Consider the following 114,765-nt stretch of genomic DNA (forward strand, 5'->3'; position numbering starts at 1 on the left):
ACGACAGCAAACATGAAAACACGACAGCAAACAGGAAGACACGACAGCAAACAGGAAAACACGTCAGCAAATATGAAAACACGACAGCAAATATGAAAACACGACAGCAAATAGGAAAACACTTCAACAAATCATAAAACACAACGGCATTAACTTCTACTGGAAAAGGTAGGGCCTATCTAGCAGAGGACGGACCCTCCTGATTGGACAGACAGTTTTCATATTTGTTGTCATGTTTTCCTATTTGTTGTTGTGTTTTCCTATTTGCTGTCGTGTTTTCATATTTGTTGTCGTGTTTTCATATTTGCTGTCGTGTTTTCGTGTTTTCATATTTGCCGTCGTGTTTTTGTATTTGCTGTCGTGTTTTCATATTTGCTGTCGTGTTTTCATATTTGCTGTCGTGTTTTCCTATTTGCCGTTGTGTTTTATGATTTGTTGAAGTGTTTTCATTTTGCTGTCGTGCTTTCCTATTTTCTGTCGTGTTTTCCTATTTGCCGTTGTGTTTTCCTATTTGCCGTTGTGTTTTCCTATTTGGCGTTGTGTTTTATGATTTGCTGTTACGTTTTTCTATTTGTTGTTGTGATTTGCACTTCAGGGCCACCGTAGAATACTTATCCCACCACTGTTAGTACCTTGTGTATGTTTTGTACAAACATAGCCTACTCAAACCATGTACAGAAAGACTGTACAAAATATATGTTATTGAAAATGTATATGGAAGGTATCATAATGATAATCGAGACTAAACGCACACACAACACACGTGTGTGCATTTTTAAATATAGGTTTTGATACTGGCTTTTGGACAACCTAAAAAATAGTTTCTCTAGCATTATAGTCTGGTGCACGCACTAATTTTGGCCAACATCACCAAGGGAATCACAACAATCCCATTGAAATGATAAGTATTTTCCATCTCAGTTCATTTAATTTGCACTGGACCTTTGCTGTCGTGTACAAGTATATAATTAGGTATGTGTAATCCAGTTTTAAAATATGAATAAGGTTTTTCCATCAAACACTAACTCCGCCCTCAGGGTTCATGAACGCCACGTACAGTTTGGCTCAACGCACCTTAAGCCACGGGTTGAGAGTTTGATACACTTTGACTTACAGGTCGAGCGCCCAATCAGCTCTCAACGCGACTGTTTTACAGAGAAAGTATACTTTTCTGTCCAATCAGGAGCGTCAAAGGCGGGGCGTTGCCATGGTGATCGCAACCTTTTTTTTTTCTGTAGGTTGTAGGTTGTATTGGCGGTAGATGACAGCTGTAAACAAGCTCTAATGAAGCTCAGGCACTTTGAGGAGAACTAAACGGTTAAAGCGCGTGAAGAGTAAAAAAAGGAAGAGCTCAAAGTAAGTGTCACTTTACAAGTAAATGGTATTTTACATGAAATGTAATTCATCATTGCAATTTACTTCATATGCTAAGGCTTGTTTTGTAGCTTTTCTACAGCTATGGGATAATGAATTAACTAGCAACCATCTTCTCTAAACAACTTGTTCCTTAAATGATACCGTTAGCTTGTGTGTTTATCATGTGAGTCGACACTCTTTCAATGTATAAGGCTATGATAGATGAACTGTTTTAAAGTAAGTTCGCTGCGTATTTATCCACTAAACACGTGTGCTGCACAGTCTTTTGCTCGTTGCATTTGTAACTTGCGTAACCTGATCCCATATTGTCTACAGGTTAAGTTATACCACTTTTGCAATGCTTGGGAAACTGAGGGTGTTGTCTCTTGTAATGAGCATCTGCCCACACTGTACTCGTTAGACACTGGACACTTAGCTACATGTTGGCCTAAGAACATTTTCAGTACAATTTATAAAAAAATTAAAAAAAAATTAAAAAAAATAAAAATAAAAAAAATCCATGAGCGACGTACCATTTTCATGTCACATCTCAAAATGATGATTTGCCCAAATAAAACCTATTTTTCTTCATTTATGTAACCTACCAGATGGTGAAGGGTACATCCTTGGTCCATTGTGGGCTGATTCTGCTGAGTTTGTGGCTGTGTATCCAGTCAGTGCCTATCAGTGTGGACAAGACCAAGGAGAAGCCTCAGGTGGAGGAACTGGAGTCACCACAGAGTGCTGTGAGTCAGATGGGCAGTGTCATATATGGCAATATCACATTTAAATCTGGGTGTTACAGCTAATTACACCAAAATAAAAAGTCATTAGTCATTCAAAGGAGGGATTTATTTGGGCTTACAATGTCCCGGGAAGTGCTATTTCACATAGAAAGTACACTTACTTGTGCGTAAAAGGTTGAAAATTACATTCAGTGTATTTTGTAGTATTTTCTCAAAACAAATAAGAGCAATATCAGGTAAAATTAGGTGCCAACGTTCATTAGCAAGACTTAAGTGACACAAAAGCTTTCCATAATGGCCCGAAGTCAAGTTAGATATTAACAAGTTAAATATAACTCTATTCAACAAACACTGATGACTGCTTTGGACTTTTGCTTCAGGAGACTGGGCTGCACTATGACCGCTACCTCAGGGAAGTCATTGAGTACCTCGAGAAAGACCCCCACTTTAAAGAAAAGCTAAAAAATGCCAACATGGATGACATCAAGGTTCGTCTGCACATTCACTAAACATGCCATTATTTTGCAAGCTCTTTGTTGACATGAACACTTTGTATTGAACTGTGGCATGTTGATTTTCTGCCTGCAGCAAGGCAAACTTTCCAAAGAGCTGGACTTTGTCCACCACAATTTTCGGACTAAGCTGGACGAGCTGAAGAGGGAGGAGATGAACAGGCTGCGGATGCTCATCAAAGTCAAACATGACATCCAGGGGGGGAATGGTAAGTATCCTGCATGTCTTGCTGACAGGGTCCAAAATTAGCACCATCTACTAGCCAAATGCTGGTAAAATATGCAAGTGGCTGGTAGCTTTGCTTCACTCACCAGCCAAAAATTAATGTTCATCTATAAGTGGCTGGTAAAATTTGAACATTCACTAGCCATTTGGCTGGTGGACAAAAAAAAAAGTAAATTTTGGACCCTGCTTGCTGATGTGTCAATTGCACAATTGTGCTTCTTGAAGTTGCACAATACGTTTTGTAAAAGTATACACATCAGCAGTTGGGTCATACATGATGTGGCTCTTAGACACCGGAAGACGATGTAATACAGCTAACAGTGACTTCTAGTGGCCAGTGTAAGTTGTGTTGCTGTGTGAAAGGTTCTATAAAATTAGATTAAGTGTAGTCAAAGACCAGAAGTACAGGTTGAAGTCACATCACCCTTTTAAAAACATGACCAGAGACATCATGCAAGATGGTAAAAGTTAGACAGGATGTGTAGAAACATTTTAGAGGTGGTGTCATATCAAATACAAACCCAGAAACCCAGAAATGCATTTACATGTATTTACTCTTACTTAACTTATCCAATGTAATTTTGGGCTGAAGTAAATTAAGCCAGTGCTAGCCTGGCTCTATGTCAGTTATATGATGAACAACAACTGGAGCACGAAATATCTTTGGAAAGCACATGGGTAAGAGTAAGCAACAAGTTAGTTTATTGAATGACACAAGCTCTGTCTTTACTGCTTGCTATCTAAAATAAGTAAAAGATCTGTTTCACATTTTATGTGCCTACAACTGCAAAATACTTCATCTAATTGCTTTACAGTTAAACAGAACTTTTAATTATTCCCTTCCTTGCAGGCCGAACAGTGGACCACCAGGCCCTGCTGAAACAGTTTGATCACCTCAATCACCTGAACCCCAACACTTTTGAGGTGGACGACCTGGACCGCCTCATCCAATCGGTACAGGCACTGATGAAAAAACACCTGAACACGGTTCACTAAATAGATCTTTACTGTAGCAGATCTGACTTCTTTTTTTTTTTTTTATGAAGAATCTTTACTCAGCTGCTGTAGTTCTGGCTCCTCATTAATAGAAAAGTTGACTAAGAAGGTGAAAATTCATCCACTGATAAAATAACATAGCAACTCAAAAGAGAACAGGTGTTTTTTTTTTTTTTTTTTTTTTTTTTGTTGGCAGTGTAAGCAGCAAACACAGCCAAAATAAAGAATGACTCGTCTCAGAGGAATAACTGTTATTGCCCCAGAGCATATTGACTGATCAAGTAGCACAAATAGCTGGAAGTTGTAGCACAACCTCCCACATATACACGTGGCAGCCACACACACTCAGGTTATCTTGGATACAGATCTCTTAGACCCTTAGAAGGATGAGATGATTTATAAGCTTATACTGACCATGTTCCTCTACACTGTTAGTGTGTACTACCGTGCTGCTGCTTATATGTAACTGCATCACAGTCACACCTGTAATCACAATAAAGAACACCTTGCCTCATAGTATTACTATAATAAGGATGGATCAGCGTAAAGAAAATTACAGGCTTCAAAGAGTGAGCTGTGATTCTTAGGACTGCTCACATTTCAGCTTTATTAACCAGTCCGGTAATTTATAGATTTTAGATGTAATAACTTCGAAGCATTCACAGCTTTATGTCCTTTGACGGAGAGAGAGCAACATGTTTCCTGTGAACAGTCAGTCAGTCTGACTTTTATTTGAAACTCAACTATCTGTGTACCAGTCGAGCACCGGCAGGGCTGTAGAATAAATAATTACCTGTGAGTTCCTCTAACACAAATCAGTCCAAAACAACAGTGTCAGAGTTACAGGAATCGCCAGTCTATCCAAGACATAAAGAACTCTCAGTCTTAACACCCAGGCTATTGCTGCTGCTGAGTGGCTTTGTATGGCAGAACAGGGGTGTATTTGTACATGATCAGCTCCCATTTAGACACTGCATATATATACCATTTGTGTAATTTGCACTGCATGAGCTAATCACAAGGATGATGTTGTATTGATCCTGCCTGGAAAATTACTTCATTAAATGCCATGTACCCTGGGTGAGCAATAAAACTGATATTCATTCAGCCATGCAGTTTGCTTTATCGTGCCCAGGACAACTCTGATTACACCAATTGTGTTGAAATCAATTCCAGAAAAGTGAGTGTAACAGTATAAACTGTACAATCCAGGTGTGAATTTCCCCCCTCTCAACTTTTTGTTCCTCTTTGTAGGCGACCAAAGACCTGGAGAACTTTGACAAGAACCGCCACGACGAGTTCAAGAGGTATGAGATGATGAAGGAGCATGAGAGGAGGGAACGTCTGAAGACCATGAATGAGGAGGTTCGCAAGACGGAGGCGCAGCACTACGAGGAGATGAAAAAGAAACACGCTGACCATCCCAAAGTGAACCACCCTGTAAGACTCCTGCTGTTCATTGATGCAAATAGAGATTACAGTTTATTTCGAAAAGTAGCAGTAGGAAGAATTCTTATTACTTTCACTAGTTATGAGTTGATTATTTAAATTTTATGGACGTTTTAGGAAACGTTTTGAAATTAAGTACAAATAAAAACAGGAGTCAGTTGAGCAGGTTTTAATTGAATGGTCATGGGATGGTTGATAAAAAAAACAAACTACAAAATACAAATTTAAAGAAGGAGAAAACTGTGAAATGATGTGTGTGTGTGTGTGTGTGTGTGTGTGTGTGTGTGTGTGTGTGTGTGTGTGTGTGTGTGTGTGTGTGTGTGTGTGTGTGTGTGTGTGTGTGTAGGGCAGTGAAGACCAGCTGAAGGAGGTGTGGCAGGAGTCAGACGGTTTGGACCCAGAGAACTTTGATCCCAAGACCTTTTTCAAAATCCATGGTAACCAAAGACAAAATATGTGTCTGCCAAGAACTCTTATCTTTTACTCTTATCTATCATAAATAAACAGCCAGTTCTGAATCTAGCATTGAATTGGGATTCTACAATCTAGTGAGTCTTCCCTTGACAAAAAGGACCATTGTTGCTGAGTTTGTTCATAGTCCAGTGATACAATGAGCACCATATAACCACACTGTTGACATAATAGTAATCTGATATGCCTGTGACTACACTATGTATGGATGAAATCATGTGTTCATTGCAGTCATGTGTTTTGTGTTGCAGACAGCAACGGAGATGGCTTCTTCGATGAGAATGAACTTGAGGCTCTTTTCACTAAAGAGGTATTCATGTTAATGAGTGTTTTGCTAACTGCCCTGGTTCTGCACGTTTTAGGATAATGTAATATATAACGAAGAAGCCTTTGAGGTTAAATTTGCATCGGTGTGTGTCTTCAAGCTGGAGAAGGTGTACAACCCCAAAAATGAAGAAGACGACATGGTTGAGATGGAGGAAGAGAGACTGCGAATGAGAGAGCATGTTATGAATGAGGTGAGCCACCACAATAACACATCAGGCTCCCCCATGTCTGTTATTGATACATTAATGATCAGGCCCCACAAATGATACAGGCATCCTTTGATTGCCATCAGCAAAATGATTCAGACTATGATTCTATTGTAAGTTTGACTATTTAGCACCAAAACATAAGTATAATGTGCAATGTACAATAACAAGTAATACCCCTATATGTTTTGTCTAAAGTGCAGCATTGGTATTTGAAAGATTATGTTTTCAGTTATATCCCCCCTATTTGATGAATCAGTCCATTTTTTTTAAACACTAAATTACATTATCTGTCCAAGCAGTGTCAAAATCAGGACAGTAGTGTGTCAGATATCACTCAAATTGTCATTTATGGAGAAATGAACACTTTTACAAATTAGAGGTGTTGAAATTAATCAAATAATCGATGCATCGAATCGTGGACGTGGACGATGCTGCATCGATAATCGGCCGGGCCATAATCGATTATTTCTGTTTACATATTCTGTTATGTTTTGCACATTCAGGAAGTGCCACGTGCTCAGTGCTGTAGTTTTATGTATCCAATTTATTTAGTATTAGAGCGCTGCAGAATGTTTTGTTTTTGAAGCTTGAAAAGCTATGAATTAAATATCCTATATGGCTTTAATAGAAAAATGTATTTGACGCATCGTGATGCATTGAGATGCATCGAGATATCAAATCGCTGACATGATAGCCTAATCGTAATCGAATCGGGAGATCAGTGAAGATTCACACCTCTATTACAAATGGTACGCAAACTCAAAGCTTTCCTTTGGCCAACAATTAATCTCGTAGACCATGTATTGAACTCACGTTGATTAAAGCAGATTCATTTGTTGATGTTCAGGTGGACACCAATAAAGACAGACTTGTGTCAATGGGCGAGTTCATTGCTGCCACTAAGAAGGAGGAGTTCTTGGAAAAAGACGAGTGGGAGGTAAGAGCTAGATTTTATAGAAATGTCTGATAGGTGCAGACAGGAATGTGAGGTTTCTCTTGAGAAGATGATGTTTACCAGGCTTGTGCAAAATTCAGGATTTCAGAATTGGCCTCCATTCAGTTCATGAATTGGAATTTGAATTGAATTGACTCTGCCCCACAGGAAGTTGAATTTGAATTTGAATGACAGGAAGTGGAATTAAATTCATGGCAATTCAAAGAAATTCCACACAGTCGCACAACAGAAAGAATGTGTTGAATCTCTACATTCAGTGTTAGGAAGGTTACTTTGGAAATGTAATTGCTTACTGTTATAAGTTACCCATTATAAATGTGGTTTGGATTACTTTATTTGGATTACTTTATCAATGCAAAACAAATTCCTTTTAATTTGATTAGTAACTAATTGAATTACACATTTTACCTCAGTAATACAACTAAATACAATTACATTAATTTTGTAATTTAATAACATAATTTCATTACACTATTAACTACTATAGTCACTCCTCAACCCTGCATACATTTTGTTCCAAAATATAGATGATGATAAGCATTCAATGGAGTCATGTTCCATCATGTTCCACAAAATTACAATTACAATTAAAGCTGCAAGCAGCGATGGACGAGCCCTTGCTCCTCTGCGCGCGTCAGGGTTACTGACCATGCATTTGCGCGGCACTCAGACACTGCAAATCGTCACCAATTAAAAGGGAACTCCCTGCTGAGTTCAACGATACCTCACACAAGACTCTATGTCATACAGTTCATTAGCTGTGAAAAGGGGCGTGGTTAAATTATAGGGGGCGGGTCAAACCATCACCAATTAAAAAGGAAGTCTCTTCTGAGTTCAATGATACCTCACACAAGACTCTACCTTAGATGGGTCAGCATTCATGAAAGTTATGTAACTTAACTTTATGTTATGAAAGGGGGTGTGGCCTGAGTAAGTGGGTGTGGTTAAAGTATAGGGGGCGGCTCAGTATCACATGTCTACCACACATTATAAGTTTCATGTAAATCGGATGATGTTTGTCATATAAGGCGCATTTCCTGTTGCCAGCGGGGGGCGCTATGACCAAAAGTAAATATTGGCCTGTAGATGTCCTCAGACCTGGACCCTTGTCAATTGTGAGAAATTTCCGGCAGATACGACAACGTACACTCAAGTTACAACAATTTCTTTGTTCATCGCTAAACACTCAAAATGGCCGCCACTCCACACCTTCACCGTTTGACGAAAAGTTTTTCTTTTAATAACTTTTCATCTTTAAGGTGTTGAGGTGGTACAGACCAAATTTGAAGTCCGCCGGATGAAATCTCTAGGAGGAGTTCTTTAAGTATAGCACCTTGACTTTTAGTCCTACTTCCTGTTGCCACTAGGGGGCGCTTTAACTTTAAGTAAATATCGGCCTTTATTTGTCCTCAGGGTTGGACTCTTATGAATCCTGAAAGGTTTTGAGCCAATTGGACAATGTACACTCAAGTTACACCCACTTCCTGTTTTGATGGCGAAACGCACAAAATGGCCGCCTGGCCACGGCCACGCCCTATGATGAAAAAGTTTTTCTTTTAACAACTTTTCATCTTTAACGTCTTGAGATGACACAGACTGAATTTGAAGTTGAACGGATGAAATCTCTAGAAGGAGTTCGTTAAAGTACGACATGTGGAAATGGCCAAAATCGCACTAATTTCGAACTTTGAAATAAAAATGGCGGACTTCCTGTTGTGTTTAGGGTATGGCTCCAATTACGTTTTTTGTACATCTTGACATGTTACATATGTGTACCAACTTTTGTGAGTCTACGTTAAACACACTGCAGGGGCTAAATTTTTTTTAACTTTGTAGGGGGCGCTAGCGAGCCATTTCTGTCCGCCTATTCCCGAAACCCTTAAAATACGTACATTTTCACCAGACTTGATGCGCCCGCCAATTTTGGTGAGTTTTTGAATGTGGTAAGCTCCTCAAAAAGCCAATTAATTTGCCAGGAAAAGAATAATAATAATAATAATAATTCCTTCAGTTCCAATAGGGCCTTCGCCGCTGTCGGCCCTAATAAATCAAACCTAATTATTTGTTCTGTGACTAGAGCTTTTAACATGCATTGCTGGGGGAAAACATTTCCTGTTAATGTAATCTGTACAAGTAGTTCAAACTAATATCATTTATAGAGTATGTAATGCAATCATATCTGACATATATTGTAAAACTTCATTGTTAAACACTTCACTTATATTATGTATATGAATTTCTCTGAATGTTTATTGAATTGCAATTCTGCTTCCTTTAATTCAAATTTGAATTGTAATACTAGATCCTGTTTTTGACATCAATTCAAATTCAAGAATTAAATTGGAATTTAGGAGTCCTTCTCACTTCAATTCTGAGTTGTGCACAAGCCTGATGTTTACTGAGTAGAGTCAAAATTCGGTTTACATTGCTGTCATGTTAGCATATTTTATCTATAATGAATGAGAGCTACTCTCTTTTTAAAACTCTAGTTGGCTGGTTTAATGATAAAATGAAAGTCGTTCAAATGCAAGGACGTAAACCGTTCTTTTGCAGATTCCCTAATTTAAGACACAATTTCGTGCTGTTACGTTTTATCATCAGCAATTCATCCTATTATTTCTTCAATTCATTACATCCTGTAATTATTTCCCCGCGATTTACAGACTTTAGAACAAAAACCCCTTTACACTGAGGAGGAGCTGAGAGAATACGAACAGCATCTGGTCAACGAGGAGCTCGACATAAACCAGAAGTCGGTGGAGCTGCAGAAACAGAGGGAGGAGCTGGAAAGGAAACAGGAAGAACTTAATGCTCAGAAGATTGGGCTACAGCAGGTACACTAAAAAAAAACGAATTATTTGCAGTTGAAATACAATCAGGAATCAAGTGTTTTCCATCGATAGTCTGCAGTCACTTGGCTGGTGCAGTAAATTGAGTAATATCCACACAGTGACCCATAGTTCAAATGATTTGAAATCATTTCTATTTGATGATTCACATGATTTGTTGGCATGATAGACACTTCCTTGTAGCAGCACGGTTGACCACACACAAACATGATGCAATTCAGTAGATTTCTGTGCATGTACAGCACCATTTACTGCTGCCACGTCTGAGCAGTGTGAGCAGGTTTAAGCAAACAAAACCCAGATTCAGCTGTTTTTTTCATGGCTCAGGGGATATAAAGGCATGTCAAAATGTAACTTAATGTGCAGTTATCGTCCTGCTGTGTTCTTACAACATTCTTACGTTAATAAATTGAGCAGATGTACCCACGTATTTTGTGATGCCCTATCGTTTTCCATTTTGTTTTCTCTTCTCAGGCAGTAGAAGAAATGGAAAGGATAAAAACTGAGACCAAACGTAAGTATAACATTGCAAAGACAGTTGTTTAAACTTAATTTAACCAAGGAGAGTTGACACAGAGCTAAGCATGGGCCAGTTACCGGTTTCAAGGTTTAAAAAAAAGTCAAGGTTTCAAAACCACTAACATTTTCTGTCATACCGTTCCTATGGTATGAGCTGTTTTTTATGACTGGTCAAGGACAGAAAGTACAGTTTAGTAATCCATCTCCCTGCCAGTGTGAAGAGTGTTTTAAAAATAAAATACATTGGGCTCCTGGGTAGCTCACCTGGTAGAGCAGGCGCCTATATACAGAGGTTTACTCCTTGACGCAGCGGCCGCGGGTTTGACTCCGACCTGCGGCCCTTTGCAGCATCTCATTTCTCTCTCTCTCCCCTTTTATGTCTTCAGCTGTCCTATATAAATAAAGGCCTAAAAATTGCCCCCCAAAAAAATACATTGTGTTCAATGGATGCTGCAGGAATAGCAACGTGGATTTCGGTGCCTCATTCTCGTGCCACTGATATGCCTGCACTTCTCTCTGATGCTCTGAAACAGAAACATCGCTGCACATGACGCTAGTTAACACCAAAGAATTTCTAATAAGGGAAGAAGTTCCACTCTCTCGTTACTTCCTGCTTCTGAACTGGTTGCAGTTCCACCAGAGTTCCATATAGTGCAGAATGAATGGGACTCTATGGAGCTGTACCCCTCAAAATCCACTTTTCTCAGGATATCATTTTTTGTCTAGTAATTTGAATGTTGCATTCGAAAGGGGAGGCTAAGAAAATACACACTGCTGGGTGTTAGATTTTTTTAAAGTGGCTTTTTTGTTCTAAAAAGCCTTCTAAAATGTCAATGACGTCATACACATATATGGCCAGAGATACTGCTTTACGGCAAGCTCTGAGTCGCTTCCTTTGTTCTCTTGAAGCATCGACAACACAGCTGACAGGTTAGCCTCTCCCTGTTAATACAACACAGCTGACAGGTTAGCCTCTCCCTGTTAATACAACACAGCTGACAGGTTAGCCTCTCTCTGTTAATACACGTGCTAGAAAGAGGTTTGCTAATGTTTTAAAGACCACGCCGAAATATTCACTCTGACATTCTGGTTCTGCTTTGGATGCCGTCAAGCGGGATCTCCGATCGTAATCAGTCCTTCACTGACCAATCAGCATTCATTAGCAGAATGCTAGCGTGTTATGGGCAACAACGACTCATCCTGTAAGAAATCGAAAGGACACAAGTACTCGTTCATTCAACTTTTGACCTATAATCCATGTTGAACTTGCAAAAACTACAATCAAATCTGAGATTTCTCAACGACAATCAGGCGAAAGAGACAAATTTAGCCGTTTAGCTCCATAAAGTCCCATTCATTTAGCACTGGACCGCGATCACCCCCAGTGGAACTCTGGTGGAACTGCAACCAAAGTAGGTACAATGGGGCTGAATAGGGAGTGGAACGGCTTTCCGTAGACGGGCTTTGTTAACACTATACTCGACAGCAGCTAACGTTAGCCTACCACTAGCTAGTAGCTGGATTAAACACGGCTAAACGGTGTAAAGTGTGACTGTATTTCACTGTAGAGGATTCCGACCCCGGGATGTAACAATCTGCAGCTGCTGTTGTCGGAAAAACACAGACGGTGCGTTCAATGAAACTGGTAATTTACAGCCTCGTGGTGCATTCAAAGTTGTTGTTAAATTCAAATGTGTCACTAGATTAAATATATAATAAACAAATACAAATCTTAAAATCAAGTTCATAAAGTCACTTTCTTTGCATTCATTTGATTCCCAATCAAGATACACTGGTAAGAATGGCTGTCCATTGTTAATATGAACTTAAAAACTGTTCTGAAATGCAAAATAATAGAATTTTAAACTTGTGATAAAACATGCAATTAATCGCGATTAACTATAGAAAATCAACGATTAATCGCAATTAAGAAAATGTAATTGTTTGACCAAAAAAAATACATTTTAAAGCTGTAATTGCAATATCGCAATACCATGAAACCGTGATATTTTTGGTGAAGGTTATCATCAGAATCGTATACCGGCCCATGCCTACACAGAGCACAGACCTTTACAATAACACTCAACAGTTAAAGGGGTGCTTCTGCCATTTATTATTACATTTCTATAAAGTTCGGGAACTTATAAGAGATATTTAAAAAGAACAGTCACAATCAAAGTAGCAGAGGCCAAGACATCCTGATTTTTAGTCCCTAGTATGAAAATATGAAAAATACTTGAACCTGTAATTCCCATAATTCCCAAAACTTTGGAAACCTCTCTCTAGAACCACAGTATAGATCATACAACTGTTTTCACAGGGTGAATAGCCCTCCTTGTGACAAGTAAACTAAATCTTATTTGTAAAATCAGTGGGGTGCCCCTTTTGTAAAGGTGCAGTATTGAGACATTTCTGCGCCCCCCCCAGTAGTAGCCTCCAAAAACTCAGCTGCCATTAGGATAAATTGCAAATGGGCAGGGGACAATTGTCCTTCACGATCATGTAAATGCAACTCATTAACTTGTACAGATATGACTCTCTTTTTCCAGAGCCGGGCGCTGCTGTAGCTGGAGGTGAACCAGCACCATTTGTACCAGGAAACAATCAACCAGTGCCCCCTGGCCACCAGCAGCCAGATGTACCAGTGCCAGGACACTCTTAGCGGGCATGAGCGTGCATGTGTGTGTTCACCTTGTAATGATTCCAATTTTCCAGTTTTGTTTAGGATTTTCAAAACACCACTTGAGAAAAATGTGCCCAAATATTAAGAGCACTTCAGGCTTCAGATTTGGTGCCAGTGCCCATTATGCCCATTGGGGCTGCATAAATCAGAATTGTGGAGCTGGTCCAGTTATTTTGTAAACAATCAACCCTTTTGTTTTTGTCATTTTGGTCTTTTTATCACAGCGAGGACTTTGTTCTCCTGGGGAAGTGCTTTGGGGAGAAACGGCGGAGCCTGAAAAGTGAATGTTTTTTTTTTAGTGCACACTGTAGGTCATTGTCACTGTCTCTTAGAGGACACACTTTGAAAATGGTTTATTTATTTCATTAAAGAGAGCTGATTATTGCATAAAAATGAATGTCAAACTTAACATTAGATATGATGTAGTGCTGCTATCTTAAGCTTGAAATGGTCCTATTTACATTTTTCATATAGTAATATAGAAATTTAACATTCCTCACATTTCCTTAGTAGAGCAAATATTCTGGATCCATAAAATATTGTATTCTTAACTTGCATTTCATCATGTTAATTTTAAAATGTGACCATGTGGGTTTAAAACATAGACTATCAATCAATATTTCAAAATCACAGTTGGTTTTGTTCTCTAATACCTCTACTGTTTAATATAAGATTTTGGGAGGGCTCCAGACTGCAGCAGTTACCCATAATTATCATCAGCTATCAATTAGTTGTTTTTACAGACCTTTTGTTGTGAAACTCTTTGTGAACATTTCCTAAAATGCGTATGTCCTGTGGACCAGATGATTGAAGAACATATTTAGTTTACAGATATACATTATTCTATTTAAATCTTTAATTTAATATAAGTGTGCTGGTGTTAGAGTGATAATTGTATGGATTCCAAAGTGGTTTTATGTGTACTGTGAGTTTGTGTGTGTGTGTGTGTGTGTGTGTGTGTGTTAATATTGGTGATTTGTTTTTCATGGTAGAATCATTTCTAATTTATTTATTCTCTACGCCACTGTAACGAAACTGCAGCAGGTTGAATTGGGCCTTGTCTCTCTCATAGGTGATGGGAAACTTTAATTAAATTACAGATAGTCACATGGTCAAGACTATGTTGATATTATGTCCCTTTCAAAAAGCACGTCCTGTGTGAGAAATTCATGAAACTGTTGTACAAGGTTTGAATGTGAACAATAAAACGAATGAGCTTGCAGGTTTGAGGTCTGTTTCTCTTTTAATCATACACATTAACTGAGTCACTGACACCATCATATTTAAAATGGAAAAACAGTGTGGGATCTAAAGTGACATATTGATTATTTTAGACAAAACTAACTTGATAAAACATTAATACATTCCAGGTATGGATCAATCAATTTTTAGGTCCTAAAACACTACAATTAAAAACAGTCAAAAAATAATATCTTTATATCTCCCTGCCTTGGTTATTGCAACCAGTTCTATTTTGGTATCACCCAGTCTCGTTTATCTTGTCTCCAACTAGTTCAAAGCAAGAGTTTTGACAAGGTCAAAAAGAGGAGAGCACATTACTCCCATTCTTGCCTCCATACACTGGCTGCCTGCCAGAATAGGGCGGGGTAGAGATTCAGTTTCCATACGCGGCATTGAAGCGCTCCATGAGGTAGTCGCCTCCTGTAACTGGGGGGTATTTGTTGGAGCCGTCGCAGCAGGTGATCAGAGCCTCATCATCCGGCTGGACGAAGAAAGCCAGAGACTGACGTGTGCCGGAGTCTCCGGCAGGGGGCAGCACAACTCTGTGGAGCTGAGGGGGAGGGGACAATAATAGTTAGTTAGTAATTAATAGTTCTACTTATGCTGGGATTTGTATCCTAGTATTTCTTAAAGGTCCCACATTATGCTCCTTTTAAGCTTCATACTTGTATTTGGGGTTTCTGCCAGAACATTTTTTACATGCTTTAAAAGGTCCCATGGCATGAAAATTTGACTTTATGAGGTTTTTTTTAACATTAATATGAGTTCCCCCAGCCTGCCTATGGTCCCCCAGTGGCTAGAAATGGCGATAGGTGTAAACCGAGCCCTGGGTATCCTGCTCTGCCTTTGAGAAAATGAAAGCTCAGATGGGCCAATCTGGAATCTCCTCCTCATGAGGTCATAAGGAGTAAGGTTACCTCCCCTTCCTCTGCTTTGCCCGCCCAGAGAATTTGGCCCGTCCATGACAAAGAGAGAGACATCATGGCTTGCAAACAAGCAAAGTGGCAGTTGGTCAAGGCCACACCCCCACTCTCCACCTTGCCCCCCCTCTCTCCTCCTCAAAAGCTACAGACACAGAAATGGCACATCCTAAGGAAAGCTCATTGTGGGACTGGCTCTAGTGGCTGTAATTCTGCACCAAGGCTGAATTTCGGGAATAGAGACTTCAGATACAGTATTAGGGGACCACTAAGGCCTATATAAAAGGATCCAAAAAGCAGCATGTCATATGACCTTTAATGTTAAAAAAACCCATTATTTTTCTCATACTGTCTGTCTGAATATACCTGTATTCAGCCTCTGTCTGAAACGCTCCATTTGAGCACCTGTCTCTTTAAGTCCCCCTCCCCAAAAGGCCCGGTCTGCTCGGATTGGTCAGTGTTGTCAGGGTCTTCTGAATTTGATGTACGTACATTTGCGAATGTACCGTTATCAGCACTGTTGCTGCACTTTCTACATATATATAGTATAGTTGTGACAACACAACTGTACGGAAGTCTAGACGGCTCATTTAAACGCATCGTTTCTAAATACGGGCTGTGTGGATTGAGCGTTTTGATACTTTCAAAATATTTATAATATAGCACCTCAACCTGTTTTATAATTTTTTTAAAAGATGTGGAAATCTCACTTTTTACAATATGGGACCTTTAACAGGGCTTTGTCAATTCTATCAAACACCTTTACTTGGCTGACATCTTCACAAGCAAAAAGAGGACCTCTTGTAGACCAGTTAGGCCTTGAACTTGTCTTGTTAAATCATCACATAATTCATTTTTTTATTCATTTTTTTTTATTCTTTCTCATATCGTTGTAAAACAAACTACCAAAGGTTTTTTATTCAGATGTGATATACATCTGCAAAATGTTTCTCTCCACTTACCACAGAGACAAACTGATCATTGGTCCAGCGCTGCATCAGGTCGGCGACATTGATGAGGACGGCTCCGGGGACGAAGGGAACACAGATGAATTCACCTGAACGTTTTCGCACCTGAAGGTTAACAAGTGTCAGGTGGATTACATGCCTAAAGATTTCTTTGACAGTAACAAATATTAAAACAAATTTCCAACTGTCTGGTACAGTAATCCTCGACTTTAAAAGACAAAGGTTAAGTGGTAGTTTGTAATTGTCTTGCATCCAGAAGTGGAGATGTCAGCGGTTGGGCTGGGTACTGAATTTGATACTATTTATGCACTGACCAAATTGCCTCCTTAGTATCGAGTATAAAAAAAATACCTCGTCATTCAATACCAAATTTCGATACCTTAGGTATAATCTCATCAGCGTAAGTCAGCCAATAAGCATGTAGCATTTCTGTGATTGCCTAACGTTACACATCGCAGAGACGCAGGAAAAACTCTACGTTACGCACAGAGACGAGGCTCACGCAGTAGGAGCTGAAAAACAAATAAATAGATTTGTGCCGTAATGTGTAATGTTGTAATTTCTTTTTGTTAAAATGGATTTTTTGAACGATACTCAGCCCTAGTCAGTGGTGTTACCTGCAGACCCTCAGAGCTGCTAAACAACAAGGTGATGCTGCCATAGTCGGAATGTTCTCCACATCGCAGCTGACCCTCCTTCACTTTCTCATGGTTTACTGGTGGGTAGTACAGAGACCGCAGTGTTGTGCCATTCTGATCAGCTAGAGGAGACACAACAACACTGTTAAGACCTGCCTGGTATATTAATATCACAAGAGTTTACATTGGGCCTAAAAACCAAGAACAAGAAAGTACACCAAGGCTCGGCTGTCTGAGAATATCTTTAATAGAGGTGTTGTTCCAGTAAATATGAGCCAACGTGTAAGTCAAGTCAAACATTGTGCTGCTGAGTGAGAAGACTCACTCACTGCAACTTAGTGAGTTAGTTTTTAGAGCGAGGAAAGTAGAGCTGCAAAGATTAATTGATTAGTTGTCAACTATTAAATTGATCGCCAACTGTTTTGATAATCGGTTTGAGTCATTTTTAACACATAAAAATTCTCTGATTCCAGCTTCTTAAATGTGAATATGTTCCAGTTTCTTCTCTCCTCTGTGACAGTAAACTGAATATATTTGAGTTGTGGACAAAACAAGACATTTGAGGACGTCATCTTGGGCTTTGGGAAACACTGATCAACATTTTTCAATATTTTCTGACATTATTTTAGACCAAACAGCAAATGAATCAACAATGCAAATAATCACAGCCCTAAAGGAATGTTTAAATCACTAAACCAGCTGGGAAATTTTTGTGTAGTGGGATCTACATGGATAATGCTATACTTCCCTACAAACTATCAGCTCTGTGCCTGTGGGCAGATCTCTTTGTTTTCACCTGCTCAGCAGAATACAATTTTGTGAATGTGAGATGTGCTTCTCCGGGAACCATCACCTTATCGTGGTGGAGAGGTTTGTGTGTCCCTATGAACCTGAGGGCTGTGTTGTCTGGAGCTTTGTGCTCCTGGTAGGGTCTCCCAAGGCAAAGTGGTCTCAGGTGAGGGGCCAGACAAAGAATGGTTCAAAAATCCTATGAAAAATCGAGGAAGGGATGAAGTGACCCTGCCCGGAGGAAGCCCGGGGCCCCCGTCTGGAGCCAGGCCCAGATGGAGGGCTCGTCAGCGAGCGTCTGGTGGCCGGGTTTGCCACGGAGCCCGGTCGGGCACAGCCCGAAAAAGCTACGTGGCGGACATCCCTCCATCCCATGGGCCCACCACCTGTGGGAGGAACCGCTGGGGTCGGGTGCGCTGCCACATGGGTGGCAGTGAAGGTCAGGGGCCTTGACGGACCAGACCCGGGCAGCAGAGGCTGGCTCTGGGGGACGTGGAATGTCACCTCTCTGTGGGGGAAGGAGCCGGAACTTGTGCGGGAGGTGGAGCGCCACCGGTTAGATCTGGTGGGGGCTTACCTCTACGCACAGTCTTGGTTCTGGAACCATACTCCTGGATAGGGGTTGGACTCTTTTCTTCTCCGGAGTTGCCCAGGGTGTGAGGCGCCGGGCGGGTGTGGGGATACTCACAAGCCCCCCCGGCTGAGCGCCGCTACGTTGGAGTTTAACCCGGTGGGACGAGAGGGTCGCCTCCCTACGCCTGCGGGTTGTGGGGGGAAAAACTCTGACTGTTGTTTGTGCATATGCACCAAACAAGAGTTCAGAGTATTCGGCCTTCTTGGAGACCTTGAGTGGAGTCCTGCATGGGGGCTCCAGTCGGGGACTCCATAGTTCTGCTGGGGGGACTTCAACGCGCACGTGGGTAATGATGGAGACACATGGAGAGGCGTGATTGGGAGGAACGGCCTCCCTGATCTAAACCAGAGTGGTTGTTTGTTGTTGGACTTCTGTGCTAGTCATGGATTGTCTATAACAAACACCATGTTCGAACATAGGGATGCTCATAAGTGTACTTGGTACCAGAGCACCCTAGGCCAAAGGTCAATGATCGATTTTATAATCGTTTCATCTGATCTGAGGCCATATGTTTTGGACACTCGGGTGAAGAGAGGGGCGGAGCTGTCAACCGATCACCATCTGGTGGTGAGTTGGGTCAGGGGTGGGGGAAGACTCTGGACAGACCTGGTAAGCCCAAACGGGTAGTGCGGGTAAATTGGGAACGTCTGGAGGAGGCCCCTGTCCGACAGACTTTCAAGTCACACCTCCGGCGGAGCTTTTCGTGCATCCCTGTGGAGGCTGGGGGCATTGAACCTGAGTGGACAATGTTCAAAGTTTCCATTGCTGAAGCTGCGGTGAGGAGCTGTGGTCTTAGGGTCTTAGGTGCCTCAAGGGGTGGTAACCCACGAACACCGTGGTGGACACCGGTGGTCAGGGAAGCCGTCCGACTGAAGAAGGAGTCTTTCCGGGATATGTTATCCCAGACGACTCCGGAAGCAGTTGCAAGGTACCGAAGGGCCCGAAGGGCTGCAGCCTCTGCCGTGAAAGAGGCAAAGCAGCGTGTGTGGGAGAAGTTCGGAGAAGACATGGAGAAGGACTTTCGGTCGGCACCAAGGTACTTCTGGAAAACCGTTCGCCACCTCAGGAGGGGGGAAGGGGAACCATCCAAGCTGTGTACAGTAAGGATGGGACGCTGTTGACCTCAACTGAGGAGGTAATAGGGCGGTGGAAGGAGCACTTTGAGGAACTCCTAAATCCGACTAATACGCCCTCTATGGTAGAGGCAGAGCTGGAGGATGAGGGGGGATTGGCATCAATTTCCCTGGTGGAGGTTGCTGAGGTAGTTAAACAACTCCACAGTGGCAAAGCCCCAGGAGTTGATGAGATCCGTCCAGAAATGCTTAAAGCTCTGGGTGTGGAGGGGTTGTCTTGGTTGACACGCCTCTTCAACATTGCGTGGAAGTCTGGGACGGTGCCTAAGGAGTGGCAGACCCGGGGTGGTGGTTCCCCTTTAAAAAGGGGGGACCAGAGGGTGTGTGCCAATTACAGGGGTATCACACTTCTCAGCCTCCCGGTAAAGTCTACTCCAAGGTGCTGGAAAGGAGGGTTCGGTCGATAGTCGAATCTCAGGTTGAAGAGGAACAATGCGGATTCCGTCCCTGGTCGTGGAACAACGGACCAGATCTTTACTCTCACAAGGATCCTGGAGGGAGCCTGGGAGTATGCCCAACCAGTCTACATGTGTTTTGTGGATCTGGAGAAGGCGTATGACCGGGTGCCCCGGGAGATACTGTGGGAGGTGCTGCGGGAGTACAGGGTGAGGGGGTCCCTTCTCAGGGCCATCCAATCTCTGTACGACCAAAGCGAGAGCTGTGTCCGGGTTCTCGGCAGTAAGTCGGACTCGTTTCAGGTGAGAGTTGGCCTCCGCCAGGGCTGCGCTTTGTCACCAATCCTGTTTGTAGTATTTATGGACAGGATATCGAGGCGTAGTCGGGGTGGAGAGGGGTTGCAGTTCGGTGGGCTGGGGATCTCATCGCTGCTTTTTGCAGATGATGTGGTCCTGATGGCATCATCGGCCTGTGACCTTCAGCACTCACTGGATCGGTTCGCAGCCGAGTGTGAAGCGGCTGGGATGAGGATCAGCACCTCTAAATCGGAGGCCATGGTTCTCAGCAGGAAACCGATGGAGTGCCTTCTCCAGGTAGGGAATGAGTCCTTACCCCAAGTGAAGGAGTTCAAGTACCTTGGGGTCTTGTTCACGAGTGAGGGGACAATGGAGCGGGAGATTGGTCGGAGAATCGGCACAGCAGGTGCGGTATTACATTCAATTTATCGCACCGTTAGACGTAAAAAGAGAGCTGAGCCAGAAGGCAAAGCTCTCAATCTACCGGTCAGTTTTTTGTTCCTACCCTCACCTATGGTCATGAAGGCTGGGTCATGACCGAAAGAACAAGATCCAGGGTACAAGCGGCCGAAATGGGTTTCCTCAGGAGGGTAGCTGGTGTCTCCCTTAGAGATAGGGTGAGAAGCTCAGTTATCCGTGAGGAGCTCAGAGTAGAGCCGCTGCTCCTTTGCGTCGAAAGGAGCCAGTTGAGGTGGTTCGGGCATCTGGTAAGGATGCCCCCTGGGCGCCTCCCTAGGGAGGTGTTCCAGGCACGTCCAGCTGGGAGGAGGCCTCGGGGGAGACCCAGGACTAGGTGGAGGGATTATATCTCTAACCTGGCCTTGGGAACGCCTCGGGATCCCCCAGTCGGAGCTGGTTAATGTGGCCCGGGAAAGGGAAGTTTGGGGTCCCCTGCTGGAGCTGCTACCCCCGCGACCCGACCCCGGATAAGCGGATGAAGATGGATGGATGGAATGTGAGATGTGCCACACATGCTCAGGAGACTCCATTCGGATACACAAAGGATCACAGTGTTGCAACACATCAGCTGATCTAGACTCATTGACTGTCCTCAGCTTAAACCCAGGCAACAATAACACACTCCAAAGTGAGAGTAGTAAGTGTACATACTTCCTATTAAACGGTGCGCACTCAGGAACACCTCCGGGTTCAGACCCAGACTGTGGGCCATCACCCTCAGCACCCGCAGACTTAGCTCTGTACAGCGCTGGAAGAAAGACGTCTGGACCTCCTGGAACCCTTTAACAGGTGGCCATTTCTACAGCAGAAGAGAACGGAATTAGATCCTGACGGATACTGGATTTCTGAGGATGACACTGATATTCATATTTGAAAGTTGAAACATCTATTTATCTGCAGTTTTGAAATATGGGCTGAGCAGGGCACTTGATAAGGATAGAGGGTGCCCTATGCCGTACAGACTGTAAAGCCCCTTGGGGCAAATTGGTGATATTGGGCTACATAAATAAAATTGACTTGACTCTGCTCTCTAGGGAACATGTAATGGGAGACGTTTTTTTTAATGACCTCAAATACATTTCAATCATGGCATTATTGTGCCGCAATTTCTTGTTTCCTGTATCTGTCGATACTGATATATCTTTGATAAATCAATGTCGGCTGATAACATTAGCAGATTAATTCATCAATCAGGCTGCAAATAGAACAGAACATTCTCTGGTCAAAAACACCCCCTATAGAGTAACTTGTAATTTGACCTCCAAACTAATATAGAATAAAGTTAACTTTTTTCTAACTCTTTTATGTGATCAAAGTCTGTCAAGCTTTGATAGTTAATCTTTACAATGTCAGGGTGTAGTGAAGCATAGTTGAATGCCTCCTTTAGGTCTCCAGGCTGACGTGGATTCAACCTAAAAAAAAAAGAAGTTGTTTAAATTTATAACAAGTAAATTGTGCAGGCAAGCACACAATAAGTTGTGTTCATTTTCTGACACTACTTCTCAATCTCCAGAGACACCCAGCCGTGGTTGGGATTGTTGGCAAAGCTTTTCCTGTTGAAAGGTTGTTTCACTTCATCTGGCTGCAGGAAGAATGTCTTGGATATGGCCATAACACGATCCACCTATCCAAACACACCAGGAGAAAAGATGCATTTCCACTTTAAGCACTACATTTGTCTGAGTTCTTTAGTTACTTTTCAGATTACAATATTGCATACCCCTCCTGTCCAGTGAAAACCATGCATCTCCAAATTTAGTGATTTTGACTTTGAATGTTTGAAGAAACAAAAGGATAAATTGTTCCTTAAAGTGTCGAGACAATTAAGCTAAATAATCTATTTTAAAAAATTGGATCAGCTGGAAAATGCATCGTTAAAAAGCTGAAAACAGGGCTGTTTGTCTGACACCATGAAAAGTTGAATTTAGAGATACAAACACAAGATGGTCTAGAATATATTGCATTGTGTAGATTACCAACAGTAGGCTATACAGTATAAAGGAATTCAAATTAGCATACAGTAATATTAATCCAAAACATCATAATACTAAAACACTGACTTTCACTTACACATACTTTACATACATTTACATTTCACCCTTGTGTTGTCTTCCCTTCAACCTTGGAAAAAAAACACTTTTTTTCCCCGACGTTTTTGACGCCTGTTTTCAGTTTGTTTTTGCTTTTTCCAACGTTTTAAATTTTTCTTCTACTCATTTTCAGCGCTTATTTCTACGTCCCATGTTTTCTGATATAGAACAAAAATTTAAAACGGGATCATGTGACCCGAAGTCGTTTTCTGTAGCTGACATTTTGACTCTAGTAAGGTTTTGCATGCAGGACTTTTACCTTTGGTCTAGTGGAGTATTTTCACAGTGTGGAACTACAGCTTTTCTGAATACTTTTTCCACCACTGCAACAAACCAAACGTTATACAAAAATGTCACTTTATTTGCTTTTCTCACCTCCTCCTGAGTGATCCCAGTGTTCTTCAGAAAAACAAAACCAACTTCTGTAAAAGCTGTTTTCAACTCTTTGCTTAAGTTCCGCATCTGGTCGTCAGTAACATCTTCCTTACTCAGGCTGTATGCGCCAAAGTCCACCACTGGAATGCTCATTTTTAAAAAAAAACAAAAATGTGTTTCTGAAAGGTATGTAAAGTACAGGATATAATAATAACAACAAACAGTAAGCAGAGAAGTTGCCAGCAGTGGCTGCGAACCATAGACAGTATATAAAACTGCCAACTCATTCTGTTATTACCATGTGACCTTTTCCAGCCAATAGGAAAAGAGTTCCCAATCAAACTAAATTGCCATAAACTATATAAAATGGGAAATTACACAACCGTTATCTTTGTCACCTTTGGATGCTGTTTGCAGGTGAAGTAAGGGTAGCATTTGGCCAACAGTGATCCCAATCATTTTACAATTCAACAAGTTGAGATTCTGTCTACTTTAGTTTCTGTGGTGGAACTGAGAAGATGCTTGATTTGACGAAAGAGTGGAACATCTCCTTTGCAGGATGCGGTTTTATGGGGGTTTATTATGTTGGCGCCTGCTGCTGTATCCTTGAACGGTTCCCTCGCTTAATACAAGATGCCTCTAAAATCTGTGGAGCGTCTGCAGGTGCTGTGATGGCAGCTATTATTTCTGTTGGAATCCCCATCGGTGAGCTGAACGTTCCTTCTCGACTAACCAAACGTCATTCAAAAATCTGCCAGTTTAACGCAGCGTTGGTAATTAGCAAATTGCTGGGTTGAATGAAACAATGTTCAAGATGCTATTTAAATCATGACATTTTATTATATAATTCGGCATAGATGTAATGCACTTTATAAGACTCAGTGCGTGTACCCACATGGACCTCATTAGTCTCCTCATGGACATACACCAGAAAGCCTTTTGATCTGTGGAATTGTTGCTCTTTGCATGTTGTTTGGACAACTCAGATTTTCTGAATTCAACAGTTAAAAAAGGTAACCAACCTGTGCACAGTTTAGAGATTTTCTTTGCTTTAGTTGACCTTCCATCACTTTGGCACAGAGTTTTAACTAGCCAGACACAGACGGAATTTAAAACAAGAAATGCCAACACAAAAACAAACAAAAGAAAAATAACCTTAACACTTGAATGGGCAGTTTCATTTTCAGATTGGGTAATCTTAATTTCTAAAATCTCAGGATTTCTATTTTTAAAGTGCATCTGCAGTGTTTTGTGAAAGACACTTTTCAGCTGTGAGTTTCTAATCATGTAGAAATGTTTGCAATCAAACAGATCCTTAATAGTTTTTATTTAGAAAATAAATAGTTTCCAGTTCAGCATTTCTACAATACATGCACTCTAATTACTGTTTCTTTGTGCAGAGAAATGCTGTGCTGATTTGATGCGTATGGCCAAAGAGGGCAGGAAGCGCAAACTGGGGCCCCTGCACCCGGCTTTCAATCTGTTGCAGATAGTACGAGACTCTCTGATGGAGGGCCTTCCAGAAGACGCCCATGTTCGAGCCTCTGGGAAGCTCTGTGTGTCCCTGACCAGAGTGCCTGATGGGAAGAACGAACTAGTGACGAAGTTTGACAGCAAAGAGGAGCTTGTTCAGGTATATTTTACAATTTGAGAGGAAAGCTAAGCCTTTTTATCCAGAGGAAACTCTTCAGAGACACTTTAGTGTCTTAAAACGGATGCAGCTGTAAATTGAGGAATATGTGGGGGCCGTACCTTCCTTGAGCAGAACTGGAGGAGTGATTTTTTTCCAATAGTTTACGGTCATATCTGATTTTATCTTGTAATTTTAACCAGCCCTGTCTCTTTTTAAAGTAAGACTTAAAATGGTATTAACTCTTGTCGAAATTTTAAAGAACTTAGCGTTTGTGTAACCACAGAGAGGTTTTTGTTTCTGTAAATAATTTGCAGTAATGTCTGCCTTTTTCCAGGCCCTCTTATGCAGCTGCTTCATCCCTTTCTACTGTGGTGTGATACCACCTACTTACCGTGGAGTGGTGAGTGAACCAGGAAGCTAGGACATGCAACGTTTTCTCTTAAGCCAGGACATTTATAGTGAGCTTCACTCAGTCGGTCAACGTTCCAGCTCAGCATAATTTAGTACTCCTTTATGGGGAACAGTTTACCTTGAAACTGCATCTAGACTGAGTTAAATGCCACCTCATGTGGTTAAATTAAAGCAAAATGTCAACTGTTTTTAATCGGTATTGATGTTCTTAACCTCAACTTATCTGTGTTGTGGCCACTAGTCTTGGTGTAGTAGACCTATCCTGCTACCAGAGTGCACAGCCCTAAATGTTCAAATTCTGGCATATAGTGAAGGGTTTAGGCGTGAATGCACATGTAAGGAAATACACAAGCTCTACAATACCTTACGGAAAAATGCAACAAAATATTAGACCACAAACTACTGCCTCCTAATATTTCTAAAGTTCAACCTACAGTTCTTAGACACAGCGTCAACAATTACAAAGTGTCACATAGTTTTAGTTATTTTGTGTGACTTTATTCTAATCTATACAGGGGGGTTGCAGTCCACTCAAACTTTATACTTGCACAATATTACCTATCAGGTGGATTTAGTTACTGCATATGTTTTATTACATCTTCATGATAACAGTGTACAATATTATGGACAATGTTCATAATTATGTTATATAAGAACTTATGTTTATGATGGTTATAGTGTGCCTTAATACATTTATGGTTTTTCCACTGATCAACTTCCTCGTTTTCCACTCAGCATTATGTGGACGGTGCGATCAGTGACAACCAGCCTCAGTGTTACACAAAAAACACGATCACGTTCTCTGCGTATGCCGGCGAGAGTGACCTCTGCCCTCGGGATAGCATGCTAATCTTCCACGAGGTGCGCTTCAACAACGTCAGCATCCAGGTCAACTCAGAGAACGTATACAGACTCACCAGCACCTTCTTCCCCCCGCCGCCTGAGGTGAGACACAGAAGCTACTGACTCTCGGCTGCAGCAGTTAAAAGATTTATATTTGTTTACATTAAACCTGAAGTATCTGTCATGCAACTATTTCATTTATGTGAGACATCTCTAAGCGTAGAAAAGGCATTAAAGTTCAGAGATGATGCAAAGGAGTCAAACCAGTACAGGATTCCTCTACAGTGAGACAATATGCTATTTGATAATCTTAACACTAACCGATATCCACACTTATGGGCCACCCATGTGTCTTGAAGGAGATGAAAACATGTTTCCAAAGTTTGTTGTTAAGTCCTCCCTCATCCAAAGTTTGGCTGAATGACTAAAATTTCTTTTAATGTCTCCTTTTTGCCTTCTGCTGGTCAGAAATTGCTTATTGCTATGTACAGCACACAAACATGTTCCATTGATGTTGATACCAATGGACTGAACGCCTGCAATATTGTGTATATACATCAGGGATCTTAAACAGGGCTTCTGGGACCCCTAGGAGGTCCTCAAAGTCAATGCAGGGGGACCTCCAAATTAGTCTTAATGTTTTAAGTTTTTTAAAAACTTAAAAGTCTTAACAGGAATCTAACATTATCAACAAATATAAATCTGCCCCTGATGATGGGCTTACTGGCCTATAGGTAAAGTAACCATCCACAGATACAGATCATCCTAACATTAAAACATGATTTATAAAATCATGCCAACAAGTATTATTATTATTATTATATTTTATGCAAAAAAGGTATGTATAAAGGTTTTAGACCGCCTTACCTGTTATTGTAGGCCCAGTTTAATATAAAACTTCATTTTATACAATATATGTAGTAGGGGGTCCCTGCTTGTCTCTCTTTCAGTTAAGGGGTCCTTGGCTTAAAAAAAACGTTTAAGACCCCTGATATAGATTAAGCAGATTTAGCTTGCATCCTCACCCAGCACCCCTTTTTATTTATTTTTTTATTTTACAGGCAATGGCTGAAATCTGCCAGAAGGGCTATATGGATGCTCTCTGCTTCCTACAAGATAACAGTAAGGACATATTAATGGGATAGGGGAAGAAGTGTTGGTTTTTTTTTATTCTACTAGCAGCAGTATTCCAGTGCTTCTTATTGCAGAAAATGTCTCAATTTAAATGCCCATCACAGATCTGATCAGCACCGATAGTCCCATGAAGAGTTTGGAGACAAACTGCTGTGAGTGGAAGATGAAGGAGCTGGCTGAAGCTGAAGAGTCCAATGAGAACGCACAACGGAATGGACTGAAACCACATCAGAAAGGACACTGGTGGCTGGATCCACAGCTCATAGAAAACCTCCCAGTTGCCATCAAAAAAGGTAAGGACAGGGTGGCTGACATGGTTGTGATCAGCACGGACATCCTCATTCATACTTAAAATATATATATACCAACGCCAGTAAGGTAAATGTAATGCTGTAAAACTAAATATGTAATGTTTGTTTTTTCACTGTGTTTGTGTCAGTGTTTTGTGAGGCCTGTAGGGAGGCGCATACTACGGATGCTGGTCTGTTATCCCAGATGACCGAGTACCTGCCAAAGAAGGTGATTTCCTATTTGCAGATGCCCTGTGCTCGACCCATTGACTCAGCCTTCTCTCTAGCCCAGAGGTACGGTGTATTAGCCAGGCTTTGTTCAACCTGTTACAATACCATCGTCCAAATAATTTCTAATATAGCTAAACGGACTGCAAGCCTATCTCCTCTGTGATCATGAAATCTAAACAGGTTACAACAAATGCTTCACATGATTTGCACTTTGGCGTAGATGTATAATTGACTATGAACCACAGATGGATATTTAGGTAATGATAATGGTCTATTATTATTTTCAAGGATAGTCTGCTGCAGTATCTAGGGCATTAAGTCTCTTCAGTATCTTACAATTAAGCACATTGAGGCTTCATACTTCTACTCTGCTATATTTGAGAGAAATATTGTAGTCCACTACATCTCTGACAGCTGGAGTTGCTTTGGAAATAAAGTTATTTTTTTATTGACATAAGCTGCTAATATACAGTAGCATTAAATCACCTCTTTCAGTCTATCTATTCTTCCTGCCAGAAATAAGTTTTTTTTTTTTTTTTTTTTGTTTGCTTTTGTTTTGTCCATTTTTCGTTATTTGCTATTTGACTCGCCAAGACTTTGGCTGTTCTTTCTTAGACTTGTGGACTGGATCCCAGATGTACATAGGGACATGAGCTGGCTCTACGGCATGGCTGGAGACATGTGCAAAAATGCTTGGAAAGACAAGGACCGGTATGCAGTGTAATCATTTCTTCTGTCCAGATCTTTATAAATGTGCAGACTGTGTTGTGCAAATGAAATGCCTTTGAGAAAAAGAAGGGAAAAAAAACCTCCCGCTTGGTGGTACTTCGAGCTAAATGCCACTGTTATAAACTTTCTGGAGAAGCAAAGTGGAGAACTGACACACAACAGCTGCCTGCCATTCCTCACAAGATGAATCCTTGTCTCTACCCTGTGCTTTTTCCAGGGAGTCGTCAAGACTGCCACTAAGCCTGAATCAGAGAAAAGAGACAAAGACTCTCCCAACGGCCTCAGAAACCACTCTCCCCTCCAGTCTTACCCTCACCTGGAACACACAAGAGGAGTTGGACCACATGCCTTTGACTCCACCTCTCACACCCATTGTCAGCCCCACCTCTGGGTTTGGTGAAGCTGCCACAGATTTGCCTAAAAGCGCAGGTACAGGCTGGGGTTTGGGCAGAGCTGTGGGGTGGATCCGAAATATTACTTGCGAGCAAACTTCAGACCTCAAGAAAACTGATGATTCAGTGTCCTTTTCTGCATTCAAGTAACTCTATTGGATAATTAATAATAATTGATAATAAAAAATAATTGGATATTGTACTGAAAGAAGAAAGCAAATGTTGAATAAATTATTGCAAAAATATCCTGTGTTTTGTGGCGTCACTATCAAAGAAAATCAGTGGGTTTCTTAAATGTATGTACAGTAGTACTAACTCTTCTGGCTTGCTGGACATCTATGTCCTCCCTCATCCTCCAGCTCTCTCCCATGAGTTTATCTTTTGAAAAAAAGAAGGTTCTATGTCTGTTAAAGCTTCACTAATCCATAGTTTTATATTAACGACTTCTTTTACTCTGCAAGTGCAGTGCCTGAAATAAGCCTGTACATTTGATTTTTGTCTACATGAGTACCCTTCTGAAAGTTAACAGTATTATTAATGGGCTAATATCATATACTGTATATAAAGTCTATGACTAATATTTATACCTGTGACAGTAGCTCAGTCTGTAGGGACTTGGCTTCAGAACGAGAGGGTTGCTGGTTCAAGTCCCCGTATGAAGTGTGGACTGGTGTAAAGAGACCATTTTGATGCCTTGAATAAGGCACCGAACCCCCAACTGCTCTCGGTGTGTCTGTTCATGGGCAGCCCCCTCACTCTGACATCTGTCAGTTTAGTGCATGTGTATTTCAGGCCTGTATGTAATAACTAACAGAGTGAAGTAATGTAATTTCCTCTTGTGGGATCAGTGAAGTATGTCTTCTTTTCTTATGTAAAGTCAGACAGACATTCAGCACCCCCATATGGAATCTGATGACCATGAAGAGCAAGGGTGCCGTGTCTAGAGATATATACCCTCCCCTGCCGGTCTAGGCGAACGCTGCAACTCCTCACTCCCTAAATAAAAGTAGACTGTTCAACTGTGAGATTGGCTGTCAAATCAGGCTCCTTAGAGTCTCAATAGTCTTAACAGTCATTGATTCAGGGTCATACAATGGCCAATTAATATACAGTAAATATATCAAAGATGCATGCAATGATCATGTCATGTAACTGCTGAATTAGAGTACTGGCACCTTTTTGGTTCTAATTCAGGCACTGTAAGTGGAAGTATCTCACTGAGAATCATTACTCAACTGCAGTTCCTCTCAGCTCTTTGGAGCTTTTTAGCATCTTTTAGCTAATTATTTTGGTCTTTCTAGCAGTAGGAAGCTATACATGACCTGCTCAGCACCAAACCGCAGACAGACAAAGTTAGAGACTAGCTGGTGAGCATGGTGGAGCATTTAGCAGCTAAAGAGCCATATATTTTTCTCAGCTGGTGGTAGAATACTGGACATACATCCGTTGGGTGGACAGAAACACAACTCTAAATGAATGTTCCTCTGTGTCTGCTGGATTTGTAAATGGGCAACAGTTTGCTAACTTTTCTACATAACTTTACAAGGTGTTAATATGTCAGTGTTTTGTTCTGCTGCCCCCAAGTGGACAAAACAATTAACTATTAATGCTGCTTCAAGGTGAAATGAGTGTCTTCTTATAGTAGAATTTGAGCACTTTGTCATTTTAACAAAGAACAACAAAACAAATTGCCTTAGCATTCAAGAACTTAAGCTCCAGTGAGACAAAAGGTCTTATTACCGATTACTAACCTGATGTTAAAAAGCAGCTAAAATACGGAGGTCTTCAAATATAGATAGTACGGACAGAAAACAAAAACGTTTTATTAGTCACAGATGCTGTTGGAACAAAGAGAAAACAGCACTAGGTCATACATGTATGTGTGTGTGTGTGTGTATATATATATATATATATATATATATATATATGCACACAGTGGGGAGAACAAGTATTTGATACACTGCCGATTTTGCAGGTTTTCCTACTTACAAAGCATGTAGAGGTCTGTAATTTTTATCATAGGTACACTTCAACTGTGAGAGACGGAATCTAAAACAAAAATCCAGAAAATCACATTGTATGATTTTTAAATAATTAATTTGCATGCAATTTTATTGCATGACATAAGTATTTTATCACCTACTAACCAGTAAGAATTCCGGCTCTCAAAGACCTGTTAGTTTTTCTTTAAGAAGCTCTCCTGTTCTCCACTCATTACCTGTTTGAACTTGTTACCTGTATAAAAGACACCTGTCCACACATTCAATCAAACAGACTTCAACTTCTCCACAATGGCCAAGACCAGAGAGCTGTGTAAGGACATCAGGGATAAAATTGTAGACCTGCACAAGGCTGGGATGGGCTACAGGACAATAGGCAAGCAGCTTGGTGAGAAGGCAACAACTGTTGGCGCAATTATTAGAAAATGGAAGAAGTTCAAGATGACGGTCAATCTCCCTCAGTCTGGGGCTCCATGCAAGATCTCACCTTGTGGGGCATCAATGATCATGAGGAAGGTGAGAGATCAGCCCAGAACTACACGGCAGGACCTGGTCAATGACCTGAAGAGAGCTGGGACCACAGTCTCAAAGAAAACCATTAGTAACAAACTACGCTGTCATGGATTAAAATCCTGCAGCGCATGCAAGGTCCCCCTGCTCAAGCCAGCGCATGTCCAGCCCCGTCTGAAGTTTGCCAATGACCATCTGGATGATCCAGAGGAGGAATGGGAGAAGGTCATGTGGTCTGATGAGACAAAAATGGAGCTTTTTGGTCTAAACTCCACTCGCTGTGTTTGGAGGAAGAAAAAGGATGAGTACAACCCCAAGAACACCATCCCAACCGTGAAGCATGGAGGTGGAAACATCATTCTTTGGGGATGCTTTTCTGCAAAGGGGACAGGAAGACTGCACCGTATTGAGGGGAGGATGGATGGGGCCATGTATCGTGAGATCTTGGCCAACGGCCTCCTTCCCTCAGTAAGAGCATTGAAGATGGGTCGTGGCTGGGTCTTCCAGCATGACAACGATCTGAAACACACAGCCAGGGCAACTAAGGAGTGGCTCCGTAAGAAGCATCTCAAGGTCCTGAAGTGACCTAGCCAGTCTCCAGACCTGAACCCAATAGAAAATCTTTGGAGGGAGCTGAAAGTCCGTATTGCCCAGCGACAGCCCCGAAACCTGAAGGATCTGGAGAAGGTCTGTATGGAGGAGTGGGTCAAAATCCCTGCTGCAGTGTGTGCAAACCTGGTCAAGAACTACAGGAAACGTATGATCTCTGTAATTGCAAACAAAGGTTTCTGTACCAAATATTAAGTTCTGCTTTTCTGATGTATCAAATACTTATGTCATGCAATAAAATGCAAATGTATTACTTAAAAATCATACAATGTGATTTTCTGGATTTTTGTTTTAGATTCTGTCACTCACAGTTGAAGAATACCTATGATAAAAATTATGGACTTCTACATGCTTTGTAAGTGGGAAAACCTGCAAAATCGGCAGTGTATCAAATACTTGTTCTCCCCACTGTATGTGTATATATAAAATTACAAAAACTTGTAGGACCTTCCTAAAAAAAAAAAATTGATACACTCTTAAAAAAGTAATCCCTCTCAATCATTACTTATGACCCTCTAGAAATGTGTGGCAGTGTCTGTATCTGCAGAGACCGTGCCCAAGTCCTCCATAATAATTCTAAAAACAAACAAAAAAGCAGCAGAATCTAGAAATTATGATAATAATAATCCAGTGAATAATAAGTAAATGGGAAATCTGGACAGGCTGGATACAAATTATTTCCATACAGTAAGTAGCTTCATATATTGTATTTCAAACTTGTACTTGTGTTTCTCTTTGTATAATGATGTACAACAAGTCAAAAGCTGGAAGGTACAAGTACAGCAATCCCTCTGAATAACATTGTTGTTGTTCCCCATGCCCCTCTTTGTACCCAGGAAGTTGGTTATGAAAGTAAGTTATGAAAACAGTATCACATGTCATGCAGCTGACCTAAATACACTAAAAAGGTGAAGTGACCAGCCTTTTTCTATTTTGAAACATGTGACATTTGAGCCTAGTAAGTTGTGCAATACTACCAACTGAAGCGCTGTACATTTCACCTATGAATGTAGTAGAGATAAGACAGTGTTTACATCTTGGCGAATATTGAAAGAAATCCAAATGCACCAGCTGAACTCGGATAGATGGATTTAAGTTGATGGAAACCTCAGAGAAGATGTTTAACTGGGACGAGGAGTGGAACATCTCTTTTGCAGGCTGTGGATTCAGATGTATTTACTACTTGGGAGCTTTGAGCTGTATCCTTGAGCGGGTCCCACAGCTGGTTCATGGAGCCTCTAAGATCTGCGGAGCTTCATCTGGCTGTCTCGTGGCTGCAGCTCTGGCTGTTGGGATTCCCATCGGTGAGTTTACTGTACATTTGGCTGACATTTGTTGATTGTCTCACAATGATCAATTCATTCAACCTGTATTTGTACTTGAGAGATCATAGAGGAATGACCCTTATGACCGAGTCAATTACAAAAACAAAGAAAAGCAAAAACAACAACAAACAGATACTGTATATACTAACAGAGAAAAGGCATACCATGCCAAGAAAACTTTCCTGTTGGAAAAAAATAATTTGATAGACACATTAGGATAAGTAAGTTGTAAAATAATGTAGTTTTGTAAAAAATGATGGTAGGTCATTTCAAAGATAAATTAAAATAAATAAAATGCAGCTATCTAAAACAATTACAAGTAGAGGTGGGGAGGTTTAAGATTAAAAGTGTGTTCATGTCAATGTCCAAGTGAATTGATTTTAAGGAAGTGCTGTATTTTGTTCCAGGAGTCAGATGCACTTAAATTAAAAGCAGTTTTACCAAATTCAGACTAAGCTCATGGAACATGAAGCAAGAGCCAGTCAGTCAGTAGAGTGTGTCTGATTCAGCCCATCTGAGTGACAAAGGAAATCTGAAAGGTAATTTTCCAGTAAGGGCTTTAAAAAAGATACGATGTGTGAGTATCCCATCTCTCTTGGAGAAAAGAACACCCAACCCTATAATATAAAAATACAATGACGTGTGCCACATCACCGGTAAATTATACATTTGAAGGCAGAGTGCAGAGGTATAACCCTTGTGTTGTCTTCCCGTCAACCTTGAAAAAAAACACTTTTTTTTTTCCGACGTTTTTCACGCCAATGTGACCCGAAGTCAACACAAAGGGTAAGAGTTAAAGCGGATGCGTGTTTTTTTTTTCTTTCTTTTTTTTTGGGGCATTTTCATTCATTTATTTGCAAATCAAGCCAAAAAAAACAAAATATATTACATACAGCCCAGTTAATGATTAGCTACTGAAGCAGTTACCCTTTCAAAGGCATGAGCTCCTTCTTGTGAAATAATTCTTGTCAAAACACAACAGAGGGCTCAGCCCAGTTAACTTTAAAAGAGACGATGAAAGTTAGACATATACAGTGGCACTCATAAGTTTATGAACCCATGCTAAAGTTGACTAAAAAGAGGAATACAAAAATCATCTTTTGGAAATTGATCTTAATGCCTTAATTAAAAGAAAGAGGAAAAATCCAACCTTTTAAGGACACCAATTTTCTTTGTGAATGAATAATGTTTCGTAAATAAATAAATGTTCTTCCTTAAAATACAGGGGGGGCATAAGTATACACACCCCTATGTTAAATTCCCATAGAGGCAGGCAGATTTGTTTTATTTTAAAAGGCCAGTTATTTCATGGATCCAGGATACTATGCATCCTGATAAAGTTCCCTTGGCCTTTGGAATGAAAATAGCCCCACATCATCACATCCCCTTCACCATACCTAGAGATTGGCATGGGGTACTTTCCATAAAATCATCTCTCAATGCAAAATCTGCCTAAACACTTGTGTCTCACCTATTTAAAAAAAAGTTTTTCCTTGCATATATTTTGCTTTTATTCATACTCTATTAGTCAATCAGCCCTTTATTGTCAGTGTGGCGGTGAATATAAACAAATAAAAGCCATGTGTTTTTTTTTTTAAATCAAACGTTATAAAAGTTATATGATATTATTATGATATGAATTTCCCCTTGGGGATCAATAAAGTATCTATTTATATTTTACAGACACTACTTATGTCTGCCACATTTTCTTTCTGTAGTAATTATAGTGCCCTGAAAAGGTCAGGGATATGTTATCTCAGGTGTTGTCCCATATGTTATCGCAAGTGCTGTTATTGATACCATACCTGGAGTAAATATTTTACTTGGCAAGTTTACTGACACACGCAGAGTTCATGCAATAGTAAGAGCAAATTCCAGAGGTCGAGGAGTTTAGCAAAGCAAAGGGAGGCCAAACACACACACACACACACACACACACACACACACACACACAAACACACAAACAATAAAAACTATTTTATTAATGTAACAACCTTAAATTATAATGACAAAAATTACTAGAACCATTAAAGCAACAGCAAGGAAAGAAGAGATGAGAAACAAATCAGCTATAAACAAGAGTCAATTATTACCCAGAATGCATTTTTCAGCTCTAAAAGAAGTTAGTCGGGGGTACAAATTTTGTTTCTTCAATACATCAAAGATCCAAAAGGATAAAAAAATAGCTAAAGAAAATATGACAAAAATATAAAAAGTTAATTTGATTAAAGGTTTAATGTTATTAATTCTTTCTTTTTTTTTAAAGATTATTTTTGGGGCATTTTAGGCCTTTATTTTTATAGGACAGATGGAGACATGAAAGGGGAGAGGAAAGGGGAATGACATGCAGCAAAGGGCTGCATGTCAGAGTTGAACCCGCAGCATCAAGGAGTAAACCTCTATAAATGGGCGCATGCTCTACCAGGTGAGCTATCCAGGCGCCCAATGTTATCAGTTCTGACTCTGACTGATTTCTCCACATGTTCCTCCTCAGAGCAGTTCTGTGTTGATGTTTTGACCGTGGCGAAAGAGGCCAGAAAACACACGCTGGGAGTTTTCCACCCGACCTTCAGTCTGCTGCGGACAGTACGGGACACCCTGCTGGAGAAGCTTCCAGCAGACGCCCACCTTCGTGCCTCTGGAAAGCTCTGCGTGTCCCTCACCAGACTGGCTGATCGGAAGAACGTTTTGGTGTCAGAGTTTGACAGCAGAGAGGAGCTCATTCAGGTAGAATGGAGAGCTGAGAGAGGCAGTAAAGGTTTGCAGTCTGGTCACAGCATCTGTTGTGATAGTATGCCAGGAGCTGAGGGTCTGATATCTGAAGTTTGGTTCTGCATTGTCTACCTTTGCAGGCTCTGATGTGCAGTTGCTTTTTCCCTGTTTACTGTGGTTCCATCCCACCTTCGTACCGTGGAGTGGTGAGTAGATATACCGTACATTTCCAAAGTTAGGTTTTTGTGAGAGGATAAGAAGGAAATGGTTATACAATATGGTGTGTTCTTTACTTTAAAGTGCCTATATTATGAAAAAAAACACTTTTTCTGGGATTTGGGGTGTTATTTTGTGTCTCTGGTGCTTCCACACGCATACAAACTTTGAAAAAAAACCCATCCGTGCTGTTTTGAGTGAGATATGGTTTCTGAATGTGTCCTGTCTTCAGTCACTAGCCGAGACAAGGGGCCTAGGTGGCTAACCATTAGCAGCTCGTTCTCAATGGCAAAAACACTGCTACAACACACACAAATTCACCCTAATCTACAAAATAAATTGTATAGAACTACTTACATGTCCCTGTTCTGCAGGTATTCCACACAAAGTTGGAAGTGTGCCCTAGTTTAGAAGAAGTCTCCCGGCTAATCCTGCCTTGTACAGGCCGAAGTTGGCACTAGCTCATGTAATCCTCACCTAGCTACTGCGCATGTGCAACTGACAACAGAGATGTTACAAAAGTTAAGAGGTCTCACTCTGTAGCTAAAACAGAAACCTGACAGCGTGTGAAAGGAGGAGCTGCAGCAATGTGCAGTACAGCAAAAATATGGTGTTTTTCAAAAATTAAACCATGTAAACCTATTCTGGTACAACCTCAAAATACAATTATGAACCTGAAAATGAGCATAATATGGCCACTTTAAAGCCCCATAATCAGAAGTAAAAAAAAAAAATCTAAATTAGGATTTCTGGCACTCACCTACTTCATTGTGCACAGGGAGAAGGGGAAAAAAAGTCTAACTAGCATTCCAGGGCTTATTTTGTTTTAGTTATTATTATTCCTAGGAAATCCTTTATTTACCTTGTTTAATACAAACATTTGCTGTCACACAGGAAGAAAAAGCTGGGCGTTCTTTTCAGAGCTGCCATTGTGCTTCCATGTTTAACAGTCATACAAGGAGACACATTGCTGTGATTTTACATATATTCTTGTAATGGGTTGTCTGTGATGTAATGTGTATGTACTGTGTGTTAGTGTGGACCCCAGGAAGAGTAGCTGACTGCTACGGCATCAGCTAATGGGGATCCTTTTAATAAATGACAAACAATAAACAATAAACAACAGTAGATACTAGTTTCTTCACTGACATTAGCTTCAATCGCCCAGCATGCATTGCAGCCAGAAGACTTAAACTTAGGGGTACTGTCCAAGCTTTTTCTCACATCTAAATATTGGTGTTTTTTTGGTTTATCTGTGTTTTTTGCCCCCAACGGCTCCTTCCAGGCAGCGCTGCCTGGAAGGCACTAGGATTAGGCACTGGTTATGGTTATGGTTATGGTTAGGGTTAGGGTTAGGGTTAAGGTTAGGGTTAGGTGCCTTGAAGGCAGCGGTCGCAGCGCTACCTGGAAGGAGACATTGGGGGCAAAAAACACCATCAAGCGTTTTTTTTTTCTCTCTAATGACGCTTTAAAGTCATAGCTAAATATTTACGCTCCTTCTTTAGGAGTTGCAGAAGGTACTCTGGGTAATGTAGGAACATCAGTAATTGAAGTAGAATACACAGGCAGAGGGGAAAGCAAACCAAAAAAAGTTGAATGTCAAAATAATTCCTTGAATGCACTAAACAAATATGTCTAAACTACGCCTGGTAATCCATTCAGACATGCCTCTTACATGAAGACAAAGATAGAGTTCATGCAATACGCATTCATCAGGGTACAGAATTAGACTACATTCAGTCATTTCTTTTCATTTCTCTTTAGCTCTATATAGATGGAGCCCTGAGCAACAACATGCCTCTGTTCGAGCAGAGAAACACCATCACTATGGCCCCGTTCTCTGGCGAGAGCGACATTTGCCCCACAGAGGGTACATTCAACTTCTTCGAAGTGCACTATAGCAACTTTAGCATCCAGGTCAACACCGGCAATGTGCATCGGATCTGTACATCCTTCCTCCCTCCCACACTTGAAGTGGGTGCTTTTTCTTTAAAACAATGTTGTTGTTTTTTAACTTAGAGCTTTCACAGTAGAGAAAAATCTCTAGTTCTCCTTTCTGTCACACATATATATAAAAAAATGTATCTTGAGATGTGTAAGCAGTCCTCTGTAATGTAAAGAAAGAGCAAACAAACCTTCATGAATTTAATGTTTCGTTTTTGACAGAAGCTGGCTGAGATCTGCCACAACGGCTACGTGGATGCTCTTCATTTCCTGAGAGAAAGAGGTAAGTTTCTCCACGTTCATCCTCCTCATTACTGAGTCTTTGATTTTTCTGGTTCACACCATGTAGTGACAACTAATACATGTTATCAGTCAACTGTCTGTTATAGATCTGCTTGGAACACAGTATCCTCCCCTCAGTTTGATGGTGGAGACGGACACAGTCAAACCTGCTTGTTGTGAGCCCGTGAGGACACTTTTGAATGGACAAAACCCTCATCAGGAAGGTCATTGGTGGCTGGATGTGAAAGTCATAGAGCACCTCCCAGTTAGCTTCAAGAAAGGTAAGGGGGGGGGCAGGTGTCAGCAGTTGGCACGTTTTTAAGTCTAAGAAAGGGTTTAGTTGGCTTCAAAGAGGGTGAGCGGTACGATTAAATGTAAGGTTTAGGTTTATTCATAGGCGTAATTTACAGGGGGGATGGGGAGGTTACAACCCCCCCAAAAATCAAAATTAATAATAATAATTTCCTTTATATAAATAAAGACATTTGCACCATAAATGGATGCAGAAAAGGCACAAATTGTTGTAATGATTTGATATGCTTAAAATTTCTGAACTCTCTTAACCCCCCCAATGTTGAACCCAAAGTTACGCCCTTGGGTTTATTGGAAGCAAACTTGTTCCTGCATTGGTTTAAATGCCCAGAGGCAGGATACAATAACCATTTGGGCAAAGCACTTAACCACCACACGCTCCTGTGAAGCTCCTCAGTGCAGGATCATCCCTGGAGATGTGCATTGTAAGTGGTAAATTCAAGGTTAAAATGAAAAATAAAATACAAATGCACATTCTTGCATAAAATTAAATCTACCACATGAAAAAGATAAGACATGTTTAATGATTAGATTGTGCTCACAAAATTAACTTACCTTAATAATTCATTAAAAACTAATTTATGATGTGATGAATGAACTGAATGTGGGAGCCCAACCTAAATAAACCACAGAAAATAATATGACACAGATATTAAAGTTGGTGTAATGTACACTGTGTGTGTGTGTGTGTGTGTGTGTGTGTTAGTGCTGTGTGAGGCGTGCAGGGACAGTCAATGTGGCGACACCCAGTGGTCTCAGCTCACTGAGTTCCTTCCAGTGAAAGCAGTTATGGATCTGCTGGCCCTCCTCATGCTGCCCATTGAGTTGACCTTCTCACTCACCAAAAGGTAAAGGGTTTGATCATGCGACCACAAGGGAATGACGCAAGATACTACCTACTCCATTCTCTAATTAGTGGCATCACTTTGATTTTGTACACTTATGCTATATTGGTCTTTTATTGTGACAGCATGATATTACCACTGTTGACATCGACTGCAGATCTCTGCAGGCAGACATGGGGCAGCAGAGCCAAGGACCCCAACAGGTGTGTGCTTGGAAGTTCATAATTTGACTTTTTTTTTTTTTTTAACCTTGAGTTTAGCAAATTAATAATAATCAATTAATTACCGTAAATATTAGTTATTCTATACATACGCCTACACAATGTCTTTGCCAAACTAGCAACACTTTATAAAAAAATGTAATGGCAAAACCCCTATTTATGAAGATGCTTATTTTGTCTCTGTGTTCTCATCTTTGTATTCTCCAGTGCATTGTCAGAGCAGCATTGCAGCAGAAAGTCCTCTAACTCAGACCTCAGAACTCAGACAGGAGTGGACCAAAACATTAAACCCTTGACCTCAACACTTAGCCCAAATTCTGACAAACTCTTCATTGGGACAACAACTGTAACCTGGACCTCTTCTAATGCACATCTACCTGTATAGGCCCTTCCAACTTCCCCATCCCCAATACACCTGCATGGTGAGGTGACTTTAAACCACAGATGTAAACAGACACTTCATCACCCATCAACCAGGCAGGAAAAAGACAGTTTATCATTGCAAATGTAAAACCTTTTATGTATGAAATATATTTATCACCTACTGTATGTTAGATTTATCAGAAATAGAGTAGCTTATTTATAATCTCGGAACACGTGCGTACTTCTGTGTAGAAGAAATGCTTGTTTGGATTTGTCGGACTCCTATGTACCGACTCAAAAACCACCCGACATTGTGACCAAAAGCTTAACCAACTATTCCCAGTGATTTTAAAGTGTAATTAGCCTGACCTTAAATGAAATGAACACACCTTTCTGTTGAATGACCAGCATTTTGAACGCAGTGCATAAAACCAATTTGGTCAGGAGTTGACAAGTAAACCGAAGCAAAGTTGGTATCCAGGGTTATCTGCTGAATGCAGCCATTTCATTGCCAATATTTGGTTTTCTTTTAGACTGTGTGAAAAAAAGGTTTAGGGCTTTTTCTGGTTTGTTAACAAAATATGTGTATTGCATCGCTGCAGTATTACAAGCAAACAATGTTGGTACAGAAACATTTTCATAGGATGCGAGTTCAGTATCATGCGAAACCAATTCAAAGATATACTCTTAAACATCAGGTAGCTTGGTCATGACACAAGATGTTAAAGGTTATGTCTAACATTGTCAATTTACCTCTGCTAAAGCATTTTTGGGGGGCACCGTTAGTGTGAAATCCAGTTCCACAAACCTAGCGCACAACCTTTGTTGCATGTCAGCCCTTCTCTTTCTATGTTGGGCTCCATTTTCTACTGTTTTCTTTTCTTATACTGTATATTCTCTACAAAATAAAACACCTCTACCCACGACGTTGTAGGACACTTAAAAGTAATGAAAGGTAATCCAATAATATAGAAAAAGCATCATCAAGACATTTTAATTGACAGATGTTTCATAAAATTCCTTGTGAATGACATTTTCATAAACATACAAAAACAGAATTCTAAAATTCCTAAATCAAAAAACGTGATGATAAAAGATTAAAATATAACCTGTTGGAGTTTTGTAACATTATATTGAAAGGCTTGCCAGGAATTCCCTCTGTGGAATCTCGATCGTACGTGATCGAGTCTGGTTTCGTAGAGTGATCACTTTGTCACTTTGCATCGTGGTCAGTTCATAGCACCATGAATGTAAAACATTATTTGCTAGCTAAAGCCTCAATTCACAGAGGATCATACAGGCTTCACACAGGTCAATGAAGCTTATAAAATAACCATCTGGAGTTGAGTATTATCTACTGTCAAAACAGTAGACGTGAAGGTATACACTTACTGCATCACAGTGCAGTACAAAGGCGTTACAGTACAAACGTTTAAATACATGACCTTCCCCAAGCACAGTCGAGCATCATTGTCAAGTCCCTGATTTCACATATTTAAAAAGACTGCCATGAAGATGATCATACATGTATCAAGACCACAAACAAAATAAAAAGTGCAGAAAGAATATTCTGCAAAACCTCTAAAAAAAAAAAAAAGTCCATCTATGTGTATATATTCCACTCGGACACTATTAAAAAGGAAAAAGATCTAAAAAACCCGACAAAATAAGTCTTTTCCTTATACGCTGCCATCCTTTGCTCCACCGCTGATGTCTGGGATCTCGTCTGCGAAGGACTGGGTCATCCACTGTCCGTCTGGGAGCTGGCCTGGTATTTGTGACGTGGTTGCCTCCTGTGCTCCTTCTGAAGACAGACAACACACAGACTGAAGCCCTGTGCTGAGGATAATGTGACACAACTGATATCTGCTATGTTTAATCTGTCAGATACGTAAAAGCACCAATGATAAGCAATGATACAGTATCATGTTCAAGATACTGAATTCCTTCAGAAGGATATATCAGTGTCAACATGAAAAGTGTGATGGCGGATTAGAAACTCCAAGAGAAATCTAGCTGGGGAAATCCGGTTTCTCTGATCCCCTCCCCTGATTACAGAATCTCAATTATGTTCTCACATATGATGTTTAAGAAAGCGGTTTTATTTTTTTTAAAGATCATTTTTTTGGGGCATTTTCAGCCTTTATTTTGACAGGACAGCTGAAGACATGAAAGGGGAGAGAGAGAGAAGGGGGAATGACACGCAGCAAAGGGCCACAGGCCAGCGCCGAACCCGGGCCCGCTGCGTCGAGGAGCAAACCTCCACATATGGGCACCCGCTCCACCAACTGAGCTATCCGGGCGCCCAAGAAAGCAGTTTACTGCAGAATGCCGGCTCTAATCCGGTTACTTAAGTCTATGTAAACGCACGGTATGTTCTGAGCAAGAACTCAGAAACACTTTAAAAGAAATGTGTTTCTGGAAATACAACATCATGCTGCACCCTGATCATTTCAGCAGGTGTTTAATTATAACAACCTAAAATGGATTGAATAAAACAGAGTGGAATACGCTCTGCAGAAGCAAACCGTTTCAACCATGTGTGTGTGTGTGTGTGTGTGTGTGTGTTTTACCTGTGTTTTCTACATTTGAGAAAGTACAGTGACCGTTGGTCTGGCTAACGGCTGGACCCTCCTCAGGTCCTCTCTCTGCATATGCTCCACCGTAGGCATCTTCATAACCAGGATCGTACTGCTCCTCCTTTATCGCCATCCTCTTGGCATCCTCTGTTGATGTTAAAAAAGAAAAGAAAAAGGGGAAGTTCAAATTCCAAACATGATCTGACCTGGAAAAAACATTTTCATACAGTACTTTACTACACTAAAAGTAGTGAAACTACTTATGTTTTTGTTTTTTTCTGTATGTCACAATGCTGCTGCCTAGTTTCCCTTTAAGAAAACAGATTGTTAACTGCCATGCTACTTAGTGTTTAAACTTAACTTAAAATGAAACAGACACGCTTCCATTCATCCATGAAGACTGTGCTTACCCTTAGCCAATTTCAGGTCAAACCTGTAGTCAACCTCCTCGATCTCAGTGCTTTTTTGGAGACCCTTTAGCTCATCTCGGAGCTCCCTCAGTTTGATGTAGAAGTGGACTTTGTCCTGTGCACGAGGGAACTGAGCACAACGAGCGCTGGACGAAGGCATCAGATACAGAGCCTGTGGAGGGGAAATGACTGTCATGCATTTTTCTGACTTCATTTATGACACTGCTTCAACCCTTAAAAAAGGTGAAGTCAGCGATTCTGGAGAAAGATTGTTAATATTTGAACTAAACACCCAAACAAATACACTCCTCCCGTCAGCACTCCTTCAAAAGATTCTGGTAAATTCTCCTGTGTTATTTACGTTGCATGACTATCACGGAGTAGCTCTGTTCCTTGAGGACGTGGAAGAGGGAGATTAGCCGGCATAGGGTTGTGTGGCTCGATAAAGCAGTCGGGTACTCACCACGTCACAGTCGGGGATCTTGTGTGGCTGCAAACCAAAATCAAGTTTCTTTGGTTTTTTACCAAACATCTCTCTGCAGAACATTTCATAAATGCCTTCGGGGGGGAAAAAAAAAAAAAAATATTACTGTAATTAACTTAAACAAATAATTGTATTGCAACTGTTGCTCTGTAGTAGAAGAGTGCTTACATTTTCCATTAAAAACAGCAATTAGAGGCTTGAATTTCTTCAGCTTCTCTACAAGAATTTTGCCACCTTCACGCAACTCTTTACTGTTGAGATGAAAACAAAAGAAAAATGGTTACGATACAGTGACACAACTAAATTCCAATAAAGCTAACAGGAATCTCAGCCTAACACAGTCCGTTATTATGATTCCCGTTTGCTCATCCAACTTCAGCACAACTCAGGATGCCCCCCATTTGCCCTAAATATAGATTTTTATCAAACATGATGGTGAGAAATCAACTCAAAATCTATAAGCGATGGATGCAACTGATGTGTCTTACATGTTCCCCCCCTCCCCAAACAAACAGTCTATAGGCCTACCTTGAGAGGTCTTTGCTCCCTGGTGTCGCCCTGGCCACCATGTTGGTGAAGCCCATTTTGTATTTGACAGGCAGAGTGGTGTCATGCATGTGGTTGAGTTGCTCCTCAGTAAATCCAGACAGAAACAGGCACTTCCCTGAAATTTGACAGTTAGCCAGTCATACATCTCTCTGTCTAACAACAAGTTAATGGTGTCACAGCATCCTGCGTATTCTTCATTTAGAACATGGGAAGAGTGAGGTAAAAATTGATTCTAGCCAATACATGTTTTCTTATTTGAACCACACACAAAAAAAGCCCTCACACTTAAGGTCTAAAACTCAAACTGGGTCTTGCAACAGGATAACACACACACGTTTCCTTCCCACAAACTCTTTTAAGATTTTTCAATCACATGACTCAAACTCATTTTTATCATGTAACTTACAAAAATGATTTCCAGGACCTGGAAACCACCGTCCAATGAAAGCTGCCATCAGTCCTGGATTAATACCAATCTAGAAAAAAAAGCAGTGCATGTTTTTTTTTTGTTTTTGTTTTTTTAAAGCTTACAAACCACAATTCATTCCTGATAGCAGTGTTTGGCTCCACTTTTTAAACAGCTGAACAGGGAATCTTACAATGACATAGTCCAGATTGTATTCCAGCAGGTCTGGTAGAGTTTTTGTCATGACTTCCTCCTCTGACATTCCCTTGAAGCGGTCAATTTTCCTCTTAACCTTCTTGAAGCTCTCATCAATCTTCTCTTGCTTGCCATCTGCCTGAGCCTCAGTTGCCTTCTTGGGCTTAGGACCAGGTTTGGCTTTAGGTGCATTGGGGTCCTTAGGTGGCTTTGGTGCCTTGGGTGCCTTGGGGACTTTTGGTGGTTTGGGAGCCTTGGGTTCCTTGGGTTGAGCTGGTCTGCCTCTCTTTTTGGCTGGGGCTACAAGAAATGTTCAGAGAGGCGATATTAAAAGGAAGAACTGTCCGAATCTTTAACATGCACTCGCACTTTGTATAACTGTTGACAGACACCATCTATCTCTTGCTATGACTTAATATTCCATCCATCCAATCTATTGAATTAAATTGTTGGAGTGTCCGAATATAGCATATTAAACTTCCTTGCATACAACAATACTGCTCAAAATTATTTTAGAAAGCCAAATATATTTGACAAGGCTGACACTAACTAGCTTTCTCAAAAAGCATGCTTACTAGCAAGCATGCTCATGTCATGCAGGATTACAAAACTTTCATCAGATCTTATCATTAAGTACAGTTGTGCAGACCTATTGTTGGCACACTGAGTCAACACTTTGATACATTAAGAAATCTGGGACCTGACCCAAAACCCATATACAGTGAGGGTGTTCAAAGGGGATCACAGTACGTTTTGCCAGGTTGGCTGGTTCCTGTTGATCCATCATGGGTTCTGGATAACCCATGTGTGCCATGGCTGTCTCTCCTGTCAGCTCCTCCGGGTAGTGAGACTGATGATTGTGGTTGAAGCCTGAATACTGGGCCTGGAGAGCTTGAAACTGCTGTGCAGACTGAACCCTATGAGGAAGAATAATTTAAAAAGACGGTGAAGTATTAATACAAGGTGAAGTATTAATACAACAAGCGAAACGGCAGCAGGATGTGCTGCAGGCGGAAAGTTGCGTTAGACCAGTGTGTTGTGTTATGTAACCACACTATGTAAGCACTATGTGTTTTTTCTGGATTGTATTGAGTGTTACACATTGCTAATGCATAATTTAGTTTATTAAAATAAACATAAGTGATGCAACTGATGCACTCTCCTACAATTGTTAAGAGTCAGTTAATCCTCATGAAGGATATATCCCATTATGATAACCTAATTCTTAGGTCTGAGTTGTTTATCAGTTTATTAGATGATGCTAATAAAAATTGACAAACTGTATTTAATTGGAGGCGTTTTAGAGAGATGTTTGTGGAGCTTTATGTCAATGAGAGTGAAGTATATACTAGAAACACTTTTTTGTCTCCCGAATTACAGCCTAACATAATAACCTAATAAAAGGTAGAATTTGTTTTAAAAAAGGTAGACTTTGTTTTAAAAAAAAAAAAGGTAGAATTTGTTACAGGTCTGTTCCATAAGTTTGCATTATTACTCTGCAACTTATTTCCACACCATATGGAAAACCCACACTGTTGGTTCCCTGTTAACAAAGGTTAGCGAATCAAAAGAAACTGTAGATAGAAAAGCTTTACATCATACTAAGATCATTCCACCAACCAGATGTTTCTTTGTTTCCCCTGTATTAAACCAAAGTAAAATGCCATTGATCTATAACAAAACCATATACTGTACATAGCACTGTAAATCATATTCACAGTGCACAACCCAAATGGCATATTATGAAAACGATGGTAAAACAAAACTCAAAAAGGGGCGCACATGCTTTCATTTCTTTTTCATCACACTTTGCCATTCAGAGGTTTGAAGATATAATCTGACTCATGGCTAGGTAAAGGTTTATCTCGTCTTATTGTGGTGAGGAGGAAGACTCACCACTGTTGAAGATACTCCGGGGAGACAACAGGGAATCCATTCAGCTTGTCTTCCATCTTTTGGGTGGTTTGACTTTATTAAATAGATCAATATGGATATTGAGGAAACATAGCTAGGCGATGTACATGTAGTTTAGCATATTAAGAGCCTGGCAGTGTATGAAACTGAATGCATGTGCATTGTAGACAAACTGTGGAGTTAGCAACAAAAGATAAACCATGGCATAAACAAAAAAAACAAAAAGATTAACCTAGATGGCTTGTTACATAATAAAACGAAGTCAAAACAGCAGACGCTATTTTATGAAAAGTAGAGCAGTAGATATCTTAAACACACAATTCTGCGACAAGACATCTACACCTGCACCATGGCTATGCTAACTAAAAAGCTAAACCCGAATGAAAAATAGTTATCCCTTTAGAATGTTTTAAAATACACTGTTTGCAGGTTAAGTACGAGTTTGTAGCGATCTCATTTCAATCATATATCTTTCGTATTTCGGGTGAAAACATGAATGTTCTTGTTAAAAGCAATTCAGTAGCAGTGCCACAAGTGCAGCTAATGTTAGCCAAAAGCTAGCTGTTCAGCTAACTTAGCATGGATGAATGGTTTCGCTTCCACTAAGATTCCTCGCAAAGAAATTGCACACAATTTCCCAGTATTTAAAACCTTAGACATACCTGTTGTGGGTAAGGTTTGAATTAGTTTCTTCTGTACATATGACTGTTATGTTTCCATCTATCCCGTTCTTCTATTCACAACATATGAGGTACAACAGAGGCAACAAAGACATGACAGCCCTGCCGGTCAACTTTGACACCGGAAGATCTTAAGTGTAAAACGTAGGTGTACAAAAAGACTAAAAATAAAATCTCTTAGACTTTAAACAATACAAATTAAGTAAAAATAAGGTTATATTTTAGACTGTTGGATATTGTGACCCTTTTATTTAATAAGCCTGTTGTGAATATGGTGTTTGTTCTGTAAACTGGATAATAAAATCTGAAAAAACAAAACGGTACGCACCTATTTTAGCATTGGTATGAGCTGCTCGAGTTTAAATCTCTGTGAGACCTGTTTCTATTGGCTGATAGTCTGTGATGGTTATGTTTGCGGCTTGGTGCAGTTTTTAAGTATTGCAACTATTACATTTATTACTGTTACTCCTATAATACAAAATATAGCAGGTTAAAGTATATGTTCAGTGTTCTTTTTGTTTTTAACACAGGATTATATATATCAAAAAATAATAATGACACAGCTCCAACTCCACTTATTGCTTGGGTTTCAGGCTTTCAACACGTTATTGCCACATCTTACAAAGCCTAAAGGTTAAAATGGGGCAGTTTTATTGACCAGTATTTCTTCTTTGGTAACCCATGTTACAAACAGAGGCTTTGCAAAATAAATCAACACAACCTTATAAGACATCATTGGTGTGTGTTACTTTTTACAGCAGTAATATGAGGACATAGCTTACCAAACTGTGAGCTCGCCATAAAAAAGCAACAACAAAGATATAAAGTTTTTTTTAAAGGCCTAAATAATTTCCACATAGCACTGTGTTTAAGCCCAGTGCAAAACAGAATTGCAATGCACAATTACATCTAAAGGATAACACGCTTTAATGTTGCCTGGCTCCCAAAATTGGGAATGTGTCCTTTAAATCTGTATTTTAAATAGCAGTTGCTCTGTACACATTGTACCCAGACAAAAATGGATTGATCCATTAAAACCATGTGTCACTGACATTTTGATGACAGTTTTTTTCTAGCTTTTTAAATGTTGTTTGTCTGCAGCTATGCTTTATTTGAACTATGCATCAGTGTATTTAATAAACAGCTGCTGGGAATCACGGAGCTCTGAAAATAGGACTTTCTGCTCAAGAAAAAGCATTAATCATGCTTTCTGGGCTTGTGTGTGTTTCCTTACGTTATAGGTTATATACATATATAACAACTTCATGTGAATGCTAAAAACAATAACACAATAAACATACCAGCTTTAGAAGAGATTTAATAACTCTGTAATTACAGATTAGAAATTCCAGAGTACAATTCCCTTTTTATACAGCTGATAAATCATAAAATGTCATTCTTTCAAAATACAAAAATAAGTCACTGGACACGTACCTTACAAAATGCAATAAATAGTGATAAAAAAGAACACCAAAAACATGCACAGTTTGTTTGAGAGTTAGAAAATGTAACCGTTGTGGGCACTTTCTCCCTTGTGCGTCACATTGCGAAGCCTCAGGAAACTGTATGACTCCTCTTTTCTTGTGGTGTCATCAGAGGGTTTCTTACCCTCATTGATGCATCATGCTACTAGTACAGCTGATATCTGGTTTCTGTTGAGCGAACCTCTCCAGCTGCAGTGGTTCCGTTTCATGTTGTCCGCTGAATGGCCTACAATGTCCATTTCTGCAAGATACCACAATACAAACCAAACAGATGGATTGTGCTGCTTGCAGAAGGCATTTATAAGTCATCAACCAAAATGTTGGAATAGTTCAGCAATTTATTTTATTTCTAGAAATCACCCAAAAGATATTTTAAAAAGGACCATAGCAACGTTTAATGTGTTTTCTGTCACTTACTGTAAATTATGTAAACGTAAAAGGTGCCCTGTGGTGTTTTCTGCATGCAGTGTTGTGCAAAATGTAGTGCGTGCTTTAAAATGTTTTTCGGACTGACAAATCTATTTTTACTTCCAGTATGGTTGAGGTCATTGGTTCACTTCGTGTCATGGTTGTATGAAAATCAACAGACTTCTTTGAATTGCTTTGGTAAACAGTCACAGTGGTTTAGAGTTATTTACAGTTAGGGCATATGCACCTGAAACTAAGTCCAATTCCATCTAGTTCCAACTAAATATATTTAGAACTACATGGTAACTACACTACCTGTGTGCTACAGCAGACAGGCCTGTTTCTTCTCCTCTCATCTGTTTCTTTTAGTTGGAGGAGTTGCTGCTTTGCTTTGCATCCCCATGCAGCCCACTACAGCTTTCATACTCTGGATCCACCTGCTCTTCTTTGATTGCCATCCTCTTAGCATCCTCTGCAGAACAAACGCAACATCAAGGTGTTAGATCTTCATCAAAGACATAAATATGTCAGTGAACATAAACATAAATATATCTGTAAAAATGACAAAGATGTACCCTGCTTATGTTTCGGAAAATTGATACGTTTTAAATAAGCAGGTATATCTTTGTATCCAAACGAGCCACAGAGGAATTGCAATCCAACACCTGATGTTTCAACTGTACTATACAGCTAAAGGGAATTGTACCGTTTACCTTTAGCTAGCTGCAGATCGAACAAATACTGTGTCTCTTCCACCTCGGGCCTTGGTGCCAGGCCTTTCATCTGGTCTCGCAGTTCCTTCAGCTTGATGTAGAAATGAACCTTATCCTGTGCACGGGGAAACTGGGCACAACGGGGGCTTGATGACGGCATCAAGTAGCACACCTAGGTAAAATGAAATTTGCTATGAGGATTGTCGTTTGTATTGTGGAGTATATTTTAAGAGTAATCCAGGTACTGTTTTAACATACCGTTTCAGTTTCTGGGATTTTGTAAGGCTGTAGACCAAAGTCGAGATTCTTTGCCTTCACACCAAAGGTTTCTTTGCAGAAGATTTCATAAATACCTGACAAAATTAACAAATGTCAATACACTGTTAAACTTACCCAATGGATGTATGAATAAGCCATCTAAACACTTTCACAAAGTGAAGTAGTTTTTAAGTGTTTTAATAATTGTACCTTTTCCATTAAAAGCTGCTATTAATGGTTTGTATTTCTGCAGCTTGTCAAGTAACTGTCGACCTCCTTCACGAATCTCCTTACTGGGACAAAACATAAAACCAGAAAATGATTATCTATGTTTGTTTCAAGTGACACACAAAATTACATTGGGGGTGATTATTACCCAGAAAGTTCTCACTTATTAGAGCTTAGAATTCAGTCTTAGTCTACTGTTGCACTAACTTTAAATCATTCTGTATAAAGGCTTGAACTAAAATTACTGCATTTCCATAAGCTTAATAGATGAATGTTGTTTTGTATTCACCTAGAGAGGTCCTTGCTACCAGGTGTGGTCCTCTCTACCATGTTGGTAAAGCCGATGCTATATTTCTCCGGCAGGCTCTGGTCATGCATGTAGTTGAGCTGCTCGTCAGTTAGACCAGAAAGAAACAGACATTTCCCTGGATAGGAAAGAAGTGTTGACATTTTAGTTAGCTTAGTGGCTATCGAGGCACATGAAATACATTTTAAAACACTGGACCCAGAATTACAGAACTTTACAGACATTGTAGCTACACTGAATCTTCAGGACTACATCAGCACAAACATTTTTTAATATAAAACAATATGCTCTACTGATACTGGAGTGATAAATATTCAGTGTGATAAATGTTCTTGGGGAGCTTGAAAAATCTTTGTGCACCCTGATTTCAGCGACCTCGACCTTTGAAAACCTGTCTGGCAAAAACCTCCATTGATGATACATTTTAAAATGGCATTCATACATTTTCTACAGACCCCTTAAATGTTGATATTCCCTTTCAATGACCACTTCAAAACTTCCAAGTTATATATATAAAAAAAACATCTTTCGACATGGTACAAGTTTCAAGCATTATGTGCATTCTGTTGTCTGATTGTTGCGGTGAATTGCTGTGAATTGCTGAAGCTACATCATTTATATATAGAGTGAAATATTCAAACCCAAGACACCATTTATATGGCTGCACAAAATATCTAATTACTTTAGAAAATGTCTTTGTAATTCAGCCTGATGCTTTTAAGATAAGTGTTGGCGTATATTCCCTGAAATCAGTAATGAAATTGAATTTCAACATACAGAAATGGTTTCCTGGGTTTGGATAATGGCGTCCTTTGAAGGCTGACAATAGTCCTGGGTTAATTCCAATCTGAGGAGAAACATGAAGGTGTTACCATGGCAACAGACCTGAAAATTACAGTTTTTTGTGACTGAAACCATGCCAAATAGACTCACTGTCTTTACATCTTTTTTTGTATAACTGGCACCAATTCACTACTTATTCAAATAAACAAATATATTAATTCTTAATAGGTCTCCAGTGCATAACTCACTATCAAAATGTCAAGATTGTAGGATATAACGTCTGGCAGGGTTTTGGCCATAACCTCAGCCACTGACATGCCGTTGAAGCGGTTGAGAGCCCTCTTGGCTTTTTTTGCCGCCTCAATCTCATTCTCCTCCTCCTGTGTCTTGCCCTCCTCCGCCTGCTGCTTAGGAGGCCGGCCTCTCTTCTTCTTCACCGGTGTCACAACTAGCACAGAGAGAGGAGGAACATGTTGTAGATGTTACTATACTAAAATACTAAAAATGTACTTTAAAAAAAACTGTTTTCGGTGTGGGGGGAAATGACTTTGATCATACCTTGAGGTGGACCAGCAGGCTGAGGTTGGTGCTGAACGCTCGGCTCCTGCTGCTGTATTGTATGTTGGTGCTGAGGGTGGTGCAGGTGTGCAGGATGCTGCTGCTGCTGCTGCTGCTCCCTGACGTTTGGCTGGTAGGTCAGCTCCTGGTAGTGATTTAGGGCCGGGGGGTTATAGTTCTGGTAAAAAGGTTCTTGGTAAACAGGTGGTTCGCGGTGGACAGACAGCTCAGCCATGACAAGCTCATCTCTGGGACCTTCTGTGTAATGGCCCGTGTTGTGATATGGCATCACATACTGCGCCTCGGGGTGCTGCTGGCTGGACTGGTACCTAGAAAAGAGAGGTTGCATGAGAGAAGTAGAGAGGAGGAGGAAGAAGAAGGTTAAAGAGAGAATGGTAGAAGTAGAAACAGGACCCAGACACAGCAAGAAAGGACAAATTATGTCTGGTGCTCAATGGGGGTGCCTGAAGAAGTGGGTACGGCAAACTTACAACACACAATACTTACAAACATACATGCGCTGATATACACCTGTTTGTATTCTCTACATTTCATTCAGTTTAGAGTATGTAAGTCAAGCTCTGAAAGTATTTTTCATCGCTCTATTGCGTTTGGTTGGTTTTGAGCATAGAACCTAGAGCCATAGAAACACTCACACATTGCACCCACAAACAGTCTTTAACACCAACTTTGTTGTGCGCTCAGGTAAGACTGACCAGAATAGAATGAAGATATGAAGATACAAACAATTGATAGGACTTCCAAAAACATTGTGACTATGATCAATATGAAAACAACCACAGGTCAGACATGTGAGTGAACATTTCTTTTACAGCCATGCCCATTCTAAAATTGGCAAATAGGCCGAGTAAGAGCCACTGCAGGTGTATTTATGAAGCCTTTAGCAAGTGATGGTTTAATAACTGCTGGATAATGTAGTAGCATGTCTAAATTTTAAAATGTTAGGATATACCCTTAAATCCGTAAATGTGTCAAACCAGCTACAGAGTACACATAACGCAATATCATCACACTGTTAAATTAACTGACAATTACATTTGCCAGTTAATTACATGTATTGCTACATACCTGAATTATTTAGAGTACTCCAGATTCAATGACCATTTTATTACATGGTTATTATTATTAATGATTACACTATCACTTGCTACAAGCCTAAATGTAAAGTATACAAGTATGTATACTTGTCGTGCATCAAATGTTGTTTATTTTTCTTCATCTCATGCATGAAAATGAAGACGTCAGGGAGATAACATGAGAAGTTTCCCATGACCCTGCCACCTCCAACACCAACTCACCACTGCTGAAAATAATCCGTAGGAACCGTCAATGATGTATACTGGTTTTCTTCCATCTTAACTGTTGACTTATTTGAATAAATTAACATTCATTCTGCTGCCAAATGCATCAATACAAACTGGAGATGTGAGCTATGTGGAGATTATAGCACATACGGTACATTGCTGGCACAAAGAAGACGGATGGACGCTGCTAACGTTACAGGAAGATGGAAGGCTTTGCTAACAGCGAGCCCCGCTGTCTTCAAACCGCAAGTGACCTCTACATTAACAAAACATAAGGGTATGTGAGCAAACTAACATACCTGCCATACATTTTTTTCTTTAGTTTTCAAATAAGGAGACGGGGGGCTGGGAATCCTCCCAAAACAAAGACCATTTAAACGCTCAAAACGCTTTTGCGCAGGATGAGTGAAGGCTTACCGCCACCCTTTGGTTAGGAGGCGTACTGCATACTACTACAACCAACGATCGTCAAACACTGTAGCGAGCTACGTGGTTGTAGTCAGAGAGATAAATATTGATAAATCTAAGGTAATTTATTCATACTCTAAACTCACTCGATACACAGATGTCATCAACCTTACCCCAGTGTCTCAGTCATGGTGACCCAACAAATGTAAATAATCATGAACACTAAATCAAGACTAAAACCCAGGTAACATAAATGCATAACGAAAACACTAACAGAATACCTTAAACACTTAAACTAGCTAGGACAGTAACCGTTGATAACATAGTCCCATGACCCTTTGCACTGCAGTGCAGAACAGTCAACACAACGACATCCTGCCGGCCGTTACAATACTAAATAAAGCAGTACAGATTATTTGTTAATTAAAACATTATAGAACAGACACGGGGGTTATATTGCATGGTACACAGACGGTATGAGTTCATATGAAATACCTCTAGGTGGCGGCAAATCACCTTTACATGAAAGCAATGCACCAGCACGAATTTACGTCGACGAACACAGCAGCCAAAGATTGTGTTTTCGTAAAGCGCAGCACTCCACAGTAAAAACTCAAACTCTGAACAGGACCAATTCAAAATACACACAAATGGTGAAAACCCATATCCGAACCCTAAAGATTATCCAGGATATTACTGGATATGATACTCTTTTTTTCAACGTCCCTCTTCAACTTCCTAAATTGGCACAACAATGTAAGTTAAAAGACATACACAGCACTGTATGTGGCTAGCAAAAAAGAAGAAGCTAATGTTAGATCTAAGATAGATAGTCTACATCAACAATCAGCTTCAAAATGGTGGAATGGAAAGTTTTATTCAATCTTTAAAAGCAATTCGAATCCACCCCAACCAATTAATTCAAAAAAGCGAAGCACACGAATACACAAACAGGCGACAGGGAATCTTAACCTTTGTGGTATCACTAAATAGAGGCAGAGTGCGAGCTCGCTTTACCTATATTATCTCCGTGTTAGCTAGCTGAACAGCTGCAGCGTGACCTGCTTCTCCTGCTTGTAAGTCCCAATGACAGGCACTTGGGTTTACGATGGTGGAAATTAGTTTTACATTGCTGCCTTTAATTTAAGTCACAGTGAAATAAACAAGGTAAGGTCTTACTAGAATCGATATATATATTAGTTTTTGTATATTTGCTCTGTCCCCGTTTTCTGTATTTCAAACTTTTACCCCTGGTAACGTTAACTGTATCGTCGGGGCTAACAACATTAGCTTTCCTGTCACTGGATTCACTGTGCAAGTGATTAGCCATATACAGTTCATGTTTGAAATGTGTACATGCATGATATTAAAATGGTGAACTATACTTAGCTAGAAACCCTAATGGTAAGGCATACCCATACAGGATACCAGTATTTGATGTGGTTAATCATACTGTCTAATTATATGAGGAATAGCCCTCAAAAGGGGAGCAGACAAATGATTAAATGCGGCATATCATTTTAAATCATTTACTAATGTCTTCCTATTTCCCCCCAGATTGAGGAAGTGTGTGAAGATGCCAGCCGGTGTGTCTTGGCCTCGGTACCTGAGGATGTTAAGTGCCAGTATGCTGGCAATGTTTGCAGGAGCACAGGTCGTCCACCAGTACTACCTACCTGATCTGGTGAGGGACACAATTAACCATTTTTTCACATTGGCCCGGCTGTGATTTCTAGATGAAATCAATAAACAAGTCTGCAAAGTATTCAGATGCATTGACATTATTATGACAATCATTATCAGGTTTTTGAAAAGAAAATACAAGACATCTTCCACCACTGATTTACATACTGTGCAACTGTCTCTTGCTGTGTAGTGCTACTTTTATAACACATAGGATAGTATGTGTTGTTATACAGCTGTAGTATTTTCCAGCTATACTGTATAGCAACACATATGTGTTAGTATTTTCCTACATTTCCTATAATGCAATTTGACATCCACCACAAGGCGGGTGTAAAAAGTGTTACTTTTACTCAAAGATGGGTTTATAGTCATACATACTCTATACATACTCTATATATGGTACGGAGGAACCAGTCAGGTTTTTTAAACCAATTTGCTTTAATTTTTAAAACACTACTGTGTCAGATGTCAGAAGTGGTCCCAGAAAACACCAGTGACACTAAAGCCAGACTTTTACAGTTGATGTTTTAGATCGCTAAAAGTAAAAAAAAAAAATACAACGCCACCCAACCAAACAGGCCCAGTTTTTCAGTGTGTAACAGTCGTTGCTGCTGTTTAATCTTTCAGAGTATCCCAGAGATCCCACCAAAGCCTGGGGAGCTTCAGACAGATCTGCTGGGCTATAAAGTCAGAGAAGAAGCTGCTGCTGCGTTACAGCAGCTTAAAGCTGAACAGAAGGCGGACTGATAACACATTTTACTTCCTGCGATGGACACCCTATCTATATCGATCTATCAAGCAGAGTTTGTCCAATTTTTCAGGCTGCCACTTGCCTGGAGTAAAGTCATTTCAGGGACATCTGCAAGTGGATATTTTCTGTGTTTGATGGTTTCTTCTAATGGAGCAAACAGGATGGATTGAAAATGCCACACTGTTGGCGTCTGGCTGCTCGGATAAGGATCTTCTCTGAAACAAGATAATTTGGTTTATACAACAGTGGTTAATACACCTCATCTTATATCTCTTCATCCCTTTTGAATGTGTTTGCATTTTCAGACCGAGTGATAAAATATGTAAAAGAACGTTCAATGAACACATGGTAACTGCTAAGGTCATTAAATAATTCAATTTAATTCAAATGTATATATTTTGATTGTTTTTGTTTTTTTGCTAGCAGCCAAATTAATTTGAAATAAAAATGTACTAAGCCTTTGTCCATTACTTTGTAGTAGATGTCAGTGCTCTCTATGAAAATACTGACAAACTTGCAAAATTAATCCTTTCCAGCTTCTAAAATGTGTGTTTTGCTTCTCCCTGTATTATAACGTTCTAAATTAATTGTTTGGGGGTTTTGGACTGTTGATCAGACAAAAAAAGCTAAGTCAAAACATCTCATTTAGCTTTAGGATCTTGTAATGGTTATTTTCAGTATTTCTTTGACATTTTATATAAACGACTAATCAGTAGGCCTAAGTCATAACATGTTAAAAGGTTTCGGTTTTATCATCATCAGGCCCTGTTTATTTGTCAAAGAGGTGATATGAAATCTGCCCTACTGTAACCTTTACTGTGTGTGACTACGTTTAGTTTTAGGTTAACATTATAAGGGTTGGGGTTAGGCTTGTAATTGTGATGGTAGGGGTAGACTGGCTGGACGCATCATGTCATTGAGTACTAGCGTGTGTGTGTGTGTGTGTGTGTGTGCGTGTGTGTGTGTGTGCGTGCGTGCGTGCGCGCGCGCGGTGTTTGCGTATCATGGCAACAAGTTCAATCAAAAGTGAATTGGAAAAGATGGCGACGCAGAGAGAGAAAGACGCCGCTGATTATCTCGAGAAACACAAAATGTTCGAGCTCATGGAAAACCTGACCAGCATGCTCTTCTTTTACAGACCTGGTTAGTTAGAGCTTATTTTGTCTCTGTTGTAGACACAACGGACCTAACATCCTCTGCTAAAAACACTAGCTAGGTTTTGCAGTAGCTAGCAAGCTAGCTAGCTCGCTAACTCAAATTATAACACGTTTAAAGATCCTGACAAGTTTTTGGTTAGCTTTTCAGTCTCTAATTATGCCTTTTTTTTTAGCTGTATCTGTGCTGGATTCGGATTGCATCCTGACCCTTCTGTTGCTAGATAATAAAAAAAAAGATATGTTAGCTAATACACTGTAATAAACATATCTTACATAATAACCATAAACACATATAGCTGGGTTATTGCCTATAGTAACCTAAATGTGATTTGAAAAAGGACTTTTGCTGTGATGTGGCTCACAGTTTAATGTTACTAAGTTACTTAAAACTGTTCCTGCCCAAATATTCTGTTCTTCCCTTGACCATACCCAAGTGGTAGATTGTCTACAAAGTTTCGTGTATGTAAATAAAATATCAGTTTTGCATTGTTATATATTTATAGTTATTGTTCAGTTGTATTCTGTTGATATTGTTGTTATTTGGTTGCTGCAAACTTTCCCAAAGGTGTTCAATAATTGAACCTTTATTACCAGAAACAATTTATTGTGGTTTATTCTTTTATTCAGAGAATCCCAGAGAGTTTCTCATTGAGCAGCTGGAACAGCTGAAGATGTCTCAGCAGAATGATGTGAAAGGGCCGAATCTGTTCAACAACTCCAACCTGGATGCAGTCTTCGGGATACTGGACCCCGCTAATCAAAAATACATCACTTTTGCCCAATACAAGCAGGGTAAGCATAGGACATGTATGGACACTATATTAGGCTTTCTCGGGCAGAGAGAGATCAACACTTTCAATATGTAACTGTTTATATGAGCAACATAATTCTAAGTTCACCCAAGATATTTATCAGGTTTTAAATCAGTTTAGTAGCCTATATACTTTTAATTCACCGAATTATTGCTTCATACAGCAACATTTAAAATCATATAAGGAATCTTTTTTAAGAATAATGACACTTTTAAATAAAACAACTTCTCACAGAGCCTTTCCCCCACAGCGCTGACCACACTGGGCATAAAAAACATTAATGAATGTCCCGAAGGTGTAAATGAAGACAGAATATCCCATGAAACCTTCAAAACAGAAGCGTAAGAGCAGCTTGTAAAATCGAAACAACATGACAGGCAATATTCACCAGCATTTTAAAATTCACCATACCATAAAAGTACATTTTGTCTAATTTTGTTGTTACAGGATTCAAGGCCTGCAGAGATGCTCAGCAACATATGAACAACTGTGAACTTATGTTTGATGTTTTCTTCCACTCAGCTGATTTAATACATTATATAATGTTGATATGCATTTGGAAGTTTTCATTAGGACTATGTTGTAAAATGAGCACATGTTATGTAAGTATTGTTATTAAACTTTTAATGTTAATATGTATTCTATGAATACAGTGTATAAAAAAATTATATACACTCTTGCAAATACATATACATTTTCTCCTACAATATACTGTATGTAGTACTAAATCCATCTTGCCATCCAACCCATAAATGTCAACTGAAAGTTGGAGTGGTTTTGGGTCTGTATCTTCTGTTACATAAAAGCCAAACAAAAAACACGAGTCTTATTCTTTTATTTGTGCTTTTGTTTATAATTAGCAGTGCCTATTACAAAAACTCAGCTTTTAATATATATTTCAATAAATAAATAAATTAACCTCACCAGGCTAAGACATTTAAAAATATGACAGCATCTTTGGCAGTCGCTATCTGAATTTAAAATTTCAATGTAATGTTAAACATGTTATTATCATCATCATCATCATCATCATCATCATCATCATCATCAGTATTGGTAATACATACAATAATACGATATCATTTAGTATAGTTTAATTCAACATAATTATAACAATAACAGCATTATGTTTAAACATTTCGCAGCGTTGATGTATTGAATGTGCACCAGTCAGAGAAGGCGTGGTCAGTAAGTGACATGGCTGCCTCCTCATACGGATCCTCGTCGCCTTATTCTCCTGTTACTTGTAGATTAAATTAGACTTTTACCACGCAAATTTGATTTCATATTTACTGGGACAGCGCCCTGTGGAGCTCAGCATGGGCACCGTCCACGCCAGGGTAAGGAAAAGTCTCGTGAACGTGTTAGCTAGGACTTTGACCTCTCCTTGTGTTCGTTTAGGTATCTGACACAGCGGTTACTGTTCTACAAGAAAAGGCCCATACTGTACATTTAACAAGGTCCAACATGGCTCAGGCAGAGTTCATCCTCTGCTAGTTAGTTTTTAACTTGACAATTAAACGTAATGACTCTGTTGCTTGCTGTGTATTTAGATACAAATCATTGACAGTAAGGAAAGATGCTAGTGGCTTATCCGCTCACTGTAGTCTTGCTGCAGTCAGCACACTAACCGACCACCGGGCTTTATGGTGTGGTGTAGAGCTGAAACAATTAATCGTTTAGTCAATGACAGAAAACAAGTCAGCAACTATTTTAGAATAACTATTATTATTGAGTAGTCATATAAACTTCATCTAAGCAAAAATGTCAATCATTATCTGGTTCCAGCTTATCCAATGTGATGATTTGCTGCTTTTCTCTGTTTTATATAGTTGTAAACTGAATATCTTTGGGTTTTGGTCTTATGGTCGAACAGTAGGCTAAACAAGACATCATCTTGGACTGTGGGAAACTGTGATAGACACTTTTTTTTTACTTTAAAAAACAAACAATTTATAGAACCAAGTGATTCATTAATTAATCTAGAAAATAATCAGCGATAGTAGAAAAATATTTGTTAGTTGCAGCCCTAGTGGGTTAATTGAGAATACTTAGACACCAAACATGTATTCTGTCTGTGATTATAAAATGTAAACTCCTCTTTGTGTCATTGTCTCTCTCCCCCCCCTTCTATTTATTTGATTGGTAAAACTCTGATTGTGATAATATATATATATTATATTTCCCTCACATTTTGTGTTGCAGAGCCTGGACCCTCTGCCCATGCGAGGGCCAGAGCTAGGAGTTCAACCTGACGATATCGAGGCTCCTGGGATTGAGCACGAGCCAAAGCAAGAAGTTCTTGAAAACAAGGATGTAAGATTTGTTTTGTTTCAGGCAGTAATTACACTAGTCTCTCTCACTAGGACATATTGCCAGACCACCTTTCTCCACAGTAGGTTTGTGCTTTGCCAGCATAGTAGTAAGTGAGTCCCTGCCTCACATCCACACCAAATAAATCTAAAACACAACCCGAAATGCCAGGAAACTTTTTTTTTTTCTTCATAAAATTAATATAATGTATTTTTTTGGGTGTTCCAAATGTTCATAAAGTTATCTGTCTCTTCTTGTTTCTTAAGGTTGTAGTTCAACGAGTGCACATAGATGGGCTCGGAAGAACCAAGGAGGACCTGTTGACTTATGAAATCGCAGAAGTTTTCCGGGCAAGGAACTTGATTGATGTAGGTGCATGTTGATACAGCTGTACCAATCAATGCTTGTGAGTAGCCATTACTGGCATCAACACATTGTTCAATTTGTTGTGCAGGTGATGCGAAAGTCCCATGAAGCCCGACGGAAGCTGCTTCGTCTCGGTATTTTCAGAAAAGTTGAAGTTGTTATTGACACGTCACGAGGTACTTGTCAATCACTGCACGGTCTTATGATTACACATATTATTATTGTTATTCTTAACAAATGTACAAATCCCAATGATGCCTTTTCTGTGTTCTTTCTCACTGTTTTAAACCAAACATGAAATTATTGTTGAAATTCTGTGTGTTTTCTTTTTCTTTGTTTTCCTCAGGTGAGGATGCTCTTCCTAACGGCCTCGATGTGACGTTTGAAGTCACCGAGCTGAGACAGATGACCGGCAGCTACAACACCATGGTTGGAAACAATGAAGGAAGCATGGTGAGTGCTTCCTGAAAGGCCACCTCCTTTCTTGGATCCAATTATAGTGTCATACTACTACACTGGCTTAAACACACTGGTTTAGCAATATCTTCCTGTAAAGATAATTTCCAATGTTGACTTCAACTTTAGTTTGTAGCACTGAGATATTTCATTGTGATTAAGTTATTTGACTTTGACCCAAATCTATATGTCTGTTTGCGTTTTTTTTAATGCATTTCCTTTTTCAGACAGATTGAGTTCAATTTCTATCTAATCTAATTTTTTTTATTAGTTTGGTTGCCTCTAAATATAAAACCTTACCTGCTTTAATTTCAGGTACTAGGCCTGAAGTTACCCAATGTATTAGGTCGAGCAGAGAAAATGACCTTTCAGTTCTCCTACGGAACCAAAGAGACATCCTACGGCCTGTCCTTCTTCAAACCCCAACCAGGAAACTTTGAACGCAAGTAAGATATGAGCAGCTTCATAAAATAAATCATGATCAGATCATGATCTAATCACCTTGATACATAGTTTATGTTTAGACAGGCTTATTCTTTTGCTATAAGTTCTGCAGTTCAGTTTTGCAGGGTGGTTGAAGTTGGGCATTAGATAGATAAGATGACTCTCCTGATACTTTAGCTTTAGATTTGGGTCCATCAGTGAGCAAGTAAATGCCTGAGCGATATATGCAGTAACTATAGATGGGTATATTTTGTAATCACAAAGGAATCCTAGCAGCAGGGTATTGACATATCTTCTTCTCTTTTTTTCACTTCAAGCATCTCACTCAATGTGTACAAAGTAACAGGTCAGTTTCCATGGAGTTCTCTGAGGGAGACGGATCGAGGAATCTCTGGAGAACTGAGTGTAAATACTTGTTTCTATTTATTTGCCTCTTCTGTTGTTTGCAAGACAAATTATCTTGCCTCCTTGCACATGGATGAAGTTAATTAACACATTATGGTTTTGTTCAACAAAATGAGCTGAAAAGAGTCATAATAGAAGGCATCAAAAAAGAGACCAGTTCCATCAGAAAGTCCAGTTCTGCGCTGAGTTTTGTTCCTTAGAAACTAAAAGTTTGGACATCTTTGAGATGTCACAGAGCCATTGTTTTCCATATGTTTTAAGGGGACAACAGTTGCTATGTTACAAACAATGTATGGTCATTTACTGCATGAGATCTGTACAAACAAAAGTAATAAACTGGTGTCTTATTACCAATTTACCACCCACAGTTCCCTGTGTGGAAGACCAACCAAACCCTGAAGTGGGAGGGAGTGTGGAGAGAGCTGGGCTGTTTGGCTCGCACTGCCTCATTTGCCGTCCGGGAGGAGAGTGGCCATTCCCTAAAGTCCTCACTTACGGTATTTGTCTCTCATTTTACATTAAAGATTTTAGCATGGGCTTTAAAATAGCTGTTGAGTTTCATGTAGTCTGCTGTCAGAGAATTAATGGCAAGCTGGTATTCAGTGCTTTAGTCAGGGTTTTCAAAAATGTTTGCACAACACATTCCGATAACATTGCGTGGGGGATATTGAACAGTGGATATGAATTGTTGGAATGTTGAATAGTGCAAAAAGACTAAATATCCAATAAGACACTTTATTAGTGAACACATTTTTAGCAGTAGTTTTGAGAACGGTGGCATTTTGTTTTTCAGCATTCTATGGTCATCGACACCAGAAACTCCTCCATCCTTCCCAGGAAAGGTGGCCTGTTGAAGATCCATCAGGTTTTCTGTTTAACACTAATCCAGAGCTTTTTTCAAATGCTATTTGAAAACAATACGACTGCTCTTGTGCACCAGGTTGACGGTTTGTGTTGTATTTGTGTAGGAACTTGCTGGTTACACTGGGGGAGATGCCAGTTTCCTGAAGGAGGACTTTGAAATCCAGCTCAACAAAACACTCTTCTGGGACTCGGTGAGATTCTACATTTTACATTTCAGCCATTTAGCAAATAGTCTCATCAAAAGACACTTAATGCAGTTACACTTTAAGCAGTTTTACCGGGCCAAAGTAAAGAATGCTAGTAAAGAATTTGAGTAATATACTCAGGCTTTTGTGAGAATGGTCTGTTAGCAGAAAACTAAACTAAATGACCAACAGACTTCTTTCCAAAAAACCTTGGTGTAGTCCTTCTTTAGCCAGGAATACATTTTTATGTTAAAAAAAACAACTTGACGCACTTCTTTGTTAGATTGTTGTGACTAAACCCTTTGACTTATTCCTCCAGGTCCTTTCTGCCTCATTGTGGGGTGGTTTGCTCCTGCCCATTGGTGACAAGCCAACAAGCATAGCAGACAGGTACAGAAATACAATGCACCACCCTATTACCATTATCCACAAGACCAGGGGTTTTTGAAGTCTTCACTTGAGACAGCTTGAGCTTTTTTCCTCGCCTATATTTGGCAAATTGGCACCATTAAAAGTATTTCAAATTATCTATTGGCAGTTCCTGTTTGCAATGTACCCATGGATGCCTAATAGGGTTGGGCATCGTTTGGATTTTAATGATTTTGATTCCAATTCCGATTCTTCCTTTCGATTCCGGTTGTTATCGATTCTCAGTTCCGATTCTTTGAGGGGTGGAGTTGAAACGGGTCACATGCCTATTTTCACAAATAAAAGGAAAGTTTTATTTTGATTCAGTGGTGGTTTGCAGTTTTACCGGGCTTTTTCAATGTAAAATAAAGCCACACTAGAGCGCTGCTTACTGTGCTCCAAGGCTGCAACACAACAAGTGCCCGGCCGCTTCGGAAATTGGGAAGCGATGATTTGATTTGAAACCAAATCCTCTAAACGATTCCAAATGATTCCAATAAAGTAACGATTCTACTGGAATTGTAATTTTTGAAATGATTCCAAGTAGGAATCGGTTCTCGATGCCCAACCCTAATGCCTAGACTATCACTGAATTACTATCACTACTTTAATGCTGAAGAATGCTTAAAAACTTGATCATTCTCAGGCAAGTTCTGAAGGAGTGTCTTTTTTTCAGTGATTTCGAAGTGTATATATATATATATATATATATATATATATATATATTTAAAACACAATTAAATGTAGGGTTCTTTCTGTATTCACAGAAAGCTCATAACTGTGTTACATATTGTATGTTTTATATGTCTTTGTCAACCTTCTAGGTTCTATCTTGGTGGCCCCACCAGTATCAGGGGATTCAGTATGTACAGTTTGGGCCCACAGAGTGAAGGTGAGACATTAACTTGACTGAGTTGCTTGGTAACCAGACTGAAGTTTGATGGTTAATTGAAAATGTTGTTTGCTGTAATTACTGATATGGCAGGTGACTACCTGGGAGGAGAGGGCTACTGGGCTGGAGGCCTCCACCTTTACACCCCTCTACCCTTCAGACCAGGCAAGGGGGGCTTTGGTGATCTCTTCAGAACACACTTCTTCCTCAATGCCGGAAACCTTTGTAACCTTAACTATGGTGAGTAGTTGGAAACAGAACAAGCACCTCAAATGACTGTTAAAGGTTCATGTTTTATGGAACAGACCTTGACATTTATGACTGAATTCTATTAGAAAGGAATTTTTGCAGATGCCCTTGTTTTCTGTCTGGCTGAGTTTATATGTTTGTTTTTACTCAGGTGAGGGGCCAAAAGCACATTTGAAGAAACTGGCAGAAAGCATCCGTTGGTCATATGGACTGGGCATTGTGTTGCGTTTGGGAAACATTGCCAGACTGGAGCTGAATTACTGCATTCCCATGGGAGTCCAGAGTGGAGACAGGTAGGGCTGATAAGGGTAGCTAGTTTTAGGTAAGATTTGGGATTGCACCTGTTTGACTTACTTTAAAGACATTTAAGGCACACTAGGTAAACTTTATGTCCAATAGCTCTCCCTGCAAACAGAAGATAAATGATTTAGTTAGAAAAGACCAGCATAGACCAAAAAACCACAGGTTGTACAGGTGGGTGACTTCAACTCATGCAGTGTAAATGTCACATCTGTTTACATGTGTGAAAGTTGTGTATGTACTGTATGTGCATGTTGCTTAGTAAATATTGAGAAAATCTTTTCTGTACAATCATGTAGATAAACACTTTCAAGAGACACATGTCCCATGCATAATGTCCTTAACATGCACTGGAAATAAACTGATTCTTGGTTTGCTTTGCTATTGATTTCAACAAATGTTCTCTGTTACATGCAGGATATGTGACGGGGTCCAGTTTGGAGCAGGAATCAGGTTCCTGTGAAACCATCTTTCACATTTTTTGGATCTGGAACTTCCTGTGTTTCAACATTAATTTTATGCCACAAACATTTTATTGGAAAAGGAAATTTCTTGTACAGAACTGTTGTTGCGACTAATTAGTTCAATTAAAGTGTTTGCACTGACTTTCTGTTTTGATGTATCTTTTTTTGTAATAATTTGAGATCAGAGGTTAAATACAGTACTCATAGTCAGATTTTACGCAGGTCACGTTACTGTGTATAACATACAATATGTCATATATTATCAAGTGAAGGTGAAGAGGTAAATTCGTCAACCGACAATGTACCTGACTCTGCTACCAGTGGAAATGGAATATATGGTATGCTTGGAGACATTGTTGTTGAAAGCTGTTGCAGTTAAGTGTGTGTGTAGTAGGACTACCCGTTCTCCTAATCCCTTCTGTCAATATAAGCGTCCTTTCATGTGTTTATGTCATTTGAACATACTAACAAAAGTTGTGGTTTTACCTGGGTTTGGTTTTACTCATGGTCTGTAAAGAGGTTGGTTTTACTGCGTACGCTGCGTACCAGTTCGGCGTACACTAGCGGTCACGTGTGTTGTGAGTCTCCACGCGATTCGCCGCACCTGCGCATGCGTTCTACTCATTGTTCCGTAGCATTTTAGCTTGCACACTACAGATTGCGGGAAGACAGACTGTTGGGGGTATTCATTCACGGGCTTCTCGAAATTTCATTTGCCCGTCCCCTTTCCGAAGAACATATATCCCGATAATACGGTGTTGTTGGAGCTACAGCCGTCTGAAACGGAGAAAAAAGCGACCAGAGAGGGGTTTTCTTGTGTGGTTTTATCGGCGGTCTTATCTGTGAGCGGACGCACGCTGATGGCGGTCACTATCGAAGATCTCTATCGGAGCTACGGGGTCCTTGCTGATGCTAAGGATAACCTCAGCCCGGTAAATAAAAGCCTACTTGTTCATTTAAAAGCATTATTTTGCCGAGAACTTTGTTTCTTTACCGCATTACCTTATTTTACGTCTGTAAACTTTGTTGTAAGATACATAACATTGTTGTGTGCCTGCTAGGCTAACTGTAGCTAGCTAAAGTAGTGACCATGCTAATGTTAATGGCCTCCCCATAGCGACCCTTACGATAGGCGGTACTAACTCGACATTCATTATTTTTAAGTCAACCAAACGGCTATTTACTCACTTAACGTAACTTCTCATTCATGACTATGGTTCTCTGGATATCGATAGAAACTTTTGACTTTTTTTTATTTTTTTAATTATTTTTTTTAGGTCGAGCACATTAGGGATTTTGCACACCCTGCACAAAACCATTTTATCAATTTCTAATCTCCCAATTATAGCCTGGATGGCACCACCAGGCTTATTTTCTCAGACTTTAGAAAGCTCACCCAGAACCACATTGGACATCATACAACTGTTTTCACAGGCTGAGGAATACCACCTTATTTGAAAATCATGCATAGCTGCATCAAGTCATAAACAGACTAGTTTCGGAGCATTCCTATTTCACTGTAGTAACTATAGTAGTTTACATACAGGGGTTTCAACATAACCAGGTGAACTGTAACATCCAGATACACTACACTCAATGTCCCAAGCAACATCTGCTGTTAAAAGGTTCAGCTGTTTGCACCACCACTGTCACAGTGAGTGCTGCAAAACGGTGAGCTTTGGACCAAAGGCACTTCCAATCTGGAACCATTTTTTTTATATATATATATATATATATATATATATACATATGTGTGTGTGTGAATTAGAGATGGTCCGATACCATTTTTTGCTTCCCGATACCGACTTTGATACCTGAACTTGCGTATCGGCCGATACCGAGTACTGATCCGATACCAGTGTGTCATATATTTTATCATGTTTTAACAACTGTATACTGCTATCCCTGTATGGATGTGATATGATTTATATCTTTGTTGTCGGTCTGGCTCAGGTTAAACTCTTTGTGAAACATGAACAATGAATGCCCCAGAACTTCTTCTTTTATTCTCCAGTTTGACAGTCCGTTATAACGGAAAAATAACATAAATAAACTACTTAACGTAGATTTTCTTTAGGGCTTTATTACGTGGTATCGGATCAGTGCATAAATTCCAGTACTTCCTGATACCAGCATTTTAGGCAGTATCGGAGCTGATACCGATACTGGTATCGGAACGTCTCTAGTATGAATTGTAATGTAATGCCACTGTTGTATATCTTGTACAAGTTTATGATGTACTCTCTTTTATTCTTCAGCACAAAGATGCCTACCAAGTAATCTTGGATGGCGTGAAGGGTGGCCCGAAGGAGAAGCGCCTGGCAGCACAGTTTATTCCCAAATTCTTCAGCAGCTTTCCAGAACTGGCCGATTCAGCCATTAATGCCCAGCTTGATCTTTGTGAAGATGAGGATGTGTCGGTAAGTATTAAAGGACACCGCTGTGCATGGGTACCTCATATTCCCAAGTTGATGTGAGGTTTCTCGCTTGATTGTATAGATTTCACAATTGGAATTTTATTCCATCATATCAATCTCTCTCTGTCTTTGTGTGCTTGTTTTTATCCAGATCCGACGGCAGGCCATCAAGGAGCTTCCGCGGTTTGCAACTGGCGAGAACATCCTCAGAGTTGCGGATATTCTCACCCAGCTCCTTCAGACAGGTATTGGATTATACACTTAAGAGACTTTGATGTCCCTTTTTGTGTATTTATACTCTAAACACAGCCATGTTGTATGTTTTACTTGCATGGCTATGATCCATCGTGAATATCATAACCCGTTTTTCAGTTAGTATAATTTCTTTGATATCCTGGAAATCAGATTTGCTTGTCAGTCCCAACAGCATATTTGTCTCTTGATAATTTGTTTTGCTCATCTTAAACAGAAATCTTGAATGACTACTGATGAATCTGTATTTTTGTGCTTTCAGATGATACAGCAGAGTTCAACCAAGTGAATGCATCACTTATTGCTATCTTCAAGATAGATGCTAAAGGTAAGTGTTGCTTTCCCCCACTGTTTAGCCAAAATAATGCTCTTGTATGCTTGTCAATTATTCAGCCCAGTTCAAAGCTGTTCTTAAAGGGGACACTGTGAAAAATAACTTTCTTACTCGTCCGTCTTGAGCATACTTATATCCCAGCTTGATATTTCTTTTTGCTTGTTGAGATGAGATGGTTTGTCGTAACCTGTGTTGTTTTAAGGGCTGTCTCATTGGCCATGTGAAACAAAGGATGTCATTTACAGCTGCCTGTGTAAATTGCCCCTACTAACATCATCATGCATCTATCTCAGCCAGTATATCTGCCAGTTGAATCTATTCTAGATCTGAAGGAGTTTTTTTATTTTTGGAAATAACCCCTCAAGATATTTAGGACTGGGACCAGAATATTATTTAATCCTGTATGTCTTCACAAATGTTCTGATTATACTGTTTTGTAAACATGAGATCAAATCATTTTGCTGTGTATTTCACGATTGTTGCATCCCTATTTCCGATTGGGGTTATCCTCTTGAGTTTGTAATTATTCACTTGCATTGACACAATCCCGTCTGCTGCTGTCTTTTATCGTCCAGGTACTCTCGGAGGCCTCTTCTCTCAGATCCTTCAGGGAGAAGACATAGTGCGGGAAAGGGCCATCAAGTTTCTTTCAACCAAACTGAAGACCCTGCCAGAGGACGTCATGACAAAGGAGGTGGAGGACTACGTCTTTGCAGAGACAAAGAAGGTTAGCGTGTAGTGCAGATTTGATTAGTATTCTTTGATCATATGAGTGATATTTTGCTGTCAGTTTGAATGTAACAAAGGTAATTGTATCACACCCCATCACAGCGTCTGTTGTACTGGAATCAGGGTGTGTTAAAACTGCCGCTTTAGATGGTAATTTTGCTGACTCTATGTAGGTGCAGTCTGAAACTTATTTTCTGTTCTTAAACTTGCATTTATTTTGTTAATTAGTGAAATGGATTTGTGAATTTGTAGTATAATCGATCTGATTTAATGGGGTTAGTAACCATTTAATGCCTTATGTATCTTTTCTTTAACTCAGCTGACTTATGTGAACACTGTGTTAGGTGGATGTTAGCCTGTGTAAAAACAGGCAAGACCCATCTTGTTCATAACGGGTTTCTTTTCTCTTCCCTTCTTCCTCCTCAGGTGCTGGAGGATGTGACGGGAGAGGAGTTTGTGCTGTTGATGCGTGTAGTGTCTGGCCTGCGGGTGCTGCAGACAGTAAATGGGCGGCAGCAGCTTGTGGAGCTGGTGGTTGAGCAGGCTTTCCTGGAGCAGGCCCTCAACCCAGCTGATCCCGACACTGTTGACCGCCTGCTGCAGTGCACGCGCCAGGCCTTGCCCCTCTTCTCTGTGAGTACAACCAATAAACTTTACCTCAACCATGTTCACTGATTAAAACACAACAAACCGTTAACACTAGAACCGCCAGAACCATAGCCTTTGGGCGTTGTGATTAAAAAATGTAAATTGCTCCGTGATTGTTATTGCACATAATTCATCATAATGATAGAAAAACGCTTAGAAAACCAAATAAACGGGTTTTTGGTGGTGTTTTTCACAAAAGCACCCCTTTCAGTTGCCAGGAGCAGCGCCCATTAACGTTGGTACTCTCCTCCGCCCTCTCTTCTGCAGCTGAATTAAAACATTAGCATATTGGCCATACAGTGCATTGAGGCAATGAATGGGACTAAGCACACTTTCTGACTATAAAAGTTGTGTCCTGACATGGGAGTCCCGTATGTGCACTATATAATATCAGGAATGTCATTTATGTGACTCATTTAAACACTAACTAATGTTTCTAAATTGTATTATTTTTATAGGTTGGTGTGGATGTGCGCGATCATATGGCAAGTTGTGTATTGACTGAAAATATAAATGCTGAGGGAAGTTATAGTTGTTCTTTTTTTTTTAGGCAAAATGTGAAAAACTAGACTAATCATATGCACCGTGATTATATTAACCATTTAGTTTACTTGCCAAAATAAAAATGCTGAAATTGATGTTTCAGCATTTGTTTATTCCTTTTTATGTTTTACGCTACTTACAACTCATAACAGTATCAGATACATCCAAATAGATTTTTTTTTTTGCAGTTGTTGCTACAGAAACCTCCAAGATTTTGTTTGTCCTGAACTGAACGACATATAGCACAAATGGCAGTCACAGGACTATTACTGCATTGAGTGGCAGCGTGATTCTAAAAATGGATAAGAAATAGCACATTTTACACAGCTAAGAGTTCACCAGTTTTTTGTGGGTTCAAGCTGTTAGACAATCTGGCTGTGAATAGTGGGAGGTGGCTGTGTGTCTGCTGTTATAGAGATGTGGAGGGATGATGTGTTTATGGCCCATCAGCCAAACAAAAGGATACAGACGCTCTTGAGCGTCGGGGCTGGCGGTGCTGGTGTTAAGGGCTGTAACCAAACACTGTAATTTGTTTCGATTGATGGCTTGGTCTAAAAACTGGCGTAAATGTCACTGTTTTATAAGCACAAAGTTGCGTCTTCGAATCGTTTTATTACAAACCTATTCAGTTAACTATTATGAGCAAAGAAGCTCCAGCCAGAGAATGTTTGGCGTATTTGCATTAAACGGGGGTCCCATGGGGTCTTAAAGTCTAAAATTCTGAACTTTAAATTGAAGGCCTTAAAATGTCTTAAAAACGGACAGATTTTTATCCGAGGTTTTAAATTTCATTTAGTCGGGTCTAAAAAAGGTTTTACCCTCGTTCATTTCCAGAAACGCGGGCCGCAGAAAGGAAAAAGTATCGAGTCGTAACCTACAAAGCGGAGCTCTAGAGTCTTTGCTCTGTATCAAAACCAGCAGAACGCTGCCCTCAGAACATTGGTTCGGTGTGTTGTACTTCTTTCTGGGGGATATTGGTGCGTACGCGGTGATAAAACTCCAAATCCTGTGATAATTGCAATACCTGCCCGCGAAATAACGTCTGCATCTCCTCAGAGTTTGTTAAAGTTCGGCTAGGCCTACATGTGGAAAATGGGAAAGTGTACTTTTAACGAGACATGGCTAGATCACAGCGATTTCCGCTGTTGGTTACAAGTAGGGTTGGGTACCGAAAGTATCGGTTCAGGCACCGTTTTAAAAATATCGTTTTAGCACCGGTATCGGGAAAAAACCCAAACGATACCCAACCCTAGTTACAAGTAGAGATGGCCCGATACCATTTTTTGCTTCCCGATACCGATTCTGATACCTGAACTTGCGTATCGGCCGATACCAAGTACCGATCCGATACCAGTGTGTCATATTTTATTATGTTTTAACAACTGTATTCTACTATCCCTGTATGGATGTGATATGATTTCTATCTTTGTTGTCGGTCTGGCTCAGGTTTAAACTCTTTGTGAAACATGAACGCCACAGAACTTTCTGTTATTATCCAGTTTGACAGACTATATTATATATGTTATAACGGAAAAAGAACATAAATAAACTACTTTAACGTAGATTTTCTTTAGGGCTTTATTACGTGGTATCGGATCGGTGCATAAACTCCAGTACTTACCGATACCAGCGTTTTAGTTTAGATACTGGTATCGGTATCGGAACATCTCAAGTTACAAGTACCCATTTTTTTTGGAAATGAGTCGTGTAGGTCTTAAATTTCAATCTTTATGGTCTTAAAATGTCTTAAATTTGACATACTAAAACCTGCAAGAACCCTGATTAAAGGGGAATTAAAGGATTACATTTTCTGTCGATCGAATAATCAATTAATTGACAAATCGTTGCTACTCTACAGACAGTACATTGTCTGTTTTTACATGTATTCATCATGTAGGCATACCATCATGACAAATAACTTTTTGTGTGAATTAATCATGTTTTTCTCCTCTCTTGCAGAAAAATGTCCATTCCACACGTTTTGTAACCTACTTCTGTGAACACGTCCTGCCCAACCTCAGTTCCCTGACAAGTCCTGTGGCTGAGCTGGACATCCAATTGGAGGTAAATTCTTGCTTTTATATTTATTTATTTATCACACAAGTCAGATCTAAAAGTAGACTTGTGAATTCCCATGGTCCTTTTAGTGTGTTTAAAATTTGAAGTCTGTACCTATGGTCAGTCGCGTCATAAATTTGACTTTTACCGACTACAATCCCCCCATTTTATGTTGGATTTAAGTGCAAAAGGGTGTGTTGCAACTATTAAATTAATTCACTTTTTTAACACTGGTTCAATTGTGGATGAATTCAGCAACTATGGTGCTCAACTATAACGACAAAGCGTTTTGAATTTGCTACCTGTCTGATTTGCGCCTCTGACTGGCCTCCATTCAGCCTAAATCAGCACTTCCATTCCTTAGAGGCCTAATGAATATGGCCACTGGTGTGAGGTCGATACTCCTAATGTCTGACATTTGGTGAGCAGTTGTTGTAGTAGTAAACAAAGTCAGCATGGCAGCCACCTGTCAGAGGTGTCAGCCAACTGCATGTTGTTAATGGGTCATTAGTCTGCACCACGCAACACTGTTTCTCATTAGCAATGCACTTTACACTGTGAGGGGATCTGCTAAGCTGTGTCTGTTTGTGTGTGTAGGTGCTGAAGCTGCTGGCTGAGATGAGTCCGTTCTGTGGAGACATGGAGAAGCTAGAGGCCAACCTCAACATGCTGTTTACCAAGCTGCTGGTGAGAACGGATTGTCCTGTTGTTGAACATGGAGAAATACAAGTGGAAACGCACTTAAAAATCAAGATACAGTGGCTTGCTAAACCAGCTATTAGGCTAACTGAAATAAAAACCATGCCATTCTCTAGGTATGGTGAAGGGTATGTGATGATGTGGGGCTATTTTATATATATATATATATATATATATATATATATATATATATATATATATATATATATATATATATATATATATCATAACCAATTACGTGACCATTAACCAATCATGCTTTGTATGATGTAATGCTTTAAATAGAAAGTGTTTTTAATTTTGTTTAATGTAGCCTATAATGTTTATTCTCTATACTGGAATCATAACATTTGTTGCCATGACTCCTTTGTGGATTTGCCTGCCCATGGACTGCTGATGAAATTTAGTTAGTAAGCGAATTCTGGGACAGTGAAGATGAGGCCGACTTTATTGATCCCACACTGTGGAATGTCCATTGTCACTTTTTAAATAAAATAAGTAGTAATCAACTTGGGGAACTTAAAACAGCAGCCCTAATAGTAATAATGTATTGTAGAGGTAGTTTCAGTGCAGGCTCCACAATAATTGTTAAAATAAATACGGGTAGAATAATAAACTATCCCTTTGTTCCAGTAAACCTTAATGGTTCAAGATGTTTGACAATAGAGTAAGGCACACAAATAGTTTCCGGTCATAATTTTGTTTGTGTAGGAGTTCATGCCTCTGCCACCAGAAGAGGTGGAGAACGGAGAGAACTCAGCAAGCGAGGAGCCGAAACTGCAATTCAGCTATGTGGAGTGTCTCCTCTTTGGCTTCCACCAGCTGGGCAAGAAGCTGCCAGACTTTCTCCTCGAGAAAGTGGATGCTGAGCGACTCAAAGACTTCAAGATCAGGTGAGGGAGTATCACACAAAGAATGTCTCCTAGAGTGCAATTAGTAAAATAAATGAGCATGTCGGGTGTTTGATGGTTTAGCTCACTGTGGTCATTTTACCCCATAACGGGCACTTGTCATATAGAATTGAATGTGCTTTGTGTTTCAACAGGTTACAGTATTTTGCCAGAGGCCTGCAGGTTTACATCAGACAGCTGCGAGTAGCACTGCAAGGCAAGACAGGAGATGCTCTGAAAACCGATGAGGTAACTTAAGTTTGATTGCTTTGCTTAAGTAGAAAGTTAATGCATAGTCAACCGAAATGCAAACTAAAATATCTGACTAACTTGTCTTCTCTGTGTAATCAGAATAAGATCAAAGTGGTGGCCCTCAAGATCACAAACAACATCAACATCCTCATCAAGGTAAGGTGTTTTCAGGCTATCACTGTGGTGGTACACTGAGGTGAAATATATTAAAACATGTTTTTTGCACATCATGTATGTATCAAGAGAAGCAGAAACGCCTCACAATCATAATGTGATCCACTGCAATAACACAAAAGTAAAGACGGTACCTTTCTGACAGTGTGGACAATAATTGAAGAAGTATACAATGCTACAACTACTACTACACAATACTTTTACAAGGGAGGCATTTATAATAAGGACTGTTTAGTAGTACTGCATTATAATGTACCTGATTTCTGATCTTATTAAATGAGGAGAATAAAATATAAGCTCCACATTCGACAAATGGTTCTATTTTTTTTATGTCTCTTAATCTTCATTTTCGTTCCAGGATCTCTTTCACAACCCCCCATCATTCAAGAGCACAATCACACTCTCCTGGAAACCAGTCCAGAAGTCAGAGGCAGTAGCGTAAGTCTGCTCCCACTGATTTAACAATCCGAAGCCACACACAGCAGCCGTGTGTCCTTGTTGCACCATTAGGTCATCATCTACTTGTCTTTGGTGTTTCTAGGCCCAAGCGCCCGTCAGGGGAGGAGATAGGCTCCAGTGGCAGCACAAAGAAACAGGTCTCTCCTCTGCCCCGGAGGGACGCACGGCAAATTTACAATCCCCCCAGCGGCAAGTACAGCGCCACCATTGGCAATTTTACCTATGGTGAGGAGCACTTTGTGGCACTTTTATTGTATTTGTTGTATTGAATTATTTTTGCTGTTCTGCAGCATGTTCACCTTTTTATTTAGAACTGCACATTTGGTCATTTTACAATCTAAATTTAGTAAATAGAGCTACTGTTACTGTGTTGTTGCATTTTCACCTTGTTGAAATGGGGGGGGGGGGAGAGGAGTTATGACATGCTGCTGATGTCATGTATGACGGTTATACGGCACACACTGTAACCACTTGGCTACCAAGGCACTTCACTACTATTTTCTAATCACATCTGTGTCTGTAAACTTGTTAAAAGGTTTGGTTGACAAAAAAACATTTCAAATTGGCATAGATAGACAGACGGATAGATAGAGATACTTTATTAATCCCGAAGGACAAGAAATAAATCGGCCAATATACATAACTGTTGAGCAGTAAATAACAAGAAATTTCAGGACAGAAATGTCAAATGTGTTTGACGTCATATAGAAACACTGTCATTATTACACATGCCACCAGAGCACTGAAAAGTTAATTTTTCAACTGTAAACTATCCTGCTCAGCAAATATCCTATAACAGTTAATGTATGGTTATCAACAAATAATGTGGTGTGTGTGTGTGTGTGTATGTATGTATATATATATATATATACATACATACATACATACATACATACATACATACATACATACATACACACCCACCCACCCCAGGGCTGTCCTCGACTAAAGAAATTCTTAGTCGACTAACTCGCATGATTTTAGCGATTATTTGATTTAACCGATAGATCTGCAAAAAATGTTTTTCCCCACAAACAATGCAAAAGCACTTTCAATCTTGTTTTCACCACAGATCTGATAAGTTTCTTTGATAAAAGTCATTTAACATTAAATGACTAATTGACTAAAGATATGAGTCAACTCAGAAGGGGCAGCCTTATTACACACAATCATTTCTTTTAAATTCTCAAATATCGTGATCAGCCTAAAAAGTGTAATAGTGGTCAGGTTAGTTATAAATAATATGTCCACGCTGACCTGTTTGTTTTTGTCTCCAGAGCAGCGTGGTGGCTTCAGGGGCGGCCGAGGACGAGGCTTCGGAGGCAGAGGCAACAGGAGCAGAGGCCGAATCTACTGAGACACACGCACACACAGAGTACATATTGCTCATTGAACTGCATCACATCAGGATCTTTTCTGCACCAAGATGGACTATTTGCCACCTACTCTTTAAACTGGTCTCAACGTCTTTCTCACTTTCCAACTCGCCCATCCAGTTTTTTTTGTTGTTTTTGGAGGGGGTGGGGGTTCAATAACGGGCTCAGACTTTTACTCCCCATAATCCTCTTGGTCAAGGTGATAGTTAATAGTAAATCTAAATGTTTTTTCCCCTTCATTTAAAAAAAAAAAAAATAATATTTTTCAGTGTAATTTTGTGAAACAAGACTGCCAAGTTGTAGCTGATATTTTTTGTCAGGTTGTTGTAGGAAAAGATAAAGATCCTCTTGTTTGGAACATGAGTGCATTTCTTTTTACTTTATTTAATCTTGTTTTTTGTTCGTTTTTATTAGAGCTTCAGTTGAATTGGCTGACTATGCTACTTTGTATGAATCAATAATGATGCTTCATTGGATTTTTATCATAAACTTGTATGGAAGTATGAACTTTTTGTCCTTTTAACTTGTTTTATGTAGAAATTTGCAGTAGTTGAGCTGCAAACTAGGCTTGTATCAAGACAGATGCAACTCCACACAATTCTGCTGCTTCAAATGACCTTTTTCACAATTCAAAACTTGACTTGCATTTTCAAAACATTTTCTAGACTTGCCTTTTGCCTCCCTTTCTGTCCTCTGACAATGCATTCACTCTCTCGTCCACTCATTCATTACATTGATCCTTTCTACCCTCCTGTCTTTCCTTTTCCCTCCTCCTTCTATGTGTACTTACCTATATCTGTACCAATGCAGAGTGAGGAGAGGGTAATTTTAGCCCACGATCTGGCATCTATATTTAGAATACACATGCATACACAAATGTGCCTCCTCGGCTGTACATGTCTGCATCAACACTGCCTCCCACTTCTCCCTCCCCTCAGCTGTGTGTGTGTGTGTGTGTGTGTAGGTGCCGAGGGTGTCAGCTTTGAAGTAGAAAAGGGTAAAATCGGGCTCTCAATAATTGAACGGGCTATAAATAGTCACTGCCATGTTTAGAACACACTATGTTACTCTGGTGGTGGAGGCTCTGCCTGCTTTGTGCACATTTTAACACAAGAATTTATATGCTACATTACTTGTGAGGGCCTTCAATCCACTTCATTGTGTTAATGGAACTTGTACCGACTTTTATTCAGAAATAACATGTAATCCTAATGAGATGTGCGAACATTAACCTTCCGCTATGTAAAACCGTTTAGCCACAAACCTTTTTTTTAAGTTTGTCGTCTTCTTAAATATTTGCTGTCATTTCCAATAGATCATTGCTTAACCTGGAGCCTGGTCCTACATTAAAGTTTCCTTATTTCAAGTTTTAAAAGGTAAATGTTTTTTTGAAATTTAGTATTCTTCTGTGTCTTAAACTGTAAATTGTCTGGGGCACATAGTAATTGGATGTAGAAGATGTCAAAACGTATTGTATTCCTTACTCACCCAGTCTTAACTTTAGTCTTACCCCTGAATCCAAGTTTGAACTAAACAGAACCAGTCTATGCCTGCCACAATCCTAATTTAACCCAAATATTGTCCATAACCTAAACCTATAGTCTATTTCTAATACTTTGCTTTAAAGCCAAATCTTATTCCTAATCTTTACACAGAAAAACAAACAAGAACATGTCCACTGTAAGTGGTCAAAAAGTGATTCTTATAAAGAGACACACACACACACACACACACACACACACCGACACAGCTCTTTGTGGGTGCTGCAGGTCTGCATGTGAAGACACGTGCTGGTGTGTGTAGGTGGATGCTTTGGAGGAGGAGGGGCTCAAACTCAATTTTCTGAATCGACTGGAAGAGAGGCAACAATAAATGGTTTTAACTCAGAAAAACAAAACCTACAAACCATTTATATAACAGTTGCACCTACCATCGTGTAGTAATCGTCTTATTTAAATGCATCAGCTTCAGTGTGATATAAACAAAAGCTGCTTAATCGGCCACACTGTACGCTATTTAGGATATACATCACATAAACTAATTCGTTGTGTCCTTTTTCACATGCAGAAGAAAGATTACCAGTGTTTGTTGGACGGGCGTTGTTCTCAGGACAGTATGTAAAAAAACAAATTACAATTTAAGTGGGATGAACGTGTCTATATAAAATGTGTTATTTGCAACAACAACAAAAACTGATTCATTAAATAAATACTATAGAAATAGAGGTGAAGTGGTTGCTGCTTTACAACACTGTTGAACAATACGGCAACGTTTTACTGTAGACAACATAAAAGAAGAAGCTTATCCATCCATAAATGGTCTCTTGTCTTGGCAGAGTCTCCCCTCTAGAGGGCGATCCAGACCAGGGTTTTCCTCGCAGAGCAACCACATCTATTTTTATCCTCAACCGAACGAGTCACTTAAAGCTTTCATGATGTCTTTTTGTCTCTTTGTATTTCTGCTCGGGTTAAGGCGCATGGAGGAGCACTGCGTTTCTGGCGCGTGATGCAGAGAAGAGAGAGAGAGAAAGAGAGAGATCCTAACTCACATCCCCTCCTTTTCATGACCCAAGATGAGAATATTTAGTGATTTAAAGTCTGCTGTATTTGTCAATTATAGTCAAGTACTGTGCCTCATCAGTGCTAAAGTTAAATAAGGCTGCAACGACGAGAAATCATTACTAAATTTACCATTATTGCTTTTGATGCAATATTTGAAATTCGAATTTCTTTATAATCATTTCCCTATCCCATTTATATTTGTTTACTAATTTGATCTTTCATCCTCACTGAGTTGCAGGCTGATGGCGGCGTTGTTGTTGTTGTTGTTGCTGCTGCTGCTGCTGCTGCTGCTGCTGCTGCTGCTGCAGCAGCAGAGATACTGTACATATTTTGGCACAGGCATCACGGTGCGTTTAAGGTCTAGGTTTAAGTTCTCTTTTCAGGACAATAGGGGGCGGTATGCAACCAAGATAAACCCTCCTCTCATTGATCGTGACCAGGTATTTCCCAAACCAGCCAGCCAGCCATCCAAAGCCTGGCACATGCGTTTACACACACACACACACACACACACACACACACACACACACACACACACACACGGCGGAGCTGAAAATAATCAAGTGGTGGAGGAGGAGTGGGCCGCAGCAGCGGGGGAGGAAGCGAAGACGACCCTCAGAAAGAGAGAGAGAGAAGCAAAGAGCGACTGCACGAGTCCATGTGAGAGTAGAAGTGAAGGTAAATCAATAGTCCTGAAGCACTTGGTGGAACTCAGTGGGTTTCCTCACTTTATTACCAAACTTTGGGAGGGGGGTGTTGATGGTGATAAAACCAGGCATTCATACTGTACTCCAAATCTGCAAAAATCTACACTCAGTGTACATCTACTACAGTTAAAGGTCCAACATTTCGATTTTCATGCTCTTGTTGCCAGTATTGTAGTGATATAGATCTCAGAAATGATCTTAATGTTGTCTGAGTGTAAGCCATACTGCTGTATTGTGTATTGTATTACGTGTTCGCCTACTCTAACTGTTGTTGAGTGTTGCGTTCAGTGACGCTATTTTGTTGGAAAAAAACACATCAATCCAAGATGTGTGTCCTAAATAAGATGATGTAACTTTGGCTAACATACAAATGTAATAGTTACTGTTCAAACAAATATAAGACATAAAGGGGCTTTATTGTCTTTGCACTACTGTCAAAACGAAATTGCGTTGGTACTCTCTGAAAGTTATAATTATATATTAATATTAAAAACACAACAAAACATGTATGTTAGTTGTATGCCAAACTACTGCCTTACTGTTTCCATACGGCTGAACTGTAACCTGCAAAACTATACAGTGCATTCATTGTTGTAATTCCAAATTCAACTTGGAGTTCCTGTTTTTCTGATACAATTGGCCTACTAGATTTTAGACTTTTCGAGCAGATTGAAAGCATTTCTCCAACTTTAAGTGGTGTTCAAAAACAATTCTTAGGGAAATCCTGCAGCACCTGATACAGTTTGAGTCTTGAGTACCCGCAGTTGGGATGGTTGGACGGGACATTGTCCTAAGCTGCATGTAATATGTCAATATAACTGGAACCCTAGCATCAGTCATTTTCAGATCTTAACTGATCCAAGTTAATAGCCTTGTCTTTATGTACAGACAGAAAGGAAGAATTGACCTCCTGGAGGCCACTAACAGAAATATTTGTCACACAACAAACTGAGCTCTCTTTACTGACATAGTTATCAGAATAACAAGCTATGAAGTCCACTGCTAATCAAAAGGGACTCGGAAAAGTATTTTTTGAAAAGTATTTTTGATTAGTAAGGTTCTTAACTAAGATAGACGACCTGGAAGTACTGAAATTCGCCATACGCTACAATAAGATACCAGTGTGTGTGTGTGTGTGTGTTTGCATTCCTGTCTTCTTAAGTCTAAAATCATTATGTTCAAAAGAGAGGAGATGCTATTGTCTCTCTGTTCATTGTATTCAATTTATCATTTATTAGATTTTTATTAGATGGTGCACTTTTGCATTAATCACAACTGGCACTACATTAGTTTTGTCCAGTGAAAGGCCACCTGCATGTTTTTTTCTCAGCTTCTTGTGAAATCTGCTTCGCATCCGTCCTTAACCTTGTGATGTTTTTCATCAATGGCAAGGGAAAGGACAACCTACTATGGTGGGCTAGACAACAGTTCCTGGACCATAGAAATGTAGAGTGCACAATGTTACCGAGCTGTCTGTGACTCTGAACCTCTAGGTGTGTGTGGGAACTGTCCGTGGTGCTGAAATCACAACATGAATCTGGCAGTTTAACCAACGCAGGGTTTGCCCAAAAAGTGCATCAATCAATGAACACATTAAAGGATTGTGGGTTTAATCGTATTATGTAACCATTATGTCCAGACATCTTGAAAATATTTAGATAGAGTTTGAGGTTCCTGATTTGAGAAAAGCCTATTTTGTTCTGGCCTTTTGCTTCACACAGATGTCAGAGGTCAGCTACACACTATAAGTGTTTTGCTTAAGAACTGATGGCCTGATGTCTGCCCCCAGCAGCATTATCAGCTGTTTCTGTTCAGAAATTTGATTTATCACCAATCAAAAGCCATCACCTTTCATTTGTGGAGTCGTGATAGCCTTTAACTACAGGTATCAGTGGCAGAGAACAAGCCGGGATGTACGCAGAAAAATAAATCACTTGTGAAAAGGGAACTTTTCCTTCCCTTTCATAAAAAAAAAAAAAAAAAAACGCACCATCCGCCCCCTCATGTACAATGCTGGGAATAGTAACAGCACTGTGAGGCTGGGCTAAATATAGCAGCCAGTGAGTGTTAACGTGTCAACTTCAGCAGTGCAGGGAAGCGGCTGTGAATGTACACAGTATCGCTATAAATACCAAACCAGCCCTTCTCTCTGCTGCTGTATGCAAACCGTGGTTGGTTTACTTTAAAAAACAACAACAACCTTTAGTTGTGTAAGAAAAATGTAAAATAGTTGAAGAGAAGCAACGATTTATATGCTCTCCGCCTCTCAAAAGACAGAAATGATAGCAAAATTACCTCATCAATTTATATCAGCTGAGTAAGATATCCTGGAAGTCAAAAACAGCGATCAAACTGATTTCTGGGCGTGTTTTTGCCCCGTTACACCCCCGAAATCATCATTAACCCGTATTGCAGATAAAGCCGCATCATCTGCCGTTCGCCTGATATATATTTACACGATTCCGTTGATGTAGGAGAGGTATGAAATTCAGCTTTTCTGAATCTAAGGGTGGATGGGGATGGATGGTGGATTTTGGGAGGGGAGGAGGGTAGTTTATTTTTATCACGACCGCCTTTCAGAAATAGAAGGCAGTCTAAAAAAACAAAAAAAAAAACAAACATCATGAGTTATTCTTAATCGAAGACGCCTGTGCAGCAAACCGTGCATTTATTTGTGATGGAAGGAGACTTTATACACCCCCACCCTCCCTGATCACCACGCCGCTCCTCCAGCTTTCAACTTCAACCCCACCAACTATGTTACGTAATCTAGCATGTGAATGTCAAGAGACAGAACGAGTCGTGGAGAGAGAGAGGAGGAGGAGGAGGAGGAGGAGGAGGGGGGTTATTTGGTCTATAGATCTCCCAAAACTCATACCCAGGGAACACAGTGTACTCTGGTGTCCCCTGAGACTTGGTATGTTAGATTTCACCCCAATCCCTCCACGCACGAGTACGCACACGCGCACAAGTTGGTAATTCCAACTGTATTGAAAACAAAACGCAAATCAAGCTAGAATAACGGCAGCAAACAGGGCACCAGGAGACCAGGTGGCTTCCCGCATACATCCCATTTGTGCGCCCATTCACAGACTATGCGGGAGGAATTGTGTGAATGACTGAGTGGGAAATGAAAGGATGGATGAATGAATAAATTAATGACTGTACGAAATGAGTGAATGAAGAGCAGCAGCAGCAGCAGAAGAATAAGGCAGGGTGCGCGCATCGCGCATCCCTCTCAATAGGTTTTCGTTTTTTTCTTCTGCAGAGGGAAGTAGGGCTGTACGGGCAATAACCAAGCATGGAGAGCAAACACACACACACACACACACACACACACACACACACACACACACACACACACACACACACACACACACACACACACACACACACACTAAACCGAGACTATGAACAAAGCCGTTCATAAATATTCAGCGGCTGATTCATGCGGATTCTTCTCTTGAGGTGGTTTATTGTGTGCAGCAGAGGTCCCAACCAAGCATGTGATGCTGAGGATGTTGTGTGTGTGTGTGTGTGTGTGTGTGGGGGGGGGGTTGTTCTATAAATAGCTCTGTAGCTCTGCTTCCATTGACATCATTTAGGCAGGAGAGATGGAAAAATAAATAGGGGGAGGGAGGAGCAGGCGCAGGGTTCCTTAATCTGGGCTTGAAATTCAAACAAAAGCTGGCCAGCCATCCCTCTGTACACACTCTCAACAAAAAACGGTCCTACATAGTAAACCTGGCAATGGGTTTTCTAGACATGAAACCTACATTTTCAAATTTCTCTTTTATTTGTTTTAGTTTGCGTTATTTTGTGAATTACACTCCATCTAAACCACAAAACAAATTGGACAAAAATAAGTCTCACAAACCTTAATACTTCATGAAATGCTACTAATCAACCACCTTTAAAGGCCTCAAAGCTCTTCTCTTTTCTAATTTAACTTTTAAAAGATATTTTAGGTCTTTTTATTCATATTTAGATTTTAATGTATATTTGTTCACTGTGTGTAAAAATAACTTTTACATTTGAACCAAACAGTAGAGGGTTGGGAGTTATTAAACCAAGTAAAATCCACAAAGACAGGACAACCCTCATATTGCACCCTTCTCTGGTGTCTTTTTTTCAGTCATGATGGTTCAATACGTAAAGCATTACCCTGACAAAGCATCCCTTGAATCTCTTCTTTTCGGTGTGTATGCTTGTCCTCATCAACAGGGGCCCGATAGTAAATACCAGACCAAAACACCCACTGTTTCCTAGAAAGACACAGCCTAGGAGTCGGAATGGAAAGCCACAAGGCAGATGGGAGGGGACATCAAACAAATTAAAAGGACCTGTGTGTATACAACAGACACACAGGCAGAGATCCAAGTGGAAAAGACGGGGGGGCCATAATACACCCAAGGCAAATGTTTTGGAAGGTATTATTATTGTATTGACATGCTTAAAAAAATGACAAGGCGGAGGGTTTAAGCTCAATAGGCCAGATAGAGGGAGCGACATTTTCATTTCCTTATCAAGACTAACAATTCCGCTCAAACAGACTGACTGACTCGTGTGTTGATGTTATTATGGGGGAGGAAAAGAGGACAGCACACAGTTTTTCCATGTTCAGAGTTTCTTAGTCACACCCAGGATCTCTCTCTATCTCTCTAACTCTGTCGTCAGCCTTGGCACTGACCCCTGAATGCTGCGTGACTTCCATTGGTGCTGATGACGTCTTCTATGATACATTTCTCCCCATGTGGGTCCGCCCCGCCCACTAATGCTATCACACATCTCTGAGTCCCACAAAGCTTGTCCCGGAAATCGCAATAAATGAGAAAACAATAACAAGTAAACAAATGTTGTTGATTTGTTTACTTGTTATTGTTTTCTCATTTATTGTGATTTCCTTATTGATTCCTGTGAGAAATCTCATCTTTTTTCTTCATTCACAGGGAAGTCAGAGGTCAGCAGCAGCTACAGAGCTTCCGTGACGCACCGGGACTTTCTCAAGGGCGCTTCAGCAGGCCAGAAATTTGTTTGAACCAAGGACAGACACCCACTGGTTTGACCTACCACCTTTTCCTCGCAGGTTAGTGGTACATTCATGTATTTATGTAACAGGGTCATATTTGTACGGTGCCTTGTCTAAAGAAACACAAGGCAGAAGTCCACCGGTTACACTTGGGCGTGCATGGAGCATCTTTCCTCTTTGTTGTTGATCACACACTCCACTTTCTCCTCCCAAACAGCAGTCACACCCTTTTTTTAGTGTGTTTGGTGCACAATTCTCACAGCGAAAAAACTGAAAGGTGTAGTGCTACCAGACGTGAGATGGAACATCGCACGACATTTGAAATGTGTGTCTCAATTGAAGAGGATGAATCATAAAGCCTAATTCAGTCCTAATGGTGAAGTATTTTTCTCAGTCTCTCTGCTTGCCTCTCTCTCTCCTTTTCCGTATGTATTGTCTTCTCTCTTCTTCTTCTTCTTCTTCTTCTTCTTCTTCTTCTTCTTCTTCTTCTTCTTCTTCACTCTTTTCTTCTTCCTCTCATCATATATCATACATAAAAACACAGTTAAAAATAACTGGCTACAGACAGGAGAATACCAAGTGTAAAAGGATTTGTAAAAGGAGAACTGAGCATTTATGGAAAGCGACTCAGCTCCAAGTCCATCGCCTGCATCTTAAAGAGCTCTTAATAGACCTAAATGAAATGATCAAGGATGCTAGAGCTCTTATTTTACTAATCTGATATCTGCCTGTAAAAACAATCCTAAAACTCTGTTTGAGACTATTAACAACATTGTTTCCCCTGCTGAATGTATTGTCGCTGTGTTTTCAAATGTTGACTGCAAACACTTTTTGTCTCATTTTGTGGACAAGATTAGAGCTGTCAGGGCAGGCATTGTGCCATCAGTAAACCCCCATATATTTACACATCAGAGACTTTCAATACTGGACTCCTTCTGCCCCATTTCCCTGAATGACATAATTAAGCTAGTGGGCTAGATGAAACCTTCCCAAATCCCTGGTGATATTTTAACCACATCTTTGCTTTTAAAAACATCTACTTGGCCCATGTTTGGTTTCAATTTAAACTTATCTCTTCAGCTGGGCCAGGTCCCTAGCTGTTTTAAGCATGCTGTTGTTCAGCCTATCTTGAAAAAGAACAATCTAAATGCAACTTTGTTTAAAAACTATAGGCCTATTTCTAAATTGCCTTTTATTTTGAAAATTTTAGAAAAGGTTGTTTTGCGAAACCAGCTAAATAATGTTTTGGATTCTCATAATATCTTTGATACGTTTCAGTCTGGCTTTCGTAAAAACCATTCAACTGAGACTACTCTCCTTAAGGTCTCTAATGATATATTGATGGCTGCTGATGGGGGTAATTGTTCTGTGCTGGTCCTATTAGATCTGAGTGCAGCATTTGATACTGTTGATCATTGCACTCTGATTGATAGACTGAAATCAACTGTGGGCATTACTGGATTTCAGACAGGAGTTTTTCTGTGTCCATAGGAACATATATGTCAGACTCTGCTCCTCTGTCTTGTGGTGTGCCCCAAGGTTCTGTGCTCGGCCCCTTGCTATTCAGTCTGTATATGCTACCTCTTGGAAAGATTATTGGTAGTTTTGAAGAAATATCTTACCATTGTTATGCTGATGACATCCAAATATATTTATCTTTTAGCTATGATAGGCTAGACAAACTGTCCTTGTTGCACAATTGCTTAGCCTCCATTAACTAATGGATGGCAGACAATTTTTTGCAACTAAATTCAGACAAAACAGAGGTGATGATTTTTGCCCCAGACAACATTACCCTTAAGATTAGGCAGGCCATTGGGGCTCTATCATTCTCTGACTATAATGTGCAAAATCTGGGTGTCATTTTTGACAAATCTATGTGTTTTAATAGTCATGTGAAATCTGTGGTTTGTTCCTGTTTTTTTCATCTCAGGAACATTGCTAAGATTAGATCTGTGGTTTCTAAAAAAGAGATGGAGATGCTTGTTCATGCTTTTATTTCTTCACGTTTGGATTATTGCAATGTACTGTACACTTGTTTAAACAAATCATCCACGGACAAATTGCAAGTTGTACAGAATGCAGCAGCAAGACTTTTGTCTAAGACCAGCAAGAGATCGTACATTACTCCTGTGCTTAAGGCTCTTCATTGGCTACCGATTGGTTTTAGAGTGCATTTTAAAATTTTAATCATTACATATAGAGCCTTGCATGGCCAAGCTCCCTCTTACATCGTGGATCTATTGCACACACACACTTCTGGTCACTCTCTCAGGTCTTCAAGCCAAGACCTTTTAACTGTTCCCAGAACTCGTTTTAAAACAAGAGGTGATCGTGCCTTTTCTGTGGTGGCTCCAAGGCTCTGGAACTCTCTCCCTTTAGCCTTGAGAGCCTTGGATTCTGTGGAAACTTTTAGAAAACACCTAAAGACACATCTTTTTAGACAAGCATTTAATTAGTCATATGGTTTTGTATTTTATATGTTGTTGTTTTTATTTGTTTTACTGTAAAGCACTTTGTGACCCCTCTTGTCTGTTAAATGTGCTATATAAATAAAGTTTACTTACTTACTTACTTACTAAAGTTTACTTACTTAAACCAATAAAGTACATTTTATAAGTAGAAGTTACATTGGATAGATAACTGCATAGCTATTTTTCTTTATTCTTTTTAATCCATCATTTTGTTCTGTTTACCCCAAAGATCATGAATTGTAAATTGACATTTGAAACAATGAGATTTTCTGATAACCCAAAGAGTTTTTAAACTGTTTGTTTAGCTTAAGAAGAATGGGGAATAAGGAAGATCCTTTACGGAGTTCCTTAAATTTTTTTCCCATTCAGAAATTCCCCTAATTTAGAGATACATGGTTCTCATTGTGTATAATTTCTATATTATCTCCAATAGTATGTGAATAAGACATGTAAATAGCAGTTCTGTACTTCATCAGCCCATGATCAATTATTGATATTTTTCCTGAGTTGCAGATGAGTCAGAGGCCTGTCAAAATATATAGCAGTAACACTACTTCACGTAGTTCACGCCTCTGAAGAGTTTTCAAAAAGGAGCTTTACAACAACACTGAAAAAAATTGTAAAAATGTGGACAATACATTTAGAGTTTAACAGTGACATCTTGAGGGTTTTCAGGTTGTAGTGACATTTCAGCACCATAGACAGCTCCCCAAATACGCAACAGTGTACTCTTCCACTAAATCCAAATACATCTTTCCAGACACTGTATTATTTGAAACTAAAACCACAACTTCCCTGTATATTCAACCTCTACAGAGTGACACCTGAACAGAATAATTCTCAACTTTGGTTTCACCATTACTTCCCATGCTGGTGCCATAGTCTAGGCCTCTGAGGCTTACCATTTAAATTGTGAAACAAGCTCCAAAGTAGCAGTGATAACATATCTTTAAAATAAGAAACAATGCTGAGTTCGGTATATTGATTTGTTTTTTATTTGTAGGGATCTAAGGTTTTTTGGTGGGGTCATTAATGGTCTGCTGTCCTAACTGAAAATCCCTGAAGAATCCAGCATCCCAACAACCCGCACAATTAAACTTCCTGTCTCTCTTCCTCCTGTCTTCCTGCTTCTCTGTCTGTCTGTGTGGTGTCCTGGCTCCCTTGGCTCTAAGAGCTGTTAGTTAAATGGGGAAACGGTTTTCAACATTGTCAGCTGGAGGATATTTTTAGACTGGAAGAGACAGAGAGAGAGACCGAAAGAGACAAACCTATTTGACCTTTTTAACAAAGCTATTATTTGTATTTATTTATCATTATCTTAATCAATGTTTGATTATTTATGCCCTCGTTTTTCATAGTCTGTGCGTATATACTTGCTTTTGCAACAATGACTAATAAGCATGTTAGAAATTGAATTTGAGTTATTTTGTCCCATTGGGTCTCCTCATTGGTCTTCAGATATCGATGTGTCTGGTCCAGCTCTCCACCCCAGTCGGCTTGGAAATGGTGGTGGTGCGGGAAAGATGTGAAGGGTTGTTGGGGGATAAAAATGTAAAATAAAACACGATGTCCCCCCACTCCTCCACACCCATACCTACCCACACACCCCCTTCACCTCAAACACCCCAACCCCAAACACTCATAAGCCCCACCCCTCTCTCTTTGCCAGCTGAATTAATTTGATACTATTTTTGAAAGTCAGTGTTTCTAAGGGAAACCTAATGACGCAATGACGTCAATGCAGGTCAATAGCACACTGCTGGAGAAGAGGACCAGAGAGAGAGAGAGAGAGAGAGAGAGTGACAGAGAGACAAAGGTGGTTGCAGGTCTCCTCGACACTTTTACAAAGCCCTTCCATATGTTGTTACATGAGTGATTCTCTCCTCCTGGTTATTAGTTGTTGTCTTTTAATGCATTCCCAATCCCTTCCCGCGACCTGCTTTTGCCTTGGTCTTCGTGCCTTTTTTTTTTAAATTACGCCCAATATATGTCTTCCCGGGGGGTTTGCGCCGGACTCTCATTCGCGCTTCTCCTGCCCCATTCATGCTTTCCATCCCTGTCTGGAAGTAATTCACGCAAACATACAGACAGACAAACACATATGCACACACGCGCACAGGCAGTGAGTGAGAGAGAGAGAGCCTACGCAGTGAGGTGAATCGTGTGGCGCGCCTTCCCAATTGCGTAAAGTCTTCCTGATTTGGCGGGCTCTTTCTATCAGCTGGCTCACATTTGTAACTCTTTGTACTATCCCCTTCCTCTCCATCCACTACCGCCACCTTTCCACTGCTAAACCCTTCACCCCTCCCACCACCACCCAACCAACCCTTTTGAGATGGCTCCCTGAATCTTAAAAAGCAACACCAAATATTTTAGTCTCCGCAACAGGGAGACGACGCACATCGGACTGACCTGCTTTCTCCATCCTGACGCAGGAGAAGATACTGTAGGCTACCAAGCTTTTACCCTCTCTATGTCTCCTCTTTCTGTCTCAACCGGCACAAAACCCTTCTTAAAAAAAGAGTTTAGAAAAAGAAAAAAATCAAAATCAAAAAGGTAAGTCCTTTCTTTTATAGATGGCGCGAATCCCGACCCAGAATGTGCTGTACTAGTGAGGGAAGTTTGTAGTCAGACCATGTGTAGATATTTTGGGACATAGAGTTATTTTAAAAAGCACTCACGAGCAGGAATGTTGTGGCGGGAACACCATTCAAAGTCAGGTTTCTAGTCTAAATACATCTTTTTGTGAGGATGCTGGCGTTTTAAGTTGGAGCGCATAGCCATGTGTGCGTTTTTGCGAACATTTTGCTTATAACTGTGGATTCTTGCCTCATAGAGAAATGTAACGGAAGCTCTTAATTAACTATCTTCTATATTTGCTGCGCATGAGACAATCAAGGCGACTATCTAACTTTCACCGCAGGGCATGCCTGTGTTTGCAAGCATTGCTATCTTCGGGTATGATCAGACTAGGATATAAACACAGCTATGAAACTGTATTAAGGAAGTTTTTGGTTTTGTGTGTGTATGCATATTGACCACGGAGGTGATTTTGCAGACACTCAAAGAGAGCGGGCTGCGGTAATGCGTAGTAGTAATGCGTATGCGGAGTGTTCACGTGTTGGGGATCCTCTGCTTTAGGCTGCCTGCTGCTCTGCTGAGATGCCTAGTAACAACTTTGAGAGATATAGACAGAGAGAGCGATTTTTTTAGGAAAAAACATTATTTTCCATACCCTGTTTCTTACGTTTGTAATATCTGTGAAATATTTGACTATGTGGCAACACTGATTTCTATGGCACACTGAAGTCGTGCCAAAGAAGCAAATGTGAGTGTCGAGAGAGAGAGAGAGAGAGAGAGAGAGAGAGAGAGAGAGAGAGAGAGAGAGAGATAAGGGAAAGACCCTTATTCACGTATATTTGTTAATGCTTAGAGTTTAGGCGCCGTTAATTACCCACTTGTAAGCAACTTTTTGCAGCGGACTTGCGTCAGTCCACACGTGTTGCCAGCCACCTCAGACTTAGGCTAGGCCTACATGTCTTATTTTTCATGGCAGCGATGTAACTGCATTTGAAAAACCCTGCATGCTCTCTAACTTTGTACTTGCATTCGCTGAAGCAACATGATCCAGCACCAATCTCCAAAAACCGGCTGCTTTGTGTAGCAGGAGAGAGGTTGTGGAGGTTAGACACGACAGACAGACTGGGCTGTTCAGCACCATGGACAGCACCTAGCGCTTCACTGCAGAGTCCACAATCCCCACCGGAGGTAAAGTTAAGGGGTATGTCTTGAAAATGTATATCAGCCTAAAGTCGGCAATTTGATTGTAGCAGGTTGTAGAGATCCATTTCTGGCTTTAACGTATTAGTTAGTTGTTGTGACAATGAGAGCTGCATCGTGTTCCGTCCCTTATCATTAGGAGATGAAGTCGGACAAAGGCTTCAAAAAAGAAGAAAAAAAGTCTGCTGCGGCTTGCAACTTGCAGGAGTCAGGAGTGCATACTTTTTAAAGGGGGTAGGGTGGGGGTCTGGGGTGATGTAGAATAAGGAGGCTCTCTGGCTGAGTTTGTCGACACCACGCGGTGATCTTGGCGTACTGCACTGAGGAACCTCGGCTGCAACTTCCATTGATACGGCTCCCTCTTTGATTGAATGAGTGTGGACTACAGGGAACTGTGCGTGTGTGTACATGTGTGTCTCTGTGTGTAGGGTGGCTCGAGGTGGTGGTGGTGGTAATTGTGTGGGGTAGATGGGATACTTGACTATTGACTCATCTTTTCGTACTTCGGCTTGATTTTGTGAAAAAAGAGAGCCAGACAGTAACAAATGCCAAAATATCAGAGCATAACAACTGGCCGTGTTCTTCGTTTTATGACTCTGTGATTCCTCATGCTGGTTTTCTTAGTGTAGAGGACAGGGATAAATCCGTGAGTCTGTCCCTATAAAGTGCATGCACTCGCCAGCAGTCACGGACATACAGTTGGCCTACAGGCAGGGATAAAAATAGCACAAACCGATGCGACAGGCGCAGCCCTTTTCCCTTCTCAGAGCCGACTTTTCTAGGTAGCTGCTCAGTGGATACTCACTAGCTCCATCTTTAAACCCCCAACACCATCCACCTCAGCCCACCCCATCCCATCCCGTTAAGTCTCGTGAATCTTCACGCGGCAGGAGTGCAGATGGACGGCGTGGGGTGTGTGGAGAGGGTCTTACAGTAAAGGTGTAATAGATATTGAAGGGGAAGTGGGTAAGAGACAGAGCATACTGTGGAGGGAGGTTTGTTTGTGTGCCTTTGCATGAACAAGTGTGCGCTCCCCGTGGGTCTATTCCGTGGGTGAGCTGGGTCTGCTGCGTGGGCACGGCCAATAAATATAGGAGATGAAGGATGCAGCAGCTCAGCTCCCTGTGTTTTCCTCTCCCTCGGCTTAGAGACACAGTGTTTTGCCCGCCAAATGCACAGGATGCTGTGATACAAAATTCTCCAAGACCAAAACAGCACCAACGCTTGGTAGGGGATATATAGAGAGAGAGAAGAGAGAAAGAGAAGGGAGGGAGAGAGGGAGGGGGGAGGTTGGATGGAAACCCAGATGCTAGTACTAGAGGAGGTACCAGGAAATAACCTTCTCCAAAGCTGCAGTTTCCTCGCCACATTATAATATTTTCATATATTGTCACTCATTTTTTCCATGGCACATTTGCGAAGATCTGATCACAGCGCGGCAGTGTCTTTAATCAGGCTCTACGGGCTGTAAAGTGAGAGAATCTAAACGTGACGTCAATGCCTAGTAACTGACGCAGCCCTTAAACAAAAAAAAGAGGCATTTTATTTATTATTTTTTCTTCGTCTCGTCAGCAAAGCTTAATTTCTAAATGTTATAGTACTCCGCCGACTAAAAGAAAAAAGAAAATCCCACAGGGAGCGTCAGGTAATCCGCGTTCATCAGTATTTGGACCTGCGTTCATGAGTTTCATGCTGAAGTGACACTGGGACGAGAAGCTTCTGAAGAGGGCGACAAGACATAAAATATTGTCGCTAATATTGGCAGCGACGACGAGTTCCAGATTTTAGTTGTAGAGGGTGAAAGTAGTGTGTTTTAAGGCTGAGAACGGGGTGGTGAGGCTGTTGAAGGCACATTGGGTTGCTAAAAAAATCACTGCAATGATGCAACGGAGGGGAATCGGGGCTCTTGTGCAGAGTTGTAGAGGCAAAATTAATTTACATTACATGCACTTCACGTAACGTTCCTACGCGATGCCTTTTGTGAGTGTTTTTCTCTTCCTCATACTGTGACCTAAAAATAGCATCATAGTTTTGATCGAGCGCCAGAAATAGACAAGACGGGTATCACTTGTATAAAAAGGGAGGCGATCCTGAGCAAACTTGGACGTGCCACTGTAAGCCTACATAATAACAAATGGAGGACTTAATCTGTTGCATTTCTTCCAGACTCTTGTTGCGGCTTTTCACTAAAATCTTAATATTTCTGTTTCTCGTTCTCCTGTTTAGAACAAGGACGTGCCTGCACCACGGTGAGTAAGACACATGCACACATGTTTAATTCCGTGTACTTTTGTGTATTTGATAATGAATGCTCCCGAGTGCCTGCTGTTTCCCTTCTCACAATTCTGCCTCTGTCTCATGCACGCAAAAACACCTGACTCCCGGTCGAAGGTATGGCTTCTATTGGCATGCTTTACGACCCATGTTTGACTGTAGAGCCGAAGCATAGAGCAACCCTTCCCGCAGAGAAGGAATCACCTCTTTTGGTAAATAAGCAAGTGCAAAAACTCCCTTTGTCTGTTGGCGCTGTTGAGTCTCTATCACATTTTTTTTTTCTTCCCATCTCCCTGCTTAACCGCGAAAGCGAGGGGAACCCTTCTCTGATGAGCGCTTAAGGACGCCTTTCCCTCCGTATTCTTGTTTTTAAGAGGAGTCGTACTGACAGAGAAGCGGCGGTGGAGGAGGAAAAGGAGGAGGGAGTGAAGTGAAGTGAAGTGAAGGAGCTGTTGCTGCAGCAGAGACCAGGCGCACCGCATGGGGAAACCCGGGAGCTGTCCAGCAGCAATGGTGCTGAAACCACACCAAGTGGCGGTAGTGGGCTGTTGCTGATGGTGTTGCCTGCGTGTTTGTATGCATGTGTGTGTGTGTGTGTGTGTGTGTGTGTGTGTGTGTGTGTGTGTGTGTGTGTGTGTGCGTGCGTGCGTGTAGGGGGGTGGCTTGTGTTGTTCCTGGCAGCCAAAAGCTTTATTTACTCCTGTTTGGAAATCAACAGCATATATTCTGAGTGGATCCTCTTTCCTGAAGCGACGTTGGACGAGAAATCCTGAAGCACCACCGCCTCCTTTAACTTGCCTGCGCTAACTGAGGGGAGACATTTGCCTTAAAACAGAGCTTTTCCCGCCTGCATAGTTTGAACGGACTTATCGGAGGCCATAGGCAGGCACACAGAGAGACCTGGGTCAGCTCTTCTTCTGCTCACGTCAGTCCCGTCATTTCCTCCCGTGCCTGATCAACTCATCAGTCAGATTTCTTTACCAATCCATCCTTTGTTAAGTGAAACAACTTTGCCGTCACGTTAAAATGAACAGAAGATGTGTAGCCAGTGTCAAGTTTGCAGTGCACGTACATGTTTCAGAAAGTAGCAAAATAGTTAGATGGTTTTGGTTTAAGAGCTCTCATCACAATAACTTTGCGTCCTAGCGACGATGAGGGCGCAAGAGGCAAAGGGAGTGTCGCTGTTATCGCAGCTTTACTCCAAGAAAGAGTTTGAAGGAATCACCCTTTCAGTCAAGGTATCAGTATCGAATTAGGACTGGCAGGCTACAGGCGTCTGCACAGTTCTGCAGCCCGACTGGGTCACAAGAACCGCGCTCTGTGATTGGGGATGAGCGCGGTTCTTTGGCCAATTTTTCCAGTATTTTGAATGCAGGCAACAAGGCTACCGTGCCACAGACGGAAAAACCCCACATCGACCACCTGTCTTTGTCATGCAAAATCCCGATTGTACTTCACCTGCGATACATTCCTCCACCTCTCCAAACACAAAAAAACCCAATTCTGTAATTCTTCGTCGCGCAAATATCGACTCGAGGGGCCAGATCTTGCTCAATAATTCAATACCGAGCGTCTAATTTTGGTGGAAACGACACGGATTCCCGAGTCGTGACTGCTAAAGTGAGTAATGTGCGCGTTGGCTGCGTCAGGAGAGGCAGTCACTGTGCAGTGCAGACGGTGGGGGAGAATCGTGACTGACTGGGTTGCAAATGAAAAGACCACCCAATAAAAGATACCCACACCAGGAGGGAGGGGGGAGATGCACTAACCATCCCTCTCCTTTAATCCCAAATATCTCTTTTCTCCCCAAAGCTTAATTTTTGTGTGAGCCCTGCTGCTTGCTGGCAGGCAAGTCGAATGCAGACGAGTTGCATCAGTGATAGTGGGGCGGTGTGGATGGAGAGAGAGGAAGAGGAGAAGGGAGGGAGGGAGGGGGGGGATTGTATGTTTGGTTCGGGATCAAACCTGGTATAAGGGGGGAGCTCCGGATTCAGATCGTGACCCGGCCTCCTCCTCGGTACAGTAACTTGCATGAAGGGGAAGTTGAGAGTTGTTTATGGGGGGTGGGTGTATTACAATGGCATTACAATGGAATTTTTGCAGGTTTTTTAGCAAAAAAAACAGGTAAGTTATTCTATATTATTATATTTGATTATTAGTCTACTTTGCCAAATTTGACCCAAAAAAACATATTAAAGATTATGTGTGAGAAAGAGTGGTTTACGGTCGTAATGAACTCTTTAACTCTTGATGCGATGCCCAGCAATGTGTTGTTTTGTTAAGCTGTACATCGTTGCTGTACAAACTGTTGCAGTATACCGTAATGGTGATATCATTGTTATTCTGTTTGGTTTCGACCTTAAAATCGCTCTAAATAACTGAACCATCGCGGCTCCGGACTGAATTTGCAGTTCGGAGACCCCCGTGTCGCTTTTGCAGTGGTACCCTCCATTGAACTCTATAGGTGACCATGAGTCGCCCCAGATGCTTCTTGCTGATGTTGTGATGCGATGTGGAGAGCTGAGCGAAGCTTCCCACACTTGGTCGACATGCAACTGTTATTTTCAATATAATGTTTGGCTCGATATCTTTGCATTTCCCATCATTTGATGTTGCTTGTATCTGACTCGTAAGAAAAGGAAAGGTGGGCGTTATTTGTGATCAGGTGAAAATGGCTCATCCTTGCAGTCACATATCTCATTTATTATTATTGTCATTATAATTCAGTGTTATTTATCCCGATATGACCCATTTAGATCGACGGTCAGTTTCGCAGCCTCGCAGACGCCCTGCAAACGTGACAAAAAGCATGCATATTAACAAATAGCCGCATCAAATGCTCATATCCCTACATCAATGCATATAAGTATACACTTTCTCTGGTATAGATCACAATTTGGTTAGCCCTGTCTATTTCTTTCAAAAAGGGGGGTCCCTATATGAGCGAGACACCGATTGGTTGATGACGAGGTTTGGTTTATCCAATAAGATATCTCCCTGCTCTATATTTATTGCCAGCAGTTTACAGCCTTGCTCTCTCCTCACCCAGAGCTCTGTAGCGGCTGCAGAGAGCAAGCGCTTCACTATACGGAGACACACCACGGTCCAGGGAATATAATACAGAGAGAGAGAACACACTGACAACAAAACGCATCGATGCACAGCTCCCAATGATCACACGGGTTTTGCACATCCGAGCGTTTGGATGGGAAAAAAAGACAGAGAGGAAAATATGAGTGAGAGAAGAGGAAGGGGGAGAGGAGAAAGGAATGGATGAGGGAGGAGAGACGAGACGGAAGATAGAGGAGAATTCAAACTGGAGAAGGAGTGGGGAATCAAAGCGAAAGCACCTTGGACAGCTCTCAGTTGCAGCAGCAGCCTTGGCATCCGGAGACCCCCCTTTTTTCTTTCTTGCTCTCCGTCTCTCTATCCATCCTATTCCCCCTCCTTGTGTTTGTGTGTATGTGTTGGAGGGACACACTCGCCTCGGGTAGCCGATGGCTGGAGATACAATCAACCGAGCCGGGATGGGAGATACATTCACGGAAGCAAAAAGAGAGCAGACTCCCCGAGTGTCACGGAGTCTCCGTCGGACGGCAGCAGCAGCAGCAGATAATGTCCTTCACGAATCTTTTTGCGGTCTGGGCTTGCTGTTCATAACTATTAATCTGGGAAGCCCTTACCCCAAAAAGCATTTGCGAAGGGCGCATTCGCCGCGCCGAGACATCGACATTGGAAGACGGCTCCACTCGTGGAATTTTACAATCTTTAAGTTTTTAAGGGCTTGTTTCCTTTTTTATGTTCGAATTTTCTTTTTGCTTTATTGTTGTCCTTATTTGCTCTTTTTATTATTTTCGTCCAGTGGCGTTATTTTCATGGTTGCTTTTCAGCCCTATACGTGTGTCTTTTATTCCTAGTCAACAGTTTTCTTCTTTTGTGGCGAAGCTCTGCAGCCACGTCGCACCCAGGTTTTTTCTGATATTCATGCCAACAAACATCTCGTCGGACCCAAAACTTTGAGTCATTTCAGCCAAACACACCCCACCCCCATCCCACACTGAACAAGTGACAGTGCCCCCCAGCAAAGCAGAGTGTAAACACGGGAAACCCTTGCAATGAACAAGTTGCACGTGGGCAAAACAGTGGAGTGTGTGTGTGTGTGTGTGTGTGTGTGTGTGTGTGTGTGTGTGTGTGTCTCTTTTGGAGGGAGGGGTGCCACTTTCCTTGGACGTCACTGAACCCCCAACTCCCTTCCAAAAAATAATGTGAGAAACACACACAAACACACACACATACACACACACACACACACACACACACACACACACATGAAAAAATACTACTCCAAAAATCACGTTTTTTTTTTAGGATATTAGCTGGTGTTTTTATTCACCCAGCACACACACACACACACACACACACACACACACCCACCTCCCTGTAAGCAAAGTGCACATGCAAGGCAAGGAATTCCTCATCAAGGCCATCCTAACATTGGGAGAAACCCAGATTAGCAGATGGAGAGGAATAAGGAACATCTGCAATCCCTACCTCATACATTGACCGTTTAGTGACTCTCTCTCTCTCTCTCTCTCTCTCTCTCTCTCTCTCTCTCTCTCTCTCTGTATCCTAGTGCTTACATTCCCACAGCATCCCCTTTAACACACACACACACACACACACACACACACACACACACACACACACACACACACACACACGCACACACACACACACACACACACACACACACACACACACACACACACGCTGTGGAAACGCACACGTGTCTCCCTCACAGTTTTGTGAATAGTAGTTAATCCACCTCAAGCATCGCCCACCTCTGTTCCCTGTCAACGTTCCCCACAAATAGCACACAGAGAACCAGGAACGACCACGTTCTTCCAGCCTGACCTACCAGATCCAAAACAAAAACAGAAAACAACCCTACATTTCTGGAGCTTAACGACTCGATCAATATACTCACAAGTTCTGCAGCACATCAAAACTCTGCCTCCTATCTGGCTGCATATGAATTATGAGTGATGTGGGCACACAATTGATCACACCGATGAAAATAAATGATAGAGATGAGCATTCCCTTTCTGAAGAGTCAGTGTAAAAAGAACAAAACAAGATGCGATTCAATTTAGCCTCGAGAAGAAAAGCACATGCAACGTTATGGTTTGGTACAGCTGTCCAGTTGAAGGGAGCATCCGAGTGAATAACCATGATTCATGCTAAAATATATATTTGCAATACATTGCCAAATAGCAGCAAGTGCAGTCTGAAAATGGTGGAAGTAGGCCCACTCATAAATTACGTGCACTATGAAATATTAGGCATCTTTTATGCTGCAAGACCTGCAAGTTACAGGCCTGAAGCTTGGCAAGAAAATATATTGTCAGGATGGGAAAAAGTGCACGTCAAAGAGCAGAAAGTGACGTAGGCTAATTAAAGAAATTTAAATCGTTTTGATGGCTGGTCTTTTGGCGACGAAGTATGAGTTACCAGAAAAGGAAACTTAGAAAAATGGAATTTTCGAGAGTGACCCAACCCATGAGCAAACCACTAAGAAGATGCGGTTGCATCCTTGCCTGACACATATGCTAGGGCAGGACACGTGCTAAATACACTTTGACAAGACAAAACAAAAATACACAAACAGACGGATAATGTTATTCTCTATAAAGGGAAACCGCTGACCTCTGACCTGTGGAGTCAACTTACGTCTCTCTCTCTCTTTGTCTTATTAATACCATAATAACAAAGGCCACCGTTTTGAGCAGGATACACGAGACTAGTTCTCTAGGTAGGGATGTGATTGAAGGTGAACTTGCCCATGCATCGCTTAAGGATGACGTAATTGCTCCGTATAGCTTACTGTATGGATTTGTATCAATTATGGTGCGCAAAAACGGAGACTTTTCGGAAATGTTTGTGGCTATGTCTGTGGCTACAGTCTGATATCGACCGGCGGCAGGTGATAAAGTTTCCCCATGTCTCTCCAAATCTCCATGTCACGTCTCCTGTCCGTGTAGGCCTGCACGCACGGCCGCAGCTTAACTTTATAAACGGTTAAGTGTCCTGTCTTTCTGTCTTGCAGGATACAACAATGACGACAAAAGCAAATATGGAAATGAGGTGACTTGTGTGGCCGGGTGGACCCTGCCGCTGCTGTGGGAGCCTCCAGCTGTGCGCCGGAGGAGAAAAGGGGACCCACGTTTTGGATGTTTTCACTGAGGAACGCAGACGGAGAAAGAGAGAGAGAGAGAGAGAGAGAGAGAGAGAGAGAGAGAGAGAGAGAGAGAGACTCCAACCGACCTTCCTCCTCCTATTGTCCTCCTCCTCTTCCTCATCCCGAGAAAGGTAATTGCACGGCCTGAGATGTTTTAGAGGATGAGGATGACGTCAAACCCAAATCATCCTTTTAATTGCATTTTGCGTGAAGCTCGTTATTACTGCTCTCTGCTTAAGAGCAGGAGTTGTGTCTGCGCAGGGGCATCTGGTCCTGGATTTCTTTCTCTTCTTTTTCTTCTTATATTTCAATTCATTATAGGCCTTGAAATTATACATGCCAAGAAGTGTTGTGTCGCCTATATGTTGAATTACTGTCTCAAACGTGGATGCATTTTGTTCTTATGATGTTTTAAGTGCATATTGTCAAACGCATCTTAAAGTAGCAGCATGTACATTTTATACCTGAATAATAACAGCCTTTAATTAATAGCTATAGCTACAGGAGGGTCTTGGGGTGTGTATTAGTGATTTAACAGTGTGCCCGGTATTTCGAAAAGCCTTGTCGTATCAGCATAATATTTCTAATCAGGATTGTTGTGATAAATGAAATGACCTCGGCGACATTTTGCGTGTTTTTTCATCCGGAATTTTGAATCGTGCTTTGCTGTTGTTCTGTATCTTTTACATAACATTTTCACGGATCATATGTAAATATATATCACATCTTCTGATAACGTGGCAGCAACCCGTAGGCCTACAGCCTGCCATTTAATCTGATATTGTAATTGTTATGTCTAGAATCAGTCATCCAACTTCCAAAGATATTCGTTTGTTTGTTGAGTCACCGTTCACACTGGGGTATTCAGCTGTGTTTGTGTGTTTATTGTCATTGTTGGGTATAAAACGATGTGGTCACAAAAAGTTATTCAGTGACTATAAAGGTGTATTTATGATATTTGAGCAGGTGTGAGCGTGCATGTAAGCTATGACTGACTGTAACATCCACTGTGTCTGCACTTTAGACTATTTGTTTTTGGCACCAGCAGCTGTAATCTCCCCTCCCAAATACCTGCTATGTTACCTCTTGTGAGTCATCATATCGTCGACAGTTCAGGCAACACCTCGACCTCACGTTAGATTTACTTGCCCTGGTTATAACGCATAACGCTGTAGTTACCAGTATGCAGCAATTCAGGCCAACTGGAGACAGTTGGAGACATTTCATGGCAGCTATTTTGCATCCCTGACACATTTGATGATCCATTCAGTTGCTCCTTGTAAGCCCCATGCTTCTAAGACAGGAAGTGGCAATCACAGTAGGTCTGGCAATCATTTGCTCTTGCAACAAGGGCAACAACATGGATGCTATATATAGATGCTTTAGTGTGTGTGTGTGTGTGTGTGTGTGTGTGTGTGTGTGTGTGTGTGTGTGTGTGTGTGTGTGTGTGTGTGTGTGTGAGAGAGAGAGAGTGTGAATAAAAACACCAGCTAATATCCTACAAAAAAACGTGTAGTATTTTTTGGAAGTAGTATAGCATTGCTTTTTGTAACATGCTACACATTTGTATTTTGAATATATAGCCTGCTGTAAGTATAACATTCCATGACATCAGGTTTGGGTATAGTTTCTCTGTGCTCAGTAAATAATCATAAGGTTGGGGTAAATTATTTTGGGTTAGGTAGTCTTAGATTCATTTAGTCAGCTCACCCAAACTACCAACAATTTTCTTTTTCTCATATACCTCTAATGGTATTCTGTAGCCATGCAGGGATTTAGTTTTTATTTGTCCAGGTTTTGAGATGTCTATCTCTGATATTTTTGCCTCCACCAATGGAATTTTGTTTGTGGTACTCGTAGCATTGAAAAGTTATATCAACAGTGTCCTCATTTATCAGGAAAATCTGCAGCACACACTGTCAACAGTTGTCTCTGGGACTATATCTTCAGTAGAAAGTAGTGCCAATAAAAATTGTTGACAGCGATGTCTGTTTATTATCCAGTGTGTTCAACATGGACCGTGACTCGAGAAAGATATGTTGCTGTTACATTTATTAATGTTATTTTCCAATGCTGTGAGCAGGGGTGGTGTGGTGGCAACAATCTCAGCGACAGATCTCAAAACTCGGACAAATAAAACCGATAAAACCTGCATGGTTAGATATCACATGATGTCCGTGAGATGTTTGTTTAGAATTTAGGTGAACTAACCCTTTAACTGTACTTTAAAAAAAAGCTAGCCAAGTTGAGTCCTTACAGCTCTCATGATTTTTTGCATCAATCATATGAATAAGGGGGGAAAAAAAATGGTGTAAAAAAACCAATTTCAATTTCTCATGAAAACTAGCTTGTGTGTGTTCTGTATTTCTGAAAACACTAACATGATTTTGTCCGTGAGCTCTTTGGTGTTTTATGGAAATGATTTGCTACAAGTTTAGTGTTTTATAATGCTGTGGTGATTGTTTACTCCCCCTGACTTGAATCACTTGTACGCCCTTAAACGTCATGCTTTTGTTGTTTTTTGCTCTTAGAATAATGATACACCAAATCACAATTATTAAACCGGGGATGCAAAATGGTCAACCATCAAATAGTGGGAATTGTTTGGTGTGTATTTTCTATCCTACTGTTCAAGCTATTGATGTTATAGTAACACTATGACATCCTTTAACAATCATGAAATCATCACTTAGTGTTGTGAAAAATATACTTAGTTTGGCTGTTTTAACTCGTACATTTTAAACACTGCAAATAGACTAATTCCAGGTCAAAATACAGTAACACAGTGCTTAGAAGATATACCCATAATAATCCATAAGTATCCATAGTGACTCATGACGTTTGATTATTTACGTGCTCTACAGCTCTAAATATACTCTATGAATGATGACTGTAAATTGCAGCTTTGATGGGTTTCATGAAGTATATTTTACCTATAAGTGTAAAGAGAGTACTTCTGTGCTGATGTCACCCCTTCTGCGCATGACAAATCACAGCATGTTCCTAAATATCCATTGACAATCTTGTTGTCTTGTTTAATACAGGCAATGCAAAGCTATATTTGGGGAGATGACGTCATGGTTAAACCTGAGACCAAGGAGCTTTGAAGACGTAGGCTACAAAAAGGCAAATCTGGGTTATATCAACACAACACACAGTGTGTGCTGCGTTATAACTTGTCATCAAAAATAGACAATATTTATTTATGCATGTATCTTTGCACATTATCCCATGGAGAGCAGCATCCATTTGTTTTTAGCTGAGAAACGTAAAAGTGTGGCTATGTTTACATCTGCAGTCAGCCAAAATCCATGTGGTTGACTTATTTCATAAATGTATCTTTGGTAACACTTTACAATAAGGTACACAAAAAAGGAGCTAGTTAATGATTAACAGATGAGGAACGAATGAGGAAAGAATGAGGAATGAATGAGCAACAAATGGTTAGTTAATGAGTAGTTACTGATTGACTGTGATTCAAGCACTAATGATTAGTTACTGTTAAATGAATGAGGAACGAATGAGGAACTCCTGGTTAGTTAATAATTAGTTACTGAATGACTGGGACTGGGTGTGTGTGTTACTGTATTAATGAATCATTAGGAAATCAGTTACTTTGTTCATGGGATTCATAGTAATAACAAGAATAAACGTGATACAGGATGATTCTCATAATATATTTTAATAATGATATTTACAAAACATTTACATTGACAAACAAGGTATATTCTGTAGCACTGTCATTGTTGAAGGCTTAAAAGCAATTGTATGCTGCTGCAGGGCATGCTTTAATCCTGCCACCCTGGGTTTCGTGCACTGTTGAGCGGTAGTTAAAGACCAAAGAAGGACTGATCCTTAGTTAGCTGCTACTTATTAATGAATGATTACCTAACCATTATTTACCATTACTGAAGCATTGTGCGTACCTGCAAATAAAGTGGTGCATGATACTGTGTGGTTAATTATTAACAAATGATTAGGGACTTTTCGTTATTTATTTAAGGGGCCACCAGAGTAGTTTTGGAACCTTTAGCCAAAAAAAGACATGACCCTCCCCTCGCCAGTAAAAAAATTTCTATGACCCTCCAAAACAATTTGGAAAAAAGGCATGACCCTCCCCCAGCAATTTATCGATACCTTCTGGTTTGCGCTTGGCAAATATACAGATTCCCATTGTTTTTTAACAACCATGACATATGTGACTAAACCTCTGCATTCTCATCTGACGCATCACACTCCTCTGTTATGGTGTGGTGGCCATTTTAGTAGATTTACTCACTAACATTGTTGTGGAAACACAATAAGCATGGAAACTAAATGCACACTTCCTGCATTATTGCATTACTTGAAATACTAAGTTACTCCTCTAGTAAACTAGTATTCACTTGAAATAAAACAATAAAATATTGAGACCATTCAACAAGCCACTCTGGGTAACATTCAACACACAAACTGGTTGCTATGGACTTGTCACTAGGCGACTAGGAATAAACGTATAAAAGTCCAAATCTACACAAAACCCGCAATTAATTAGTAAGCCGACATCAAATGTGGCATTTAGGAAACCTTTATTGCAACCTTGGCCTTGGCCCTTGCCTTGGCCTACTATATATTGGCAAGATGTCCAGACTAGCAACAGTCATTTTCGTTTTTTACGTCCTACTGCTGCCATCGTCAGCCAGGAAATACTTATTTTTACTAAAGCAGTATATGAAATCAGATGTATTACCTACCACCAGTTAGTTGTTTTGTGTTATTTAAGATATTTATAAAATATCTGATCATGTCAGACGTAATTATTCCACTAATTTTTTAAACAATGCTATTATCTGTTTCAGCCACCAGGGGGCAGCTCCCTTTGCCCCCCAGCAAACTCATGGGTCAGACCCATCTGTTAGCGAAGGAGGGCCGAGACTAAGAGCTACATGGAAAAATATGCACCAAACAAGCCACTTTGAAATGTTGCTGTTTCATGAATACAAAAGTTGGGTGACCCCCCCCTCCCTCCCGGACTGAAAAATGTTGGATGACCCTCCCCTCAGCAAAGAATAAAAATACATGCCCCTCCCCTATTTTCCTCCGGTGGTCCATTCCATAAATACCGAACGGTCCCTTAGTGTGATGTATAACTTTATCTCCAGGTATGCACAATGCTAATGGTACAACTAATGGTAGTGAATGCTTAACTTATCAATCGTTAATACGCACAATGCTTCAGTAATGGTAATTAATGGTTAGGTAATCATTCGTTAATAAGTAGCAGCTAACTAAGGATCAGTCCTTTCATTGGTCTTTAACTACCGCTCAACAGCGCACAATGAAATGGTCAAAATGAAGTAGTTCACGCTAATTTCTTCCGTTTTGTTAAAGTGAGCTGCTCGGAGCTATTCTTCTTCCTACCCATCCATCCCCAGCCCCCGTCATAAGGATTGTTCTTTTAATTTGAGTTTTATACTCACTTTCAAAACTTGACCGTTGAGATGCATGAGCGTGTAGCTTTAAAAGAAATACAAAAGTAGTTGTACCGTGTGACATTAAACAGTTAAATTATTTAGCATTGATGCAGATATGATGGATGGATATAGGCTGATTACTTTTTTAACTTAACGTATCTGGCTAGTCTCTAAAATGTTGTAAACACATCAGTAAAAAGTGTTTACTGACAACGTATTTTATTTTTTCCCTGCCAAAACATTAAATCTTGCAATACAATATCGGATTGTAACAATTGCAGTTATATTAATCAATTTTTTTTGGTTATGTCTAGGCGCTCACAACACTTATAAAGTTAGGGAAAGATCATGGTCTTGGTTTAAAGGTCTACAGTGACTTGAGTTTACTATGACAACAAAATTGGGAAAACAATTTTGTAATGTAGAAACGTAATTTCTTGCAGACAGGATTGGAACTTTTATATTTAATCTCATATTAACACCATATTCAGTCTCTATTAAGATTATGTGGTATTACAATATATTTTTCTGACGTGATTATAATGTGCAGGGGTTGAACACAATAAAAGCAACACCTGTGCAATGTGATGAACTTAATACAGTGTTGGTGCAACAAATGCTTTCTTTGTTGAATAATTTTTTTCTTGTTGACTGTGTCAGAGAGGTGTTGATGCCAACTGCAGGTGGTGTCTTAATTTATTGCATTATATCTTACTATTGAGGCCAATGACATTTGATGCATACTTAAAAAAACTAGAAATTCCTCGTAAACCACTCAAAGGGTCCATATAGTAGGAACTTAATTTGTTAAAATAGAAAATATTAAAACTATTTAATTCATAAATTAATTCCATTCATTGTTGTTGTTAAGGGTCTTAAGGGCACTGGCAGTAGTTGCAGCCTTTCTACCAATTCAGTATGTTGACTTGATGTTTGAGGCAGTTAGCAAGAGAGAGAGAGAGCTCTGACTGCTAATGAGGGATTTCAGCCATTTAGTGTGGTTATTCCTTCCTCCACCTTTTCATTTCCTGTTTTCGGTTAAAATAGATTCACAATTGAATGAAAATGGTTACCTAGTTCGTCTTGAGTTTGTCTTTCCCCCGTTGTTTTTGTCTTAAAGGTCCCATATTGTAAAAAGTGAGATTTCCATGTCTTTTGTGATTATAAAGCAGGTCGAGGTGCTATATAAATAATGTGAAAGTATCAACACGCTCATTCCACAGAGAAATGCACACAGCCCGTATTCAAAAACGGTGCCTTTGGGGGCGACCTCTAGCTCAACCAGTAAGAGCATTCTTTGCCGCGGCCCGGGTTTGAGACCAACCTGCGGTCCTTTGCTGCGTGTCATCCCCCATCTCTCTCCCACCGTCTATCCACTGTCACTATCAAATAAAGGGAAAAGCCCCAAAAAATAATCTTTAAAAAACAACAACAAAAATAGGACTTCCGTACGGTTTTGATGTCACGACTACTATATATAGTCAGAAAGCGTCGCTACGGTGCAGTTAGAGTCATTCCCTGGCTGCAGTGATGGTGCAGAGACTCCGAGAGTGCAGATGTGGAAGACACGGAAACGCTGACCAATCAGAGCAGACTGGGCTTTTCGAGACAGGGACTTAAAGAGACAGGCGCTAAAACGAAGCTTTTAAGGCAGAGGGTAAATACAGGTATATTTCAGAAAGACAGTTTGAGAAAAATAACGTGTTTTTTTTTTTTTTTAACAATAAAGCATGTAAACCTGTTTCAGTAGAAACCCAAAATACAATTCGGTCTCACGGTTGCAAAACATACGTGCATGTCAATGGTTGTTTGGTCGTCCAGTGCAGTGAGTTCAAGATCAAATTCTAACAGAAATACATGAGGTAACTTGAGGTGTTTGATTGTGATTTGTTGGCATGACTTTTTTGAGGTTGGCTCCGTGGGTTGTGGCTGTAACAGTTGTGAACGCATTACATCTGGACTTACTCCTGATTGGCTTCCTCACTAAGCTGTTGGACTGAAAATCCGCCACTCACAACAGATTCTCACTCCCATTTGTAAAATACGGATGCTTGTTCAGGTGCCTCTGTCATTGTTATTGACGCTAAACGTCTCCTTTAGCGCCATGTAACGCGCTTTATCTAAACGCGCTTGGTCGGGACTATTGGCGTCCCTTTTGACGCAGTTATGTTAAGGAAAAGGTCGTGGGTGGGCTTACGTTTCCGTGACACGCGGGAAGAACGGGACGGTTGGGTTTAGGAAAAGGTCGTGGGTGGGCTTACGTTTCCGTGACACGCGGGAAGAACGGGACGGTTGAGTTTAGGAAAAGGTCGTGGGTGGGCTTACGTTTTGACCCCTCCACCACTCCAACCAACCTCCCTACGCGGAATTTAAGCCTTACATACTACTCACTACCGTAGTCGCTCTTAGTGTTACGTCATCTTCAAACCCTGTGTAGCTGCTGCTCTCCTCAGTACGTTATACAAACATGCTGAAGGGCGCTTTTTTCGTCACTTCAGACACTGACAGTCACTGTCCAAATGTCCGTATTTTACGACCACTCAGCAGGTTAATGTCCTTTGAATGGGATTGGGTGCTGATGTCGGCCTGTCAGCACTTGAACAGTCTTGAAATGCATTCAGTTTAACTAACTGAATTCTGTTTGTATTTTATTTTATTTGCAAGAACAGAAAGAGCATTCTTTCTTAGTTTAAATCTCCGTCTGATAAAATCAGGGGAAAACTGAATAAAATAGCACCTTTGAGAAGATAAACTGTTTTCTAAACACTTTATTTGCTTTGTAGTCAGTACTGTGTTGAATTTTACAGATCTTGATGGGTACAAATATACCGAAGGTGAAATTTGTGTTTGATTGAAATTTTAACCCGTGATTGTGTGAAATGAAGCACTCATCTCTATTTAATTCTCAGACAATAGTGAGACATCTTTCTTAAGTTTGTTAAGTTTCATTTTGGTGAGATAAAACATAAATTGAAGAAGACGAAGAATCATCTCAACTGGTTTCATAAAACGAATGTTTATACACGTGCAGAAATTAGTTTAAATTACATTTTAAGGATGGAAAATGTTTAAAAAAAGAAAGAGCGAAAAGCCCAGATTACGCTGGTGATTTCATTCTAGTTTCTGGCTTGAGATGTGCATGCTGACAAATATAGATTGATCTGTCCAAGAGCACAGGAAAAACTGAGTAATAAATGAGTTCCTCATGCAAGTGGTATTTCCCTATTAAATCAGAGAATGACTACTTTGAAAACTGGAGGAGGACAAGCTCTGTAGTGGAGGGTTGTATTTGGGTTGACATTTTTTCATGAGTCTGACATTAACCAAGCCTGGGGCGAATAGAGATTTTAGTCAGTCGAGGTAACTGATGAGTTTTCTTTTTTTTTCCTCCAAGGAGTAAACAAAATCACCTGCTTGTTCTCCCAAAATGTTTAAAAAATACACAAATGTCCCATACTTTTAAAAACTCTGTTGCACTTTAATAGAAAGTAAGTATGGAGCATAGAGGGTCTAGATTCTATTTACCTATCAAAATGTTTACACTGTTCTGAAGATTATCAAATCTTATTTCACACCGCTGTGGAGGAGGGTCTGGCGAGTCCACACAGCAATCCGGGATGGGAGAAAAATGTGCTCTGGTTTACTGGCATTTCTTTAAACCAATCACAATCGTCTTGGGTGGTGCTAAGCACCGGACACAATGACGGTGCCTCAGGAAGGAACTTGTTGTGGTGGAACATGTGTACGTTAAAAAGTATTTAGTAGTAGTAGTTTTAGTCGTGCAACAGAAAACTCAGATTGGACAGATAGTCTAGCTAGCTGTCTGGATTTACCCTGCAGAGATCTGAGGCGCAGGTAACCATAGTCCTCATAAACCCACCAGAGTTTAGAATGCCAACACAAAGAAAGCGAGAGGGCCATCCGGCGGAATTTCAGGCGGCACCTGAACAATCCCGGAAGTGGAACATCATCGATATAGACTATCAAATGCTTAACCAAGCTAAACCTTAAAGGGGTGATAGAATGATTATATAGGGTATTTCACACTGTTCCTTAAGGTCTCCTAATAGGGTATGTAACATTGGTTGGGCTGAAAATGGACCGGGTGCTATTATATGGGCCCTAATGCTACCCTGTGGAATGGCCCTATTTGGAACGAGAGCTTTTCTTCCAAATATGGTATGCTCATGAATATTTAGATGAGCTGCGCGCTGATTGGTTGAGTGAAGCACATACACACACAGTTGAGACTAGACAGCAGGTCTCATATTTCAGACACTGCAATGTTATATATTGTTTGTCTACTATTTCATTACTAAATTCACTTCTGAGACTTTTTTATGCGAGAAATCAACTATATAAAGCTCAAATATGGGCCGTTTTACAAATAATGGCTAATTGCAAATTTGGTAAGACGGCTGCCGCTGTCTCATCAGACTTTGTGGAGCTCCTGAAGTCCAACACCGTCTTACCAAATTTGCAATTAGCCATCAATTTTCGTAAAACGGCCCATAGTTGATTTCTCGCAAAAAAGTCTCAGAAGTGAATTTAGTAATGAAATAGCAGACGAACAATGTATAAAATTTCTGAGATCTACGCGACCTATTCAGAGGACATTTTGGGGCGTGACAAAGGTAGAGACTAGAGCCAAATAAGGTAGAGCCACGAAGTTGACGTTAACTATGCGCTTTGTTGAGATTCGCCCATTTTCAGCAGCAGTTTCAAATTGTGAGATTTGCATAGGAAAGGGATATTAATGGGACTTTGAGGTACTATGTATGCCTATTCTACTCACCGAACTGTCGTAATTCAACTATGACAAGGTAAACTTGGTTTTGCATTCCATCACCCTTTTAAACAGTTTCACTTGTACAGACCTAAACTATCAATTAATGTCTTCACACCTGGTCTTGTCCACAAAACATAATCTGTGTTTTTGCGGTTTGTCCCTTTTCCTGTAATGTTGTGATACTTGTCCCTGGAAAGACATACCTGTCTGTTAATGTAAAAGCATGCATTTGCTGGATATCAGCAAGCAGCAATACAGTGTTTTTTCAATTGGCAATAGAGACAGGTTGAATTAAAAACAGAGTAAAAAACAAATGAATGTGGTTTAGTATGAAAGCATATATTGTATTGCAGTAGACGGATACTTTGAATATGACTTATCCTTTTGTAGGAGTAATATAATTTGTATTTTCTATTCATTTTGGGCATGAGTCAAGTCTGTGTCTGGAAACAGGAAGAACACAGCGATGTCGTGGAGAGTAAACCCACCAAAATGTGTATAACACACAATTTTTTTGCCTGGTATATATCTGTATAATGTAAAAATGATGTTGTAAATCATGTTAAGTGCGAGACGATTTACTTTAATTGTGACCTCTGTGAGAAAACAGGAAGGACTGCTTTTCTGTAAATTCTTATTTTGAAAATCTTCTGTGTGTGTGTGTGTGTGTGTGTCTGTCTGTCTGTCTGTGGTGGGGAGTATATCGTCACCACCACTCCTGGTCGTGACTCACAGAGCACAATGCTTTTCGCTCCTCTCCCGAGCCCTTTATTTATTTTTAGCTGAGCAACGTTTTATACGCCCGAACTGTAGGCCTGCACACAAGATGACACACAAGATGACACACACACACACACACACACACACACACACACACACACACACACACACACACACACTCACACTCTCTCTCTCACTCACACAGGCACACGCGTGATGCAGAACATACTTCCGTTCATCCACGCACTCTTTGATACTGTACAGGTCAAATAGACTTTTTGGTTAATACACATCAAAGTTCACATTTCTTAGTGTATGTGTGTGTGTGTGTGTGTGTGTGTGTTTGTGTGTCTGCAGTCCGCAGTCCGTCCCTACATTGTCTGCAGGTCACTGAGCCTGATGATGTAAAAAAATAATACAGTAGACGTTCTTGCTTGCTGTTTGAAGACTTTTATTTACTGTTTCAGCATGTGTCAGACTCTGGAGTTTGGTTATATGGATATTAGTCTATATCCACGGCGTTCTACTTCCGGGATTGCTCCGTTGCCGAAGGAAATTCTGCCGGATTTTACTCATTTAGGCCGGATATCTGTTACCTTGGGCCATTTTAAACTCTGTTCAATTTATGAGGACTATGGTTAACCTTTTCTCAGATCTCTGCAAGTAAATCCAGAGAGCTAGCTAGACTATCTGTCCAATCTGAGTTTTCTGTTGCACGACTAAAACAGTCTTTGAACGTACACGTTCCACCAAAACAAGTTCCTTACCGAGGCTATTTTGCAGAGGAGCCATTACTCCTTACGGCACGTAGCACCGCCAGAGACAATTGTGATTGGTTTAAAGAAATGCCAATAAACCAGAGCACGTTTTTCTCCCATCCCAGAATGCTGTGTGGACTAGCCAGACCCTCCTACGCAGCGCTGTGGATGAAGGTCTGGAAATGCGAGACTACATAGATAATGGTTAATATTTGCTGATGAATACGTTGTATTTCTGCAGTAATGATTCAAAGGTATTTTTAAGTTGTCATGGCCCAACATGCAAAAAACGGAACTGAATTACATGAATTAACATGTGACTTCAAGTAAGGAACAAACTAGAAGTCTGAGAAGACAAGACATTAGAAGACTAGCTCCTGCTAGACCTCAGAGCCAGATCTCAGAGAGCTGAACTCAAATCTGCAAGTTTAACCAGATGGTAAATTGAGAGGTTTAAAAAAACATAACCATGAAATGTATCGTAAATAAGTGTTATCAAATGTAAAAGCAGTTATGAAAATAGGCATATTGTTCTTCCTGAGAGTATAGAATAAGGCTCAGGTTGTTTAGAAACTTTGTAAATATTTAGAAAATTATTGATAATGGTGGAATAAAAACGATTTTAGTCCTGGTTGATTTGGTGACACCAGTGGTAACCATGGTAACAGCAAGTCTAGTTTAATACTACAGCACTCTTTAAGCAGCTACTTTATCAGAAACAAGAGCAACTGTTGTATCAGTTTACAGTGCAACCAAACCAATTCACGTTGTTTTAAAAAAGAAGTAAAAAGTAAATGCAACAGCAATATGATGAGTTTTCCACACAACAGCAAGGCACGGTCAAGTTGGTTGCCTTGCTGAGGAGTTGGAGGTGTGAAGGAGCTCTTCATCTAACAGCTCACTGTGTGCCTGCTCCCCCCCCCCCCCAAAAAAAAAAGAAAGAAACATTCCATTTGCAGTAACAAAGTAAAGTCAGTAAACTGAAAGCAGAAAATAAAGTAAGTACAGCTCTGCCACGCGGTAAAGAGTAAACATCACTTGTGTATAGGTAATCAGAATCCAGTGTGGGAATGGTGGGCTCCACCACTACCAAAAAAAACTACTTATTTGAGAAGTCTTTACAGAATGCAAATACATTAAATGGCTATTGCAGAAACATGCAACATGCAAAGAGCTGAAGTGGTGATGAAGAAGATACATCATCTCATCTGGTAACATGCATTAATTCTAACTGGAACTCTCTTCCGATCCATTTGTCTTTATTTATTTACCATCTTCCCTGCTTGGAATAAAAAATAAAAAAACAAAAACATATTTATTGTTTTCTTTATGATCCCCCCTAAATTGTTGTGCATTTTTCCCCTCAGCTCTTTTTTCTTCTCCTGTCTCACTTGGGATTCCTATCTCTCTCTCTCTCTCTCTCTCTCTCTCTCTCTCTCTCTCTCTCTCTCTCTCTCTCTCTCTCTCTCTCTCATCTGTCTCTCCCCCTCACTCCGTCTTTATCCTCCTCTCTCATTCACTCCGTCTCTCTCAGGGGCCCGAGGTGAGGATTGACGGAGGGGAAATCCTGACTGACTGAAACCCGGCTGATGAGTTCTCCTCTTCCTCCTCCTCCTCCTCCTCCTCCTCCACCTCCACCTCATTCTTTAGTGTCTCCTGTTCCTTCTTTCCACTTTGTGCACCTTCTCTATATTTTCCCTCTTCTTCTTCTTCTTCTTCACCCTCTTCTCGTCCTTTCTCTCCAACTTGTGCATCTGCTTTTCCCCCTCAACCTCCTCGCTTCATGCTGTAGGATTAAAGTACATCTACACTTCGCCTGCAGAAGGTCTCTCTTGGATATGCATGTGGCTGACTAAATGTGACACACACACTGTAGTCTCCACCTTTTAAAAACAATGGTCATAAAGCATTATGCAGCTTTGACACCAAAAAACATTTAGTTTCATAGAACAATGCAGCTGGAAATGTGTCACAAAAATGTAAAAAGCTGTGGCGATCAAAAAACACTATACCAGACATATTAAAAAAGAGACACAAAAAATGTTTAAAATTTGTAAAAGTCCTTTTCTGAAGATTTGACTTTGTCAACCAGAGGAATGGGGGCACAGTAAAGACATTATTAATATATTATATTTATATATTATTATATATCATATACATTTTTCTTATAGAATAGATGGTAGAATATAATAGAAGTATATACTTTATCTACTTTTTTGTGTGCAAAAAGACAGAAATGTGTCTTTGGTTTGTGTGCAAAATCTGCAATTAAAAGGCTACATAAAAACATATATCACATAAAAAATATCTACATAAAAACACAATACACAAATGGAGCTACAAGGATCACCATGTACTCGATGGTGAGGACTCAATCAAGGTTAGATATGAAGTGCTGTGCTGACGTAGCAAGCTGGCAACAATGACAAGCCACGGGTCGCCTCCTGCGTCGCACCCCAGAAGGACTTTAGTCAGATAATACATGGATACTTCCAGAACAATAATGGGTCATCACAAGTTAAATTAACCAAATGTAGTATTTTCACATTTAACACGTCAAATAGGAAGTTTTGTGTTCACCCAGAGGGCTGATGTAGCAGGTGACTAAACTACCTAATTGTTAAATTGAGATAGTGTATACATTTAGAGGAATATTTAGAGGAAATTGTAGAGCCAAACTTGTTCATTTGACTCGTCACACACTAATGAGATGAATTAAATACTTTGGGGTTTCAGGTTGAACAGACTTGGTCAGACTTTGGTTCTTTGTATCTGAGAGGCATTTTTCAATTTGTGGGCCTTGTGTCAATTCTTTGAATTTATTATGGAATTCCTTGATTTGTTACAGTGGGTGTGACCCTGTTTTAAAGCCAAAATAATAAGAGAAAAAGATTTATTATAAAAAGTTATAAGCCTGAGGCAGTGCTTAGTACATTTTAGAGGAATTTGAGAGATATAAGCGTTGATGTACATTAAATTAGATATTTCATCTCACAAAAATTGCTAAATTAATTTCACATTTTCATTTAAATTCTTGTGTTGTTTTTTTTACATAGGACTTGGTGTATGCAATCCCACAGCACTGAAGCAACATGTGGTGGCCTGTGGAGTGCGTTCTTACCTTAACTGCAGGTATGACAGTGGACATATGACAGAACATTTCCATATTCATTCATCTTTAAAGTTACAAACTGGGCGAAGATGTGTATTTTCTTTTAAAACTTTACTTTTAAGAATAACTCCAATGTTACTCTTTACAGACGCATAGCAGTCTCCCATAGGTGATAAAATCATAGTATGCCTGGTTAGATAATCAATTGGATTTCTATAAAAACATGTTTTTTGTCAGTTTTTGTGACTAGCATTACCATATTCAAAACAAATACTACAGTATCATTGATTAGTACTTATTAGTAGTTGCTGAGAGCATTTTCAAAATGCTTATTGCATGATTGATACAAAATTGATTG

General features: G+C 40.3%; 10 protein-coding genes across 19 annotated transcripts; 7 read left to right on the forward strand and 3 right to left on the reverse strand.

Moving 5' to 3' along the window:
* The first annotated feature begins 1,237 nt into the window (after positions 1–1,237).
* On the forward strand, positions 1,238–14,520 carry LOC144521913 (nucleobindin-2-like). Its single transcript, XM_078256586.1, has 13 exons — positions 1,238–1,356; positions 1,965–2,102; positions 2,483–2,590; positions 2,691–2,823; positions 3,691–3,794; positions 5,091–5,276; positions 5,632–5,722; positions 6,008–6,066; positions 6,182–6,274; positions 7,140–7,229; positions 9,911–10,081; positions 10,571–10,610; positions 13,165–14,520. Exons 2-13 carry the CDS (start codon positions 1,965–1,967, stop codon positions 13,275–13,277), a joined length of 1,326 nt encoding a protein of 441 aa, XP_078112712.1. The 5' UTR covers positions 1,238–1,356; the 3' UTR covers positions 13,278–14,520.
* A 2-nt stretch (positions 14,521–14,522) lies between these two features.
* Positions 14,523–23,526, reverse strand: LOC144521915 (uncharacterized). Its single transcript, XM_078256587.1, has 7 exons — positions 23,239–23,526; positions 22,273–22,397; positions 22,119–22,185; positions 21,425–21,572; positions 17,046–17,188; positions 16,423–16,533; positions 14,523–15,090 (listed from the first exon to the last, which is right to left on the reverse strand). The coding sequence occupies exons 1-7, from the start codon at positions 23,389–23,391 to the stop codon at positions 14,914–14,916; spliced, it is 924 nt and encodes a 307-aa protein (XP_078112713.1). The 5' UTR covers positions 23,392–23,526; the 3' UTR covers positions 14,523–14,913.
* Positions 23,527–23,623: 97 nt separating this feature from the next.
* Positions 23,624–29,051, forward strand: LOC144521485 (patatin-like phospholipase domain-containing protein 2). The gene is made up of 9 exons (XM_078256031.1): positions 23,624–23,943; positions 24,639–24,871; positions 25,206–25,271; positions 26,018–26,227; positions 27,187–27,247; positions 27,364–27,552; positions 27,699–27,843; positions 28,396–28,491; positions 28,727–29,051. The coding sequence occupies exons 1-9, from the start codon at positions 23,757–23,759 to the stop codon at positions 29,049–29,051; spliced, it is 1,512 nt and encodes a 503-aa protein (XP_078112157.1). The 5' UTR covers positions 23,624–23,756.
* A 3,931-nt stretch (positions 29,052–32,982) lies between these two features.
* Positions 32,983–41,125, forward strand: LOC144521917 (patatin-like phospholipase domain-containing protein 2). 2 transcript variants are annotated; one of them, XM_078256591.1, is made up of 9 exons: positions 32,983–33,324; positions 35,840–36,072; positions 36,198–36,263; positions 38,038–38,247; positions 38,440–38,500; positions 38,607–38,780; positions 39,518–39,659; positions 39,782–39,859; positions 40,085–41,125. In XM_078256591.1, the coding sequence occupies exons 1-9, from the start codon at positions 33,120–33,122 to the stop codon at positions 40,260–40,262; spliced, it is 1,347 nt and encodes a 448-aa protein (XP_078112717.1). In that variant the 5' UTR covers positions 32,983–33,119; the 3' UTR covers positions 40,263–41,125. The 2 variants fall into 2 exon arrangements, with proteins under 2 accessions (XP_078112717.1, XP_078112718.1); XM_078256592.1 differs by having other exon boundaries at positions 33,155–33,324; positions 35,845–36,072.
* A 93-nt stretch (positions 41,126–41,218) lies between these two features.
* Positions 41,219–47,571, reverse strand: LOC144521916 (G/T mismatch-specific thymine DNA glycosylase-like). Of its 2 annotated transcripts, XM_078256588.1 has the most exons (11): positions 47,440–47,571; positions 46,760–46,831; positions 45,614–45,780; positions 44,862–45,163; positions 44,669–44,738; positions 44,242–44,377; positions 43,882–43,964; positions 43,693–43,787; positions 43,230–43,401; positions 42,814–42,966; positions 41,219–42,044 (listed from the first exon to the last, which is right to left on the reverse strand). In XM_078256588.1, exons 2-11 carry the CDS (start codon positions 46,813–46,815, stop codon positions 41,920–41,922), a joined length of 1,359 nt encoding a protein of 452 aa, XP_078112714.1. In that variant the 5' UTR covers positions 46,816–46,831; positions 47,440–47,571; the 3' UTR covers positions 41,219–41,919. The 2 variants fall into 2 exon arrangements, with proteins under 2 accessions (XP_078112714.1, XP_078112715.1); XM_078256589.1 differs by lacking the exon at positions 46,760–46,831.
* Positions 47,572–48,758: 1,187 nt separating this feature from the next.
* tdg.2 (thymine DNA glycosylase, tandem duplicate 2) lies at positions 48,759–55,006 on the reverse strand. 5 transcript variants are annotated; one of them, XR_013502369.1, is made up of 10 exons: positions 54,947–55,006; positions 52,197–52,525; positions 51,887–52,086; positions 51,633–51,702; positions 50,838–50,973; positions 50,531–50,613; positions 50,321–50,415; positions 50,063–50,234; positions 49,665–49,821; positions 48,759–49,182 (listed from the first exon to the last, which is right to left on the reverse strand). XR_013502369.1 is itself a non-coding variant. In XM_078256593.1 (10 exons), exons 1-9 carry the CDS (start codon positions 53,602–53,604, stop codon positions 49,715–49,717), a joined length of 1,281 nt encoding a protein of 426 aa, XP_078112719.1. In that variant the 5' UTR covers positions 53,605–53,953; the 3' UTR covers positions 48,759–49,182; positions 49,687–49,714. The 5 variants fall into 5 exon arrangements, 1 of the variants encoding a protein (XP_078112719.1); XR_013502368.1 differs by lacking the exon at positions 54,947–55,006 and adding an exon at positions 53,830–53,952; XR_013502367.1 differs by lacking the exon at positions 54,947–55,006 and adding an exon at positions 53,821–53,952.
* uqcc6 (ubiquinol-cytochrome c reductase complex assembly factor 6) lies at positions 54,525–56,836 on the forward strand. 2 transcript variants are annotated; one of them, XM_078256596.1, is made up of 3 exons: positions 54,525–54,685; positions 55,487–55,613; positions 56,243–56,836. In XM_078256596.1, exons 2-3 carry the CDS (start codon positions 55,506–55,508, stop codon positions 56,360–56,362), a joined length of 228 nt encoding a protein of 75 aa, XP_078112722.1. In that variant the 5' UTR covers positions 54,525–54,685; positions 55,487–55,505; the 3' UTR covers positions 56,363–56,836. The 2 variants fall into 2 exon arrangements, with proteins under 2 accessions (XP_078112722.1, XP_078112721.1); XM_078256595.1 differs by lacking the exon at positions 54,525–54,685 and adding an exon at positions 54,989–55,096.
* Positions 56,837–56,934: 98 nt separating this feature from the next.
* On the forward strand, positions 56,935–59,145 carry efcab10 (EF-hand calcium binding domain 10). Its single transcript, XM_078256594.1, has 4 exons — positions 56,935–57,509; positions 58,151–58,315; positions 58,586–58,676; positions 58,783–59,145. The coding sequence occupies exons 1-4, from the start codon at positions 57,371–57,373 to the stop codon at positions 58,826–58,828; spliced, it is 441 nt and encodes a 146-aa protein (XP_078112720.1). The 5' UTR covers positions 56,935–57,370; the 3' UTR covers positions 58,829–59,145.
* Positions 59,146–59,514: 369 nt separating this feature from the next.
* samm50 (SAMM50 sorting and assembly machinery component) lies at positions 59,515–65,823 on the forward strand. Of its 2 annotated transcripts, none has more exons than XM_078256598.1 (15): positions 59,515–59,675; positions 60,541–60,651; positions 60,915–61,016; positions 61,103–61,190; positions 61,361–61,467; positions 61,786–61,916; positions 62,232–62,319; positions 62,688–62,816; positions 63,113–63,184; positions 63,288–63,374; positions 63,688–63,758; positions 64,601–64,668; positions 64,762–64,908; positions 65,069–65,210; positions 65,635–65,823. In XM_078256598.1, exons 1-15 carry the CDS (start codon positions 59,655–59,657, stop codon positions 65,678–65,680), a joined length of 1,410 nt encoding a protein of 469 aa, XP_078112724.1. In that variant the 5' UTR covers positions 59,515–59,654; the 3' UTR covers positions 65,681–65,823. The 2 variants fall into 2 exon arrangements, with proteins under 2 accessions (XP_078112724.1, XP_078112723.1); XM_078256597.1 differs by having other exon boundaries at positions 64,601–64,667; positions 64,752–64,908.
* A 475-nt stretch (positions 65,824–66,298) lies between these two features.
* api5 (apoptosis inhibitor 5) lies at positions 66,299–76,582 on the forward strand. Of its 2 annotated transcripts, XM_078256599.1 has the most exons (15): positions 66,299–66,613; positions 67,940–68,101; positions 68,250–68,343; positions 68,613–68,678; positions 69,260–69,411; positions 69,840–70,046; positions 70,520–70,546; positions 72,564–72,668; positions 73,260–73,349; positions 74,073–74,254; positions 74,407–74,500; positions 74,603–74,659; positions 75,036–75,115; positions 75,219–75,361; positions 76,414–76,582. In XM_078256599.1, exons 1-15 carry the CDS (start codon positions 66,542–66,544, stop codon positions 76,491–76,493), a joined length of 1,611 nt encoding a protein of 536 aa, XP_078112725.1. In that variant the 5' UTR covers positions 66,299–66,541; the 3' UTR covers positions 76,494–76,582. The 2 variants fall into 2 exon arrangements, with proteins under 2 accessions (XP_078112725.1, XP_078112726.1); XM_078256600.1 differs by lacking the exon at positions 70,520–70,546 and having other exon boundaries at positions 66,300–66,613.
* The last annotated feature ends 38,183 nt before the right edge of the window (positions 76,583–114,765 follow it).

This window comes from Sander vitreus, chromosome 8 (genome assembly GCF_031162955.1).
Source record: "Sander vitreus isolate 19-12246 chromosome 8, sanVit1, whole genome shotgun sequence".
NCBI lineage: Eukaryota > Metazoa > Chordata > Actinopteri > Perciformes > Percidae > Sander > Sander vitreus.

Excerpts from the sequence above, each read along its gene's own strand:
- LOC144521913 (XM_078256586.1), top strand. The coding sequence starts at position 1,965 with ATGGTGAAGGGTACATCCTTGGTCCATTGTGGGCTGATTCTGCTGAGT. Across the intron at positions 2,103-2,482 it reads TGGAGTCACCACAGAGTGCT|GAGACTGGGCTGCACTATGA; the intron begins GTGAGTCAGATG and ends CTTTTGCTTCAG. Across the intron at positions 7,230-9,910 it reads TGGAAAAAGACGAGTGGGAG|ACTTTAGAACAAAAACCCCT; the intron begins GTAAGAGCTAGA and ends CGCGATTTACAG.
- LOC144521915 (XM_078256587.1), bottom strand. The coding sequence starts at position 23,391 with ATGAGCATTCCAGTGGTGGACTTTGGCGCATACAGCCTGAGTAAGGAA. Across the intron at positions 22,186-22,272 it reads GTGTCTCTGGAGATTGAGAA|GTTGAATCCACGTCAGCCTG; the intron begins GTAGTGTCAGAA and ends TTTTTTTTTTAG. Across the intron at positions 17,189-21,424 it reads TGCGCACCGTTTAATAGGAA|CTGATCAGAATGGCACAACA; the intron begins GTATGTACACTT and ends TGTCTCCTCTAG.
- LOC144521485 (XM_078256031.1), top strand. The coding sequence starts at position 23,757 with ATGCTTGATTTGACGAAAGAGTGGAACATCTCCTTTGCAGGATGCGGT. Across the intron at positions 24,872-25,205 it reads GCAAAGAGGAGCTTGTTCAG|GCCCTCTTATGCAGCTGCTT; the intron begins GTATATTTTACA and ends GCCTTTTTCCAG. Across the intron at positions 27,844-28,395 it reads GCCTTCTCTCTAGCCCAGAG|ACTTGTGGACTGGATCCCAG; the intron begins GTACGGTGTATT and ends GTTCTTTCTTAG.
- LOC144521917 (XM_078256591.1), top strand. The coding sequence starts at position 33,120 with ATGGAAACCTCAGAGAAGATGTTTAACTGGGACGAGGAGTGGAACATC. Across the intron at positions 36,073-36,197 it reads GCAGAGAGGAGCTCATTCAG|GCTCTGATGTGCAGTTGCTT; the intron begins GTAGAATGGAGA and ends CTACCTTTGCAG. Across the intron at positions 38,781-39,517 it reads CCCAGTTAGCTTCAAGAAAG|TGCTGTGTGAGGCGTGCAGG; the intron begins GTAAGGGGGGGG and ends TGTGTGTGTTAG.
- LOC144521916 (XM_078256588.1), bottom strand. The coding sequence starts at position 46,815 with ATGGAAGACAAGCTGAATGGATTCCCTGTTGTCTCCCCGGAGTATCTT. Across the intron at positions 43,788-43,881 it reads TGCTGTTTTTAATGGAAAAT|GCATTTATGAAATGTTCTGC; the intron begins GTAAGCACTCTT and ends TCCCCCCCGAAG. Across the intron at positions 43,402-43,692 it reads AGATCCCCGACTGTGACGTG|GCTCTGTATCTGATGCCTTC; the intron begins GTGAGTACCCGA and ends TCCCCTCCACAG.
- tdg.2 (XM_078256593.1), bottom strand. The coding sequence starts at position 53,604 with ATGTTAATTTATTCAAATAAGTCAACAGTTAAGATGGAAGAAAACCAG. Across the intron at positions 51,703-51,886 it reads ACAATCTTGACATTTTGATA|ATTGGAATTAACCCAGGACT; the intron begins GTGAGTTATGCA and ends GTTTCTCCTCAG. Across the intron at positions 49,822-50,062 it reads CGATCTGCAGCTAGCTAAAG|AGGATGCTAAGAGGATGGCA; the intron begins GTAAACGGTACA and ends TTTGTTCTGCAG.
- uqcc6 (XM_078256596.1), top strand. The coding sequence starts at position 55,506 with ATGCCAGCCGGTGTGTCTTGGCCTCGGTACCTGAGGATGTTAAGTGCC. Across the intron at positions 55,614-56,242 it reads AGTACTACCTACCTGATCTG|AGTATCCCAGAGATCCCACC; the intron begins GTGAGGGACACA and ends TTAATCTTTCAG.
- efcab10 (XM_078256594.1), top strand. The coding sequence starts at position 57,371 with ATGGCAACAAGTTCAATCAAAAGTGAATTGGAAAAGATGGCGACGCAG. Across the intron at positions 57,510-58,150 it reads GCTCTTCTTTTACAGACCTG|AGAATCCCAGAGAGTTTCTC; the intron begins GTTAGTTAGAGC and ends TCTTTTATTCAG. Across the intron at positions 58,316-58,585 it reads TTTTGCCCAATACAAGCAGG|CGCTGACCACACTGGGCATA; the intron begins GTAAGCATAGGA and ends TTTCCCCCACAG.
- samm50 (XM_078256597.1), top strand. The coding sequence starts at position 59,655 with ATGGGCACCGTCCACGCCAGG. Across the intron at positions 59,676-60,540 it reads TGGGCACCGTCCACGCCAGG|AGCCTGGACCCTCTGCCCAT; the intron begins GTAAGGAAAAGT and ends TTTGTGTTGCAG. Across the intron at positions 62,320-62,687 it reads GAATCTCTGGAGAACTGAGT|TTCCCTGTGTGGAAGACCAA; the intron begins GTAAATACTTGT and ends TACCACCCACAG.
- api5 (XM_078256599.1), top strand. The coding sequence starts at position 66,542 with ATGGCGGTCACTATCGAAGATCTCTATCGGAGCTACGGGGTCCTTGCT. Across the intron at positions 74,255-74,406 it reads CTCAAAGACTTCAAGATCAG|GTTACAGTATTTTGCCAGAG; the intron begins GTGAGGGAGTAT and ends GTGTTTCAACAG. Across the intron at positions 74,501-74,602 it reads ATGCTCTGAAAACCGATGAG|AATAAGATCAAAGTGGTGGC; the intron begins GTAACTTAAGTT and ends CTGTGTAATCAG.